The sequence below is a fragment of the Lampetra fluviatilis genome, chromosome 15, assembly GCF_964198595.1.
Source record: "Lampetra fluviatilis chromosome 15, kcLamFluv1.1, whole genome shotgun sequence".
In the NCBI taxonomy this organism is placed as follows: Eukaryota; Metazoa; Chordata; class Hyperoartia; order Petromyzontiformes; family Petromyzontidae; genus Lampetra; species Lampetra fluviatilis.
This window is the reverse complement of record NC_136289.1, coordinates 13,853,636-13,967,381: the sequence shown is the minus strand read 5'-3', so window position 1 is coordinate 13,967,381 and position 113,746 is coordinate 13,853,636. Positions and strand designations below refer to the sequence as shown.

General features: G+C 49.8%; 8 protein-coding genes across 14 annotated transcripts; 4 read left to right on the top strand and 4 right to left on the bottom strand.

Annotated features, from left to right (window-relative positions):
• Positions 1-6,085: 6,085 nt before the first annotated feature.
• On the bottom strand, positions 6,086-38,481 carry TSGA10 (testis specific 10). Of its 2 annotated transcripts, XM_078863330.1 has the most exons (25): positions 36,628-38,481; positions 34,143-34,333; positions 33,359-33,526; positions 31,773-31,914; positions 31,452-31,536; positions 22,704-22,832; positions 21,528-21,743; positions 20,483-20,548; positions 20,168-20,318; positions 19,470-19,702; positions 18,784-18,939; positions 18,113-18,286; positions 17,563-17,640; positions 17,003-17,154; positions 16,470-16,585; positions 15,806-15,960; positions 15,582-15,637; positions 15,083-15,251; positions 14,514-14,624; positions 12,628-12,813; positions 11,492-11,701; positions 10,779-10,981; positions 10,414-10,518; positions 8,736-8,846; positions 6,086-6,869 (listed from the first exon to the last, which is right to left on the bottom strand). In XM_078863330.1, exons 1-25 carry the CDS (start codon positions 36,738-36,740, stop codon positions 6,848-6,850), a joined length of 3,498 nt encoding a protein of 1,165 aa, XP_078719456.1. In that variant the 5' UTR covers positions 36,741-38,481; the 3' UTR covers positions 6,086-6,847. The 2 variants fall into 2 exon arrangements, with proteins under 2 accessions (XP_078719456.1, XP_078719457.1); XM_078863331.1 differs by lacking the exons at positions 31,452-31,536; positions 31,773-31,914; positions 33,359-33,526; positions 34,143-34,333; positions 36,628-38,481 and adding an exon at positions 26,592-26,720.
• Positions 38,482-38,492: 11 nt separating this feature from the next.
• On the top strand, positions 38,493-41,500 carry LIPT1 (lipoyltransferase 1). The gene is made up of 2 exons (XM_078863332.1): positions 38,493-39,045; positions 39,762-41,500. The coding sequence occupies exons 1-2, from the start codon at positions 38,882-38,884 to the stop codon at positions 40,912-40,914; spliced, it is 1,317 nt and encodes a 438-aa protein (XP_078719458.1). The 5' UTR covers positions 38,493-38,881; the 3' UTR covers positions 40,915-41,500.
• Positions 41,466-46,348, bottom strand: MITD1 (microtubule interacting and trafficking domain containing 1). Its single transcript, XM_078863333.1, has 8 exons — positions 46,329-46,348; positions 45,764-46,217; positions 45,070-45,171; positions 44,370-44,506; positions 43,235-43,321; positions 43,003-43,118; positions 42,828-42,888; positions 41,466-41,931 (listed from the first exon to the last, which is right to left on the bottom strand). The coding sequence occupies exons 2-8, from the start codon at positions 45,906-45,908 to the stop codon at positions 41,836-41,838; spliced, it is 744 nt and encodes a 247-aa protein (XP_078719459.1). The 5' UTR covers positions 45,909-46,217; positions 46,329-46,348; the 3' UTR covers positions 41,466-41,835.
• Positions 46,349-46,451: 103 nt separating this feature from the next.
• MRPL30 (mitochondrial ribosomal protein L30) lies at positions 46,452-51,900 on the top strand. 2 transcript variants are annotated; one of them, XM_078863328.1, is made up of 5 exons: positions 46,452-46,663; positions 49,212-49,319; positions 50,304-50,450; positions 50,754-50,824; positions 51,599-51,900. In XM_078863328.1, exons 1-5 carry the CDS (start codon positions 46,598-46,600, stop codon positions 51,762-51,764), a joined length of 558 nt encoding a protein of 185 aa, XP_078719454.1. In that variant the 5' UTR covers positions 46,452-46,597; the 3' UTR covers positions 51,765-51,900. The 2 variants fall into 2 exon arrangements, with proteins under 2 accessions (XP_078719454.1, XP_078719455.1); XM_078863329.1 differs by lacking the exon at positions 49,212-49,319.
• A 78-nt stretch (positions 51,901-51,978) lies between these two features.
• Positions 51,979-58,796, bottom strand: GM2A (ganglioside GM2 activator). Its single transcript, XM_078863327.1, has 4 exons — positions 58,386-58,796; positions 55,183-55,344; positions 54,310-54,492; positions 51,979-53,161 (listed from the first exon to the last, which is right to left on the bottom strand). Exons 1-4 carry the CDS (start codon positions 58,542-58,544, stop codon positions 53,006-53,008), a joined length of 660 nt encoding a protein of 219 aa, XP_078719453.1. The 5' UTR covers positions 58,545-58,796; the 3' UTR covers positions 51,979-53,005.
• Positions 58,797-60,332: 1,536 nt separating this feature from the next.
• KLHL8 (kelch like family member 8) lies at positions 60,333-72,901 on the top strand. 2 transcript variants are annotated; one of them, XM_078863325.1, is made up of 11 exons: positions 60,333-61,622; positions 64,795-65,048; positions 65,420-65,755; positions 66,417-66,635; positions 67,222-67,411; positions 67,957-68,100; positions 68,828-68,939; positions 69,362-69,533; positions 70,047-70,206; positions 70,544-70,745; positions 71,014-72,901. In XM_078863325.1, exons 2-11 carry the CDS (start codon positions 64,839-64,841, stop codon positions 71,135-71,137), a joined length of 1,869 nt encoding a protein of 622 aa, XP_078719451.1. In that variant the 5' UTR covers positions 60,333-61,622; positions 64,795-64,838; the 3' UTR covers positions 71,138-72,901. The 2 variants fall into 2 exon arrangements, with proteins under 2 accessions (XP_078719451.1, XP_078719452.1); XM_078863326.1 differs by lacking the exon at positions 60,333-61,622 and adding an exon at positions 61,647-61,767.
• Positions 72,902-73,952: 1,051 nt separating this feature from the next.
• Positions 73,953-95,072, top strand: EIF5B (eukaryotic translation initiation factor 5B). 2 transcript variants are annotated; one of them, XM_078863324.1, is made up of 24 exons: positions 73,953-74,096; positions 78,068-78,196; positions 78,598-78,685; positions 79,033-79,792; positions 80,200-80,444; positions 80,855-81,005; positions 81,514-81,633; positions 81,778-81,852; positions 82,076-82,162; positions 82,790-83,046; positions 83,191-83,298; positions 83,461-83,571; positions 83,994-84,061; positions 84,524-84,665; positions 85,146-85,277; positions 86,078-86,260; positions 87,370-87,531; positions 88,374-88,505; positions 89,282-89,413; positions 89,828-89,904; positions 90,917-91,081; positions 91,946-92,084; positions 92,198-92,359; positions 92,811-95,072. In XM_078863324.1, the coding sequence occupies exons 1-24, from the start codon at positions 74,062-74,064 to the stop codon at positions 92,916-92,918; spliced, it is 3,768 nt and encodes a 1,255-aa protein (XP_078719450.1). In that variant the 5' UTR covers positions 73,953-74,061; the 3' UTR covers positions 92,919-95,072. The 2 variants fall into 2 exon arrangements, with proteins under 2 accessions (XP_078719450.1, XP_078719449.1); XM_078863323.1 differs by lacking the exon at positions 73,953-74,096 and adding an exon at positions 76,785-76,923.
• An 866-nt stretch (positions 95,073-95,938) lies between these two features.
• On the bottom strand, positions 95,939-113,507 carry REV1 (REV1 DNA directed polymerase). Of its 3 annotated transcripts, none has more exons than XM_078863319.1 (23): positions 113,456-113,507; positions 111,913-112,048; positions 110,522-110,648; positions 109,815-109,986; positions 108,833-109,000; positions 107,890-108,647; positions 107,345-107,428; positions 106,328-106,438; positions 106,084-106,222; positions 105,490-105,618; positions 105,102-105,256; positions 104,772-104,891; positions 104,043-104,263; positions 103,448-103,620; positions 102,831-102,933; positions 102,133-102,301; positions 101,641-101,807; positions 100,815-101,138; positions 100,005-100,125; positions 98,940-99,190; positions 98,303-98,453; positions 97,351-97,459; positions 95,939-96,523 (listed from the first exon to the last, which is right to left on the bottom strand). In XM_078863319.1, the coding sequence occupies exons 2-23, from the start codon at positions 111,973-111,975 to the stop codon at positions 96,415-96,417; spliced, it is 3,924 nt and encodes a 1,307-aa protein (XP_078719445.1). In that variant the 5' UTR covers positions 111,976-112,048; positions 113,456-113,507; the 3' UTR covers positions 95,939-96,414. The 3 variants fall into 3 exon arrangements, with proteins under 3 accessions (XP_078719445.1, XP_078719448.1, XP_078719446.1); XM_078863322.1 differs by having other exon boundaries at positions 98,303-98,450; XM_078863320.1 differs by having other exon boundaries at positions 111,913-112,051; positions 113,456-113,495.
• Positions 113,508-113,746: the final 239 nt, after the last annotated feature.

Sequence of the window (113,746 nt, the reverse complement as noted above, 5' to 3'; positions counted from 1 at the left end):
TTTTGGAGTGTGCGTGTTATACTCGAGGTCGCGTGGATTTGTGTCCGGGTTCTCCGGTTTGTCCCTCGCTTTGACTACATTTGGCTGCTATCAATTTCCGCGTGATAAGGAACTTGGTTGAGATAATTTCGCTTGTGGCGAACTCACGAGCGGCAGCCTGAAAGAGAGGATGCGCCCGAAGGTCACGGGGTCAACCGTGGAGATGGAGGGACGAAATCGGCTCGAGACGATGGATTGTTGTGTCGCAGGACTCCCACGGATGGCTACGACCTTTGGGAGGGCTTCTTCATTCCAGCAGCACCACTGATCGCGCTTGATAATGACGATGACGAATGTTGTCATAATTAATCACGGCTGTTGCAAGCCAGCATTTGTAATGCGCATACAATCGCGTCTGTCATTGCAGGGTGGAATTTCTTCCACCGATTCCGTGCTGGTAAAAAAAAAACATTTCACGCGACGGCTATGCTGAGGCATCCATCCAGCAGTGGATAGAACACGGCCGAAGGTGACGACGACGACGATGACGACGACGGGCAACAAGAGGCACTCTTCGCGAAACCTGCGGTCGACGTTCAATTTCAGTCGAGCAACATGATGCAGAAGAAGAAGGTGGATGGATGGGTCTCACCTAACGTGTCCGTCACACCGCCCACACCCCGCCCCTCCCCCTCCGTGCTCACCCCCCACCCCCTCGCCCGTCATCACGGGCGTCGCGAACTCGTGGCCGTAGTGCAAACAGCGGCCACGGCGTCGCGACACGCAGCAGAGACATCAACGAAAGATGAAGACAAAAAATCCCCCCCCCAAGTGCTGTTAATGAGGACCTATCTATGAGGTGGGGGGGGGTGGGTGGCCTGAATCACACCCAGCCGCCTTTGTCTCCCCATTGTTGAAGTTTACACACCGGACCAGGTGATCATTTAAGGCTGAGTCGACCTAGTGGAGGCACCAGGACCGGTTCAGATATTCGCCGCGGATGTTGGCCGCGAACGGGAGTCGAGCTCGAGTGCGCCGAGTTCGCGGAGTGTCGGCGGTGCGCTAACCGCTGCGCCACCGCTCCCCACAGAGACACCGACACACACACCCATCCGGACACTGTGCAGTGTCAACAGTGACACGGACGCTCGCTCCACAACTCTCCCCTCGCTGACATCAGCGGGGACACCACACGGAGCCGCGTCAAATCCCGCGGCTGGACGAAGGCCTCCACATGCGCGTCTCGCATCGGTAACACCGGTGGCCGTTTGACCATACTTCACCACGCTGGGCTGGTCAATGCCCCTAGGTAAATAATGCTGGTACTGTACACTGATAATGCTGCTGTTGGGTGTTTGTTTTTGACCGCCACGGAATTCAAATTAAACGTGGTTCCAAATGTATCAAATGTCTCTCTGGCGTTACGTCTGGTCCGAACATTAACACGTGGTCTTCAAACGAGTACACATCACCGGCTACCACCCTGGTTCCAACACTAAACCTGGTTCTAAACCTAGCAGGTGTCACTGGCGCTTCTAATCCTCGTTCTAACTTCGAATACGAGAAACTGAAGTATAGTCCCCTTGCCAACCCTCTGTGTAAGTCCATAGGCTCGTTTGACCATACTTCACCTTTGCTGGTCGGTGGGGATTTGGTGAAGGGTGGGGGGGTATGGGAAGGACAGGGCCCCTCCCCTCGGACCATCACTCGCCAGCGGTGTTGACCGGGAATCGAACTCAGACAGCCAAGTTGAGTTCAGAGAGCGCACTGCGCTAACCACTGCACCACAGCTCTTGGCCACAGATCCCTGGTCACTAACCCCCGGTTCTAATTCTAAAACACCGAACCACGATACCACTTGCCCCATACCCAGAGCTCGTCTAACTCCGGCACGAAGCCCGCTCCTGCCACTCACTGTTCCACAGTTGTCTAACGCGGTCCCTGGTACTGCCCCTGAGACCAACACCGGCCCGCTAACGCGTCGTCCTTGTGGCTGATGCATTTTAAATGTGACAGCGAAGACACTCACTCGTCTTACCTCTGCGCATCTTCCTAACGGAGAGACGTCGTGACGCACGGCGGACGCGCGGGCAGCTCACGGGCGCGGACGCATCCCGACTCGAGCTGACGACGGATCCTTGAGAGAACGCCGAGGAGAGAGACTGGATGTTGTGGACTTGTAGCGGAGCAATGAGCTCATCACGGTCTCCGGTATCTCTCTCTGCCTCTCCTCTCCCCCACCTCTCTCTCCTCTGTGCCTCCCCACACGCTCTCCCTCCCCCTCTCCTCGTCACGAGGAGGCGCCCCTCTCTGCTGAGCTCGTTCGGATTGGACGTACGTCTGAGTGAGGCGAGGAGGAGGAGGAGCCGTGCTCGTGTTTCATTATTTACAGCAACGTGTTCCAGTTCAGCTCCGTGCCACGGAGTCATGCACACGCCGATCAATGAGCGGGTCATCATCAAGGTCATGATCATTGTGACCAGCAGCATCATCATCGTTATCATCATCGTCAAAGAAAACAAACACATTAACTGTGGCATTAAAATAAAACATAATATGCGACGTTTCGGGCAATGGCCCTTCTTCGTAGCACATAAAGCACAAGGGATATTACCCAAAACGTAGCCTCTTATATGTTTTCACTAAAGGTCAGTGTTTTTATTGACGAATGTGTTGAGTTTGTTTCGCTATTTGTGCTTTCGCACCACTGCCGACGCAGCAGCAGCAGCACCGCAAAATAATTCGCTGAATCGTCATAATCATGATCGTCTACGTCACTACGTCATCATTCACATCATGATTCACGTGAAGACAAGTGGTCGTCATCTACATGATGATTAAAATCATTGTCCACGTAATCATCACCGTCATTATTCACGGGATCATAAAGCATCATGAAAAAATATTTTAACTGTCATCGTCGTCATCCGCGTGATTATCATTACGTCATCATTCACATCCTCAATCATCATCACGAATCATACTCATCTTCACCATCGAGCGTAATTATTAACATCATTCACATCGTCATCATCATAGCCATCCTCCAACACAGCCTCATCACCAAGCGCCATCAAGGATCATAATCAAAGTCGGTATTGTATATATGTTGAACTTCTTTCGCGCCGTACGTAGCCAACTGTGCCAATCGGGAGGTGCGGGGGGCAGGACAAGAAATGTGTTACCTCGCTCAACAACAAAACATCCATCGTGACCATCAGTGACGATTCTAATTGATATCAGCACGGTGGGACGGGGGCTACATCTGGGGGGTGGACAGCCCCACCCTTTAACCACAACCCCCACCCCCTCCACCCCCTCCGCTCTTCCTGAAACTCGTCACTTTTTCCACTCGCGATTCAGTAACTCCGCCATGGCTCGCTCCTGTGATGGACTCTATTGGACGATTGATCCATATTTGCCGGTGGGTGAATGATTGACTATGACCGCCTGTGCTGCTGCTGCTGCTTCGGGTTATAATTGGATTGGATACTTGCAGCGGAGTACAAGCCACGCGCTCGTCATTGGTGGCATTTGCCAAACATCAAAATGGGGCAGGAGCCTCCTGAGAACGAGCCCTTGGGACTCTGAAGACTTTTCTGCATCGACAGAGGATGTTATTGGAATAGTTACGATATGCACACTCGCCACAATGCACGGTCATTGATGTTTTGAATACATGACACAATTACAGGAGATAATGGAGATTTGAGCATTTCAGTGAACTGAAACTGTCGATCATAAAATATCCGGGTGACGGCGGCTATGCACCTGACAACAGTTACAGTGTAACTAGTGTAGCTAGCCTGGTGGTCACCACCCGGTTAATTACACCAGTCACGGTGTAATTAGTGTAGTAATTAGTGTAGCTAGCCTGGTGGTCACCACCCGGTTAACTACACCAGTCACGGTGTAATTAGTGTAGTAACTAGTGTAGCTAGCCTGGTGGTCACCACCCGGTTAACTACACCAGTCACGGTGTAATTAGTGTAGTAACTAGTGTAGCTAGCCTGGTGGTCACCACCCGGTTAATTACACCAGTCACGGTGTAATTAGTGTAGTAACTAGTGTAGCTAGCCTGGTGGTCACCACCCGGTTAACTACACCAGTCACGGTGTAATTAGTGTAGTAACTAGTGTAGCTAGCCTGGTGGTCACCACCCGGTTAATTACACCAGTCACGGTGTAATTAGTGTAGTAACTAGTGTAGCTAGCCTGGTGGTCACCATCCGGTTAACTACACCAGTCACGGTGTAATTAGTGTAGTAACTAGTGTAGCTAGCCTGGTGGTCACCACCCGGTTAACTACACCAGTCACGGTGTAACTAGTGTAGTAACTAGTGCAGCTAGCTTGGTGGTCACCACCCGGTTAATTACACCAGTCACGGTGTAATTAGTGTAGTAACTAGTGTAGCTAGCTTGGTGGTCACCACCCGGTTAACTACACCAGTCACGGTGTAATTAGTGTAGTAACTAGTGTAGCTAGCCTGGTGGTCACCACCCGGTTAACTACACCAGTCACGGTGTAATTAGTGTAGTAACTAGTGTAGCTAGCCTGGTGGTCACCACCCGGTTAACTACACCAGTCACGGTGTAATTAGTGTAGTAACTAGTGTAGCTAGCCTGGTGGTCACCACCCGGGTTGTTATTCTGTAAAGGGGCATTTACCCCGTGTGTTGGTGTTAATAAATGTGTTGCCTCCAAAGAGTACGTCTACGACTCCGTTGAACTCACTACAATTGTATTGGATAAAGAGGCATTATAACACGTACATAGTCTTCATCCACGCTAGTGAAATATGAATATAGATTAGAAGTTCACTCGTGCCGTAGTTTAGTACCGTATATACTATCATGTTTTTGTACTGTTTGTTGTTGTCACGCCCCTACTGGGCATCTGTGAAAAAGAGCTTCATAGCTCATCGGATTCCTCCACTCCAGTAAAGATATTGTGATTCTGATAAGACTTGACATTTTAGCTCAATGGCCCATTCAGGAAACTAAAATCGACATAGAACAACCATGTCTGCAGGGACTCTCTCCCCCCCTAACTTTTAGATGGGGGAGGGGGCAAGCCAAATGCCACGCCCTCTCATTGACGAGCTATCTGGGTCCCCTGGTCTTCTCTCCACGGCCCCTTGTTGGCTAATTGCCCCCATAACCTCAAAGAACCATTTCCACACGCCTGTCACATAACGGTACTGGCCACAGCCAGACACATGGGCTGTCTGCCCGGGAGGCAATTAAGGCACCGCTCCGTCCATCAGCGGCTCCCATCCTGACCCCCCCCACCCTGTCCTACCATCCACCCTGCCTGTCCCCATCTCTCTACAATGGGAATCGACTGCAGCCAATGTCCCGGCCGCTTCATTTATTCATTTCGCCGGCACGCAAGCGATGACACGACGCGGCCGAGGCGAGCGCCGGTCTCGTCCAGGCCCGCAGGGACGGGCTGCTGCACTTCGCACATCTCCGCCGAATCGGTACAGCCACTCCCGGTCGCTCGTGCAATATCGCGCCCAGGGGGAAGCCAGGGCATAGCGTGATGTAACTTATTACCGATTCACAAAGTACTTAAAAATCCATGGGTGTGGGAGCAAAGCGCGTTGGCAGATGCCCATTCAGCTATGACACAGAAAGGGCAGCAAGCCAAATGCTGTGCCTCTTAATAGCTGCAACTACTCCAGGAGCTGCTGTCAGTTCGCCATCCTTCGTTACCCAAAATGAGCGACAGCAGTTGTTTGTCCCTCCCACCCAACTTTAAATTAATTCCCACATGCCTCCTGTTCGACTCCATGGGATGACTCCAGAGTGCGGTAGCTGTCAACACCATATGTTGGGAAAGCCTTCTATCATTCCTAGACGTCAGCGTAATTGCAGATTATGGGACGTAACCTTCGATTGCGTACGTGAGCGTTAGCGGCTATAACAGTGTGCGCGCTTCGTGGCGAATACGGCAATAATGGCGTGCGCTATGTCGAGAGGCGAAGTGAAACGACTGCGGCTCGTCGGAATGCACGCTCCACGACACGGCAGACCAACGCGATGGTCAAAAGGCAATGTTTTATTTACACCCATATCGACTCATCACGAGCCAGCCACTGGACTGTAACTGGAGGCAGGCTGCCGACGGGTACATCGCTCGCGCGTTCCGACCGCAGAGAGGTGGAAAGTCCTGCCTGCGTCCGGTGGGGACGGCGGTTTCCATCGTGATTTTTTTTTTCCGCCTATCGTGGCGACCCATGACACGTCGAGCCTCCGATCCCCGAGCGGGAGGACGGAACGCGCGATGGTGCCACGCGACGGTGCGATCGCGTCGCGTGGGGCAGGCGCCACCACGAATGACCGCTGTTGCATCCGGACTTGAAGGACTGGTGGCACGGAGACAGTCGCACAGACGCTTGCCACGTGTAATATGCGTAACACGATCCCGCGGGCAAAGTCAGAGGTGCTCGTGAGCCGCGACTCGGTTACTGCACGAGCAGTGAAATTATTGCAAAGAAGAAAAATATATAAAATTTACTTTTGGCAATTGATTATAGCATAACATTTTTATTCACCAATAGAAGATTAATAAAGTACAAAAATAAAGTTAGCCATAACGCACACGTAAAAAAAAACAACGCAAAACACAAATTATGTTTTTAAAATACAATATAGCACCCAATATTTGTTCAAACGTATTCACAAAGAAGCACAACGAAATCGCACAGGTAGGAGGATGCGCTTCACACAGGTTCACACAGCGAGCGGCCCACGATCCCCACAGCTCTCCTGCCGATGTCGGCGACGAAACGCCCGCGGCATTAACCCTCAGGCGGCTGACGTGGGGCGCCGTGGCCACCCGTACCACCCAGCCGCGGGGGTCCTTCAATCTCTGAAGGAGACGCTCCTAAAAGAGAGAATGAGAAAGCGAGAGACACGTAAAAAAAAACGCACAACGGCTAAACAAAACAAGAAAACATCAAAGTGGCTCTCCACTCCGCTCGGACTCGCGTAGTGGGAGGCCTCGCAGGGCGCGACATGGAGCCTTGCCCCGTGTTTATAAAGGAGGCTCTTAGACGCGGGGCTTAGGAATAGAGAGAGCTCCTTGGCAGCTGCAGATATTAAAGAGGTAGCAAAACACCCTTCACAGGCAACGAAAGGGGAATGGCAACAACCGCCGACTGCTCGGTCGAACCGAGAGATTCCGCAGCACCTCTCCCCGGGGAACTCGTGATTGCGTCAGAATTTAGGGTGAACAAATTTCGAACACGTTCTGAAAGAATCGCGAGAAAGTCATAGGACTGTAAAGTACGTGCGGGCTGGAAACGAGGAAGAGTAATAATATTCATAATACGCGCAAAATGTGATGTTCTAGACAACAAGAGGCGTGACTGTATCCATGGGATGGGTCGTCCCATCGTGCCTTGCGCGGTACGGAGCATCACCACGCTGCGTGTGTAACGCACGCAGCCTTGCGTTGGAGCAACTCAAAATACGGGAGGACCGATCTCATGGGCACATAAACCCTGCAGCCACTCGATGATCTGTGTGCACCACAACGACAAGACATGATAGATTATTGAACTGAACCATGCCCTTCACTTGTGGCAATTCACTGCAGAGTGAGGGGGAGAATCGGCACACGCACGCCTGCTAAACGGGAGTCGGCATTCCCAGCACTCAATGGATGACTCCAGAAAGAAAGACATTTAGACAGTGAGCAAATGCCGTAGCATCTCGTTCCAGTGATGCTATTGGAGTAAATGTTGCACAACCGTCCATTCAGATGAATTAAAAGAGGCTTCGTCTGTTTGATTGAACTCAGGACAACCCTCACGAACATTATTAGTTCGCTTGTTTAGCCAGGAAAGCCTCAGTGGGCTCTTTTCAGGAGGGTCTTTGTGGCAGGCGATGATGTTGCTACATGCAATCCCAATTGAGTGAAGCGCAGGTAAATTTCAGCAATGGGATGTTTGGCCAATACCAGTGACGTTGCGTGTTTGTTTTAGCTCGGGGAGAAGACTGGATAACCCAGTGGAAACTTAATAACACCAGGGGGAGAATATACACAATTCACACAGAGAGGCACCCAAGTTGGGAATCGTACCCTGGGGCTCCTTGCTGTGGAGGCACTGTGCCGACCTGCCGTCCAATAGAAAACGTCACTGTTCTCATATCAATCGGTCGGCCAGTGACAGCACTCGACTATTTTTGGTTGTACAGAGTCAAGGGCTCGTTTTGCCAGGAACTCGGGGCATGAGCTACATGTGACCTATGCCCATTGGCCTACATATTTAAAAAACCCATGGCTACAAATGTTCACCTTGGCCATCACAACGAGATCAGCGCCGCCCGGCGGACACAGAGAGGTATTGCTTCGAATGTTCATGGTGACTGGGCAATTGGGAGGGCGAAGCTAAAGAGAAAGTTTCCGATTACTCATCACGACTTCCCACGGGCAATGCGATGCAGCCGTGCAGGCGACCTGCACCCAACGGAACGCATCTTGAACAGTCGCCCCTTTATATTGCAGATGACAGAAGTCAATTCCGCATGATGACGATGTTCGTGACTGGCTGTCGATACTCGACAAGCCATCGTAAGACTCATGATATGCAGTCTTAGTGACGAGCGTAGTATAAAACAAAGTGAAAGTTTTACGTGGACACAACGCAGGGGCCAAAGCTTTCAAAAGAAGGGGGCCGAAAGGGAAGAGCTGGGATCGAGAGGGGGGGGGGGACTAGGTCAGGGTGACTGGGTGGGGGGCACAAACCGTTCAGGGGAGCGTCCGCGCGGGCTGTGCGAGGAGCGGAGAGGAGAGGACGACGATGTGCCCAGCGACGTGGCCAGGCCGTGACGTCGCAACTCCTGCACCGCGCGCTCCCTGGGGTGGGGGGTGGGGGCCGCACAAGTGTGACGTTCAAGTTTAGCGGCGAAACTCTCCTGTGAGTAAGTGTGGCGCGCCCTTCTAATGGTGCGCATCCCGCGTTCACCAATGCCACTCGGCCGGTGATGTTTTACAACGCAGCTGCGCATTACTGAGCCATTGACATTCATCGAAGCCAATGTTTATATTTAAATTTTTCTATAAATTTCAGCCCGATTGTGCTAGCGGTGTCACGTCATGAGAAGTAGAGGCCACACAGATCTCTCGCGCAGCAGTGCAACCCTTCGTGGAACAAAAGCCCACTGAAGCAGACACCACAGAACTATCCTGAGATCCACCCCAGTTACCTCTGATCTACACAATAGGGGGCAGCACGCTCCCACTCACCCTGCCACCAAAAGTGATGTTCGTCACGTGACATTCAAACCCATATTTAAAATGCTTTAATCACTGTATTCACGGTCCATGTTTGTTTAATGGTTACATAGAAGAAGTAGGACTGACTCCTACTCGCTCCTCTCGCTTGGGTGCCCAATTCAGTTAACCTGGCAGAGGATCTAGATAAGGAATGGCTTCTGTTCGCCTTCAAACAATCAAGGCATTTAAGAATAATAGGGTGAAAATAAGTTTAAAAAAACGAGGGTCCTAACCAAGATGAGTGTGTTACCTATCTATGAAAAACATATTTGTAGTGTTCTTACGACACATATCCACGGTAGTTAACACGGATACAAAACACGGATACAAAACACGGACACAAAACACGACGACCCATGTGACCCCATCCATTGTTGGCAGTGCAATAACAAATCTATAATTATTTTGTACAAAGTTTCTTCGCTGCGGAGATGCACGCCGATGTACGGAACAACGTGAACCGCGAAACGTTATTGGCGACATCGGCGCGTAAAACTTTAGATCGGCGTGCGCTCTCAAGGGAGCGACAAAACAACACTGCGCGCGAGCTTCCTTCAATCCGCGTCGCCGCACTGCGGCGTGCCTGGCGGGGTGCTCTGTGTGGTACCGCCGGAGTCACAGGGAGGCAGAACATTTACCGCTCCAAGCGCAGATTTTTCAGAGGCGTGCCTCGCTGCGGTCGCCGCATACAGCCCGGAGCGTCATGTTTTAGGCACCGCAAATCCATGCCACGTAGCGCCCATGTGGATGTCATTTGATAGCTTTAAAAATAATCAAGTCTTCTTCCCAAATATTTATCCTGATTGTGTCATCAGCGTTATGTCACGAGACCGAGAATCTACTTGCATTAGCGCACAGCAGTGTGACCCCCAGTGGTTTGAGAACATCCCATGGAAGGGGATATCACAGACCCGCTTCTGAGATCCCTTCAAGTGACCTGGGATGCAGAGTAAGGGGGCAGCACTTTCCCCCCTGCTCTGCCACCGAGGGTAATGATCGTCGCATGAAATTTCACTACCACGGTGAACCTTGCTGTGCCATGGCATGCTGTTTAGCCCTGCGGTGTCTCATGGTGCGCTGCACAGTGTTCCGCCTATGCCACGACGAGCTGTGCGGTGCTGTGCCGGGCCGTGCGGCACTGACGCACCTCTCAAAGCGCTCGGTGGTGAGCTGGCGCTTAGTGAGCTCCAGCTCAGACTCGAGCTGCGTGGCCTTGCTGCGAAGCTGGACCACCTCTCTCGACTGACTCACCCTGCACACTCAAACACACGGGGTCGGCACAATTATGACGCGGCTTTGCCCCGATGCCGAGAGTAACCGATGCGTGCCTGCGTCGTCCATTTGTGTGCCGCGGTGATTTAGCGAAGAGTTCCTTGCCGCACCGTGCTTTGTTGTGGTGCATTCTGGGGCATCGTGGGGAGTGCTGTGGTGCCGTGACGCTTTGTGGCGTGCCCCGGCGTGCCGTGGGCGTTGCGGCGTGCCAGTGCGCTCGTGACGCCGCTCGCCACTCACGCTTTGCTGTCGGCGAGCGTGAGCCTCTCCCGCAGGAGGCCGATCTCCGACTCGCGCTCCTGGCTAGACAGGTGGCTGTGGAACTCCTTCTCGCGCCCCGAAGCCAGCAGGGCCTCCAGGCTGCGCACGGCCGCCCGCTCGCTGCCCACCTGCTTGCGCGTCATTTCCACCTCCGTGCGGGTGCTCTCCAGCTCCCCGAGAGCCTGCGCCGCGGACCGAACACAGGCAGAGGGCACAGCGTTGGGCAGCGGCGTTTGATTAAATCGGGTTTCGCAAGTGCAATGAGTTAGCCGAGTTGTTGAGCTAAGCCAAGCCACCAGTGACTCGTATGAACTTTTACTTTTAAATTCAGTCGGCAAAATTTCAGCTCCAAGAACTGTCATGCAACTGTTAGGTCATCAGAAGAGATTTCTGAATTAGCTCTGCAATCGCTCTTTCCTTCCACAGACTGCTCTCTAACAAGAGGCGATGTACGACTCTGCGAGCGCTCCGAATTTATTATTCGTCTCGTATAAAACCAGGCCAAAAGATACAATTGAAAGAGGAGGCTACAGAATATGGAATGTAAGCCACATGGCAGCATGGCAAGGAAGCGCAGTGCTCACACCCTCTTGCTCGTGGCCGTACATGTCCACAGCAGCACTGTTCGGATATCTGGCAAAAACGAGGAAGACTTTGCAGACGAGCACTCTCGTCGCCCACCTCCGACTCACTCGTTCGTGATCGACCTTGGTGGCCGTGAGTTGGCGCGACAGCGTCTCCTTGGCCGAGTCGAGCTTCACGCAGAGCTCCCGCACCGAGGCCAGGTCGGCCTGCGCCGCGCCACGCTCCGCCTGCACCTGCCGCAGCTCGGCCTCGCGCCGCGCCAGCGTCTGCTCCAGCGACGAGGCCTGCGTCTCGTACGCCTGCTGCGCCGCCTCGTGCTGAGCGGGGGCAAAGGGAAAAAGGTGGGGGTGGGGGGCGGCACCATAATTATGTCGTGCGATGGATGGCTACGGTTGCCACTTCCAAGGTCCAAAAAACCGGGACGTGTCTTGGGAAGAAGAAGATTTCACAATACCGGTGGAAGAGGGGCAACTACATCTAAATATATTGTCTTGAGTGCTGTGTTAGTACGCAACTGACAAAAGTCAGGTGCTTTAACGTCCCTGGAAGACTTACAGAGGCAGCGACCTCAAAAGGAGAATGATCCGGGGAAAACCAAAACTGGTGGCAACTCTAGCGACCCGCCCTTGGTGCATACAGAACCACGCAGTCTCGCATTAGACGCTGGCAGCCGCAAGGACAAGCAGAGACCAAGGAAGAGTCCCTTTCGGTCATGGCCACCGTCAAGAGTGGGTCATCTGGCCTGCTGAATAATTAGTCAACAAAGATTGTGTTGCAGTACGGATACAACCAAACCACTTTGCAGCAATGCTGATCCAGTACATCGAATTAACGTCCTCACAATTAAAATTCGGTAAAAAAAAATATTCAAACTTAAAAATTACACGCAAAGGTCGCAAAATCGCTACCTATTGTGAAACTACTGCAGACTATACTCATGTGTGAAATAGCGCCATCCTGAGAGCCTGGCGCTCTAAGGTATGGCACGAATACCAAGAGTCCTAATGAGTCGATTTGATGTGAAGACCGGTACCATCGTACCCGGTATGCGAGCGCGCGTGTGCGTGTGGATGACGTGCAGAGCACATGAGTACGTGTGGTCCGCGTGCGTGAGTGTATGTGTGCACGTTTGCATGTGCGTGTGCGTGCAGTGTGCGTGCGGTCCACGTGCGTGCGTGTATGTGTACACGTTTGCATGTGCGTGCAGTGTGCGTGGATCACGTGCGGACCACGCGCCCCCCACCTCCTGTATCTCGCGCTCGAGGCGCTCGACGTGCTCGCGCAGGTGCCGGCGCTCCGTGTCGGTGGAGAGCAGCTCCAGCCGCACGTTGCTCGTCTGCCCCTCCGCCTCCGTGGCCTTCACCTCCCACGTCTCCGCCTGGTTGCTCGCGCGACGGAACTGCTCCAGCAGCTCGCGGTTCTCGTGTTCCTACGGGCGCGGGGCAGGCGAGACGCGATTACTACAACGTCGTCAAGGACCGTCTACCCACTGCTGGATGATGAGATCAGATTCTGTGCAAGGGCGCGATGGATTGTGGCATCGCAGGACTGATGGGAATTTCAAGAGAATGTCGAGGGCTTCATCCAGCAGTGGACGGACAAGACCTAACAACTACAATTCACACAATAAAATAATCGTCACTGCAGGAATCCATACTCTTTAGTTCTTTCGGTAAAGTCATGTAGGTAGAAAAAATAATAGATCACGACGTTTCGATCGCAACACAAGCAATCGTCATCAGGTGAGACAACTACAGCAAGAAAACTGCTGAAGTAGGCCTACTTCAGCAGTTTTCTAGTATAAAATAAATGTAACCACAAAAACAGATAATTATCCACCGTGCAGCGTCAGCCCCTTCACCGGCCCTGTGCCGCCCTGGCGAGCGAAGGAATTCGAAGCGGGCGGTGGAGACGCACGCAATAAGCACGCGCCGCTGCCCGCGCCGCTGCCCGCGACGCTGCCGGTGACGAGGCAAGAGACGTCCGTTCACGTGTCAGCGCGTAACCGCAGAGCCACCTGCCGCCCCGGGGCCTGTAGCGCGACACCTCCCCGTCGCGCGCACGGCGGCAGGCACAGCGCCCGCCACACAGAACGGTGCGAGCGGCACGCCCCCCCCCCGCCCGCCCGAGCGCGCCTTTTGTTCCTCGCGTCTCTGTCGCCTTCTCCTCCCCCTCCTCCTGTCCGTGTCACTTGACTTTTGTTTGACCGTGAATTACGCTCATTTATTCAAACGGGAAAAACTCGTTTTTTTTTCTCTCACCGTCAATAAGTGTGGACAAAGAGAGAGAATATTGGATTATCCTCTGAAGCTTGCCGTGGTCAGATGACATCGTGACGCCGCGATCTCTGAGAATCCAGTCAGCAGTATAAATGGGTACACCGCAGTGAGCTGATCGGCAGGTCACATGTGATGGGGTAAAGTGTGGGTACTCACACCTCTGGCCAGTGGAGAAGAGAAGGTCAACTTCCCTCTCGAGGGGCTGTCACCCTAGTAGAGGCCCTCTCACCAGCAGTGGCGTGAGCAAGAAATTGCAGAGCTGCGCCTTTAATCCATATATAATGCCAGCAGGAGTTTGTATTTACCTCGAGGCTAATGATAATGAACAAGACGGAATTAACAGAGACAAAGTGCCACCGGAGGGACAATGCAAACGAGACGGCGCAAACAAGACAAACGGGAGGCGATGATTGCATCGAATCGTGACCCCAACTTATCGACTTATCAGGGAAGGTGAATATTAGCATCCCCAGTGCTTACGCTCTACAGAAGCACTACAACCGCTTCATTAACTAGCTTCACCGAAGACTGTTGCTAAATGTGGTATTCAAATTAAGAATCCATACACGCACTGACGCACGTGTTCAAGAAGCGATGTTCACGGATTCTTGTCCATTGTATTCAATCGGCTGTGTGGGATCCCTGCAGCCGCTGCAGCTGCTACATCCACCACGAGGTCAAACGACAAAAGTCAATCGATCCTTGAATGGAGATGCGTTCCCGAATTTTGGTAACTCATGGAATCGCGACGGCGGGCGATACGCTTACGTGCTGTTTGCTTGGCACGATGAGGTGCTGCCAACACCAGAAACCTGCGCCCGTCCCGCGTGCCCGACACCGCCACACGTACCTTGCCGGCAAGGAGCGCCTCCACGCGCGCCACCTCCGCCACGTAATCCTGCACCTTGAGCTTGAGCTGCTCGCGCTGCTGCAGCGCGTCCTCCAGCTCGTGGTTCACCGTCTGCCGTGGTCCGGCGCGAGAGGAGGCGAGAGACGGGAGGGGGAGGAACGGAGGACGGAACACAACGCGTTAACAGTAAGCAGTTTTAATTTATTAGCCACTATGTGGGATTATTATTACAATGTACAGTAATTGTCAGAGCTTCTTTCTGCTAGCTAGCGGCACCCTGTTCAGTTTTGGTCATGTGTCTCTCTCTTTGGTTGACCCTACCCATCAGGTTACTGGCAAGGTAACCTGGCTGCGTGGAGGAGGCCCTAGGCCTAGGCCTCCTGGCTGGAGCAGACCGACAGCTGCTGTCAAGAGTTTCTACAAACGAGAAAGGAGTTCGTGGTCAAAATGACCCTCTTTGCATCCTCGACAAATGCTACGACGTGACTTGAATGCAGTACAGCAAAACAAGGCACAGCAATGTAACTGTGCACACACGAGGAGGTGGGGGCGGAGGTGGGGGGCAGCACCTGGTTCTCGCGCGTCATGGTGACCAGGTCATCCTGCAGGCGGTGGTTCTCGCGGACGGCCACCTCGCGGCCGTGCCCCGTTTCGCTGAGCTCGACGCTCACCGAGTCGAGCTGGCGCCGCAGCGACACCACCTCGCGCTCGCGCCCGCCCAGCGAGTCACGAGCGCGGCTGCGGGCAGGATGCACGCGCAGACGCGCGAAGGCGCGGACGCAGAAACATACGCACACACACGCGCGCAAGTGTGAGCAACTCCCCCATGGGACAAATACTATGATGGCATTATATACAATACTCTATAATAACCACAAATAATAACAGAATTTACCCCTATTTGTACAATCCACTGCTGGATGAAGGCCTCTCCACAGAGTGGGAGTTGTTTGACTTCACCACCTCTTGGTCGCCAACTACTTGTTGCGTGTCATTACGTGTTCAGGCACACCAACGAGTGTCCCGGAGTGAGCGCGTTTCATCCACAAGCACGGCACACAGACTCACTCGAGCGTCGACTGCAGCTCGGACGCCGTCACCCGCAGGTCTCCGATGCTCTTATCCTGTCCACACAAACGACGCAAAAAACGTCAACCGCCAGCGCGCCCACTCCCCGACACCGCAAGTCTCCGACGCGCCGCTTGGGCGGCGAGGTACGTACGCACGTTGAACTTCTTTTGCACCGTACGAAGCCAACCGCGCTAATCGGAGGTGCGTTTCCCGGCTCCCACCTTCTGCGCGAGCCTCTCCTCCAGGACGACGATGGCCTCCGTCTTGTCGTCCACGGCCTCTTGGAGGCCGTCCTTCTCGCGGTCCAGATCAGAGACGGCCGCGCGCAGCGACGCCACCTCCTCGCGCAGGTTCGCGTTGTGCCGAGTCAGCTCAGCTGCCGCCCGCGGGCACGACACGCCACCCCGATTAGTCACGTCGCACCAGCACGACGCTCTCCCCCGTCTTCTGATAGCGTCGTCGTCGTCACCAGCTAAGATCAAATCGACTGTGAAATCTACAAATATTTAAGTAATATAAGTTATTTAACAGTTGCTTATTTACGAACAAGTTATTTAGTCAGGAAAGCATTGCTGAGTCTTAAGACCCTGTTACACAATTTTATTTATGAGTTTCTTTTGGCTTAGATCGTGGAGGTATAATGTAATTTTTTACCGATATCCCTCCACCACTCGACAAATGTCTGCACACGTGACTAATCATCTGTACCTCTCAGCTCCAGGTTTCTTATCCCTCTTTTGTTGAACACAAAGCTATATCTCTTTGGCTCGGTGAGCCAAATCTCTCGTCGGGCCACTCTCACAGCTTCCACGGGCCACATCTGGCCCACGGGCCTCCAATTGAGTAACCCCGACATAAACAACGCACAGCGACTTTCTTCGGTACCGATTTTGTCGTCGAGCCTGGCGCCCCGGTCCTGCGTGGACTGCAGCTCGGCGGACTTGGCAACGAGGCGGCGCTGCACCTCCGAGACGGCCTCCTCCGCTTGCTCGTTCAGAAGCCTGCGCCACCGCCACCGCACCGCCAAACGTTAGCGCCCTCTCCCGAGCGTCTCCGAGCGACCGACTCCACGCTCTACCATGACTTCACTACGCGATGTCAGCAGGGCCACCGTCGTCATCATCACCGCCACGCATGATCAATACACCGTTGGATGAGGGCCTCTCCAACGCCGTGCAGGACGTCGGGGTTATTTTACCTTACTTCTCCACGCCGCGCCAATCTGGGCTGATGAAGACCGGAGCATAAACAAAATATTTTGCTCTACTGCTCTCTCCTGCCCACCATAGGGTATCATAAAACACCTAACTTTGCATTGCAGAGAAATGTGGTTCGGTGCAGTGCAGAATAGTGGTCCACTGTAAAGTGCAGTGGTGCGGAGTGCAGCACAGTGCAGTGCTGCCCCACACTCTGCGAACCTCAGGGAGCCGAGCTCGGACTTGTGCCGCGCAAGCTCGTCCTCCCGCTCGGCCAGCCTGCGCGCCTGACCCTTGACCTCCTCCTCCAGCCCGGCCACCGAGTCTTTGAGGGCGGCGCTTCGAGCGCGCAGGTCCGAGCGCTCTCCCTCCAACTGCTCACAGACCCCGGTCGCGCGCGCTGGCAGTGAGCAACTAAACCTGGAATGTTTTTATCACAATTTCCCCTAACTTTATCCCGATTGTGCTGTTCGCGTTGGTGGATCGCATAAACGTTGCAGCTATTCATAAATCTCGCAGAGCAGTGCAACTGACAATGCCAGATAACAGCTCATGGAAGTGGACACTACAGAACTACCTCCTTCTGATATCCCTTCATAGGCCTTCTAGTCCACACAATAGGTTGGGGGGGGCAGCACTTTCAAATGTGAATTAAATGTACAACGCCTGTACAAAATATTTAAACAGACGCTCGACATGACAGTCTCAAGTCGGGTACGGGTGTGACGCAAGCGCTGCCAACTCCGCGTTAACCTTGATGCCAAGCGTCGGGCGACTCTCACCGTAAGAGCGTTCGCCTCCACGTCCTCCAGCCGCTGCTCCAGCCTCGCCCGCTCGCTGATCGCCGTCTCCTGCGCAATCTGCCACGCGCACCGACGATGAGAAAATGCAAAAAATAAATCTGTTTTATCTCAATTGTACTGTCGGCACCACGTAATGAGCTGAAGCCACTTCCGATGTCTCTTCTAGTGACCTCCGTTCCGCACAGCAGGGGGTGAAACTTAAACCCACTTAATTTAAGTGCAGAACTAAATTAAATAAGAACTAATTAGATTTTTGTGTTGCGTGCAGTCATTGGTCAAGAAACCATCCACTCACTACGGCTCTCTGGCCTCTGGACCACCCGGACACCTCATATGTGATTGGGTGCATTATGGGTGATTTGATCAGAGGCAACACCCAAAGATACCCTCGTATGTTTGCTACTTATCAAACATCCTTACAAACAAACGATATCAGCTGTGCGTGCACGTGCTCAGAATGTAAAGCTACAGGAGGGGCAAAGGGGTTGTGGTTTGGTTTTGCCGGGAGGGCCCGGAGTGCTTGCGGCACCTGTAGCCGCTGGCGCAGGCTGTCGCGCTCGGTCGTCATGCGTCTCAGGTCGGCGATGGCGTCGTCCCGCTCGCGCTCCACGCGCCGCAGCACGGCCTGGGCGCCCAGCCCCGCGCGCGCCGACTTGGGGCTCCGCACGGCTTCCCGGCGCAGGCGGGTGAGCTCCTCCTGGGACTGGGGTAATACAAACGCACAAAGGCACACGCGTAAAAACAAAGAACCCCCTGCACCTATTAAGGGAGGTGCGTCATACACACATATACCGTATATACGCATACACACAAAAGACAAAGATCAATCGTATGCAACCATAGAGACTGTGGCAAGTGCTGTTAGCGAGCACCTATTAAGCCCGGTGCATTCCCAGTGCCAAAGTTTATACATTCTACTAGGTACTTGTTGTTTATATCCGAGTCAACCTAGGTGAGGCCTGCTACCAGTTCTGATATTACAATTGGCTGGGAACCGACCTCAGGTCACCAGATTTGTAGAGCAGGGTGCTACATAACCACTACGCCACCGCTCCCCATATGCGTATACACTCACACAACACACGGGCCTATTGACAAGCGCTGGCTGAGCCTTACTGCTCCGGTCCCACCCACTGCCTGTAGGCCCCTAGTGAGGGGACGGGGGGGGCGGGGGGGGGGTGCGGGGGGGTGCCCTCTCACCTGCTGGTAGAGAGAGTTGGTCTTGTCGCGCTCGGCCGTGAGCACCTTCACGTTGCCCTGGATCTCGGCGATGTGGCGCTCGAACTTGTCCAGCATGCCCTGTAGCTCGTCACGCTCCCGCGTCACCTGCACCAGCCTAGACTCGTAGGTGCCGCCCTGCCGGGGCAACACCGCGCGGCGCCGTTCACTCTCACGCGGAACCCGCACTCCGCAGGTGGCTATGGCGCGCGGCCGGTAATCTGGTGCCGCGGATTGGCAGATCGCGTAAATGTTGCTAAACTCCCTGCACGTGGGCGTGGAGGAGGCGCCATTCTCTGGCTTGCCAGGAGGTGGTAAAGCAAGTGTGGACTAATCTCCATCAGTCCCATTCGTATGGGATATAGTTTGGCCCCCTCGCACGTGTGGGTTTTCTCCGGTTACTCTGATTCCCTTCCACAAGTATAAACACTAATTCATTGGCTGAACACATCTTAATACATAGAGGACGGATGAAATCAGCGTGTGCGCAGGAGCTAGATGGATTGTTACACCGCGTGACTGTGATAGATGGCGAGAGCTTGCGGGGTCTTTCATCCAGCAATGGGACGGGGATCAAGGCAGCCGCACGGCAAAGATGACGACAGTAGCCTTAACAACCGATGGCAGCCGCACGGCCCGCAACGCCCGCGTCCCCACCCAGCGCCAACCTTGACGGGGGAGGTGCGGCTCGGGCTGCGGTGGCGCGTGGGGCTGCGCGTGGGGCTCGAGGCGCCGGCCCGCAGCAGCGCCGCCAGGCGGTCCGCCTCGGCGCGGAAGTGGTCCCTCTCCTCCTCGAGCGTGCGCACGAACGAGTCGAGGCGCGACGGCGACACGCGCTCCTTGCCGCAGCCGCCGCCGTTGCGTCGCTTCAGCCGCTCCACCTCCAGCACCAGCTCGCGCTCTGCGCAGGAGCCAGTGCCAAAGGAAAACCACGGCAAAGTGGAAGGGGTGGGGGAGATTAAGTAACAAATGTTAGAATGCCGAGGAAGAGTATCGGTGATTGCTGTTAGCAGTCATGGTGCAAGCTGTTTAAAAGACGTACATTTTTAGAAGGCGTGTGTTTTTAATGCGTCTGTGAAAACATGAATAGATTCTTGCTAGCAACACTTGCAAGGGCGTTGGAAGTGGTCCACGGATTGACTCATTGCAGTAACTACAATTTAGGGTAGTTTTAATTTTGGAAAATATGTCTTATTGTTGCATGGCGGTTCGATTGACAATGGTCCGTGTCTCCATAAAATTCGGGACCCACTGGTCTGGAAGGCTACACGTGGAACCTCCGCCTTTGCATTTGTAGTGTGGAGCAGCAGTCAGGGCCTGTGCAGCGATCCCCGAGGCCTGGTGAGCTCAGAGTGTGGCGACGTGCCAGTGACGGTGAGCTTGTTGAGCCGGTTGCTGAGCCGCTGCTTCTCGTCCTGCGCCGAGTCGAGCAGCTCGGAGAGCCGGCGGCTTTCGGTGGCGCGAGACTCCAGCTCCACGCGCAGCCTCACCACCTCCGCCTCCGCCTCGCCCGACTCCTGGAGCCGCACACGCACGCACGCACACGCGTGTGCACCACGTCCTCAACGTACCGGGCTAATTCAGGGGTGGGGTTCCCCCCGGGAGATCTGTTTCCTTAACAAAACCCCGTTATTTCCATGTCATGCGTATTTGAAACTCGCGTATCTTTTGTTAAGCTTACGGATCTCAGCTTAGCAACTTTATCCTCATATGCTTCAACTTCTCTCTGCAGATGCTTGTTTTCAGACTGCAACGAGAGAGCACGATTCATGTTACAACAAATAAAGCCAACTCGGCGCGTTGAATGTTCGACCGTATTTTGATCTGATGGGGACAATCGCCATTAAAACCCCCAGGGTAACAAGAGTGTTTCAAGTTTAGATTGCTTAACTCGGTGAGAACTCAAGAGTCCAGGATAGTCTTATTTGCAAGAGTGGAATGGGTCACCAAAATTACAAAATTTAAACAAATACCAATCGGAACAAAAACATTATCACGTGAGGAATTGAGAATATTGCAAATATAATTCCCTGCAGCAAACATTTGCGACTGTCAAGATGCTGGAAGGGTTTGCAAGTTTTAGAGATGAAGGCGAGGACATGTTTGCAATCATTGCACCCTGATCTTAGTGGACCGGTAAGTGTAAGAAGACCGACTATAAGATCGAGACTGGGATGTGTTTGCAACGGTTTTATGCTGGGATGGATTTGCAAGTATTCGAGATCAAGGCTGGGTATGTATGAAAACACTCCTCCGCAACCAGAGTGTATTTATAGGCATAAGAGAGTCGGTGCCAGTGTGGGCTTGTGGCTGTGGGTTTATGGCCGTCTAATTGAGGCTGGAGGCAGCATTTGCAAGTTATGGCGCAAGTTGCAAGTTGTGGCGCCGCGGTGGCTAGGAGATGTTAACTCCCTCGCCTGGTATACAGGAGGTCGTGGGTTCAATCCAAACCCTGACGCCTGCTGTATATTTGGAGTTTGCATGTTCTCACTGTGGTCATGTGGATTTTTTCTCCGTGTCCTCCATTTTTTCCCACCGCATTTAGACCCAACGTGCGTTTAGAGTATTTGGCTGCTATAAATGTCCATACAATAAGCCACTTGGTTGAGCTATCATTTGGCCAGGTGGCTTCTGAAAAAGAGCTACATAGCTCGGAAGGCCTTTCCCGGTAAAACAAAATTGTAATTTAGTTGAAGTCGCACGGTGTCGACGGCGCGCGGAGCAACCTTGGCGGTGTCGAGCTCTCGGCGAGCGGAGAGCAGCGTGGAGTCGCGCTCGCGCTCCATCTGCTGCGCGAGCGCGTCGATGTCGGTGAGTTCGCGGCACAGCTCCTCGTTGCGCACGCTCAGCTCCGCCGCCTCGCACTCCTTGCTGTGCTCGCGCTCCGAGAGGCGCGACGTGCGCTCCTGCAGGTCGCAGTTCACCTGCTGAAGGTACTCCACCTGCCACGCGTCCAAAGGGGTCGGCGGACGGGAAAAGAACCGTCCAAGGTATTTGAAAATATATATTTAGTTAATTGTTTTCTTTTTCCCCCCCTCTAATTATAGTCCAACTGCACTAATTGCATCTTGTCATGAGATTAACCAAAAAACGAGGAAGAAAAATCATGTATACGCATGGAATACAGGCGACCCCCGCACCTACGACCTAATTGGTTCATGAACGACGGTCGCAAATCGAATCTTTATTTCCCAATGTTATACATTGGGTTCCGTTCCTGGAAACCCATTTACATACCATAAACATACCAAAATTGACCAGGGAAATAAATGAAAATAACCCTAACAAACATTTATAGTAACTTAACATAACTTTTACAATCATGTAGTAAGTAAAGACAAACACTTACAATCCTTAAGTACTTTTCTCCACATGCATCACATTTCCTCTTCTAAGACGTGGTAAAAGGCGAAAGTTCTTCAAAATTTTATGAAAATATACAAAATAAGTGAAGAGCGTTGAGAACGAGATGCTCTCTGCGCAGTTGCAGACTGTCAGGCGAGACTTCGTGAGTCGTAAGTCGGGGGTCACCTCTATGTAATCTATTCTCAACATGAGTTTGTCCTTGCAATAATTGAATTGGGGTTACCAATGTTAAGTTTCAAAATGCACAACAAGATGATGGCACATGGGCAGGCAGGCAGGCAAGCAAGCAGACATGGCCAGACACACAGACAAGATAAAGCTAATGCATGAATGCTCTCGACTTTAGTTGGAAGGCATTAAAAACGTTAATCTGGCAAACGCTGCACCACCTTGCGCCAGGGAATAGCTCAAGACCAAATGTTTCTTGAAGACGTTGCCCTATGCCTGTGCAGCCTTACTCTGCTACACGTGCAAAGGCTGGGCGAGGGGTGATTGTGGTTGCGGAGGTGGTTGGAGGTCCATCACGACGGGCTCACCTGCAGGTTGAGGTGAGATATGAGTTTCTCGTTGCTGCGGTTCTTGGCTTCGAGGGAGACGACATCGTGCGGAAGCCCCCCGCTGAGCGTGCGTCCCAGACGATCGATCTCGCGGTCTCTATCCTCCATCTCCACGTGTAAACACAGAGAGATTCCACGCTTACATGGTGAATCAGGATAGTATTTAAGTCTGAGTTAAATCTTGACTTAATGCTTTCGTGACCGCAGGAATTCACATTCTTTGGATCTTTCGGTAAAGTCACGTAGATAGGTTCAAGGAAAATAACAAAAAATAACCAAAAACTATTTTCTTTGAACCTATCTACGTGACTTTACCGAAAGACCCAAAGAATAAGTCTGAGTTCATTTAGGGATGGCCCAGATCATGTTCAGACACCCACGTGTCACACAGCGCTTGTGTCTGGGCGAGGTGCCAATTCACGCCAGGTGGAATAGCAAAGGCTCGCCAGCAGGAGATTCACGGGGACAGATCCTAATGTTACGGGTTAACTATTCGGGCGACCTTCAGATATAGCACCCACACTTCCCACTTCCTTGTTGGTCTAGCTGGGAGACACACACAAAGATCGCCCCTATAGCCCCAAGCACTTTGGGTGGGTGTCTTTGTGTGTGTCTCCCATCAGTGGGGTGGGTGGTCAACACCACGCCAGGCCGCCACACTGCACGAGGTACTCAGTTGAGGCCGGGTTGGCCTAGGGGTGGCAAAGTCGGGTCACCGGGTTCGTAGCACAGTGTGCTAACCACTACGCTACCGCTGCCCACAAAGGTCACACACACAAACATATGTACATGCACTAAACACATTAAAATCAACTGTACATGCACCAAGCAATCGCAAGTGCCCACATTGCATGCACATACACAACCATATAAACTTTTTTCTTCCTGATGACGAACGCTTGTGTTGCAATCGAAACGTCGTAGTTTTTTGTTATTTTTTGTTATTTTCTTTGAACCTATCTACGTGACTTTACCGAAAGACCCAAGAAAAAAACTATTTCTGTTGAAAGTGAAATCTGTGCAAATGTTTTCTTAATCATCAGCCATGATAAATCCACTGCTAGATGAATGCCTTCTGAAGTCGTCACCGGCACTCACGGGTAACAATGCACCTAGCACGTGCACACGAGCAAATATCCTCGCTCCATCTCCATGGTCGACGCATCCCTCGGGAGAAAAACATTTTAAAAGAGGCCACCATGTCGACACATGTTGGCTCTTTAGCTCCGTGCCACTGCAAAGTCATGGCCTGGAGGTGGGAGGCACCCGTTTGCAACTTCTTGGGGAGCCCTCTCATCCAGACAAACTCGGCTCTATCTCCGGGGCCATTAAACGCTGAAACGACCTGTCCCATGCCAGCCGTTACCGGCACAAAGCGACGTCTCCACGGAGACCGGCCGGCAATGCCCACAACTCACAGGCCCGGCCCATGTCCCACTTACCGGGAAGGAATTCCTGCAAAATGCAGATGGGCGGAACAGCTCGTGTGAGGATTCTCGGATGGATGCATCTCAGACCGGCACGCAGCATGCACTTGCATACCTTCTTTGAGCCTATGAGCAAGCCACCCGGGAATGTGCCCCACCTCGTCAGCTATCAGAAGCTAAGCAGGCTAAAGCCTGGAGAGTGTGTGGGTGGGTGTCCGCAGCGCATAAAGCCTGCGGAGCTACATTGTCAGCAGACGGTGGTGTTGTACTGTAGTATGCTCCAACGACTATGCTCCCCGTCTTCATCAACCCGCACTGATCGGCGTGGTGAAGTATGGTTAAATACCTCCCCCCACGACCAATACGGCGCAAAGAGCCCCTCGTCCAGCAGCGGACTGACAACAGGGTGGCATCGATGGCATCGCACACATTGTAATCTCACGGCGTGCTGCAGGGTTGTCATGGTAACCTGCGTGCCCTTGCAAATCACGGCCACCGGTTGCAGGGCAATTTGCTTATCTAAATAACATCTTGCTGTTCGCCGAGTCCCACGCGCACGTCATGTCGAAACTTGTCGGGAGAAACTTCTGCACAGAGCCGGATGCTGTGGCCCCAAGCCGTACCCATGGAGACCGGCTTTCCTTGCGCGAAGGCATCTCCATCTGACCGTGAAACGGGCGGCCGGAGCCAAGCACGGCGGTCGCTCCACCTCCTCAAGCTTGCCGAGGGCTCTCCTGGCCAGCGGCACAGCCCACCAGACAAGCCCACACAGTCCCCTAGTCCACGGGAACCACGGCAGGGGCTGACCCACCACCTGTCCTCGTAAAACAAACTTTAGCGGTAGCGTTTTGCCTATAAGCCCAATTTTTTGGTTAAAAAAAGTATTGGTTACGATCAAAGTCGCCGTCGACGCATTATTTAAAAGCATCATGATAATCATCGTTCACATCGTGAAGCATCACCATCGACCTTGCTGAGCGGGAGGTCGCTCATTCTCCCCTGCTGCCCCCCGCTGTCTGGAACTCTCTTCCCACAGTCGTCCACGCTGTCAACTCCCTGCCACTGTTTAAGTTCAGACCCAAGACCTTCTTCTGCTCTGCTGCAATAAACTATCCTGCCTCTCTCTATAAAAACGGCAGTGCTAAATAAGCCCATTCATATCATTAAACATTATCACTTACATCATGAAAAATCATACATATCAACATCATCATCAAACAGCATGTAATTATTCACATTATTAGGCATTCACATTCATATCATTATCATCGCTGAGCATCATTCTGAATGTCATTAAGCATGATCTTTAACATCATAATCATCATTCAGATTCAGCATCCACCTCGTCATTCCAATCATTATCACATATCCTGGGTCGATAAAACAACCACTTTCCGTTAAAGCCTCACTCCGTGGTAGGCGGTGAGTAGTTTACGATAGTCCTTGCTGAACTTTCACCCCACAGGGGTTGAGTAGCCATTCAATTTACAGTCTTTCTCCCATTGTCTATTAGTAAAAAAGATCCCCCAAATAGCCAGCACAGACTGTTGGGGCAGGTGCTGTTAGCGAGCACCTATGAAGGGCAGAACGGCACACAATGGGGTGTGTGGCCAACACCAATCCCGACCGCCTTTTTCTCCCTAGCGGCAGTGTTTACACACCATACCAGGTACTCATTTTAGGCTGAGTCTACCTTGGGGAGGCCCAGAACAGGTTTAGATAATCGTCACTGACGTTGGCCGGAAACAGGAATCGAACTCGGTTCGCCAGGATCGTAGCGCAGCGCGCTAACCGCTGCGCCACCGCTCTCCATAGGGCACCTGCACGGGCAGATATTGTATGCACGCTCCATACACGGAGCTTGACTTCAAACGCCTCTGTCTGAATATATTTTCACACCCGGCACACCACATCTACCATACATACCTCTCGCTATGGTCGCTTGGTCAAGCTAGATGTAACTGAGCAGTTTCCAATCTCAATTGTAAAACGTATAACAATGAATAGTCGTATTCTTGGTTCTTTCGGTAAAGTCACGTAGAAAGGAAACAATAAAATAATAAAAATATTAAACAATAAAATTCTCACGACGTTTGGACTGCAACACAAGCAATCATCATCAGGTGTGAAAAACACCTGATGACTTTACCGAAAGAACCAAGAATATGAATCCCTGCAGTCACGAAAGCTTTAAATAAAAAAAATTAAGTCGGTTATACGAAGACGTTCCATGGCAATACTGAAAAGAAGCTTCCTAGCACGTGGAAGAGCTTCGTCGGACATCAAAGCCGCACGGACCACTCAGTGCAATTTTACAACAAACCATCGAGTGAGTTCCTCCAAGAAGCTCCCAAGCAAGTGGAAGCGAAACGTTGGGCTTCAAATCCTAACGGCGGCACGCGGTGCCCCCCTGCCCCCCACCCCCCGCGCCGTCGGTTACCGGAGGTCGCACCCCGGACGCGCTCCTGTGCCGCCGGGAAGACGACATCGCAGCGCCGGGCTCCTCCTAAAGCACTGCCTTGGGTCGTCTTCTCGATCGCGCCGTGCACACTGCTTCGTCGCTGCTGCTGCTGCTTAGCCGCTGCTGCTGCTGTACGGCAAGAGGCCGAAGCTCGAGACGAGGTGCGGGGGGAGGGGGGTGATGAGCCTCAAGGCGGCGGCGGTGGTGGTGGATCTACGCCGACCGTGATTGAAGCGCGATCTAGCTATGAATGGAGCGGGAGACACGTGTGTGTGAGAGTGTGTGTCTGTGTGTATGTCTATGTGTGTGAGAGTGTGTCTGTGTGTGTGTGAGTGTGTGTGAGTGTGTGTCTGTGTGTGAGAGTGTGTCTGTGTGTGTGAGAGTGTGTCTGTGTGTGTGAGAGTGTGTCTGTGTGAGTGTTTGGTGAGAGTGTGTCTGTCTGTGTCTGTGCGCGTGTCGACGTGAGTGTACCTGCCTGTGCATGTATACGCCTGTGAGCGCGTTCACCGTTGTGCGAGTGCTTCTGTGTACTACTTGTGTGTATGCGTGTGCGTCAGTACTGTACGCACGCTATATGAATGAGTTGCGGGCTGTAAGTGTACTCCTACGCGTGCGGTTTCACCACACCACACCGCTCATCGTGCGCCGCGTTCGCTAACAGCACCAACAGTCGACATAGACTGTAGAGTGCACGGGTGATCTCTGCCTGTCTTTGTCTCCTTTGCTCGTGTACGTAGCAAGTGTGCCTCTGCGTGCGCACGCGAGTAGCAAGTGTGCCACTGCGCGCGCGTCTCTCTCTGTACGAGTGTGTGTGTCTGTTCCTGTACATGCGTGTGAATGCGTGTGCATCCGAGTGAGAGGGATGGATGAAACGATGGAGGAGGGTTGAAGAGGGGGGGGGGGACGCTAGTTGCCCTGAGAGCGGCGTGCTTAGAAACGGCTGTCCCAACACGTGTGCACACGCGCGCGTGGGTTCGTGTGTGTGCCGTTGTTATCAGCGCGTCCGTCAGCCCCAACCGTGCGAGGACGTGTGTGTGTGTCGGGGAGTGCGGTGGGGAGCGGTGGTGTGAGTGGTTAGCGGTGGTGTGAGTTGGGAGCGGTGGTGTGAGTGGTTAGCGGACCCGGCGGGCGAACCCGAGTGAGATTCCCGCTCTCGGCCAACACCAAGTCACGGATTCTCTGAATCTGTGCCGAGCCCTCCCCTAGGTCGAATCAGCCTCAAACGAGGGCCTGGTGCGATGTGTACACATCGGCACCGGGGAGACAAAGGCGGCCGGGCGTGGTGCTGGCCACCCACCTCCTCGTGTGCGTTACAGGTGCTCAGTGTACGCGTGCTGTTTACTTTTCTCGCCTCCGTTGCCCCTGTTGCAACCCTCGCCACGTTTCGCGTGCCCGCCCGCGTACGACTCAACGCTGTTCGCTCACGGTACGCAGTGCCCGAGCTCAAGTACTCGGGCCGGGGTCAGTCAAGGTAGTTGTAGCGGTCTACCGGTCAGCGGCGCTCCCCCACGCCGTGTCCGGCGAGCACGCCACCGGCGGGCGGTTACAAAGTGGACGTTAAAGACCCACGTGGCCGGCCGGTAGGTGGCAGTAACCGCGGTGGACTGACTCTGTACCGAGCCCCTCGGCCTCGCGGTGGAAATTCGACGTTGCTATGGACTTGACGGGTTGGCGAGTTCATCGGCGAGGACAACCGCAGCTGCTGTTGTTTTTGTTTTTTTCCCCGACAAAGTGGTACTCAATTTTAGCGGCCGCTCCCCCCCGTCCGAGTCCGCGCTACGACCACAGTGCCAAGCCACGAGGTTGCAGAATGATATCTACGACGCTGCAACGCATGTGAACGGTGCAGCAAAATAACTGCGCTGTTCCACTCAAATGAGCGTGGACAGCCATCCTCAAGTTACTCGGCAGATCCAGTTTATCACTTGCGAAAGCGATAGTCGATAAAAACCAAGGTTTCTCGTTTTTTGTTTCATATTTGGTGATACTTCGTTGGCAGCTGAATGTGCACTCGTAGATATAACTCTCAAGGGTCCTTGCCTGAAACGTTGACTTTTAAATTACTTTCTCTCTTAAGGCAGTGATAATGACGAATGTTTTGAGGCTTTTTTAAGTCCAAGAACCAGAGCAGATATTGATACCACAGGGGTAGCAAAACTTTAGTCGTACCGATGTATTTGTATGGCCAATTTAGAGTGAATTCTATTATGTGATCACTCCACTAATTTCAAATGGCTTTCAATTAAGTCACTGTTATTGACCACAGAAAAATTGGAACCACTCAAGTTATGCCACCTCTGGTTGCACTGTACCGACAAGTGAAACGTCTGGTCTGGGCTCATGGACGAGATAAAGGCCATTGTTTAAATCACTTCCACCTGCGAGTAATTGAACTTCAATAGCCTCATACAGAGACCCATAGACTCACACAGAGACCTACAGACTCACACAGAGACCTACAGACTCACACAGATACCGACAGCCTCACACAGAGACCCACAGCCTCACACAGAGACCCATAGACTCACACAGAGACCCATAGACTCACACAGAGACCCATAGACTCACACATAGACCCATAGACTCACACAGAGACCCACGGAATCGGAGTGTAGACACAGTGGGGATGTTTCTCTGTTAATGTCCCTAACAGCTGGGACCCCACCACTGTCGCAGTTTGATGCCAAGCCTCGAGATTATTTATGACTTCACTTGCAATTTAATTTTACATCATATATCCTGTTCACATATTAGTTCAAGTCACCCTATATATGTTTAATGTTTCTGTAACTGAATCAGTAACAAAAATATTCACCTAGCCAACTTGCGCTGCAGGCAATTTAATATTGAACATAGATTTAACATAGATTTGTGTTTGCGTCACTGTTGTACTTTATTTTTTATTATTTTCTTTTTTGTCATTTTAGTAACCCACGTAACTCTTGAAAATAAGTCTATACTGGTGTCTTGGTGCTCACCTGGTTAAACAAAATAAACTTAAACTTGTAACATGCACTGTGTGAGTTCAATGAGAAACACATGCATCCCATCTCACACAAGAAAGAATCGTATACTCTGGTGCCTGTTCAGCTCTGACTCAAGACGCAGGAAAGTTCCTGTTACATCATCAATCACAGCGCCACGTTCCGCTGAATATTGTTCTCCTTAGGTTCACACAATCCGGGTGTTGCAATTGTTAGTGCACTCAAAATCACGATCAGAAGGATAAAAATTCAACCTCGTTGAGTTTGACTCAGCCCGTAATTTCTCGTGGATTCATAGAAACAAATACCACTTTGTGGGAAGTTAACAGTGGTTGTCAAACAGATTACTCACTCCATTGGAGGATTGCTATGAACTTGACGACATGAGTTTGATTCCAGGCCACAGCTAACAATGAGTGGTGAGTGGTATCTGAACTGGTCTTTGGCCCCCACCCTTCACCAACTCACGCAGTGAAGTATGGTCAAACAAACCCCATAGACAACTCAGCGCGGGCAGGCCTTCATTCAGCAGTTGACTAACAAAGGCTGGAACTTATCAACATTCTGGGATTTCCACAAATTGCTCAGGGCTACAAGATTCATGTATCCCATGATAATTTGAAATAGTATCCAGTCATTTTTGAGGTCCATGCAGGTTTTACATTATGAACAACACTGCCCACAACGTTTATCAGAGTGTTCAGGTTGCATAGCAGACCGCTTTGAGGGTCTAGGAAACGCCCCACGCAACCAGGGGATATAATTAGCCATCATCGTTAATCCGCCCCAGACGTCACGCGTGCGTCCGAGGTCAGGCCCTACGCTGCCCGATGAAGGCAATCGCTTGGAACCACTCATCCCAAATGCTGACAGCACACCCCATTAACCACGAGCACATGCGAGATAATTGCTCACCGAGTCTCATCGGAAAGCAAAGCGGCGCGGACCACTGCGGTTGCAAATAAATGATGCCCAGGGGCAACGTTTCAGCTGGGCTTGTCTGGGTCAGCAACCTGGAAATATTTCTGCACCTGGCACACCACATCCAGTATACCTCTAGTGATGGCTGTGGCTACTAGTCATGTGCCATCTACTCCAGTAAAGTAATGAGCAGGATGTTTTTCAGTAAGGAATTAAAGCCCTCACTTCACCTGCTTGTCTGTCTCTCTGTATAAATGAAAGCATTAGAATGCAGGCATAAAATAATTGCTTCTATTAAAACCCGTGAACAAACTCGTAGAAATGAATGCGTGACGATGCATTGCTCTGAAAAAAGTGGTACAGCTCGTGATGGTCAGCTCACACTACCGCATGTTGACAATACCATAAACAGCAATGTGGATTATGGGCCAAATTTTCACAATGACACAATGACTAAAACACATTAATTCACATTGAGCTGCAGTTTGTTTCATTCCACAAATGATGCACGACATCTCATGCTATCTCATGCATCTTTTGTTGCTCCTATTTGCAACACATTTGCACATTACCAAGCCATGTTGAACACCCACGCACAACCTACGTTTATTTTCACTCTGCTGCAGACTACGTTAAACAACGCAACATGGTCAACAAAATTTCTTTAAAAACCTTTATCGCTATGAAACTACACTGTTTAACGTCAGCGTTTAGTGAATTTCTCCATTGTTTATGATAGGGTCGTTGGTGAAATTCTGCCAAACATGTGCCAACCTGTGAATGTGACTTTATGTGTTTCTGGAACTAACAAGCACTTGTCCTTAGGGTCGTGCAAGGCTAGAATGGGGGTGAATAGCTGTGCAAAGGACGTAAGCAACATCGTTAATCGACATGTGGTTCAAGCTGGCTGCTGCTCTGGGCACGTGCCACTCACCTGCTTCCTGAGGGTTTTCACTCCCAGCTCGGACCTCTCCAACTCATCCTTGAGCCTCTGCACCTCCCGCTCTTGTTCCTCCAACCTACAGAACGATGCGCACCAGGTCAGACACTTTGCCGGTGTCCAGGCAGGGGTTAAGAAACGTATTATATTCTAGATTTGAAGTATTATACTTGCCGCGGTGGGGGATCAGACCGGCGACCTCTCGATTGCAAGTCCAGCGTGCTAACTGCGTCACCATGGCACCACACCCCTGCACTGAATCGAGGTTAATATCTCCCTTCGCTGGCCCGGCCACTTCGAACCTGCCACACTCACCTTGTGCTGGTGAGCTTCACAATGTCGACCACGTAGGGGTCGTGTGGCTGGGCTACGGGTGGAGCCGACAGGCCCGAGGGAGGCACCATCTCGTCAATCTGCATGCGCTGCCGGTGGAACGGGATGCTGCGCTGCTTTCCGCCTACGGGGACATGAACGACCGTCGAGTTGGGACTGCTGGGACTAAAACAACATGTGCACCTATTGTTTTCTTTTAGCCCCGCCCACCCCCCCAACACGTTCCATTCATTGGCTACCACATTCAGATACGCCCCTCCCCCCTCCTTAACTTGAATTTAAGCGCTTGTCTCTTGGAATTTTGCCTCACTTGATACAGTAAATTTAGCTGTGACAGTCCCACCTGATGACGGAGACTTGTGTTGCCTCCAAAACGTCGTGATTTATAATTTTATTTCTATAATTTTTATTTTATTATTATTTATTTTTACCTACGTGACTTTACCGAAAAAACCTAAAAGGACTGCTGCCCTGAGGTCTGACGTGAATCACTGGGTCAGCATCGTTCTGAACCCCACTGCAGTCATTGTGCTAGAAGACTTTGCATTAAGTTGTCTGCATCACTTGTGGATGAATATCGAGATTTCCCGTTTAACTTTAGAAATGTAAAAAATAAAATTGTGCTATATTAATAAGGAACTTTCATTTGCTTTAATAAATTATTTTTGTGGTTCATATATTTTGCTGTCCAGGCATTGTGCGCTGTCACCTTGAGGGTTACTTTTCAAATGAATCCGTTTTCATCCGTCATCATTACGGAGTGCCTTCCCGTCATATATTCCTATCGTTAACCTTTTCCATGATCTTAAAAAATATATTTTCTCTTCTTAAAGATTATCAAACCACATTCTTCCTGGTCTTTCACATGATATTTTATCATTAATTCTGCCTTAAATAATAATTCTGCGCTCCAAAAGACTTGTCAGTTACAATCATGATAGCCTTATTCAATGACTTGAGTAACATATCAAGAAACCTTAACTAGTTAAAACCACGGCTTAATTTCATCCAGACCTGTCTAGGTCATTTAGCCAGAAATTATTTGCGAACACGGCACACCACATCCATTAAATGTCTCACTTTGGGTGTTATCTACATGCCCAGGTGTCTAAATTGTGCGATTAATGCCGAGTCGTTGCAATCTTCTTGATTTAGTCCTTACTCTGCAGTCCTGTCTCTATGCCTAGTCCAGTCTAGCAGTCCTCGTTAAAATGTAACCTTGACTGAAAAGTAATTGACAATGTGTGGATTACAGAAGTCCGTGCTGCATAGTAGGTGGGCTTTGACAGGACTCTTCAGGCGAAGGGATGACAGCCCGTCAGCAAGAACAATCACTGGAGTGGAAACCAAAGGAGGGAACGCACTCAAGAGAACGTCCATCACGGGGATAGAGACATGAGATTGACTCATGCGCCGATACTGGGTGGACTTCTGCATCTCGGGACCAAGCGGGATGACAGTGACTTGGGAAGGATGTCATCCAGCAATGGATTGAAGATGATCATGTGCTGCACCTCCGATTGGAACGGTTGGCGATGTACGGTGCGAAAGAAGTCCAACAGACATACCGGGAGTCTGCACAACAGCCTGCATGTTCTTCTCTTGCAGCGTGGCGATGCGGTCAGACTTGGCCCTGCCCTCCTTCTCGAGTGAGCGCACCTTGTGGACGTACTGATTGTTCAGGAACTTCAGGTCAGCGTTCTCGTGCTCCAGCCGTCGAATTGTCCCTTTAAGATCTGGCACACAAGACGGACGCGAAACACACACAATTTCATACAGAGGCATGAAATATCGTTGTGATATGTGAACCAGGCATGGTGGTGCACACCTGTGAGCCAGCACATTGGAAGCAAGGGATGGTGGATCACACTCATTTAAGGCAAAATGTGATGTATGTGATGATGCCATGCATGATAATCCATAAAAAGCAAAAGATGTGGATTTGGTACATTTTCAATTGTGAAAGCTTAATTAAAGTTTATTTGTACAAGGTAAAACAAACTTACGTTATTATTTTATTACCGGATATTGCCTGTGCTAGCTTATAATCCATGTAATGATGATATCACCTCGCATAATTGTCGACTGAACGTTAGTCGTGGGCCACGACTGGCCCGTAGGCTGTATGAAATGAAGTAATGGATCGTATCGGGCCTGTGTATCTATGTAGAACTTCTTTCGCACAGTACGTAATCAACCAAGCTAATCCGAGTTGTGGGGGAAGGACAATAAACTAAATATAGAAAGCACTTTTTAAGAAATTCGTTTTTAATCCGTGGATTCATAGGTAGGTTATACCCCAATGCCGGAGTAACAGAGGGAGGCGCACGGACGGTGCGTAGGTGCGCTCACCCTTGCCGATGCGCTCGCACTCTTCGCGTGCCCGGATCAGCTCCATGTGCAGCGCGTTGTTGTCGCGCACGAGGCGAGCGTTCTCGCCGCGGTACGGCTCCACGAGCGTGTCCACGTTCCGCGCCTCCTTCTCCGTCTTGCCGGCCGCCAGCTGGGCATTGCGCAGGCTTTCGGTGGTGTGCACCAGATCACTGCGGCGTTCACGTGCCAATGAGTTTCATATAAAATGATCACTTGAGAGATTGGCGGTGGTGATTGCTTGGGGAGGCCTTCATCCATGGCTCATGATGGTATTCACTTAGGTTATGTTAGGATGGTAGGCATTCATCGATCCACTGCTGGATGAAGGCCTCTCCACTCATTGGTCATGGGAGTTGTTTGACCATACATCACCATGTGAATCAGTGTGAGTTGGTAAGAGGGATGGCGGCGGGTGCAGAACGAGTTCAAAAATCACCCACCACTGATGTTAGCAGTCGTCGATAATCACTTTAACTACCACGGGAATGCCTGTCACAGTGGATCTTCACAACTATAAAAAATGAGGCCTTCATTTTGGAGGTAGCTTTTGCAAACACTCTTCCCCCCCTCGCCACCCCACCCATGCAAAAACGTTAAGTAATTGAAATAACAGCTGCTTTTAACCAGGTGTGCACACCTCACCTCGACCTTGGGACAGACTATTTACTGAAGTAGCCACAATGAATGGTGTGTACCTATGTTTACTGCAGTAGCCACAATGAATGGTGTGTACCTATGTTTACTGCAGTAGCCACAATGTTTACCTATGCAGCGTCCATGCAGTTAACAAAGGAAAGAAAAACCCCCACATTGGAAAGCATCACAATTAAATTCTCATTAGTTCAGTCACGATGTGGTAACACCGATCACAGGGACATTTCTCTGCCGACCTACACAATTAACTAATCATGTGCTGCCGTGTTTTTGTGCTGAATGGATCTTGCGATGTTGGTGGATGGCTCTTGCCGATAAGATGTTGCAATCTAGCAGCATTTACTTAGGAAGCCTAACTCCTGCTGATGAAAGTCGAAACTGGTCAAGAGTTTTTCTGCTTTCACTAATTCTGCTGTAGAACATTGTTCCATGAAGCCTCACTCGACATATGGACTAAATGCTATGTAATTTGCATCTTATATAAATACAATAAGACTTATACACTTTAATTATATACAAGACTATATCAGGAGAGCTGTACTGCCATCTCCTGACCAACTCGTAGCAACACTTAACACTGACCACTGCTGCCCACCAACATCTGCCAAGCCCTAGTCTGATAACGAATTCAAGTACTAAACGGAATCAACCCTGCCTAGCTTTAGAGATATGATGACATGGGGAATATTATTCAGACCGAACTGGTTGTACCCAGCTCGTTTGCAGGGTTCTCAGATTACTGAAATGTGATGCACTACCTGTCCAACACTTCAAAGGCGTGCAGTGTTTAAATCGAGGCGTTGTTGGCTTTGTTGAGAGTAGGCAGATTAAGTGGATGACAAAACGTGAATTAGTACGTTCATTGTGCAGCCACCTGTGGGGGGAGATGATGCTTATACACCGAGAGCAAGGCTTGTCGAGTGTTCCAATGCAGCTGGCGTGGTTTATATTTAATGTGCGTGGGTCATCTACGTTGTCGCAGGACGCGCATTCATATTAACACGCAGTCTGTTGTGTGACTTGCAAAGAGGCACGCCTGCCATCCAACGCTGTGGATTCAAGGGTTGGCAGATCACGCAAGAGATGTTCGCTCTACCCACGAGGTGGCCAGGAGTGAGTACACAGCAAGTAGGTTCGTGAACCCGTCTATTCGAATCTTGTGGAACGCCATGCAGTGGCAGGAACCGTACTCGAGTACAAGTAAAACATTCTAAAGGACCAAACATCGCCACTGTAGGCCCCTCCTGAAAGGCGGTCCTGAGACTCCGCGCGTCTCAAATGAATGAACCAAGGCCGTAATTTTAATATATATTATGGGGGGGGGGACACATCCCCCCCCCAATATTCAAATATGCTCAAAATGTCCCCCCCAATATATTACTATAAAAAGGTAAAAAAATGAAAAAACAGAGCAATATAATACAATATACACTATTAGACATTATTGTAAAAAATAAATAAAAAGTCCATCCCATGTGTTAGTGAATTTTTTTTATATTTTAGGCAGGAAATTAGTTTCCAAATTTAGATTTTTTTCTGGGGGGGGGGACCCCCAGACCCCCTGGAAGATTTGGTTCCCCCCCAATGTTGACTCCATGGCTACGGCCTTGAAATGAACAGACGAACGGATGAAGACACAGACATGGGTACGGGGTACAGGCTGAAGACACAGACATGGGTACGGGGACATGGGTACGGGGACATGGGTACGGGGACATGGGTACGGGGACATGGGTACGGGGACATGGGTACGGGGACATGGGTACGGGGACATGGGTACGGGGACATGGGGAGAAGTCTCGGCTCTTACCCGAACAGCTTCTCCACGAGCGGCAGCGTCTCCACGCCCAGGGGCTGCCTGTAGCCCAGCTGGTCCAGCCGCTTGCGCAGGCTCACGAACCTGCGCTCGCCAGCCGAGCCCATCGCTCATCGGGGCTTCGAGCCGGCGGGTCAGCGGTGAACGAATCAATGAATGAATTGAACAATGAATGAAATAAACACAGTAATCCTGGGCCCGCGCCTTGGCTGGCAGTCGTAATCACGTCGGTGTGGGAGTTGAACCGGTTAAGAGGCGGCGGATGTCCGGCCCCGCTGCTTCCCCCTGGCTGGGGTCCCCGGGGAAAGGGGTCCTTGCAAGAGGGGTCCGAGGTCCCTGGAAGCAGCGTCGGTTGAGTCTGGAAATCGTAAAGTGTCAAGATGCTGGCGGCTCTTGTTCGGTCGCGATCTGGCTCCCTGGTTCCTGGTCTCGCTCCCTGGTTCCTGGTCTCGCTCCCTGGTTCCTGGTCTCGCTCCCAGTCGACGTCCCGAGTCCTCTGACCCCTGCTCCAGGTCACGACCCGGCCTGGATTCCGACTCTTTGTCCCTCAGCCCGAGTCTCGCTGCGGGGTCCTGGTCCTGATTCCCTGGCCCGGGTCTCACTCTGACGCTGGGTTCCACGGTCTGGCGGGCCTCGCGTTCTCTCGTCTCTCGACTCCCTCGTTCCGTTTGAGACCCGGTGCTGGTTCCTTTTGTTCCTTGAGTCCCCGATGTCCCGGTGCCTCGTTCCGGTCTAAGCCCTGGGTCCTAGCCCCAGGTCCCGGTCTAAGCCGTGGGTCCTGTCTCTCCCCAGGTCCCGGTCTAAGCCGTGGGTCCTGTCTCTCCCCAGGTCCCGGTCTAAGCCCTGGTCCACGTCTTTCCCCAGGTCCCGGTCTAAGCCGTGGGTCCTGTCTCTCCCCAGGTCCCTGTCTGTCCCCAGTCCCGGTCTAATCCCTGGGTTCCGTCTCTCCCCAGGTGCCTGTCTAAGCCCTGGTCCACGTCTGTCCCGAGGTACCTGTCTAAGCCGTGGGTCCTGTCTCTACCCAGGTCCCTGTCTCTCCCCAGGTCCCTGTCTCTACCCAGGTCTCCGTCTCTCCCCAGGTCTCCGTCTCTCCCGAGGTCCCGGTCTAAGCCGTGGGTCCTGTCTCTCCGCAGGTCCCTGTCTCTCCCCAGGTCCCTGTCTGTCCCCAGGTCCCTGTCTGTCCCCAGTCCCGGTCTAATCCCTGGGTTCCGTCTCTCCCCAGGTGCCTGTCTAAGCCCTGGTCCACGTCTGTCCCGAGGTACCTGTCTAAGCCGTGGGTCCTGTCTCTCCCCAGGTCCCTGTCTCTCCCCAGGCCCCTGTCTCTCCTCAGGTCCCTGTCTCTCCCCAGGTCCCTGTCTCTCCCCAGGTCCCTGTCTCTCCCCAGGTCCCTGTCTCTCCCCAGGTCCCTGTCTCTCCCCAGGTCCCTGTCTCTCCCCAGGTCTCCGTCTCTCCCCAGGTCCCGGTCTAAGCCGTGGGTCCTGTCTCTCCGCAGGTCCCTGTCTCTCCCGAGGTCCCTGTCTCTACCCAGGTCCCTGTCTCACCCCAGGTCCCCGTCTGTCCCGAGGTCTCTGTGGGGATCTCCGCTTGGCGCCGTTCCGTTTGAATCTGCCGCCGCCGCCCGCGCCGCGTCCCAACCACTCTCGCCGCCGCGGCGGAGATTTAATTTCCTTTTACGTTTTAAACAAACGCAACAAAAACCGCATCATTAAGATCAGCACGCGTTAACGCTCACAATAAATTGATTTAAAAAATAGTTTTAATTTAAAATCAAAATAAAAAACCCGATGACGCCACCCGCATCCACCGCCCCCCGCCTGCTTCGCGTTGCCGAATCGCCCCGCCCCTCGAACTCTGACCCCGCGTGACGTCACGGGGCGGGGGGCTGAGGCGGTCCCCCTTCCCCGGTGTGGTCAGCTGCCGCCCGGCACTCACCCCTCTGCTCACCCCACTACTCACCCCACTGCTCACCCTTCCGCTCACCCCACTGCTCACCCTTCCGCTCACCCCACTACTCACCCCGCTGCTCACCCCGGCACTCACCTCGCTGCTCACCCTTCCGCTCACCCCACTACTCACATCGCTGCTCACCCCACTACTCACCCCACTACTCACCCCGGTACTCATCCCGCTGCTCACCCCGCTGCTCACCCCTCTGCTCACCCTTCCGCTCACCCCACTACTCACCCCTCTGCTCACCCCGCTGCTCACCCCGGTCCTCACCCCACTGCTCACCCCGGTCCTCACCCCGATGCTGGCGTCGCTGGCCGCGTGTGGCCGGGGTGTCTCGCGCTCCCGCGGGCTGCCGCTGCTGCTGCGCTCACGCGTGTCCCTCTCGGACTGTTCGGGCCTTGCGACGGAGACGCGGGGAGTGCGCGCCTCCACGGATGGGACCCCGAGTGCCGACGCGTCCAGGTACGGGCCACTGGAGGCACCCCCCGGGCGCCTCCAGACGCGGGACCCTGAAACCCGCGTGAATTCGGGGCCATGGCTCTCCATCCCCCTGCATTCAGGGTCGGGTCCCGTGACCTCTGACCTCTGCCCGGCCACCGTGACCTCTGCCCGGCCATCGTGACCTCTGCCCGCCCACGTGACCTCTGCCCGGCCACCGCTACAAGTCGATGGGCAAGTCACTTGTAGTGGGTTGAAAACTTCTGACGGGTTTGGAAGAGGAAGCCAAATGCCCGCCAGAGCTCCCTCTCAGAGAGGCCCTTCTACCAGCAGTGGCGTGAACACGAAATTGCAGAGTTTTACATTTTGGTTTTTTCGGTAAAGTCACGGTTGCTTTCACTACGTTGTCCCCACCTGAAGAAGGATTGTGTTGCGCCCAAAACGTCGTGATTTAATTGAGTTTTCATTTATTTTATTTTTTACCGACGTGACTTTACCGGAAAAACCAATGAGTATGAATCCTTGCAGTCACGAAAGCTTCAAATCTAGAAGGAAGCTTTACATTTTGTTTGTGACCTCTGTGCCCGCAGAGCCCCCAGTATTGAGACAGCCATGCCTCCTGAGCTGAGACTCCGAGTCTCTACTCTACCACAGCCGTGCACTCGAACCCCTGTGCCTCCAGACCCATGCACTGTCACCCATGTCTCCATGATCTTGACCTCTGCTCCTGACTTCCCCAGGGCTGGCTACTGTGACACCCACGCCTCCAGAGGAGGGAGTCCGAAGTCTCCTGCGTCTAAGGCGGGGACCCCGGCCCCTCGCTCCTCCAGCGCGGAGTCGCTGCTCGGGGCCCCGGGCAGCTTCACCATCCTGCGCTCGACATCTGCCGACGTCTTCACCAACCTGGCCCTGGAGGACTGGCTCTACGAGCACGGCGGCTTCGGGGCGGGCGGCGGTGCACTGCTAGTGTGGTGGAACGAGCGCGCCGTGGTGCTGGGCCGCCACCAGAACCCGTGGCGGGAGAGCGACGTGCCGTGGCTGCGGCAGCGGGGAATCGCTGTGGCGCGTCGGCGGAGCGGCGGCGGCACAGTCTACCACGACCTTGGCAACGTGAACTTCTCCTTCTTCAGCTCGAGGGCCGGCTACGACCGCAAGCGCAACCTCGGCCTCATCACGGACGCCGTGGCCACGCTGCGGCCGCGCCTCGACGTGCGCGCTACGGAGCGCTTCGACTTGGTGATGGAGGCCAACTTGAAGGTGTCGGGCACGGCGGCCAAGCTGGGCCGCGACACGGCCTACCACCACTGCACGCTGCTCGTGGAGGCCGATCGGGCGCTCATGTCGCGCGCCCTGCGCAGCGGCCACGCCGCGGGGCTGCGCACCAACGCCACTCCCAGCGTGCCGGCGCCCGTGGCCAATCTGCGGGAGCGTGACCGGACCCTAACCTGTAACCTCCTGGCCGGCGCGGTGGCAGCGCAGTTTGCGAGGTCGCACGGCCGCCCGGGCCGCGGGCAGGCCACCACTGTGGACCCAACAGATGTCGAGGCCTACCCAGGAATCGAACGCATGCGAGAGGAGCTCAGCAGCTGGGAGTGGGTGTACGGACGCACACCACCCTTCAGTTACGAGCACAGCTTCCCCTCTGACCCCTGCGGAGGCGGTCAGCACGGGGAGTTCACAGTTAGGGTGGAGGTGAAGAATGGGCGCATCGAGCGATGCGAGGTGAAGGTGCCAGACCCGTGGCTACCAATGGACGTGACCTCCACGCTGGCCCAGGTGCTGGTGGGCACGCGATTCTGGCCCGAAGATGTGGAACTGGCACTTCGGGAGGTGCGGGCCCAGGGTCAAGGCCCGTGGGGACGGATCTGCGACTGCATCATGTCCATAGTTTGATGCTCATGCCATGTACATGAATACATGAACTGCAGCCTCATTGTCAGTGCACTGCTGGTTGAGAGCCGGCACATGCCACGCACTGCTTTACTCTGCCCACAACCTAGCCCAAGTCTCAAACACCTGCTGTGGGTGGTGATCGCTACAGGCTTAACGCTGCTTTAGCTGTCCAAGGTTTCGTGAGATCAGGCAAGAGGGTGGTTACATCGTTTTACATTGCAATCCGAAAGAGCTCGAATTTTGTATATTTACACCTTGGCTCCGTGTCCTGGGGCTGACAGTTTAATGAGTCTCGCTCTTGGGATGTCGTGGTGTAAAAACCATGCCTAATGATACGTCATGCCAATATCATGAGTGTTACTGTGGTGTTCTTGAAGGTCCCTTTAAAAGTATTATTTTGCTCAATCATGAACCTTCACTTTCATGTCATGCAGCTTGGAGCACCCGAGCTGTGTGTTCACAAGGGATGTTTGATTTTTTTTTAGCCGTGTCCTCATACAAGTTATCTTCAGTTTTTGCAAATTTTTGTTAATGACTGCATCAATATGATGTTGAGGATAAGGAACTGACGGGGCAGTGTTATAATCTTTATTTTAATATTAACATTTGTAATGCGCCTTAAAATCTCCCATGAAACCCAGAAAAGAAATTGGAAAAATATAAATTAAAACTTTCTATTGCCATATTATAAAAATACCAAGCTTATAAAATATTACTGTACATGGTATACACATAACAGGCGTATTTAACAAAACATGTTGCACAATGTCATCAGCCACTGTAAATCCTCGTCACACTCAAGCGTGTCTCCTTGTGCAATCTCGGCGTATGTTCCGCCTTTTTGAACAGTTTTGAATGCTTCTGTACACCGTATTTGTTTTCATTAAGACATTGTCTTCGTGAGAACTTGGATGCGTGGTCTCAGCCCTCCTTGGTGTGCTTCCTGTGAAAGATGTCCACCGTGGTCTCGTGGCAAGGCCGCAAGTCGTAGTCTCCGTAGCCGATGCTGAAACGGCCCTAGAAGCAACCACAAGTGCAGGCATCAGAAACTGCACCTTCAAGTCTGGGGAGGGTAGAGTTACTCTACTTGACTGCACAACACAATACAATACAATTGATCAGATCATTCTGACTTCCTGGATTTTTATTATCACTTCCTAGATCTTGTCCTGATGGTATTCAACATAGGTTTAAACGAAATATGGATTGCAATTGCTCAATTTGGTGGTAAGAAATATTTACTCGACTTACCCGTGAGCTGAAACGATAATAATTGGCTTGTTAAACACGTATACAGGTGTCAATTTATTTTTGGCTTTGTCAGGTGGTGGACAGTCTTCACAACACACATTTGGTCAGATCATTACATGGCTTAACACAAAAATATCAATACAATTTCATTCGGAGTTGGCTTTAAAAAATTCTGCTTGATAACATTTCGTCCGGAAAGGCAATAGGCTGATAGACTATAACATATTTTGTATGTTGAGACAAAGTTCTGCCGATACGGCATATTAATTTACCCATAATCCTCCATAGGAGCAAATGAGTTTGAATACAATTTTGATTTACGTAGCATTTAAATGCGACCACATCTTCAGATGCTGTACTAAAACCAGCCATATTTATTTTGTTTAATTTCAATTCATCTGGGTGCAGATAGGGCTTTAGTTCTTACTGAATATGTTGAATTGCTGGTAGACTGGAGTAGCCACGGGATTAGTAGCCACAGCCACAGAGATAGGTATACTGGCTGTGGCGGTGCAGGGTGTGGAAATATTCCCCAGGTCACTGATGTGGACAAACCTGGCTTAAATTAAGCCCTGGATGTAGATGCTAAAATCCTTAATTGAAAGAGCACGTGACTGACAAGAATGAAAAGAAACGACACAGAAAATAAACACGAAACTTACCGCGGGCTTCTTAAAATAATCCAGACCTCGTCCAATCTTGATTATCCATCCATTATTAAACCTGAATGACAAGTGGTAATTTCAATGAGCACATCGAGTGACAATGTCATCAAGCGACATTCACGGATATATAATTAATAGGCTACTTGTGTAGCTGCACTGAAGCATGGAAAACCTGATTTCCCGGTCGTGCAGCGTGTCTGAGTAGGAGATGTTGAGTGCGATGTCGTGGCCTTGAAGACTTTGCCTCAGTTCCACGAGTGCACCCTCCTGGAGTTCATTGCTCCTGGTCTGAGTGTGTTTTGATTGAAGGTATAACATGAAAATAACTAGTTTTAATGACAAGACAAAACAATTACAATTCAACAACACCCGGCTATAAAGTAGTGAGTTAATGGGTGAGTCACCTCGTCTTGTGAAGTAAGGAGGTTGACCTTTTTCACTTTACACGGTCCTTGGATCAGCATCTCGCAAAACCGGAGGAGGTTGTAAAGCTGCAAATGAAACCACAACCATCTTCACTCATCACAATCTCAATGGATCGCTTATTTCTCAAATTACTTTTTTTTTTATTTCACTCTTGTTACAAAGCGTCTTGAGATTGTTTCAATTTTTTTTTACATCTCAACACGAATTCCATGAATAAGCCAAAATCATGTTTTGGCTAGGGAAACTCTTGTGACAAGAAATCAGGAAGACAGCAAATAAGGTACATAAGCAATTTGAAAAATAGGATGCAACAGGGAGTATCTCATGCCAACTTCTTGAGAAAATATTAAAGGACAGAGCTGAACAAGGACAGCGATCAATGCCGATGTCTTTTAGAAAGGACATGAGATGGACAGAGAAAGTTACCTTCAAAACTAGATACCCCAATCTTGATTTGAAGCTTTGGTGACTGCAGCAATCCAGATAATTCTTTCTCACCTGATGATGGACCCTTGTGTTGCGACCAAAACATCGTGCCTGATTTTGTGAAATGTTGCTTATGCCTGCCTGTTTGAGGGAATAATTGTATTCAGATTTGCTGTGTCATCAGCTTGTAAGCAGGACTTAGCCAAGGACTGTTTATTTAATTACCTGATTTATCCCATGATTTCCCATGTCCGTAAAGAAAGAAGAGAACTCCTTATTGTATATAACTCGAAATAATCATGAGCATCATTGTGCAAAAATATAAATTACAAAATAGATCCCCAGATAACATGTCTAGTTCATGTCTCCACATAAAACATTCTTAAACAACCCAGACTGCACGGCCTTCTGGGAGTGCATAATTGATTTTAGACAAGCAAGCTTTGGACTGGTTTCGACACAATGTCTCAGCAGAGGTAGGCTTACTTGCATCAATGATGGTGAACTGCCAGATGGTACAGGCAAGGACCATCTCTTAACGATATTGTATGAGTTGCTGTCAATTGTGACTCCTAAAGTTGGTGAGCTGCTGCCCTAACCGTGCTGCCACACACACGGCTACACGGCGGATCAAAATACCATGCTGTCTCGGTCACACACTCAACCAAGGTGTGTGACGTGTCAGACCTGATGGATGTGACGGATGTAAGGATCCTCCACCCACACCTCGCTCACAGTCTCGTCCAGGTACGGTCCAAACAGCTTCACGTAGCTGAATCCCAAAGCGTTATCAGCGATTCGCAACTGCTCGTGATACTTGCCACCTTGCAAGTGCGCACACACGAGATGCACATCGGATAAAGGGGGTTTTCACAGGCATTGAGTTTTAACCATGCTGGCGAAACGCGTGCGAGCTTAATTATGAGCTGCTCCTCACTTGTGAGTGACTCAGTCTCGCACGCGACCGCAAACAAGTAAAACAATTACTGTACTTTAAGAAGCAATCAAAATAGACGGGGCACACTACATCTCCACCCACATTCTAAGTAGGTAAATGATAAATACATATTGTAGCCTATTTACCAGAGGTGTGGACTCGAGTCATGTGACTTGGACTCGAGTCAGACTCGAGTCATGAATTTGATGACTTGCGACTCGACTTGGACTTGCATAACAATGACTTTGTCCCACCTCTGCTATTTACACATGTTTTGTATTATCTATGTTTTATTTTATCGAGGCCATTCTGCCCCCCGTCCCGAATTCCACCAGATAATGAAGAGTTGATTATCCTGAAAATGTTTACTAACTCCCTTTTGTGCCATACTCTTACGGCAAGGCTACATTCTCACGTGCAGATAAAGAATTCAGGCCTCCTACTACCCACTTTCTTTCTGGATGTTCACTTGCTGCTTGATTTTCTCAGCCCTCTCCATGTAGACTTCGATCTTCTGGCGATAGTGGCTCTTCTTTGCATCTTCCTTTATGGCTGTACAAAAACAATACAGCACGTTTAGTTATTTACAAGGTAATATTGCGTAAAAGCTTTGATTATATTACAACACAGCCATACGGCTGTGTTGTAATATTGTTGTGTTGTAATATTGTAATCCAGAATATCTGGAGAGACTAAGACCTCAAAGTTGGTAGCCAGTCGTTGCATAGATGTAATACAATTACTTTCTTTTTCTTCCGCCGATTCAATTAGGATCCTGCACGGTATCCATGCCCCCCGCTCGTGCAAGGTTCTAGGGAGGCCACCCAGCACAGCTACTGTTCCACAGTGCGCCTGCGAACCCTGACGTGTGCACACCTTTGGAGAGAGGCGACGTTTCGGGCAATAGCCCTTCTTCATAGCATGCGCAATTACATATTTTTTTCCTTTTAATGCCACAGTGTTATTGACGAGTGTGTTGGAGTGTTTTTGTTAACACCACTGCCAACGCAGCAGCATCATCACCAAATAATCTGCGCACAGAACAACGTTCGCGATGGCAGCTGATATACGTGACTCCACGGCTCGGCGTGCCGCGGTGGGGGGGTGGGGGGGGATCAGTGGTGGTGCCGTCTGTGCCCCGTACCCTTGAGGATGTCGATGAGCAGCTGGATGCCCTCCTGGTAGCACACGAGCGCCTCGGGCAGGCGGGACTCGCGGTCCAGGTCCACGGCGCGACTCAGCACCGACACGGCCGCCGCCTCCATCCCGGCCAGACGGAGGTCGGCCATGCTGGCTCCCTGTGCTATGTGACCGGTCTCCCTGCGCACGCAGAATACCCCCCCCCTGCACCGTCTCACCCGCCTCCCCCTCACCTCAACTCACCCTCCGCCTCGTCTCACAGTCCCTCCTCACACGACTTTCTTCTCTCACTTCTCTCCCGCCTCCTCTTCACCCTCGTCACCTGTTCCCTCCTAACCTTGATTCCCTTCTCACCAAACTCCCTCCTCGCCCAAGACCCTCTGCTCCATGAAGCTCAGACACTCGCATCCTCACCTGACACCATCTCTTCATGCACCTCAGACCATCTCCTCACTCACCTCACCCCCTCTCCTCTCACCACCCACCTCCACTCACCTCAACCCCCCTCACCACCCACCTCACCTCTCCACCCCCTCACCACCCACCTCACCTCACCTCTCTGCACTCACCTCACCTCTCTGCACTCACCTCCACCCCTCTCCTCCTCCTCTCCTGCCACTGTGAACCCGCGAGTCTCAGCGCCGCTTCCGCGTTCCTCCTCGTCACGTGCTCCCCCCCCCCCCCACGTGACTTCCGGTAACCAAGATGGCGGCGCCCGTGTTGTGGTCACGTTGCGTCCTTTAGAGGGTGGCTAAAAAGCAAACTCGTAAACAAATCTCAAGCGATTAAAGAGTAAACAACTTAACAAGGTAAAGCAGGCGAGGCGACCGCACGCACCATGATCGGCGCGTGCGTCAGGACGCAATGGGCGACCGTTCAGCACAGTTTAGCGGCGACTGCGACGGTGAGTGTCTACCCCTGTCACCGGGCCGCGTGTCGGTGGAGGGAGTTGTTACGGAGTCCGCATGCCCAGCCACTGCATGCCGAAACAGCTTTTGTTCGGCCGGATCGAGGGGGCTGCACGGGCTAGAGAAGAGATGGAGTGATGTGGTACAGGAGGACGTGGAGCTGAGTGGACTTGACGATGACGTACCAGCGGTGTCAAGATCAGTCTCTGTGGAGGAGGCTCGTGAAGGACTCTGCTACTGGGCAGTTGGAGGCAGTCGCCCTCCAGCAACAACGGAGGGCGGAGGAGCGACGCTCACAATGAGCGGAGCGCCGGGTGGCTAAAGCACAGCAAGTTGGCACAGTAGGGGGCACAGGTGGTGCATCAGCCAGTCATCTCGGTCATCTCGGTCATCTCAGTCGACCCGTGGCACCTGGGTCTGCCCCGTGACCTGCCAGCGGGCTTTCGATATTTCACGTGGCCTCAAGGTGCACATGGCCTGGCACAAGCGTCGTGGTGACGTCACCGCCACTTAGTGGCGAATGGCGGTTGTTGTTACGTCTTGCGCAGCGCTTTTGTCAATCCACTGCTGAGTGAGGGCGTCCCCCACTCCGCGTTGCTCGTGGGCGTTGTTTTGCGCATACTTCACCATGCTGGTCAGTGTTAGTGAACGGGCGGCTTCCCTGGCTAGTTCAGATGGTCGCTGTAAAAAAAAAAGTTGGAGACTCGACGATTTGCTGTAACAGTACGGTGACTGTCTTCACCTGGCGAGCCAGGGTGATGGCACATCGATGCCCAACGGAAGAGAGTTTCCAAAGATTTACGTTATCCACCAAGTATCGTCTCCACACTGCTGGATTACAGGCGTACGCCACCACCACATTAAATCAATGCCGTGTTGCAGGCAAATAACCTCTCTTAAAGATATGGGTTATCGCCGGATCCAGAATTGTAAAATAAATTATCTGCATAGGTTGACCAGAGACTGTAGCAGTACATTATACGAGCAGGGTACAGTACTGCACTATGAGAATGTCCATAGATCATGAATTGAAGGGACTTTATATCACAAGTATGTCAGGGTTCGTATTGGGGAATGCGGTGGCAGGGTGCTTCGCTTGAGGTCGGAAGGTCGACAATTCAAATAGCCCGGTCGATGTCACCTTTCCGTTCAACCAGGGGTCGACAACCTGCGACCCTGGCACCGCATGCGGCTCTTGAAGGACTGTTTTCGTGACGTTAATTCAGCTCCATCTCGTATTCACCACGTGCAATGCGGCTCTTGTTGTTATTTTGATTGCCAACCCCCTGCGTTAAACGACCAGCACTATTAGATTACAACAGTGGGCATACTCTTCGGTTCATCAGGTGAGACAATTACAGTAATTGTCTCACCTGATGACGATCGCTTGTGTTGCGATCGAAACGTCGTGATCTATTATTTTCTACCTACGTGACTTTACCAAAAGAACCAAAGAGTATGGATCCCTGCAGTCACGAAAGCTTCAAATCAAGATTACAACAGTGGTGGTCTATGAATGTTATTGGCTCATGCCATGGTAACGTGGCATTTACAGCACCAGCACGGGGTCGTCAATGGAGAAGAGCATCACTCTACAAATAATCGGGCCCGGAGACACTGATCTAAATTACCTTTTTATATCAGGATTGAAATGCATGGTTTTATTTCAGGACCCGTATTTGCACCAACGCTACTGAGCGAGTCCGTAGAGGTTTAGGTTTTAAATTAACTCATGGGACTGCCAGCAGTGACCGTCTAGTTTAAGAGGTCATCGCTGCCAATGCCACAGATTCCACATTGGTTGAAAAGTGTATACATTTCTCCGTCAGCCCCGAGTCCCATCTGGTATTAGATCTGACCCCTAGGTGGCACTGCAATGCCTGTCTTGGTAGCTTGTACGAGCGACGCGCAATTCCATAATTTCTACCAGTAATTGTGAATGTGGACTGTACTGTGAAAGTACGTACTAACTAGAGGACTTTCCATCCTATAGACCAGGGGTGGGGAACGTTCGACCCGCGGGCCGTGTAAGGCCCGCAAAATCATTTGGTCTGGCCCTGCCAAAGCAACTGCAGACGGGACTCGAAATTCAATAAATCTAGGAGCAAACCTGGAAAAGCAGTTGCGAGTCAAAACATCATCAATATCAGCTAACACCACACGCCTCACCAAAGAGAAGCAGTTCCAGCCATCACATTAGTGGGGAGTTAATTCAATGTTTGACCCAATATAACAGGCAAAATTTTAAGTTGATGATTTTGTATGGCCCGCGAATTATGTTATAAATATCCAAATGGCCTTTGTAGAAAAAAGTTTCCCCACCCCTGCTATAGACGAAGTAAATGTTCTCATTATCGTCACTCACTTCCACGTGAGCCCCTGCCCTCCCACATTTGCCACACTCACAGCTGGTTGCTCACCAGACTCACCATTTGTGACATTTGGGAGAAAAAAAATATTCTGAAAGTTATATTGACAGACAGAAAACTGAACTTGCATTGTTGTATCAAAGCACTTCATTGACGTGGTAATTTTGCTTGGCAGATGACACAGAAAATGCTTTTGGGTCGAAACTGGGCACTCTGCCAGTTTGCGAGGACCAGCATTGTGGCGATTTACAAAAAGAATGCTCAGGAAGGCTCCAAAAGGAAGGTAATGGTGCATTTTTTTCGTTTCAGATTCAGTGATCCACTTACTGGTATTTTTATTTTAACTGCTGTTTTGCAAAACCAGGAAGGGCCACAACATTGAGTATGTGCCCGAGTTTATTTTGTGTGAACTTTACGGGTTGTGCTGCATCATCTTGTAATATATTATTCACTTGAAAGTGGAGCACGAAATCACGTACATTACCCATACCATTGCTACAAATACCACGTCAAAAGATGATCACAGTGTTGGCACCACACTTGAACAGTTTCCCCTCCCTCTTCCAGACACCTGGGCTCCAAGGTCCGCTCTTGAAGTATCTCACCGTCTGGCTTGTGGTCTAAGCTTGGTTGGCAATCGCTGGGTGCCATGTCAATGGCGGTCTCAATAAATTGCCCGTCTCCATTTTGAACTGCCCCACTCACAAGTTACTTTTCCTGATAAGATCTACAACACTGTCGCTTTCTATTCTCAACGTTTAATTGTGTAACCTTGCCTGCCAAGATATTCCAAACATCCTCAACATGAACGTGTATTAATTCGCCAGAAGCTATTCGTTTCTTTCTTCGGTTCCATCTTTGTTCCATACAGTGATATACATTGCTCCAGCCTCAGACCCATTTTAACAATGTTTACCTCTCAGTTATTTTAAAGTGGGTTATGGAGGCACTAGTTGATGGCATTCCTTTGAGAATTAAAAAAAATAGTTTTAACTGTTACATAGAAAACATGTCTGTAGCACGACACATGGGACAGTATAGCATCCCCGGTTTGGGTAAGAGACCCCTTCTAGGAATCTTAGGAGCTCTTTGATGTCTACAGGCTGTTCTGTAACAAGGTGATGCACCATTCAGCAATTGTTCAGAATCGACATTGCCTTCTCTGACATGACACTGATAACAATAGTAAAATAAAACTGCGAAATACTAAATGTAACCCCCAAACAACTCTGGACTTCATTTCTCACGATGTGCTGGGGGTGAGCAGAGCAAGGAAGAATATGCTAAGGAGCATAACATCTACGGAGGAGACCCCGAGCAGCCACACAAGCTGCACATCGTGAGACGCATCCGCAGCATTTACCGCCGGCCCTACTGGGAGAAATTGGCCATCAAGAACCTGGGCCTGACCAAGGTATTGAGAGTTGGTCTGCCGGGAATGGTGTCATGATTGTTTAGCAGTTGAAAGCCATTTAAAACTGTTTTTGCACACCATTTTGTCTCAATGTTATAATGTACGATTGTTGGCTTGAACATGCTCAGAAGCAAAAAATATGAAATTGTAACATCTGGTATTTTGTTACTCGTAAGATATGCCTTTTAAAAAGTTGAATGTTGCCGAGGAAGACGTGCAGACATAGCATTCCTGTTTTTGCTTTGTAACAAACTGCTATGTTTACAACAACCTTGAGAATACTGTTTTTCCATTTTTATGCAGCGGGACCTTGTGATACACAAGAACATAGAATCTGTTAATGCTCAACTTACTATGGTCAAGCATCTCATAAAGTAAGTTTTATTAGGAGCACGTTTATTACATGTTGCCTTTTGCAAATGACTGACGGTTTGTGCTAATTTTGGATTTATTTTCTAAGGTTTAAAGCATGTGTGCATGAGCTGTCAGTCCATCACGGGTGGGAGGGAGGGCACTACAACTCTTGTAAAGATTTTCCAATGTGCACCAAACTGAAGCCTATAGTTTTGCAATTACGGACTTGGTCTTCATCCACGTGGGCAACGTTTGGGAAACTATTGCCTGTATTCTTCACCAGCAATGGTCGCAGCAACGTTTCGACATTGTTCTTTAATTCTAATTGAAGCACCAAGTGGGAACTGGGACTCCCACACGTCTTCATTTTAAAAATATGTACACCATAAGTCCCTGTACAAGGGGATCTGGGCACGAGTGTGGTGTGATGAAGTGAGATGGTGTGGATAGTTGTGATGGACAACTATGGGTCAGAGCCATTTCAGACAGATTAATTTAGTCTGTGGAATCATCACTGCACAGCAAAAACACCGTCATTCCATTCCCCTGCAATGTTGACAGTCAACGATGGTGAATGTGTCGCTGATGGCAGTTTCCAGAAACAATTGCCGTTTACAGTGCTCCAGTGGATCCATTGAACACCTGACAAATTGATTAGACGGTTACCACATTGGAGACAAACCAGTGCAAACATGAATATTTGTTTGGCAAAGGATTTATGCGATTTTTGCCAACTTGTTTTCCATGGTACATTTTACTCTCGTGACAATGTGGCTTATTCACCCCTCCTGCAGGGTCCAGCCACTGAAATTGCCACAAGGACTGCCCACAGAAGAGGAATTTGCCCACTCTTACATCAACTCCAAAGGGGAACTGATCATACAAAAGAGGCTCTCCCCAGTGGAACAAAAACAGATTGAAGCAAAGTCTGACAGTTGCACAATCAATACAAATGTATAGAACTGGTGAGGGTCTTTATTAGACATCCATCAGCCTGTGTGTGCTTTTGTTTACCTTCATTAGTAAACTATCATTTGTTTGTGATGCAATCCTGTTATTTAAAATAAAGGATGCAGCGTTGTACGTCTGTACATGAGGAATTTGTTCATCATTTACGTGAAGCGCAGTTCTTTATGTAGTTTTTATTGATATTAAATATAACAATGCATCAGTATATAGTGATTGGGTTTATTCCATTTGTGTTGTCATCACAATCAAGCAAACATACCGTTACACTGCCAGTGCATGAAATGTTACTTAAAATGTTTTAAAAACTCACATTTAACCACGAGTAGATCATGCCTAGCATGCAGACATTGAATACTGGAATATTGCCAATACAATACAGCATATTCTGAAGATTTCGGAAAGAACTGCAAAGTCATGGCTGTTAATAAGTTCTGTGAAAAATCTTAAGGTAGCTTTTGTTAAAACAAGTAGATTCAAGCTGGTAACTAAAGCCAATGATGAATTCCCCACTCCCAACTGGACCAATGCACCAAACGTCAGCATGACTGCAAGTTTGCAAATAAAAGCATCGCTGCCCTCTTTAGGCTATCCTCACGAGCCCGTTCTCTCATCATTGCCACGGTCTCCATTGTACCCCATATCTTCAGAAACCTGTATTGGACCCTTTTCAAGAAACACGTGTGCACACTTCAGACATTCATTGCGTCATTACTAATAAGTTAAGACAACTATGCAATGAAACGTTCTGCAATAAGACTTTTTTTTGGGCTACATCTCGTAAATATGAATGTCGTTAAACCCGTAACCAGCCGGCAGCCAATTAGTAAAGTTTGTCATGTAAACAGAACATGGCATTTCCTTATTCGTTCAGCACACTGGTGTGTTGGGGAGTAAACCCGAAAAACATTTACTCAGGATCACCTTTGGAAGCCCACAGTATAACAAGGCTTCCTGGATGCAATAATTTGACTGCTATTTAAAATTCAAATGGAACAATATCGCATACTAATGCAACTTATACCGCTAAAGTGACTACCTTGAGGTTAAAATATGAAATATTAGGCAAACTTAGAATCAATGTTTGCATACAGTGAGCGTTTTGATAAAGCACACTAAGAAATGCGGTTTGCACCAATCACAAGTAGAAATCCAAATCTGCATATTACCTGTACATTAGAACGGAAAATCACGCCGGCGAGCAGACCTCCGCACGGCAGAAAAGCAAAAACGGCTCACTCGGCATGGAGCGAGAGCGACAGCTTCAAACACGCCACCTCTTTCCCGCCCATGGACAGCGTCACCTTGCTGCGGTAATTTCCGTTGGTGAGCCAAGACGGAAGCTCCACGTACGGAATGGTGAAATCGGACTCTGGGAAGTTGTACTTTCCCTGCAAAAACAAAAGAAATTACAATTTATACAATCATTCGACAGTTCATGCCTTTTCCTATATTATAATGAAACTCGGCATTGTTGATCTACCAGCATTTCCCAAGCAGGGTTGTGCCTGTATAGTGTTTGATTGGGCCAGCACTGCATTAGATGTGTTACAGGCTGCGGCAGCAGGGTTACATGGTGGGGGAGCAGAGGGCAGCGCAGAAAAATGCGTTGTACTATACTGTTATGCTCCCACACGGTCACCAAACCGCCCAGCGAGGTGAAATGTGGATAAATAACGATAACCCCCTCCCCAAAGTGTGGGGAAGCCGTCATCCAAAAGCAGATTTATAAAAGGTTGTACACTTATATTTGCTCAAATTTGAGAAAATGTTTACCACTACATATAAATTCTGAATTTGGCTTAGAATTGATATATCCCAGTCCGATGTGTACTAAAACAGGGGGCCAGACGAAATTACTTTCCCCAAACCACTCAAGTTCAGAGTGGCTTGGGAGGAAGGAAAGTACACTTGGCAACTGCATGACTCTCTGCAAGGCGTGGGGGGCCGTAGTTCCCACCACACCACACGTGGTAGCTAATTTCACACTTCCCCACACTACCACATTGTCTTCTTTGTTATATATAAAACCATGCTGGAACAAAATTCAAGTGGCTATAAATTGACACAAGCCACTTTGTTGAGCTATCATTTGTGGCCGGGTCACTTCTGAAAATAGCTAAATAGTTAGTAATTACGCTGTTTACCAATACTCACAGTATATGTATTGTATTTTGAGTCCACACTGTCGCAGGCTTGGCTAACCATGGGTGCTGGACAATAAATAGCTCAATGAGGCTTTAAAGTTCTTCACCTACCAGTAACCCCTCTCGTCCATCTGCCTACAAGAAAAAAACGTAACAATTTAATAGTAGTGCCAGCCAAGGGAAGGAATGGGCCCGAGGACATCCACTGCAGAGATTAAGCGATGCAATCAGCTTGTGCAAAAGGTGGATTTGTAGCATTGCAAGACCGTGAAAGAAGGCAACGGACTTGGGGGGGGGGGGGTGGGCGGGAAGGCCTTCATTCAGTACTGTATTGATCATAGTTGACGAATTGCCAGTAGGCCATCCGTTGCTGCAAATGTGATGTTTCCAACCTTCTTAAAGGGGCAATTGCAGGGCAGGCCATAGCTGAACAGGGGCTCTGGACAGTCCTGTCCAGGTGGCGTGAGCTGGTTCAGCAGCTGACACACGTCCTTGTACACGCAGCTCCCGATCTGATCCAGGCACGGCACCTCGATCCACAGCCCTGCCAGCTCCTTATCCAGCGTCACATTGGCCTTCACGGTGCACACATTTTGCACGAAACAGGAAACACATTTTTCACGATCGTAACACTTCCCTCAAGCCATAAACAGTTTTAGTGTAATGTGACATGCACATTTTTTTTCGTAACAAAAGTGCGGTTTTCCAGGTTGTGTTCAGTGGAGCATTTTCTCTCTCAAGCCTTCATTATCAACTGTTGAATTCAAATCCTGCGCATGCCCACAACAGTGTGTACATCAAGTTGAGAATAAATGCTCACAGCACAACCCAAAAACAGCACTTGGAAGTACAATACAACATAGATATGTATATATACATCACCTAAGAAGTACTGCATCTCCAAATTATGAAAAAAAAATATTGTAAACATTTAAGTCGCGATTGGAATTGGGCTTCTTGTACAATGTACGGTGGCAGTTGCAAAGGGTTTTCAATACTCGCGAATGTAACACATAAACAAGCGAGGTTCCGATGCATTCTGCGCTATTTACATTATCAGACAGAGCGCTCTCGTTTTCTCCACTGGAAACTATTTTGTGGTCACATGGACATCTTGGGTTACCATGACAATTGGAAACAGGCCATTTAATAACCCTGGAGGAAGACTATTTTGGCTCACCACTCAAAAATAACTGAGACTCTTGAACCAAAACAAAGTTGATCATCTGCGCAGGAACACGTGGTACACACGCCGAGCTCCTCACCTCAATGGGGCCGGCGAGGGTGACCGTGGTGACGCCGTTGAGGGCGACCGTCAGATCTCCTGGGATGATGACAGGGTCAGGAGAAATCTGCAGGCTCTTGAGGATGGCCACGTCGCTCTCCGGTCCACAGTTGTTCCAGGCGAAACTCTTCACCTTCAAGTGCTGCAAAAAAGGTCGCTCGCAATTGTGGTTCAACTACGCAACATTAGCCCGCCCCGGTGGTCCACGCGAGCGCTGGAGAATGTCGTTTCCCCATTTTAAAGTTCTGGGAAAAACGTGTGCCGATACCTCGATCGCCATCAATGGGGTAAACAATCGCCAAGGATGAGCGTTTTAACTATTTCAACAACGTCAATCCAGCCCTCGTCATTTTTATTTTATACTGTACAAATGCTCAGCCCTCACAAGAGCCGAGTTTATTGTCAACACGTGATGATGCTGTGTTCATGGCGCAGTTTCCTAAACGCCGACACGCCACCCACACGTGTAGAGTTAATATCTTGAAAACATTCCCAGGGACAGGGTAGGCAGTGGTGTCAATGCACAAGTTGTTGTTTTCGTCTTTACTGGAAGACAGCACATGTGGCATAATACAAGGTTTTAACCACTCTTTACGAGTTTTACTGGCGTCGCTGCATTTAAAACGGTCCACTCGGTACCCGTAAAAAGGAAGTTTCCCATGCATAAACAAATATCGCAGCAACGTGAGCAGGACAGCCTTTTGGCAATCCACTGCTGGATGGCAGGCAGCGTAGATAGACAAGTACAGCACAGCAATGGAATTTGCTCCACTGGCCACCACACACAAGCACACGTGGTTGTTTGTGCAATGGTGGTCACCCCGTCAAAGTAATATCGAGGCGACCCCCGCCAATTCGTAGAACGAGAAGCGTCGCATTCCGAGGCGAAACAACAAGCCATGGTGTCGTGAACGGACCCAGTGGTAGTAGTCAATGTGAAACACGCCACACGAGTCAAACTGGGGGAACTTTACGTTTATACCTTACAGCTTGTTAAAAAAAAACACATTTAAGCATAGCAACATGGCATTTTTGAAAGCAAAGAACGGTTTAAATACAGTAGCCCAAGTATTTGGAAAGGCCCTCCTCATTCAGCAGCGGTTTCACAAAAGGGCCTTACATACTCAGCCCACACACTGTTTGGGACACGTGCTGTTCCGCGAGCACATATGTAGGCCGGCACGGTGGGTAGTGTGTGTCCAGCACCACGCCCGTCCGCCTTTGTCTCCCCGGTGGTGATGTTCACACACCCACCACACCAGGTACTAATTTAAGGCCGAGTCGACCTAACGGAGGCCCATGACCGGTTCATATATTCGTCAATGATGTTGACCGTGAGCAGGAATCGAACTGGGGGGGGGTCGCTGGGATTGTAGCGCAGTACGCTAACCACTACACTGTCGCCGTCACGGTGCTTGTGCCAGGCTAGGTGCACTTTTAGATCACGTGGTTGTATATACACGTGCATGCACATTGAGAAAGGCACAATAAACTTGTTTATTTCGAGCATGAATCAACAAACTTGAATACTTGGTTTCTAGTTTGTTGTTGTTGGGTGTGGTGCGTGTTGTTGGTGCTTTATATTACTCTAGCAAGATGTCAAACTCGCACATTGAGATTTAATCAGGAGCGCCCTTTGCCAATGAGAGGGCGTTCCATGCTGCCCTAAAATGCGGTTGTCCCGCCTTCTGATGGTGACATAAGTTCATTACTCGACGAGTGCCAGAGAAAGGAGCATATCCAGCATGATTCAACGTGTCACAACAAACCCAGCGATGCCGGTTTACTCGGTTTAGATTCAGAGCAGTCGCAACACGCAACACCCCCGCCCCCAGTCAAACCCCACTTTTCTACAGGGTAAACACCACACGCACACATCCCACTGCAGTAGCACGGCGGGTGATGTTAGCGAGTGCCTATTAAGTGAAGCCAGCGCAGTGTAGCAGTGCAGCTCTACATACGAGCAGCTGCTGGTGTCAGAACTATGCCACCGATTTCTGGCCTGCGTCTCGTTATCGATCGTTGAAAAGAAAACACTCGGGGTGCTGCGTTTTTAGTCGGAGTTATCAATTGGCAGTGTGACGACGGGTCCCCATGGACTTTAACTCCAGAGACACACACACAGACATCGGTTTAACCTTCGGGTTTAGCGCCAGTCAGCTGACTACGAACCCACCCGTTTTTCTGCGCTCCTTCAACGGAGGAGGAACAGCAAAACGACACCAACTCATGAAGCACTCTCGTCGTGGCTAGCAGACATCGACACATTGGAATGCAGCCCCTGAATATAATGCTGCCATACGCAAGAATAGAAGAATAGTTTAACAATAAAAAAAACGAGTGGACAGTTGCAATCTACGTAAACACACCTTAGTTTCCGGGTTCAATGCTGCACGGGGAATTCAACGTTGTTTGAGCAACAGACCCACCCGGCCATCTGCTGCAGATCTCCACCCCAGACCATATGACCTGGTAAGTAATCATCCCCTATCCAAGTAGGTAGCTACTACATCCCTTCCCTCGGCTCTCTGTGCTCACCAATTCCAGGCAGGTATAGAGCCAATGGTCTAGAGGCCTTCATCTCCCCCCGCCCTTCACCCGTCCAGCCAGGCAGACCCAGTCCATCCACAACGCAGGGTTTTTTGGGGGGAGATCGCGTAAATATGTGTCGTTAAACCCGCCACCACCCGACACAGCCAATAAGTAGGGGTTGTCACGTGAACAGCACACCGGTGACAACACTTACTAATTGGCCGTGTCGGGTGGTGGCGGGTTTAACGACACAGTTAAATATTCACGCGATCCAACCCAAACAAACCCTGCATTGTGGATATTGGTCGACGAATGTCCACCAAGTTCAGCCGACAGCCCACGAGACCTTGCGTACACGCGGAATTAAACCTTTCCCATGGAATTAAACCTTCACCGCCGAATTAAACCTTTCCCATGGAATTCCGAGGCCAACAATTTCGCCCGGGAGGTTGCGGTCCTGAACCGTCCAGCCACGGCCGACTTGGGGGGGGGGGGGGGGAGTGTGTGGGGGGCCCGTGTCATCCGAAGGTCCTCCTCGCCTTACCGCCCCATCCAGGTCGAACCAACCCCCTCCCCCGCCGATTGGCGCGGTCGGCTACGTGCGGTGCGAAAGAAGTTCTACGTCCGAGAAGCCCCGAGAGGCCTCCTCACCTGGCGCGTGGGATGCACCCAGGCGCTGAAGACGCGGTAGGGGCTGGGGGGCATCCAGTGGGGCCGCCTGGGCCACACGGCGGCGCGGGCCGTCTGGGCGCAGAGCGCCACCACCGCCACCGCCACCACCACCACAAGCGCCGCTCCACAGCCACGCATCGTCGTCGCTTGTTGTTGATCGCTCGTGCGCGAGACTTGAAATAAAAAATAAATGAAGCGCTTGATTGGGTGGGAGGGGCTAACGGGGATTAAACGCAATATAGGGTGATTGGATGCGAGGGGGGGTAACAGGAATTAAATACAATTTCGGGTCGAATGAATACGAGAATGAACACCGACTGCACTAACACGCACCGCGACTCTGAACCGTGCGCTCGAGCGCTCTCCGCTTTATATAGCGCGTGGTCACGTGATCCATCATGGGCTCGGGGGCGGGGCTTGCCTTGTGCATGATGACGTCATGCACAATCGGACTGCGGCACGAGGAATCCGATGAGCTGCAAAGCTCTTTACTTACATATGTCCAGTCGGGGCAGAACGTTACAACAAAACCAACGATGCAAGCAACACGACAGGAGTGCAAAGTGTAGCAAACGTAAACGAATCACTTAAAATATATACAAATAAAACTACATTCTTTAAAATGTCTTTAAATAAAGACTCAACACGTGAGTCAGTCACACTGTGTGTGGCCTTCAAATAAAACATTTAATAAGCGACGTTTCGGAAAACGATCCTTCTTCAAAGGGGCCGTCCATAAATGACGTCACGTTATTTGGGACGATTTTTGACCCCCCCCACCCTCGTAACACGGCGTCACAAAAAGTCAGACCCCCCTCAAATATGACGTCACAAAGCTCTGCCACCCCCCCCCCCCCACAAATAAAACATGCTTCAAATCGCTTTAAACTATTGTCATTGTAGTGCGTATTTAATGTGGTGCTGCACTCTGATGTTGCAGGAGAAAACATTTATCAAAAAGTCTATTTTTATTTAAAGTTGCGCATTTTGATGTGACATCACATTTCTCACCCCCCCCCCTCGTCACACATCGTCACAAATGTCTGACCCCCCTCCCCCCCCCTAGGTGCGTGACGTCATTTATGGACGGCCCCATAGCACACATATAGTAGGCGACGCTTCGGGCGCTGGCCCTTCATAGCCCATGACGCGCACATTTAGAGTGAGCTATTGTTTTGTTCAGGCCACGGTGTTAGTGGAGGGCGTGTTGAGGAGTCTGTGCTGTGTTCGTTATGCGCCACTGACACAGCAAGTAGCAGCATCGACAATCGCTTTCTTCTTGCTAATCGCAACTCCGATTAGCCCGGTTGGTTACGTACGGTGCAGCGAAATAAGTTCAACTTACTGGACATCTGGGGGGGGTGGGGGGAGCTTTATGGCTCATCGGATTCCAGTGGTACGATGTGGGCGGGGCTCGCCTCGTTAACTCCCGCAGTGACGTCATTACGATGTAGGCGAGGCTCGCCTGTTTAACTCGCGCAATGACGTCATGATGTGGGCGGTGCCCATCTCATTGTTTAACTCGCGCAATGACGTCATCCGGATGGGCGGCTCCCGGTTCCCGGGCTCCAGAGGATCCGGTTCCAAGCTGGAGTGGAGTTCGGTGCCAGCTCAGAGGGCTTTGTGCGCCTCTGCGTTAGAAGCTTCATCGGGCATAGAAGTGCAGTACAACACTCGATTTGTTTTGCTTGCGCTGCCCAAGCGCCGCCCACGATGTAGCGCCGTGGCAGGCCACAAGAGCCGTGGTTGTGCATGGTGGTCGCCCATTCAATCGCTATCCAGGCTGCTTGGCTTGCTCGAAGTGACACATTCTTGCCGATTGTAGCCATAAGCAATCATAACAAGAGTTGATCAGCAGAGGAGGAAAGCGTCAAGTTGCCAGCAACAAACAGCACGATTACAAACGTCAGGATTCTTGAATTGAGCGACGTTATAGGGGCTTGATGAGATGATGGGAAAAGATAAGGGCCATGGCCCGAAACGTCGCCTGTGCCAGTCCAGTATATATTAAAACAATCTTTTCGCGCAACAATTTAGGTTCAAAATGAAGGCAATGCAATTCCTGATTGGGTCTTAACTTTGGAGCTTTCGTGACTGCAGGAATTATTCTTTGGTTATTTCGGTAAAGTCACGTATAAAGAAAAAATAATAAATTAAATAATAGCATCCTGATTGGGGTTGACTCAACTCATTACCCCTTTAGGGATCAATACACCAGGTAAGGCCCACTGATCGAACCTCTTTTCAGCAGCGACCTGCCCACAAGTGAAAGCTCAACGAATAGGAAATGTATAGCAGCCAAATACTCTACACGCGTGTTGATTCTAAATGTGGACGGAGGAACCACACGACCACGGAGAGAGAGAGACGCAAACGCCAAATAAACAACAGCAGCAGGGAGTTACCATCTCACCACGGCACCACGATCCACGTTGTGGGGATAGGGGATAAGTGGATAGAAGCACGCATCCCCGTCATGGTAATGTGGAATTTCCACCACTGCCTGTGCAGGAGGACTGTAAACGGGCGAAGATCATCGCTGTCTGAGTTGTTTGGTTGAGCGAGGAAGACTTTCGTTGTTGTAACTTCCTTACCCCGTGTCCCGACTGGACGTCTGACAAGAAAACTTCGTGGATCATCGGATTCCCTCCGCCAGTATAGATAACAATTATAATTATTAACACATTCAGATTCAGAATTGAAATACAAACATCCCTCCGCCCTGGACTGGACGGGGCCGCCACTGGGGCTGCCTCTTCATCACCACCATCAACATCAATCAACATCATCATCATCACCACCATTAACATCAACCACCATCGTCATCAACCAAAATCAACCACCATCAACATCAACCATCATCATAACCACCATCATCAAAATCAACCACCATCAATATCAACCACCATCAACATCATCACCACCATCATCATCAACCACCACCGCCGCCACTGCCGTGGGGCAGCGCTCGTCCCCTGCTGGACCCGGTTCCGGGCTCGAGACCGCGGCTCGCCCGCTCCGATGAACGTGGCCGCTCCGCTCCGCCGCCGCCTTCAACTCCGCGACTTAAACGCGACATCGGACGCCGTCGGCTCGGTCCGTCGGTCGTGCGCCTCTCGTCGCTTCCAGCGGCTGCCGGGTCGGTCGTCGTTCCCCGCCTTTCGAGCACGCGGTGGAGGTGAAAGGGCCGAACCCATGCGCCGATCCCAGTGAAAGGTACGAGAGCGATCCCGTTATGTAATCGATGATGATGATGGATCGAACCGGACTCGTTAATCACACCACCCAGCAACGTGCGTGTGCTGAGAGGCCAAGTGGTGCATCTTGCAATTCGACAATTCTCGGACAAAGCAACTGAATGGTAAACTCACTAACATCTGAATATCTTTAATAGTTGCTGTTCATTGGCCATGGGAAATAAAAATAACAGCAAGTCGTGGGGTGGGTAATGACTGGTCACGGAGCCATTGTTTAAAGGGCTCCGCGTCTACTCTCATGGTTATGTTGAGTTGTTGTTCAAAGGGATTACGGTGATTTGTCATCTCCAACTTGTTTGTAAAGTTGTTAAATTGACCGAGTCTTAAACCAGGAGACGGTGTTTGATAGAGAACAATAGTTAATTAAAAGTTATTTAAACGTCGTGTTTGTGGAATTTGGATGCTTGCTTGTTTGGGAGAGAACAATGGGGTGAATGTTTAATAATTAAGCCAAAATCAGAGCAGTGGGCAGGTAACCGCCGAGAGCCTGGGATAATGGGATAAAACTTAGGAGCAGCCCGTGATAAAATTGGCTTCTCAAGTGTAGATGGTCTCCTCAACCTCGGTCACAGTGTTGTTTTTCACTTTAATTTGCCAAATTCCATCTCTGACGAAACGACTTGATGTGATGGACACGATGTTACCACTGTTACATTGCTTTTATGGCTTTGTTTTGGTGATTTCGAAAAGTTTTTTGGTTTGGCCATGTTTGTTTATTGTAGTACGGAGTTAGACTGATGGCTTTAATCTAAGTTGTCTTGTGGTTGTTGTTGTTTGACTTGCATCCCACTGGGATTTTTGCACACAGCGTTGGTGTACGGTACTTTTTTCTGGAATTTTTGCTCTTTTTTTTTCCTGGATTTTCAGTTTGCACATCGTCACATAGTCACTTTAAGATGTTTTTTCGCTCATGTTTTAGTTTTTGGTTTGTTGCGGTTGCACCCGATTCCAGAGCCGAATGGCTCACAGGGCTATACCTAATAAATAAACTTGAAACTTGAAAAGCTTCGTGTAGGCAGAGGCCTATTGAAGTGACCTCAGAAGTAGTTCTGCATTGTCATCTTTTGGTGGCTGTTCTCTTACACAGGTTAATCCACTGTTGTCTGCAATGCCGAATGGAAATGTTTTCATCACATGATAATATGATGTCTGTAGCGCTGTTGGGATTTCAGTGAGGGGGGGAAAGGCAAATCAAATTGTGCAAAATTGCATCGGTGCCTGGATGTATGTCAGTGTTAGCGCTTTAACTGAAGGTGGATCAGTTCGTCTTGTTTGTGGAATGGAATTGTTGATAGGCAAATGATTGACAAGACGGGTGTAGGTGGATTTTGAGCATAAAAAGTTGTGTTTGTGTATTTAGAAAGAGAGTGACATTGATATATCCTAATGGAGTCTATTTGGAGCTCTGAAAGCTCCGTGCCAAGCAAAGAAATGTAGATATTGCATCCGAGCGCTGTAGTAACAAGAGCTGAACCCAATTGGGAAGTGGCTGTGATTAAAGTCTTAGCGAGAGCTTAACGTTACAAAAGTTGGATAAAGTAGCGAGTGTTAATCACGCAAAGTTAAAGCGAACTGTTAAACACATCCCCGTGTCTGTGCTACTCATAACTTAATTATCCATGACCTCGACGATGAAGCCACGCCACGATGTTGTGCTTTGCTCTAACAGTGGTGTCAGAGCATGGATAAAATTATAGTACTCTTTGTCCTTATTCTATGGTTCTTTCGGTAAAGTCCCGTAGATAGAAAAAACATAATAACAATAAAATAATAAAAATAAGGTGAATAAAAATAATACAAATATCACGACGTTTCGATTGCAACACAAGCGGTCGCCATCCTATTATTATAGTTTTTCTGTCTACGTAACTTTACCGAAAGAACGATAGATTATGAATTCCTGCAGTCTAGAAAGTTTTAAGTTACTATTTGGCCTTGTCTCTGTCTACCTCTTTTCCTCTTTCCTTCCCTTTAAAAAAAACATCAACAGTTTCTCTGTTGGGATTGTTTGGGAAAGACATTTAAGCCTAACCCTGCCTCCTTCTTTACCAACCCGACCATTCCTGGGACATCCGGTCCCAGCCACTGTAACTTTGCAACTGCGGCGATGTCGAGGATGATTCTGCTGCGCAAATGCTCACTGGCTTCTCATTTGCTGCTGGACTCGCCAGAGCTCTTACGAAGCGAAACACTGCTCCATCCACTGCTCCATCCACTGCTGGATGAGGTCTTCTCAAACTGAGCATTGCTGAAACAGAGGCCAACCGAATAGCTGAAGACAGTTTTGCGGTATTTTATTATTTTGGACCTCATCTTGTTTGTGCCGACAGTAACAATATCGTGCCAGTAGAAATATCTCCGTGGAATTTCTATTTAAAGCTTTCGTGACTGCAGGGGTTAATATTCTTGGTTCTTTCGGTAAAGTCACGTAGAAGGGAAATAATAAAATAATAAAAATGAAACAATTAAATTCTCACGACGCTGTGGTTTTCACACCTGATGATGATTGCTTGTGTTGGAATCGAAACGTCGTGAGAATTTAATGGTTTTATTTTTTATTATTTTATTATTTCCCTTCTACGTGACTTTAGCGAAATAACCAAGAATATATCTCCGTGGAAGTCGAGAGCTGCCCCACCTGCCTTATAACGTGTTAGTCCCCCTGAATCAGGGATATCGCAAACCAGCAAAGCTGGGTACTCTCAGCGTTTGTTAAAGTGAACCGTCAGCTGATCTAGCCCAGAGTGAACAATGTGAGCAGGGGCCCATGCTTCCCAATCCCCCATTGTTCCCTGTTGACATTGGATTGTAATCCCCGCTGCCAATTCACCACCACCCTGCCTATTTATCTGAGGACTATTTCAGTTCATATCAAGCGCCACAAAACATGTATGTATGCAGAAGCAGAACACATGTTAGCAGGAGAGTTGTGTATAACTCTGCAGTTTAGCCAGTTACCCAGCTAGTTTTGTCGACAACGGACCCACAGCCACTAACAATAGAGCCATTGGGGTGCAGAGGAGACCAGCCAGCAGCCAGCCAGGAAACTCGAGGCCTATATTATTCTTAATAATAGTATGATAACGGCCCTGGAAAGATGATTGTGGCTAACGTAGCCTCGTTGTGTCCAGGAGAGAAGACTGAGAAGAACCACTGGTACATTGGGAGGAGCAGAATGAAGGGCTCCGTACAGAATGCCATGGCTAAGGCAGTGCCGCAGGCCTCGGAGGCCGCACCCGACGCTGTGTCAGTGGGACCAGGACACCTGGAGGCCACCAAGGACGGGGGCTGCGAGTTCATGGTGCCTGAGTCGTGGAGGCACTCGGTCAGCCAGGCCTTGCTGGCGCTGTTTGAGAAGGAGCAGCTGTGCGACGTCACAATCAAGGTGAGATGCCTACAAAGGTTCGACTGGGTCACTCCTGGGTAACTTTGTGTTCATCCGGTGAGCCGGGCCTTGAGTTAGGCCTCCTGTTCATATTGTAGGTCAGTCAGCTATTACGGTGGGCTATGTACGGTGTGAAAGAAGCTCAACGTACATACATAATGCGGATACCATTGTGACTGTTAATGAAAGTAAATTGGCTTGGGCAGGACAAGTCGCTCGAAGGGATGACAGTGGGTTGTCATGACTGACGATGGAGTTGCAGCCAGGGCAGTTCACGCGCCCAAAGGGGATCAGCTAAGTGTGTCAGGCTTGTGTGTGTCTTGTTGTCAGAGGCGAATGCATAACGGGGTTGTTCGTGCTCTCGGCATCAGGTGGGCGCTAAGCGGATCCCGTGCCACCGTGTGGTGCTGGCGTCAGCGGTGCCCTACTTCCGCGATATGTTCCTGTCGGACATGCTGGAGACGCGGCAAGGGGAGGTGTCACTCCAGGACCAGCAGCTGGAGGAGGGTGCCGTGGAGGCGATAGTGCGCTTCGCGTACGAGGGCCGTGCCCGGCTGGCGCCCGACGGCGTGCAGGCGCTGCTGTACGCTGCGTGCATCCTGCAGGTGGAGGTGTTGGTGGGCGCCTGCTCCACCTACATGCAGAGGAACCTGGATGCGTCCAACTGCCTCGGCGTGCGCGCATTCGCGGAGATGCACAATCTGAAGGTTTGGATGGGCCTCTTCCCAATAGCCTTGCTCTATGAGAATGGCGCAAATTCCAAATGTACGAAATAGTTATTAGGGTGCCTGGGAAATTTTATAGGATCATTGAGATGCATTTTTGTTTAAACTGATTGGTTTTGGTTTATGGCTTTTTTGAGACACGAAAAATATTGAGAAGTAGTTGGAAGCCCATTGAGATTAATTGGCTTCCCCCTGCACCCACATAAACACTCCTTCCCAGTGGCATGTGATTATCTGTTCTATGATTTATCAACAGGGCTTACATCACATGCTGTTGTTAATGGTGTAGCGGATAAGCAGTGGTGTGACCGATAAGCCAGATTACCAAAATCATCCATTGATCAAATAGTCTTTGAAGAATTCTCAAAAGACATCATGCTGAATGAACGGTATTTGAACAGCTATGTACTACTCATGAAATAAGTATATTCATGTCATATTTAAGCTGTCACTTTTGCTTCAGAAGTATTATATTAGCAAGCATTTTAATGTTCATTTTATTTTTTATTTGAAACTGCAGTGTAAGTTTATTGTTTATTTTCTGCATGTTCTTGCCATGTTGTTAAAAATGTATTGTGTTATATTAATTTTCACACACAGCTTGGGATCTTTTTTGATTTTACGTTTCGTACTCCGCCCACAGAAGTTGATGTCGGCGGCGGATGACTTTACGCGGGAGAACTTTGGCGCAGTGGCGGTGGCGGAGGAGTTCTTGGACGTCTCTCCGTCCCACCTGGTGGCCCTGCTCTCGTCCTGCGACCTGAGCGTGGTCGGCGAGGTGCAGGTGTACGAGGCCACCATGCGTTGGCTCCGCAGAAACTCGCAGCACCACGAGCGATGGCTTCCCACCATTGCCGAGCAGGTGACCCAACCACTGTCGCTGCTTCACTGCAGCCTGTAGGCCGCTCCATCTTTCTCCCATGGCAAGAACAACTATATTGTAGGTGACATTTCGTGTGATGACCCTTCTTCATACCATGTAAAAAATAAGGGCCACAGCCTGAAATGTCATATATTATATATTCTTGGTTTAAGGCAGTGATATTTACAAACACTTAGTTGTCCTTTTCCAATGCTGCCAATGCATCATCGCCAAATATTTAGTAAAAAGATGAGGTTGTTGGAACACCGTGTTAGCAGTTCTGGTCATGTTCTCCCTCCACCTTGCCCGGTCCTCAGCTTCATGGACCAGCCAATTGTGGTTTTAAGCACATCCAGTCTGAGCATGTTCAGAATACATGTTTTTCTTGGGGGCCTATGTTCCCTACCTTCAACGTCCACTGACTAACGTGGTGAAGTTTGTATATATAATTCTCACGACCCGTACGGAGTGGACGGGCCCTCGTTCAGCAGCGTCTTGACCAAAGGGCTGTATATGTATGTGTCTTCGTGGATTAGCATAGTCTTGGTGAGGTGGGTCTCATGTTTGAACGATTTCCACTTTGGAGGTCCGCTTCCCGCTGCTGCCGCTGGACTTTCTGATGCGCACGGCATTCCGCGAGGAGCTCCTCAAGCGCAACATCCGGTGCCGGGATCTTTTGGACGAAGCAAAGAACTTCCACCTCCACATGCAGCACCAGGACGAGCTGACCGAATTCGAGTTCTCTGTGCGCACCACACCGCGAAAGAGTGCCGCCGGTACCAGCATCTTCAACTTAAGATTTAAAAAATTTAAATAAATTCCCCAAAGTTTGTCCTGATTCTGCAATAAGCATGATGTCTTCAGCTGAACTCTTGCAGAGCAGTGTAACCCTTTTTGTTAGCCCTGCTTGATAGGATCTTAGAGCTACCTCTGAGATATATTCAAGTGACTTCACAAAGTAGGGACAACAATTTGCTACACTCCCTGGCACACAGTAATGTTCATTGCACGACAGTCAAACTGATATTTGTTTTACTTACAGCTGGAATTAAATTGAGTGTGATGGTCTTTATGAACGTACTCATTGGTGACCATGCTAAGATCATTCATCCCAGGATCTCCCCAGAGCCATCTCCATGCATTGACCCGTGAGCCTCCGATAAACAGTGGTTATTATAATAATAACACATGCTCACTACCATCAAGGACCACACAAGTTGTAACATGTTTGTATTAAGGATGTGAAGATATGAAAGTGTCAGCTGGAACTTAACTGCGGACGTGCCTAATAATATCTGTCCTGTGCTGTTGACACGGGAAGGAGTGCTCTTCTGCGTGGGTGGCCGGGGAAGCATGGGAGACCCTTTCCGGAGCATCGAATGCTATGACCTGCAGACTGGAAGCTGGTTCCTCGCTGCCGAGATGAACAGTCGCAGGCGACACGTGGGCGTCATCTCTGTGGGAGGTGAGTTGAGCCCCTAGGAAGCCTGACTCTGCTGATGAGACCCAGAAGATCTAAACGGGTCCAGATTTTCCTTGCTTTAAACAAATGTTGCTGGATAATATCGGCTTGGAAATCCAGTAGACTGAAATCTATTGTTATTCATTTGTTGAGATATAGAACGGAGCTCTACTAATTTATGCGTTTACCTTAGGAATACAACTTTCTTAGCTGGTGTTATCGCAGGAGAAGGATGGCCTGGGTTTTGCGTAGAATGGGGGATGAATATGTACAATGTGTCATCTATTTGTATTGTTTCTCAAGCAATCAGTCACCGAGTCACGAGTGAGAGCAGCCCATAATAGAATAAGTGCATTCGTAAAAATGGCACGAATTAGCATGGCGTAAGATATTTTCCCCTTTATAGCAAGCACACTTAACCCATGAGGTGGTATCACAATGGCTCGACGTGGATATGTTTTGTATGTTACGCCAGGAGTAACAATACGATATGTAAATTGCTGAGATCATGTTTGAACAATTTGGATAGTTATTTTAGCGCATGTGTACTTGGCCGAGCCAGGCCACAGTGTCATGGTCTGCTGTCAGTCCTCCATACAGTGTGCCCAGAAGACAATTCTCAACAATATGCATCATAATGTGGACGTGTCCACATTTACAGGGCTATCCCAGATGCCCAACTGGCCTTGTTTGCTGTGCACTGAACAAAGGGATGTTGTAATTTCTGCAGGGAAAGTATATGCGGTGGGTGGACACGATGGCAATGAGCACCTGACAAGCATGGAGATGTTTGATCCTCTCACCAACAAGTGGATCCCCAGGGCCTCGATGAACACCAAAAGGTACGGGGATGCAGATATATGATGGTGATAATATCTTTTGCCTGTGGTCAGGTTGCCCGGAAAGTGGCCAATCTTATGAGATGATCAGGATTGAGTCTGGATAGTCCTTACATGGGCGACCACCATGCATCAAACAGATGCTGGAGGCTGCTGCGGGGCTTTGTTTTCAACAGAAGGCAGTGCAGCAAATACTCTGTTGCGTTGTCCTGTTCTCCAACGTTTATGCTGCCGATCTTCACCAATCTGTACTGACCAGCTTGGTGAAGTATGGTCAAATAGCCCCCACAACTTTTGCAAGGCTTAGGGTGGGGGGGGGACCTCTTACCTAGCAAGATACATCTACAATATAGGTGAAATGTGCTACATTTACATGCCGAACCTACGCCATTGTCAGGTCATTGTCACCGTCGGTGTCACCGTAGACGAGGAATAGCTCTGGCGGCACTGGCATCGGGCCCCATCTACGCCATTGGGGGGCTGGACGACTCGGCCTGCTTCCAGACGGTGGAGCGATACGACGTGGCGGCCGACTCCTGGAGCACCGTGCACTGCATGAACCTGCCGCGTGGGGGCGTGGGCGCCGTCGCTCTTGGGGTTCGTGTCCCGTTGCCTCTGAGCACAGCCTGGATTGCAATTCTTGGGGGGAATTGGCCTGCACCTCAGTGCGCTCGCTGCAGACCGGCGGTTACTGTGCACTTAAGCATAAGAGTTTGAAATTAAGGTTTGAGAATTAGAATTAAGATGAGTACAACAGGATAGGTTTACGACGTTAAAAACTGAAATGGACAGGACATGGAGCCAGGATATCAGGTGACAGAAAGATAAACTTAGCAATGGAATGGAGGCTGATCGGAGAAAGGAGGATGAGAGGTAGACAGACACTGAGATGCTGAGATGAGATAACAAGATCTGGAGGACCACATTAGATGGAGGTGGTTTGAGGTTATGAAGAGTCTTTGGTGGAGTACTTTGCCCAGCAATAGGATGGTAATGGCTGAGATTTGAAGCCAAGATATCACAGGTTCTGGCTTGATATTCTGGCACAAGTGGTCGTGCGTGGTGGTCAACCTGAGCCACACAGTCATCTCACTTTGCTTTTATTTTCAGCGCTACATCTACGCGGTGGGTGGGAACAACGGGCAAACATCTCTTGCGACCGTGGAACGATACGACCCTCCGCTGGACAAGTGGGAGGAAGTGAAGGGAATGAAGCAGCGTCGGGCTGGTGCAGGTGTGACTGTGCTCAACCGCTGCCTCTACGTTGTGGGTGAGAGGGAGCACCAACATTTGAACCCAGGCATCCTTGTGTAATAAAATAATTGGTACATTTGATATTCGCACCATTCTTAAAGCACAAGGCTATCAAAAAGGTGCTATGTTTCACACATTAATACTACGTGGTAGGAGGGGGCGATATTGCTATTTGTTTTTTGCAGTGAAGTAATTTATAAATAACTCTTCCCGATGCGAGAAATTTCAGTTGTGTTATTCCAAACTGAAACGTACAATTTTACATGGATCAGTCATTGTGGTTGAGTTGTACGAAGAGTATTCTTATGGGACAATGGTCAATTTGTATTACGTGAATTGTATTATCTTGGCAGGTGGCTTTGATGACAATGCACCCTTAAACTCGGTGGAAAAGTACGACCCCCAGAAGGACCGGTGGGAGGAGGTGGCAGATCTCACAACGCCACGTGGAGGCGTAGGGGTGGCCACACTCATCGGAAAGATTTTTGCAGTAGGAGGCCACAATGGCAGCACCTACCTCAACACGGTGGAAGCCTACGACCCTCTCACTAACAAGTAAGCACACCCCCATTCGTGCAAAGTGGCTTATTAATTCAGACGAAGTAATCTGATCATATTTTGTGGTCTTATCATTGCTCAGCGGGGCTGTAAGTGATTTCAGATTTTCACTCAGGGTACAGGTACAGTGGCATATTATCGAGTCTTACTGAACTTCAGAAATAAATTTATTTCCGTATTCTAGAAACAGTTTGTGGCGGCATGCATGAAATCCGTTGTACAATTCTGTTTTTTTTTTACGTGTAACACGTGGTGGGTTTTGCAGGTGGGAAGCAGTGGGCTCTATCTCGCAGTGCCGGGCGGGAGCTGGAGTGGCCATCTGTGCCTGCTCCATCAAGCAAATCCGAGAAGTCGCACAAGGCACAGGGGGAGTTGCCGACTGCATGTGACCAAAGTGTGCACACGTGGGTCTCTGGAGCACAGCCACAGTTACAGTGGCATTCTCTTGTTATTTTCGTGGTATTTTCCCAGTTTTTGTTTCAATTGTGCTGTTACAGTAATTTTCACAAGGTGACATATAACACTTGGAACTCTTGCAGAGCAGTACATACTCTGTAAGTGAATGGCCAGCAGAAGGAGATGTCATGGAACTGCTTCTGAAGTCCCTGAATGTTACCCCAGATGCAGTGTATAAACGAAATGTTACGCGATGGGTTTATTTGTGTAGTCATTGCTGATTGGATTAAAGCTTCAGCTCACTACTGCTCTTAGTGTTTAACCTCACAGTAGCTTTTGTAAGATGGTCAAGTTGTAAAAGCTGTGATATTAATGATTGATTTCCAATGTGTTACAAGTATTCTTCAATCAATATATGCTCCATTATTGTATGTAGTGTTTTAGCTAGTACAACTGCATGTTTTTTTATTTGTTGCCACTTTAAAATGGAAATCTCATTGTAAACATGAAACAAGAAAACTTTTCGCAACGAGACTTCAGAAACTGTAATGTTTCGTTTGAAATTAAATTCTATTAATCTATCTTTGCTAATAATTCAATTATATTTCCATTATTTACATTAATATGAAATGTTTACTATTGTATCATATGATCTCTTGGCGCAGCTCGAGAGCTGCATGTTGCTAAAGAAGGTTATGAAAAGGAACACATGTTCACTGAATTGTGTGCACTTTGGTGATGAGTTGCACTTGGCTTTAAAAAGTTACATGTTACATACATGGTGTTGTGCCTAACACTATTTAAATACGAGTCGTATTTGACATTTCACGTTTTGTAAGCTCATGCTGTCAATTTGTTATTGACCTGTATAAGCCATATGATGTTTGTGTTGGCATACTTTTCATATACATATACATAAACAGTACAGCCCTTTTGTCGCTATACTGCTGGATGAGGGCTTTCCCGGGCCTTGTGGGTCGTGGGGATTATTTGACCATACTTCACGATGATCATTGGTCGTTCGTGAAGTCAGGGAGCATACAAATGTGGTAGCATAGAAGAACAATACAATACATTTTTCCTGAACTGCCCTCTCTGCTGTCCGGAATGTATACGTTCCTTTATATGCCTGTAATTGAATGTCAATGCTTTACATGTATCAGTGTGATGCTGTATTAAGAGATTGCACATTTCAGGGTTTCATGTCTGCTGCCATAAGAAGATGTTGGAGACAATCCTCTTAAATGAGCCACATGCCATATACATCACATGGAAGTTATAAGAAGCCATCGTGTTCTATGTAAACGCTACTGAAAGTAATTTTAGTTTCGTTGTTGCAAGTAAAAAACAACAATTGCTAGAAACTGTAGTTTAACACATTCATGTGCACCATTTGTTAACAAATGCTTCTTTGAATGTTGCTTACAGAAGCTGCTGGATGTATTCCTGTGAAGGGCCAATGATTTAAACCTCTTTACGAAAAATATATTTTGTAAGCATATTCATGCGCACCACTGGAATTGAGCATATAGGTTAAAATGTCGTCTTACGAGTATGGATTTAACAAGGCTGAATTACTGAATATTTTCCGGGTCGCTGGTAGACTGGTGTAAGCTAGTGGCCACAGCCACAGAGAGGGGCGTGCTGGATGTGTTGTCAAGTCTCGTCATATTTTCCGGTTAACTGCACCAGACAGACCCGGCTAAACGTAAGCTCTGGATGTAAAATAATAAGAAATAAACTATTTAACAATTGAATGGTTGTGTGGCATTTGCTTGTGGTCCTGATAAATAATTGTGGGTTTTTTTCTTTCAATTATGGGGTTATGTGTATAAAAGTGGGACTAAACGACACACGGCAAGACATTTCCTGTAAGCAGTGCACATGAATGTAGGTGCTAAATTGGCCAGTTTAGAACTGATAACCACGTGCTATTGAAAGGTTATGTTAATGCGAGTACTGGACTGTGGAAAGTGATGCGCTCACATCAAGTCATGTCACGCCAGAAATTTGAAAAATTTTAAAATTTCAAAAATTTCTTGCTGTGGATTTCACACCTGATGATGATTGCTTGTGTTGCAGTCGAAACGTGATAATTTTATTTTATATTTATGTTATTTTATTTCATTATTTCCCTTCTACGTGACTTTACCGAAAGAACCAAGAATATAAAGTGAACTTTATACGCTAAATATAATAACCAGAGGCGGTAGCCTTTTTTTCAAAGGCACCTGGCTCATCACGAGTCAATGGTTTTCACTTCATTGATGTAAACAAAAACACCTGGCAGGTTTTAGGGGCCGTCCATAAATGACGCCACGCGATTTTGGACGATTTTTGACCCCCCCCCCCCGTCGTCACAAAGTCAGACCCCCCTCAAATATGACGTCACAAAGCTCTGCCCCCCTCCCCCCAAAAAACATGCTTCAAATCGCATTAAAACACATTTCAAAATTTCAAAATTTTCTTGCTGTGGATTTCACATCTGATGATGATTGCTTGTGTTGCAGTCGAAACGTCGTGAGAATTTTTATAGTTTGATATTTATTTTATTTTATTATTTCCCTTCTACGTGACTTTACCGAAAGAACCAAGAATATGAATCCCTGCAGTCACGAAAGCTTGAAATCAAAAATTCACTTTGTTAATTACAATAATTTCACAATTAGCTTGGCGCGTTGCTCGTCGGGCTGTTATTGAAGTGCGAACAACGGGGGCAAGTTGTCCCGCGACAATGTCTGACTTTAGAATGTCTACACAGCGACATCTATCGACTCGGAGGCGTTAACATTCGTGCTGATGGGTACGCACACGTGGCCACCACCAGTCCGCAGAGGTTCTTCATGTTGCAGGCAGACACGTGTTCGCTCTCCCGACGTCCCTTTCGCCTTCATCACTACGCGTTTGGCTCAGAGGCATGGGCAAGAAGCAGAAGGGCAAGCAGAACGAGGCGTAAGTAACGAGAGGCGTGAGGGAGGTCGAGTGTTGGGGGGGGAGCTGCTGCTGCTGGTACGAGATGGACACGCCGCTCGGATAGTCGCTCCGCCGGGCAGGGTGGCCCGAGGCCGGCGGCGTGAGGTCGAGCGAGGGTGGTGAGGCTGCGAGGGATGGTGTAGGCCCCTTGTACAAGCAATGTTTACGATGTTTCTTGTGTATCCTACGCACCCATTGTCTCTTATGTTCTCACGTAATGTTATGCGTGCCGTGTGTACCCCATTGTGTAACCTCTGAGTGTGTCGCATGTGCCACGTATGTAACACAAAGGGGGTATTTGTCCCCTGTGCTCTTAACGCGTCCTATGTGCTCTGTGGGATAGTGTGTTGTTCGTGTGCCCACAATGTCATACAATGCAAAAAATACACACATTTAAATTTGAGCCAAGCATCGTGATTGAGGGGTGTTATTATGCCGTAATAGCTACGATTTGGTATGTAGAATGTTGATTCATTAAATGCTGTACTTTACCCAATTTCGAGTTGCTTGTGGTTGCGTGTGTCATTGCCATAATGTTTTATGGTTTTTAGAAGGCAAGCAGGATTTGCGTTTCTCAAATTAAGATAAATACATCTGATTGTATTATTTGGGTCTTGCGGTAAAGTCACGGAGATAGAAAAATTCCCGCAGTCACGAAAGCTTGAAGTCAACATCTGAATGTGCCAAAGGAACTGATGGCCTTAATCTAAGTTGTCTTGTGGTTGTTGTTGTTGTTTGACTTGCATCCCACTGGGATTTTTGCACACAGTGTTGGTGTACGGTGATTTTTCTGCAATATTTTGCCGTCTTTTCTTGGATTTTCTGTTTGCACATAGTCACATTCACTTTAAGATGTTTTCTTGTTCATGTTTTTGTTTGTTGCGGTTGCACCCGATTCAAGAGCCGAATGGCTCACAGGGCTACACCTAATAAATTAACTTTAAATTAACTTGAAACTTCATTGAAACCAAGTCTGGCTGTGACCACACACCGAGTTGACTTGCTCGTGGGTTTATTTTCATTGCGGTGTCCTCCCCAGTGAGCCCACGAGCGGTGGTGGTGTCTTGGCAGGTTTTCTAAGCCACCATGTGAGGTGGTAAACTAACTACGACTGTATGAATTTGTGTTTTTTTAAATCTTTTATATTAAGTTCGCTTGCTTGCTTGCGTGCTTGCTTGCGCGCTTACGACTGTGCAAATCTTTCAGTCGTTTTTTAACACACTTCCCGTGATCCAATCGAGCTGACATTTTCCACACAGACTCGTTGTGCGTGACAATTAATTTTCGTGAAAAATGTTTTCCAAAATTTTACACTGTTTAGGGAAAAAAAAAATCAATATTTAATTACCAATTGCTTAATGCTGGCAGACAATCATCTGACCCATAGGTGGCAGCCATCTCAAGCCAGAGGACGAGAGGACTCTAGCCGCCACGCATATAAAGGATTTATAGTGAAAAACTTTGTTTTTACGGGTTAATTTTTTACGCATTTGAAGTTGGGTCCCATGCGCGTTTCCTACCTGGCCTCTAGGTTATTTTTTGGCTGGTCAGCATTCCGTTTACCGTAACACTGTACTGATATGTGCGTTACTTACCTGGGACAATTTGTTGTATAACGATCACCTGATTTTAGTGCGTTTTTGCATGCAGTGCTTCATTTAGAGAGCTTTTTATTTTTCACCTACGTGACTTTACCGAAAGAACCAAAGAGTATGGATTCTTGCAGTCACGAAAACTTCAAATCTAGAATAGAGAGCAGTGGCTCACCCACTGAGCTCTGAGCCGAGTTAAATTCCCGACCCATGGGCAATCATCAGTGGCGGATGATTTATGACCTGCCCAGCCCCCACATGTTTCACCAACCCGCACTCTGACCAGGGTGGTGAAGTATGGTCAAACAACCTGGTTAACTGTTTGAAGGTTGTACGCAGTAGTTATAAGTGTGATGTATGGTCAAACAAGGCCCATGACCGACCTTCTGTGAGGAGGCCTTCATCCAGCAGTGGCTTGGCAGAGGGCTTTAAATTACTCTATTTTTGTTTTCATATTCAAACGAGTCTGTGGGCTTCCCACCCATGCGAATGGCAGGGCTTGACTCGACTGAGTGAACTTACCCATTGACACCATGTGCATGTCAATCAAATTCTGGATGAGGCTCCCCCAATGTCTCTGCAGGTCATGGGAGTTGTTTGACCATACTTCACCGTGCTGGTCATGGGAGTTGTTTGACCATACTTCACCTTGCTGGTCATGGGAGTTGTTTGACCATACTTCACCGTGCTGGTCAGTGCAGGTTGGTGAAGGCGGTGTCGTGTGGTCGTTGGTTGGGGAGGGTGTGGGAGGGCATAGTAGTGCAGTACAATAATGGCATTTGCTGCAGTGCTCTCTGCAGCCCACCACACAGCCCCGCAGCAGCCTATAACACCTTTGAAGCATGGTGATCACTCCAATCACTGTCCAGCCTCCAGCCTGATTGGCATTCGAGATCTGTTGCATTCCGGGCGATTCCATCACAGGCGATCCTATACCAACGCCACCGTTAACTTACTCGCAGTACCCGTGAACCAGTGATTGCTTTGAGATAACCAACCGTCCGATAATTATCGATAGAGTATCGGCGATCGATCACACACACCACCACCACCATCAACCACTAGGCGCGAATGACGCAAGGGCTGGGGGGGGGGAGGCAATCGTCGAGTTTACGAACCCCACTCCGACCGTGATCGCGCCATTCCGACATTCGTGTTAAACTCCCGGGGCTCTCCGACATGGGCAAGAAGCTGAAAGGGAAGCAGAACGACGAGTGAGTGTACCCACGACGGGCACGGCTCGCCCTGTTGGTTGTCCGCAACACCCCGGGGTGGCCGCGAGCCCGAAGACGAAGGACGCGGGGGACCGGTCTCGACTAGCGGGGATGCCGTAAAAGGTGGAGGGCGGCCGGCCATACTCTAGGCTCTGCGACGATATAGGCCGCGGTGCGACGTGTGGCGTTATTAAAGGAGACGGTGTTTTATATTGTTAAGCTAGTGGGTGATTTAATTGAGCTTAATTGGTCACAAAATTAAAGGTGTTAGTGATTTGGGTACAGTGAGAGGTGTTTTTGTGTTGTTTGTACAGCATAATGGGCGTGCTCATGTAATGTGCAATGCGTGGGCTTTTAAGCCATATGGGTCTAAGGGCATTGTAGATGCTTCTCTTTGGTACGTGAACTATGGATTTAGTTACAGACTGGAGAATATGCTAATATTGGGAGGTTTTTTTTGCTTGTGGCCGTTTGCGTCACATGTTTTATGTTATCTTTGTCATGTAAACCAATGTCAGCTGTGCTTTAAGGTGTTTTATTTCAGCAGGTTAAGGAAGTGTTTAAATGTAAAGTAAAAATGAATTACGCCAGTCCATTTCATTGTGTATACATAGACAAATAAGTGTTTATTTGAGTAAAAAGGGGTTGGATAACAGATTTAGACAATAAACGAAGATCTTTTTTTATTAAAATGAGGACATGCAGTATACTGTAAATGTTTCGCCTCTCCAATAAATGCGTTTGGGATGGAGTGAATGGGAACGGGGCTATATTTGTGGAAATGTGGAAATAGGGAGTACATTCCCTTGATTCCAATGATAAACCAAGTGAAAGTAAATGCATATTTTGCTAAGACATGCAGAATCGAAGCCTTGTCTTTGACGATTTTTAAATATCAAACGGGTCAAGAGAGATGTAAACATATCATCACTCAGATATGTAAATTGTAATAATTGTCCGGGCACATACATTATTGTAAATTAGCAGAGTGACAAAATTGTTAGAATGTCTGAGCTTTTGACCACTTTCTAAACCATCACAGTGACACAAGGGCAGTGTTTGCACATTTTCTTGAAACGCCTACACGAATAGTTGTACAACTCACGTGTGTCCCTGTACCCCATGTTTAACCCCTTGTGTTCAGCGGTGGCAATGCCGACGACGTGGACATTGATGCGCTGGCGGAGGAGATTGAAGCGGCTGGCTCAGCTCCGGCTGCCAAGGGAGGTGGCGAGAAGAAGGGCAAGCGGAAGAAACAAAAAAATGAATTCTGGTGCCAAGTCCATTGCCACTCACCTGTACCCCAAACCCACGGGCCACTTGCCTGTACAAAACACATAGGCTGTACAGTGTAAAACTACCCTTTCTGCATTGCAATCATAGTGCCAATCAGCTGATTCCATTGATCGCTAAACTTATTTCTTAAGCCATGCTGTAACAATTGTTTTACTGGCCTGGCTGTTTGAGTAAACCCAACGTGAGCCATATGTATCAGTAACATCAGTGGTCTCTGTTCATTATTTATGTATTAGCTTTGGAACTTTTTTGTACCACTCTCATATTTGAATGTGGAGCATACTTTTTTCCCATTGTCCGCAATGAAAGGCTTAGCTCAATCATAGTGTATAGTTACATGTCACACATGGTTGACTAGGGTGTGTGTGTGTTTTACAGTGAGGATGACATCTTGAAAGAGCTGGAGGAGTTGTCTCTGGATAGTGAAGCTGTAAAGAAGGAGGTGGCCAAGCCTGTTGCAACAAGGGTATGAGAACTTGTTTTTTTAGTATAATATTTTAGCCTTAAATATATTGCGTTGCCAGGTGGTACAGAGTGTGATTGCTGTTTTAAAGCAGTGAAATTGTAATGCTGTCAATCCTGGGTTCAAATCCAGTGATTTGATGGTTGCTGATGTTGTAATTGGAACATTTTGTCTTGGAAAAACTAATTCTCATTATAAATATGACATGTTCTCACATTGTATCTATTTTTGCTCATTTGTGTCATCGTAAAATATTGTCTTTATTAATTATCAATTAATCTGTAACTGGAAGTTACATTGCATTGGCCTACATGTAATGCTGCCAATGAATGTGCTCCTAATGGTTTTAGGAGAGCGATGATGAGAGCCAAGGTGCTTCCAAGCAGGAAAAGGGAGCCAAAGGCAAGCAGCAGAAAGCAGGGAAAAAACCTGAGGAAGAAGTGATCACTCCGGAGGATGATGCAACGACGGCTGGGAAGAAGGGAAAGAAAAAGGGAAAACAAAAGCAGGAAGTGAATGAGGAGTCTGAAGAGGAACTGCTGCCTGCTGTTGGCAAGAAGAAAGGAAAGAAGGGGAAACAGCAACAACGAAAAGGCAGCGATGAATCTGATGAGGAGCAGGATCAAATAAATAAGCCTAGTGCCGATTCTGTGAAAGATGTGGATTCGGACCAAGAGGAACATGCAGCGGGTAAGAAGAAAAAAGGTGCGATTAAACCTACTGCGAGCAAGGAGGAACCTGGAGGAAAAGAGCCCATTCAGCCCCAAAAGGACATGGTGGAGCTGAGTGAAGGGGACTCAGAAGAGGAAGATGAAGGAATATCAAAGAAGGGGAAAAAGAAAAAGCCAAAGGAGGTGAAGGCTGAGAGTGATGATGAAGTTGTAGAGGAGGGAGAGAGGACTGTCAAGACCGCTGCCCAAAAACGAGCAGAGAAAAAGGAGCGTGAACGAAAAAAACGTGAAGAGGAGAAACTGAAGATTAAGCTCAAGAAAGATCAGGCCAAACCGAATGAGGGGGGGGAGAAGGTGGAGGACCAGGCCACCGCAGCACCTGCCAAAGCGCCAGAGAGCAAGGAGCCGAAAGCAGCAGCTGAAACTGCTGATGCTGAAGGTTTGTTATTTGAATTACTTTGTTATTGTTGTGCCATGTTTCTTTAATCGAGCTAAATATATAATAATGCAAGTTGAAGTTATAGTATTTATGAATTATCACATTTGTGTGATAATTGCAGTTTATCAAATAAAGCCTCGCTGTCAATAATCGTTTTCAGTAGTCTTGCGATATTGGCCAGTTACGTTGTAAAGAATGTCTAGATTTACGTGATTCAATAACCCTTGCAGAGCGTTGGGTTACAGGGTGCGGCACCATGCCTGGTTCAGCTTCGTTTACCATGACAAATTAACTCGTATCTAGTTTATGGGTGCTTCAAAAGCAAAGGAAGCCGTTTATACATTTTCATCTTATGTTAAATGTGTCCTTGCTCAATGCCCCTTCCATCACCTTTTGCTCTCCTTCAGTGGCAGCCGAGGAGGAGGAGGATGATGGTGCTGGGAAAAAGAAGAAAAAGGACAAGAAAAAGAAGACGGGTGAGAAGGGCGCCGGCGAGGAGAAGCCGGAGAAGAAAAAGGGAATCAGCAAGGCGACGGTGAAGGCCATGCAGGAGGTGCTGCAGCAGCGCCGCGAAGAGCAGGAGCGGGCCCAGCGCGAGGAGGAGGAGCGCATTCGACGCCTGGAAGAGGCGGAGGCGCTATGCCTGGAGCAGGTGGGCTTCCACGTCTCTCATGGGGCACAGTAGACCACAGTGGATGTTTCCCCGAGTTTACCTTTGATGAGCAGTGGGAGATATCTTTTGGAAACCTCTGTTCCATGCAAGCAATTGATATACCGGTAACTGAATTGATTACTGTTCCTGTTGCATTTTATTTTCTGAATTTGTTGACTAAATTAGCTGATTGAGGTAGCTGTTAATGTTTATAGCAAGCTTGACACCTCCCCCCCCTTCTCCCTCCACCCTTGCTCAGCACTTGGCATGTTGACACTAAACATCCAGCGAGGACAAGCAAATCCGGTCGTTGTGGATGCACGCTTGTGCCTGGCTAACATGGCGACCGTGGTGGTGGTTGCTCGTGTGCCCCGTTCGTTGGCGTCTGGGTCATTGCACCCTGGATGTAGGAACGGCTGGAGGCAGAGAAAAAAGAAAGGAAAAAACAGAAGGAGAAGGAGCGGAAGGAGCGTCTGAAGCAGGAGGGGAAGCTCATGTCCAACAAGCAGAAGCAGGACAAGGCACGTGCTGAGGCCATGCTGAAGGCCATCCAGGAGCAAGGTACCCGCAGCTGTCGTGTGAAAGAGGAATGGAGGAAATGTGGGAAATATTTATTTGGTGGCTGGATACAAATTTAATGTTGCATCGATTCATCAGCTAAAATGGATTCGTACATTCATAATAATAGTACACTTAAGAACTGATACATTTGATATGTTTTGCTGTATGTAATTGGTTCACCTGTACCCTGCAACCGCCAGAATAACTGAATTCACAAGATTAATGAAGTAATCGATTATTTAATTGACTTCTGACTCCCACTTAATTACATGCCCACTGCTAATCCGATTTGCTTAAAATTGATGATTATATTCTTGCCTCCTGGTAACTTCTTCAGGGAATTTGCCACAACACGGTGTTGGCTGTAAAAGTGGGTATTGAAGAGAACCTACAATGTAATTCGTAAAAGATTGCCATTGTGTGCATGTGTTTGGATGAAATGGAGCGTACTGACCTAGAGTGCCGGTGATGATTAATATTTCTGGCCCCGTGGATTCGCCTGTGTCAGGATTTGAGATTCCGTCGAAGGAAGCTGGGCTGAAGAAGCGGCCGGTGTATGATGACCGGCGCAAGAAGCAGAAGCAGCTGGCGCAGGACAGCAAGGCAGCCGATGGCACGGCAGTAACAGGTGCCAACTGAGCCCCAAGCACTCTCATCGACGCTCATCACTGTTTCTTACACTGCTTTTTAATTTGCTGGTGGTGGGGAAATACATTTTTGAATGTCGTCAGTTGTGATTCCACCCATTGACGTTTTCGATTTTGGATTGCAGAAGTGATGGAAGTTGATGAAGCTTCGACTCCCGTTGAAGAAGCACCTGTGGAGTCGCCTGTAGAAGAACCAACAGGTGCGGATCATACAATGGACAAAGCTGGGGAACTCAGTCTCACAAGCAAACCTTGCCTTCACATCGTTAATTACCTAAATCTACAGTTCTCTTTCTGTCCACCTCAAAAATGAAAAGCTGCGAGAAGCCATTCTCCCCCAAGACCAAATCTTTGGATCTGTTTTATTGAAGTTGCTGGTTACGTACGTAAAATAATGGGCGGTGGATGACCCCTTGTTCACAGCAACGGAAGAGGTCGTACCGGAAGAGCAGGACGATGAGCTTGATGACTGGGAGATGATGGCGAACGATACGAAAGACGAACCTGAAGGTAAGTGCAGTCAGTGTCCGCGACTCCGAAATAATTTGGTGTGATGGTTGGCTCTCAGTTCCTTGTGTTTGTGCTGCAAACCAACGTGCTATGATGAGTCGTCCCTTGAAAAAGAGCTGTATAGATCAACGGACTTTGCTCGGGTTATAAACATCTGACTTGTGACTACCCAGATGGACAAAGAGCTCAAAAATAAATAAAAATACAAATCGTGAATAAAAGTAGGTTGTAATATTTAAATAGTGTAATATGTTGCTGTTTGTGTCTATGACCAAATTGCCTAAAATGTCCCCAATCTTGTGAGATCTTGGAAGCTTAAGGTTGAGCCTGGATAGTGCTGGTGATGACTTTGCATCGCAGATGTTATAGGCTGCTGTGTTGTGGGCAGCAGATGGCTATACGACCAACATATATTGTTCCTATGTCTTTGCTTCCCACCTTCATAAAACTGCCCCGATCAGCGTGGTTCAAGCGTGGTGCAAATAAACACGATCAGCCGCACAGCATGGGGAGGCCCTCATCCAGCCTTTGATTAAAAAATGTCTGTACGTGTACACATCTTTTAATCGTAAAGGAAGCTGTCTGTACCAGGAATCCATGTGACGTGCATCATGTCGCCTTGTCCAGACGGCCCACGACCACCGGAGAAGGTGCACATCGAGGTGAAAGGCGGCGAATCGGCGGTGGACGGGCATCCCGAGGAGGCAGCAGAGAGGGAGACGGAGAGCGGCAGCGAAGTAGACAGCGCCGACGACAGCAAGGACGACGACGACGACGATGAAGATGATGACGACGAGAGCGAGTCCGAGTCGGAGTCCGAGTCGGACACCGACGACAGGACGAAGGAGCAAAAGATTTACGACAACGCGAAGAAGAGGATAGAGGTCGGTGCTGTGCGACCACAGCGCATGCTTCTATACGACTTTTTTTACGTGCATGAATGATGCGTGTGGCACGTGGATTGGCATGAATAGATGTCTCCGTTTTTGCTAATGTTCACCAAATGCATTTACGATGTTCTTTTTTAGAAACGTCGAGCAGACAACTTGACCCAAGTGACATTGGATAGGCTGCGAGCACCGGTGATTTGCGTGCTGGGTCACGTAGACACGGGCAAAACCAAAATCCTCGACAAGGTACCAACCGCAGAGCTGTGCTTTGCCGACAACTGACTGTGGTTGCCGGATATATCTGAGATTTCTTCTGCTGAGTTGTAAGAGTGTAGGGATTGACACGTTCTAGGTGGTGGAGGTGCGCTCATGTATTTGTGTTGTCTTGTCACGCCTGTCGGAGCTCAGCTACGGCACACGCACGTGCAGGATGGGGAGGCGGGTGGCATCACGCAGCAGATCGGAGCTACCAACGTGCCGCTCGATGCCATCAAGGAGCAGACCAAGATGATCAAAGAAGTGAGGGCTCTGTTGCATGTTTTAAGGCCATGCTGCAAGATTACCTATGCCATAATTGTGGATGCTGTAACTAAGCTTTGTTATGTCCATACATCTGTGGTAGGAATTTGTGAAACTTTTTAATTTGTTTTTAAGCACTGTATTGGTTTGGCTTGTTTCATGCAAATAATGTTTGTTTTTGCTCCATAGGAGTTTGCACACTTCCAACTTGCAATGTCCTGTAACTGTCGTCCCTGCCGATTGTTTTGGCTGGTCGTCCTTGTCAAGCAGCTGTTTAGTTCAGTTTGGCCCTCCTGCCACCTGAAATAAAGTTAGATTCTGCATCTAGCACCTTAAACGGTGGACAACTGTGAATTGGTTAACTGATGAGATTTTCGTATTTGTGTGTTGGCCATCTCTCTCCCTTTCTCTCGCTGTCTCAGTTTGACCGGGATGCCATCAAGCTGCCTGGCATGCTCATCATCGACACACCTGGTCACGAGTCATTCAGGTAACTTCTTGTGCTCAACATGGTGCTGACCAGCTACAGCATTTATCATGAAAACTTTGTGGTGGACATTTTTGCACATAATCTTTGTGGCTTTCCGAATTTTTTTCCTCGCATGTCATTCAACATTGATAAAACCTGATGTAAATATATTGATAGATCATAACTGATGGTGCTAAGAGTAAAAGACGTATTGTGCTCACATTTTCCCCTATATCACGCATTGTGCTATCTGTGCTGTGTTGCAAATTGCATTGTGTGTGCAGTGGCTATGGAGTGGTTGCTACGCGCTGTTCTGCTGCGCACTGCGCTGTGAAACCCACCAACCTGAGTTGTATTCCAAGGCCAAGGCTAACATCGCCAACCTAGCTGAATCAAGTATTATTAAACAACCACTCATCCAGCAGTGGAATGACATTGGTCTGCACTGTACCGTGTGTTGTGGTGGCGCCCGTGACAATTCAGCAACCTGCGCAACCGTGGGAGCTCTCTGTGCGACATCGCCATCCTCGTGGTGGACGTCATGCACGGCCTGGAGCCACAGACCATCGAGTCCATCAACCTACTCAAGACCAAGAAGTGTCCGTTCATTGTGGCCCTCAACAAGGTGCATTGGGGTGTGGGACATTTAGCTGTTGGGCTCGCTCAGCAGGGCCGGAGATAGGCATAAATGCTGGTAGAAGAAATAAACAATAGATTTAACTTGTTATTTACTTTTTTATTCTTGTCTATCTTATATATGATTTTGTGTTTCAGTAGGTCCTTGCCTGTCAATTAGAAATTGATGCGTAACCTTAAATGCTGTACTGTTGATTGACGAGTATTTGTTCGCGTTTTAGGGCCTCTGTTTCGCTTGTGCTGTAAAACTGCTGATGTAAAGATTATTATTCATATTTTTTCATGTAATTAACTTCTCAATGCAGGGCAGTGTTGTCTCAGTTGTTACACTACTACACTGAATCCTGTGGGTTGACAAAGGCAGAAAAAATAATTATTATACTTGTTAATATCCAAAGTCTTGGTTTCGTGGCTTCACGTGTGTGGTTTGTTTTTGTGTTGCTGTTGCCACTGCTGTGTGTGTGTGCAGATCGACCGGCTGTACGACTGGAAACGTGGGCCAGACTCCGACGTTGTCTTCACCATCAAGAAGCAGAAGAAGAACACTAAAGATGAATTTGATGTGCGCGTCAAGTCCATCATCGCGCAGTTTGCCGAGCAGGTGAGCAGCGGCCGGATAGTTCGCGACGCGCGAGGCCGCACGTTGAGACGCTCTGTTCACTTGATGTTTCTAGATTTGAAGCTTTCGTGACTGCAAGGATTCATATTCTTAGGTTTTTTCGATAAAGTCACGTAGGTAAAACATTTTAAAAAAAAACATTAAAAAAACATGAAAAAAAAAGTTTTCAAATCTTTGTTGCGGGAGGATAGCACACACTAGCATTTGAATTTATATGTTTATTTGTTGTGGTTATCACATTGGCTGAATGTTTTCTTCTTACCATCACTTTGGAGGAAATGATATGTGAATGGATTTTTTTTATTAACGCCCTCCCTCACATGGCTGTGAAATGGCTCAGGGAGCTGGCAGTGCAGAAAGTGGATTGCGAGCCCTTCTCATCGGTGTAGTTTTATTTGTTATCCACTGGAATGTGTGTGGCCTTGCTGTGATTAATAAGTTTCCTCCCAAATGCAAAACACTTGAAAATAAAAATTGGCCAAATGCAACCTTCCTGAAAATGAGTATAGCGACTCATTGATGCTTTATGGATAAATAACATAATTCACATGTCTACTCGTGTTGTATTCCTGCATGTAGCACATGGAGAACCACTGTGAGCTACGAAAATTAATTGGAGCATTCCACCACACATCAACTGAAGCCACTTGCATTGACTTATCCATCCCAATCCATCCGGCCGTACGTGGGAAATCTCACCCGTGCAAAGTCACCCAGTCAGCGACGCGTGTTTAGCGACTCGCGGTTCGTTTCCCCTTGCGTCCGCGTTGTCCTGCGGGCAGGGCCTGAATGCGGCGCTGTTCTACGAGAACAAGGACACGCGCACGTACCTGTCGATGGTGCCCACGTCGGCCCACACGGGCGACGGCATGGGCAACCTCATCGCCCTCGTCGTGGAGCTCACGCAGACGCTGCTCGCCAAGCGGGTGGCCTACTCGCCTGAGCTCTCGGCACAAGTCATGGAGGTGAGCCCCCCCCCTCCCCTTCCTTCCCCCAGTGCTGAACTTGATGCTCAGGGCACCTCCCTTTCCCACCCATTGGTGGGCTAGCATCCTCAAGCAGCTCGTGAGAAACCATATGTATACGCCTCTGACTTTGTAACGTTCTGGAATTCATGTGTTCCTCTTTTTACCAATGTGCCTGAATAAAAAAAAAATGTATTCATGCGTGTTACCTGTAATGGCATATGGATCAGAAAATTGGACATTGACAAAGAAAATGGAACACACAAGCTCTGAGAGATGCATGTTTGGAATTGCATTAAGAAACTACACGTGTATTGTTCACTGTCTATTCTGGTGTCGCTCATTTCAGTGAGATGGGACCCAAACAAATCTATTGTAAATACCGTACGTGTAGCTTGGCTGTCAGAAATAAGTTTGCAGTTTAATTTCGAAGAGATAGTTTTTGAAGTTGCAGGAGTGCCTCAGTTGATGTTATTTCTAGTGTCACTTCTGTACTTTGGTCTCTTACTCACAAATACATTCTAGCTAAGAGGCAGGTGAGCTTGCCTGGTTATAAATACAGTTTATAGTGTTGATGGTGATGTTAAAATTATACATTTATTGTATGTAAACAAATGACAATAGATAAGGCCTGAGATGTATTGAATAGCTTCACACAAGAATGCTGTCTGTAGGCCTCTCCACACAAACACAGCTGGATTTAAACACAGAACTGTCATTAATTGACCATGGTGGCTTTTATGTTTTATTTTATGCATTAAAATATAACACGTGGAAAAATCCCTTGAGATGGAATGTCTCATTTGCAAGCGTGTCAATTGACACATGCATAGTAAACCCGGAATGACACGTATACACACACACATTTAAAATGTGACTTATAGAATAAATCTCACACTCGGTCAACCACATAAATAATTACATAAACTATTTTATGGTGTGCACACTTTTCATATTGAATGTACTGTAGCTATCACAGTTACACATTTTGTACAATTGTGTTTTAATTAAAGATTATAAATTAGTTGACTGGTGCATACATTGGCGTGTCTGGGAGATCATTCCATGTGACTTATAGTCCCTTTGCCCTCCCCCCTCTCGCTGTGCAGGTGAAGTCTCTCCCTGGGTTGGGCACGACCATTGATGTGGTGCTCACCAATGGAATACTTCGCGAGGGAGAGACCATTGTGCTGGCAGGGGTGGAAGGCCCCATCGTGACGCAGATCCGGGGTTTGCTCATGCCGCAGCCACTCAAGGAACTCCGCGTAAAAGTGAGCGCCGCATGTCATTCGACCGATCTGATGTTGCACTCATCCTGGACAGCAGGGGGACAGCAGTGTGGTGACACTTGTGCCTCGCAGCAGGAAGTTGATCACAATAATCTCTTCATAAAGCGCCTTTTCATATTTAAGTATCCCAAAGCACTATACATAGAAATACAATTACACTCACAAGAATAGATACAATATAAGCAAAGTAGAAATATGATAATAACAATGTCAATCACTACTCTTGAACTTACAATAAAATGAAGAACTATGATAAAAGTGAAAAATAATTGCAGAGTAATCCAATGGGACAACAAAATTGTTTTTTTTTATTTTAGTGACGAGGAAGGCCTGTACGAATAGGTGAGTTTTAAGGTCCTGGGTTCGATTCCTGCCTTGGGTGCCTTTGTGTAGAGTTTGTATGTTCTCCCCCTTTTTTACAGAGGTTTCTTTATTTTGACATGCATGGATTCCTTACCAATTGCTAACATGCATTTTATCTCCGGAAATATTTAACTGACAGGACAGTAGCTGTTGGGACAAAACGTGTTTTATATATATTTGCAAAATAGTTTTTTTTTGCGCTGGTTTGTGTTGCTAATTTTAGGCAACCCTTTGATTAATTTGGCTGGTTTTCAGTCGGGCAAGTCAATTAGCAACATAACTTGATATTACAGCTTTGTTTATATTGGATCACCTTTGAGAGTTATCTGACCTCCCTACATATAGGCAGACGGGCAGATAATGCATCAACGGTTTCAGCCTTAACTGTAAAGCGTTAATAACAGTCACATGTTATACCCATCAAGGCTATATCAATACACGCTGTGCAATCGTCTATGCAGAATCAATACGAGAAGTTCAAGGAGGTGGTGGCGGCGCAGGGTGTGAAGATCATCGCCAAGGACCTGGAGAAGGCGCTCGCTGGGCTGCCGCTGCTGGTGGCATGTCACGACGACGAGGTCCCCGTGCTCCGGGTGCGTGTCTTCTTTGTTTGAGGCCGTGTGTGTGTGTGTCTTTGTGTCTTTGTGTTAGCACAGTAGGGTGCACAGCTGGTGCATCCGCCAGTCATCTCAGTCAGTCAACCACTTGGGTCTGTCCCGTGACCTTGTCAGCGATCCTTCGACACTTCACATGGCCTCAAAGTGCACCTGGCCTGGCACAGGCATTGTGGTGACGTCACCGCCACTCAGTGGTGAATGGCGTGTGTTGTGTTGTTGTTGTGTCTTTGTGTGTGGAGCGGTAGCGTAGTGGTGAGCGTACTGCTGCACTACGAACCCAGCGACTCAAACTCGATTCCCGCTCATGGCCAATAATAGCAGTGGCAAATATTTGAACCGGTCCTCGGCCGCTCCTAGGTAGACTCAGGCTTAAATGAGTACTGGGTGCGAAGTGTTAAATAGCAGCACTGGGGAGACAAAGGCGGTTCGATATGGTGTTCACCCACGTCCCCGTGATCTGTGCCAGCCTTCGTAGTTGCTTCCTATAGCAGCACATGCCCCAATGGGTTGTTATAAGAGCTTGGTAAAAGAAACGAGATGGCAGGGAATTCAAAAGCCTGCAGTGAGGTGAGTGGGTGTGGTGAGTGGGTGAGTTTGTGTTGTAGCGACCTGCAGTGTAACAGTTCAACCCAGGGTGGGTGAGATGAAACAGCCTGGCAGACCGAGTCTTCGCCATGAGTGGAGTGAATTTGATGGGAACACGGTAAACTGTAACAGCTGTGCGTGATGCCTCTGTCCCCTCTGCACCGTAGGACGAGATGGAGAATGAGCTGAAGCAGACGCTGAGCGCCATCAAGCTGGAGGAGCGCGGCGTTTACGTGCAGGCGTCCACGCTGGGCTCGCTGGAGGCGCTGCTGGAGTTTCTGCGCACGTCCATCATCCCCGTGAGTCCCGCACGATTTCTACCACTCGGCACGCTGCAGAAAAATATGAAACTAAAGCTGTGCCGTTGTGAGCCTGTCAACCCGGGGCCTTGATATGTTCAGAGCGAGAGTGGATAGTTCTTTTATTTAAAAAAATATATACATTTGTTGTTATTGCTATATTGGGATATATTAGTTAATTTCACGGGAAGTTTTATCGCAAGTGTTTTACAGTTAATAAAAAGTACAAGAAATATAAAACTACAACTGGAAAGAAAGTGTAAAAGCCTTACCACCACATGCATATGGAATACCCATTGCTGATGTGTGATAGCGATGTTTAGCACATTCTCACAATAAACTCTAAATTGTGGTGTTTCGATTTTTTGTGTACTTAAATGTTTATTTTTACAAATATCTTCTCTTTTTTGACAGTACTCCGGAATTAACATTGGCCCGGTTCATAAGCGAGACATCATGAAAGCATCCATCATGCTGGAACATGACAGCCAGTAAGTGCGGCGACTCCTGACGCGCTTGCCTGCCGTGACCACCTGAATGTGATATTGTGGTTGTTGTTCTGCATCTACATCAGCCGTACGAAAGAAGAACAAGAAGTGTGGCTCGATCCTGCAGTTCTGTGCAACTGGTATCAACTGACATCATTGGTGATAGTTTCTGCTATAAAGTTCGAGCAGTCAACGCAACTTTGGCCAGGATTACTTAAGGGAAATATGCAACCCAAAAATAATTGGATTTTATTTCGTAGTTTGGTTGTGAAACCCTGGCTATCTCACATGGGCTTGCAACTTTCTTCATAAGACAAGAGAGATTAAAAGTTATGGCGAGGCACAGAGTTTGATTATAGCTGCATTGGCTGAATAAAATATATTGGATTGTCACAGAGATGTTGCTGGGGTTCTATAATGGCCAACATCATCATAATTCAAAGTTGTGTTTGGACAGTCCAGAAATCTGCCCAATTATCAAGCTACAAGATAAGAGCTCTTTGTTTTTTGGGTGTACCTTTCTAAGGTTATTTTAGCTTCGTGTTTATGATTTGTTATTGACCCAGCCTTCCAGTAACGTTCACAGAAGTCTCAAATAACTTTTCGATATCAATCAAAAAAGTTACTCTTTGCATGCACAAATGGTTAAGGGTGCAGCAGTCGGCATACTGCACTCTGAACATGTCACCTGAGTTTGATTCCCAGCCATCGCTAACATCAGTGGTGACATACCTAATCTGGTCCTCGGCTGTCCGCACCCTTCACCAACCCACACAGATTTGTGTGATCCTCTTTCGTATGGTGTGATTAAATATGCTCAACCCACATGATTGACATAGCATCACAATGCTTTTATCCACTAAAATGGATTCACAAAGCTGAATAAAATGACAAAGTACTGCAGCTCCCCCATAGGGTTGATGGTGACATTGCTGCAACGTCGATTGCTCTTGCTGCGACATGCGTTGCCGTTCCGGTTGTCATTGCCATCGTGGCTGCTGTCGGCGTGGTGCAGGTATGCCGTCATCCTGGCGTTCGACGTGAAGGTGGAACGCGAGGCCCAGGACATGGCCGAAAGCCTGGGAGTGAAGATCTTCAGCGCCGACATCATCTACCACCTCTTCGACGCTTTCACCAAGTACCGAGCCGACCTCAAGCGGCGCAAGCAGGAAGAGTTCAGGTACGGCCGAGCCCTCGGCTCATTCAGAATCTGAATGTTTATTTACACTGGAGGAATCCGATGAGCTATAAAGCTCTTTATCACAGACTTACAGTCGGGGCACGGGGTGAGAACGTTTCAACAACAAACAGAACAAAAACACGATGAGGAGTGCAAAGTACAGGAAAGGGAAACAAATCACCCAAAAGCATGCAAATACAACTCAACCATCCCCATCCTACCAGGCAAAGCCCACTGGAATGTTTAACAAATATTTGGTTGTTTTAGGTCCTGGGGGCAATTTGTTGTTATTGGTGAATTGCTCTTGGCTAATGCAAAGCAAAGCAGTTGAAGTTGTGTGTGTGTTTTTTATGACCATTTCACAGGGGTGTAATGATTGTTACGATTCAGGCACACCTGAAGTCAATTACACTTGCAATTGTGTAATTAGTAAAGCATTACAATCGCAAACGCAATTGTAGTTTCAGCTTACAGTGCTAATGAAATTGTAATTATAATTGACTCCTAGTCTCGATTCAGTTTTCATTTAATTAGGTGCAGCCCTGTGAACCATGCGGCTCTTGACTCTGGTGCAACCGCAACAAACAAAAACATGAACAAAGAACATCTTAAAGTGACGACGCGCAACAGAAAAATATTAATATAATTGATTGTTGGTATACGCACGCACACACGATGCTATGCGTGAATTGTCAGTTTCAGAATTTGTATTTAATGAATCGTTACAGTGCCCTAATTTACTGTCGTCCAGTCCTGGCTGCGGTGTCTGTTAAACTAAGAACTGCATGTCATTCATTGTCCTTGTTGAAGCGAGAGTGACTCGTCTAATAACGCCGTCTGTCTGTTCGTGTGGGGCTGCCGCAGGCACATAGCGGTGTTCCCGTGCAAGCTGCGCATCCTGCCGCAGTTCATCTTCAACAGCCGCGACCCCATCGTGTGCGGAGTCAATATAGAGGCCGGCATTCTCAAGAACGGCACCCCCATATGCGTCCCCTCCAAGGGGGTGAGTACGGCCGCTATACAGACACAAAGCAGGAGAGTAGGACCGCGTGAAATCGCTTGCTGCTTACACAGATCCCTCTTAACGGCGCGTGTGTGTGTGCTCATGCATCGCAGTTTGTGGATGTGGGAGTGGTGACGAGCCTGGAAATCAACCACAAGGCAGTTGATGTGGCTCGCAAGGGCCAAGAGGTGTGCATCAAGATTGAGCCCGTGCCAGGGGAGGCCCCCAAGATGTTCGGTCGCCACTTTGAGGCCTCGGACTTCCTCGTGAGCAAGGTGAACGGCGCACGGACGGCAGACGGTTTATTCTCAGTGCGGCACGTGTCCTTGCAATAAAAGCATGGATAGAATCTCAGGAGGCGGGGAACAGTGGCGCAGTGATTAGCGCACCATGCTATAACCCGAGCAATCCAAATTGGATTCCCAGCCACAGCTGTTATCAGTGGCGAATGATATCTAAACCGGTCCTGCCTCTCCCCCCCCATGCTTCACCAATCCACACTAACCAGCATGTTGAGGAATGGTAACAAAAATCCCCGTGAATTACACAGCATGCAGACCTCCTTCAGCTAGGAGTGGTCAAAGGGCTGTAAGTAATTGGATCATTGAAATGCCAAATAGTGCGATTATTTTTAAGCATCGGTGAGTGTATTGTGCAATGCTTAACAAATATTTGGTTGATGTACAGTACCCTGATCGATGGCCTCTTTTCTCTTCCGCGTTGCAGATCAGCCGAGCATCCATCGACGCGCTCAAAGATTGGTTCCGGGATGAGATGTCCAAGACAGACTGGCAGCTCATTGTGGAACTCAAAAAGACCTTCGAGATCTTATGAGGACACCCGTAAGATCGAGGTGGCGTCAGCACGACACGTCAAAGAAAATCCACCCGGAAACTTTGTCCGTGTTCGTCGTCGTTCGAAGGACACGGAGCGCCGCACCCTCCCTCCCCCGGCCACGGAGATGAAGGGTGTGCGACTTGTGAGAGCTTTTGCGCAAGGTTGCTTTGGTGATGCCCGAAGGATTCGATAAAAATTGATCACATGTAGGTAGGTATTGGATTTTTAGGGCAGATTGGTTGTCTCTCCAAGGTTGCCCCTCCAAGGTTGCCCCCACAGTAGTTTGCTGCATTTGTTTGCAACGTCAATCTGTTTATTTAATTTCAAAAGAATAAAAAGCAAAAGATACAAAAATTGTGCGAAAGCATTTTGGCTTGCTTTGTAACTGGGCACACCGTTGAAAAAAGGGTAATTTGCATTTTTCTAAATTTCGATTTTGCTGCCGATTTTATAATGAAATCCAACATTTCTCAAACTTTGTATACAAAGTTGATGTGCGCAGCTGCTTGCGTACACGGTTAAGGGGCGTGTTAGACGCTAACATGTCTGGTTTAACATCGTCGCCATAGTCTCCGTCATCCGGTGGCAACTGCCGCCAGCGCGAGCGCCCTGTCGCGTCCGCAATACAGCGGCGAGCCTGCGAGATAGAATTTTTCCTTCTGAACAGGCGATTCCATCAAGCGATTGCATGTGTGCGGGCATGTCCCCTCTGCTCCAGTGTTCCCTGCCGTGCACTGTGGGGAAAAAGGAATTCTGATGCTGTGGTGCACTTTGCCTTGATCCTTCACGGGAGATTTCCGAAAGACGCTGCTGTCTGCCCTGCTGTAAAGTAAAACGCGTTGGCGGTGTCCCTGAGGCACCACCGCCGCCTGTTGTTATTCCCTGGTAAGACAGCGCCATCGTCCTGCCTGGAGCAGTCACCGCCAGCAGAAGCCCATGCACATTCTACCACGAAGATGAGCTTCAGCGACAATGCACCTTGGAACTATGCATTACGCTGCAGTTTCCAAAACACCGCTGCATTTGGCCCGCGATGTCTACATTTCCACATTTATCGATCTTCTCCATTGAAATGCAAAGTCGGCGCATGCGCTACGATTGGCAAACGCATCCCACGCGATGTAGAGGAGTAACGGGTTCAAATTAAAATAATTCTTTTCAGCCACACTCTTAATTCACTACTCGATTTATAAAGCCTTCACATGCCATATCGATCATCGGAGGGGGGTGGGGGGTGATGGTAAGGGAGGTGGCAGGACCCGTTCGGATATCGCTTGCTACTTATCTTAGAAATGGCAGGGAATCGAATTTGTGATCGGGTTCGTAGTGTAATGCACTAAATAGATTAATGCAAACGCCTCCGCCCACCCCCAATCTGACTTGAAAACTGCCCCCCTCTAAATCTAAACACAAGATCACGCCTGCATAAATGATATCCAGTTGGCGCTCACTTTCATCACGTGAGACACGTTTACAAAATCATCGGACACGTTGCAGTATCTGAGGAGTTTTGTATTTGAATGGAGAAAATTGGTATCAGGTGGAGAGACTGATTGGTGGGTCACGAAGATCGGAACACCGTGTATAATGCCATTGTCAGGTGGCATTCTTCTTAACCTTTGGGCTTGAAAGTAACATATCTGGGTTCTGCTCAGTCCCTGGATTACCATTCCTTTTTGCCAAAAGAGAATACATTCTTAAATAAAAGATCGTGCTTATGTATTTGCCATCTTGGTAACTTTCTGCTTTTTAAGGAAGTGGGTCAGTCTTGTACAGATGTAAGCAAGTGGAAGTCACAAGAACGGCATGTCAACCGCCACTGCTGAAAATTACACCAGAATCCCACACGAAGCTCAGTGACCAATCGAAAAATACCCACCCATCGCTCGCCCGAACAATGCATCTTGCAGCAGACGGCTGTCAACTGGTGTCGGGAGATGATAGCTCATTTCCAACGGCTGAATTGCACGTTGTGAAATCACGAGTGTTAATAAAGGGGAGTACAAACTGAATTATAGATACTGGGAGAGGATGGCTTTTGGCAGGGAGCCTGAAACAGAACCGAGGACGTGTTTTACTGCTGACCATAAACGCGTGTGCAACACAATCGCTCACCATTTGCCTGGTGAGGTCAAAAAACATTAAAGAGGTATTCTGCTTAAATATGCTTGGGACACTGATTATCTCCTCTTCAGGGTTCTCAACCATCCTTGGAAATTCTGCATTCCCCCGGTGGGGGCGACTTTATTGGTAGGACAACCACTGGATAACGTGGGTTGCTTCGTGCAAGTGAAAAACACGGATCTTCAAAACGGTGGAGTAAGTTTCTGCTGTGTACAAGAATGAACCAGCAGGCTTACAAGGTTCAGTACAAAAATATTTTATTTCTATGGCAGTGCAAAAAAAACAACACTGAGATGTCGCAAACAATGAAAGTGCTGAATGTCCGTTTGTGGTGGTAATACTGTGGAAAATACACCGTTGCAGGCACTTTAATTATTCAGCAACATAGCACACCGATAATCTCATTCATTTATAGATAGTGTGTGTACTTGTAAACCTGCAGAGAGCTCTGTCCACTTTTTATTGGCTTTAACGTGACACTCCAGACAAGAGCTGAAAAAACTGTTCCATCAGTGAAAAAGGTTAAAGTGCTTAATACTGGGATTCCATTGAAAACCTTTAATTCGACCCTGGTTTTTAATAAAAAAAATTCTAGTTTGAAATGAAGCGCTTAGTCTTGATTACATTTGTACCAAATGTTAGCCTTTCGGCCCTTCTAGAACATAATTAGAATTTATATTAGCAATTACCATCAACTAAATGTATTGGATAATGTGTCTATACATCACTCTTGCAACAAGCGGCTTGTGTCATAAAGGAGTGGATCAATAATGAGTTGTACATTTAATGCGTACTCTCTAAACAAAGCCAAAGTGAATATTCTTAGGTTTTTTCGGTAAAGTCACGTAGGTAAAACATTAATTTTAAACATTAATTTTAATTTTTTACCTATGTGACTTTACCGAAAAAACCTAAGAATATGAATCCTTGCAGTCACGAAAGCTTCAAATCTAGAACCAAAGTGAATACCATCGTTAGCCATGGTCTATCCACGGTTGGATGAAGGCCTTCACAAGCCACCGCCTCTCGATGCGAACCTAACAAGTTCTCGTCGCTCAAAGTCATTACAGCACCGCAGTGACCTCGTGCACACCACCAAGAGCCTGCGCAATGCTCCGTTGGCAGCCAGATACATTTAAAATATTAACAGAGGGCTTCAAATTGTTATTTATTTACTTGCTATACTGCAAACATGGTTAAGATTCTTGGTGAGCCATTGTTAGCCGTGTCGTGCGTAATGTGTTGAGCTTAGAAATGAGTCGGTGTTGAGTGGTGTTTTGCGTTGTAGTGGCCACGTGTTGTGTTTATTTGGAGGTAGCTCACGTTACCCAGTGTCGCTTGACGCACACGGCCGGCAAAGTGTCGTGCGTCACAGCTTGAGAGTGCTGCCATACGTGCGCTTCAGCAAGGCCTGGACGCTGTCGAGGATGAACTCGAACGTGGTGTGCCACGCGGCATCGCGGGCACCTTCCGTGAGCCTAATGGGAGAGCGGGGACCACGGTGGGATGAGAATAAACATGGGAATGGGGTTGAGTCGAGTAGGACCACAGAGGAAAACACAGGGCAATGTTGTTGCAGAGGAAATATCAACAAAGTCACAGCTCCATTTATAAACATGGACTTTTTTTACTGTAAACTATCAAGTCTTCACATTGGCCACATCATTGCATAGAACTGCCAGTGGTCGTTGTACAAAACGCACAGCATTTTGGGAAGACCTAGGGCAGTGGCAGAGCAGTCGAGCTTGCCCAACAGTGAACGAGTCTTCCTGCGTGTCCTCACCGTGACCGAGTGTCCCACCGTGCCCCCACATGCCCCACCGCGCCCCCACATGCCCCACCGCGCCCTCACATGCCCCACCGCGCCCTCACATGCCCCACCGCGCCCCCACATGCCCCACCGCGCCCCCACATGCCCCACCGCGCCCCCACATGCCCCACCGCGCCCCCACATGCCCCACCGCGCCCCCACATGCCCCACCGTGCCCCCACATGCCCCACCGCGCCCCCACATGCCCCACCGTGCCCCCACATGCCCCACCATGCCTCACCGTGCCCCCACATGCCCCACCGTGCCCCCACATGCCCCACCACGCCCCCACATGCCCCACCGTGCCCCCACATGCCCCACCGTGCCCCCACATGCCCCCACATGCCCCACCGTGCCCCCACATGCCCCACCGTGCCCCCACATGCCCCACCGTGCCCCCACATGCCCCACATGCCCCACCATGCCCCACCGCGCCCCAACATGCCCCACCGCGCCCCCACGTTCCACCGTGTCCCTCCCGAACTTGCCCCCCACCGTTTGATGTAGCGGACGACGAGGTAGAGCGACTCCAGGTCGCGCTGGTGCAGCAGCAGCTGCTGGAGGTAGTTGGTAACCTGCACAGCGTCTTCCTGCTCCGGCGGGGCTGGGGGGGGGGGCCGTGATGACGCACGGGGATGGGGGGGGGGGTCACACCACAGGTCACGATTCACAGTTCCAGGTTCGCACCAAGTCCAGGCCAGGGAAGAGTTGGGCTGCACTTTTTTGTACAATATTGGATTTGGAGCATGGTTTTGTTAAATGTAAAGTGGAAATATGAAATCCTTAATCTGATTGCCACGTGTCCTGGTTTTCCCCGGATGTCTTCTTTTTGAGGTAGATTTCCTGGTAAGTTTTCCCCCATGACATTAAAACTCGTGGATTTGTCAGTCGTGTAAATGCTTGAGCAATACATCCACGTGCAGTTCTCCCCTCTTCCGATATTGTGAGATCTTCCCGTGATATGTCCGGATTTTTTTTAAACTGAGGCGGCTAACCGTTCGTATTGGCTGTCACTATTGATTCCTGCCCCACAATGACCATTCTTGGCAAGGAACATACTGCATGGACTTCCAAACTTAAGAGCGTGGGTTTCCAGGAGCTCAAATCTCACTTGAGATCTGTTGTTGCAGAGTAATCTCACAACATCCAAATCGGCGAGACGTTTCGCTGGAGATTACATCCAGCATCATCAGGTTGTTAACAGGAGCTTAGATCTCGAGTGAGAGAGAGATCTGAACTGATGATCGAGATATTGTGAGATTACTCTCCAACAAAAACACACCAGTGGTGCTGCCGAAGCAGTTATACATTTGGTACGTTTGATTTACGTGACGCTTTTATAAATTGGCTTTCGGCTGGAGGGTTTAAAACTTAAGATTTTAACGAAGCCTAAGTAAAAAAAAAAACTTAGCAGTTTCCAAACATTTAAAACTTTTGATGCGCTCACCTTCAGAGCTATGCACCCAATCCCTGAGCAAGGCCTTGACTTCGTGCAGCTCTGTGGAGCCGGCCAGGCTGGCTCGCGGGGGTCCCACAAGGGGCCCTGCGAGGGACGCATCTCCCCGTGGCTCCACGTGATCGCCCTGGGCTCCAGGCTGCTGCACACACAACAGCAACAATACTCATCACAACGTTAGCTTGTATAGCACGTTTCACAACATGCTAAAGTAATGTACACTAAAAGATTACTCACCTCGAAGACTACAATGTTAATATTGTTGGAAGTTTTTTAAGAGGGGGAAATATGCATTTAACAGGGTTAAATATCAATAAGCATAAGAACATGTGAGATTGGTGATGCTGCACATTGAAAGCACAGAAAGAATGATTCCCTGCTTAGATTGAGAAGTGAGTTCCATAGTTGACGGTCCGTAAAAAGAGCGCTCTACATCCCCAACATTTTACTTTCAACTCTTGACGGACGTTCAGCAGAGTCCAGCGTCCACGGAGGGCGCCGCCTTCAACAGGGACCGGCACTCGAGAGATTGTGAATGAAAATACGAACGGTGCATTATTTAGACTGGAGGAATCCGATGAGCTGCATAGCTCTTGGGATAGCGTAGCGACGGCAGTGGCGCCCGTACCTCGCCGGTTACTTCGAGCGCTTTCTCTTCCGCGGTTCTGGCCGCCGCTTCAGGCTCCAGAGAGCCGGTCTTCAAACCAGTATCCAGGTGGGCAGATACCGGCCACTTTCCCGGGCTGCCTCGGCCTCTCTTGCCCGGGCTGCCTCGGCCTCCTCTCCTCGCCACGCTGCCATCCGGCTGCTTGCCGGGTCGTCCTCGGCGACCTCTGCCTCCTCCCCTGCCGCGCCTCGGCTGCACGGCTCTCTTTTCGCCTGGTGGAGGTCAACGCACAAGGGAGTGTGCGCGTTCGTTGCTTGCAGGAAACGTCAAACGCTTTCCAACGTTTACGTTCGATCCGGGCCATTAATCATATTCGATTAATACAATTGCATCGTGGGTGATTCCTGCAGGAATCGCGATTCTTCTGTGGGTGATTTACCATGCTGAAATATTGGGCGAGTTTTAATGTGATCCTAACAGATGTAAAGAAGCTCCTTGGAGACATCCATTTTTGTGGAAGTAGACCTTTATTTCTGACTTAACCTATTTACAGTTCCGAGTGTAACAAGCGCCATGCTCATGATAACTACGGCTGTCTTCAGCCCCGATGGTTTCCACCAAGTTAGTTCTCGAACAGTCGGCCCCCGATGTCGTCCACATCTGGTCATCAATTAGTCCCTGAACAGGTTCTCTGACCGTCGTTGACGCTCCCTGTTTATATCTCTCTCCCCGCCCTTAATGAGCTACCACTTGCCATCAGTCCCTTCCTCTCCAGATGTTAGACATCCGGCCACCTGTGTTTAAAACGTGTATTTTATTAAATCCCTGTGTAGTTCCCTACACAGGGATTCTGAGATGGACAATGCGTGCACTAGAATGTGTGGCGAGGTGTGTGTGTGTGGCACATGTGCGGTGCGCTACGTGGTGTGACGCAACACGGCATGGCGTGGTATGCCTTGGCTAAGTGGTGTTGCATAACCATGGCGTTGCGGGGCATTGCGGTGCACGCCCTGTCGTATGGCGAGCTCCGTCTCGTGGCGAGCTGCGCGGCGTGCCATGGGAGATAGGGCCCCCTGCTGTACGTACTGGGGCCTGCGGTGGCACCAGGGCCTGAGTTTCCTGCTGTGTGCCGGCCCTGTTGGGCAAAGGCGTCTCTCAGCTCCTGCTGCAGCTCCTCGGGCAAGGCTGCAAACACTGTTGGGTCGACCTGTTGGACGCAGCAAGCATCATGATTCAAGCAAACTCGTGGGAAGTCCATTCAAGCACAACGGCTCCACCCACACACTCATCCACAATGATAAGCCTATCCATTGTATGATTTTGACAGGAGATCATGCCACATGCTTGGGTTATTGTAAAAAGTAGAGTGGATAAAAAGCACCATGGCCAATAAGGCGAATTTGATAAATTATTTGGTCAAACTTCAGATATATTGATACAAATGATCGATCACATAGACTACAAATGTCTCCACATTGAAATTGGTATCATGGTCTAGGAAATATCTGGAAATAACTTGTGGAGATTAGAATAGCACGTGCATAGTAACAGCTGGAGTGTTTATGGGAAGTGATGCAGTCAAATTCGTGCTAAATCTGTTGCATCAGACACCTTCAGATTTTATTGCAATGATGTGTGGAGCTTTGTGCGTTATCCCATCGTGAGTGTGGTGGTGTTTTGGTGGCCAAACCTCCCATCGGAAAACACTTGAGTAAGCCTTTCCTCGATAAATACATTAAACCTTACTTTACTTTAAACATAAACAATTTGTGAGCACAGAAATGATGAAACAAAACCTTGACTGCAAACACCTAATTGAGCACGACAATCGAGCCTCGGGTCCATGCTTTAACTCTGCAGCTGATCTTAAAAGCAGTGAGAGAGGCCGCTTCTCACTTGCGAGAAGGCCGGCAGAGCCGTGATGTTGGCGCTGTCCGTGTGTCCTCGACCCCTCCGGCTCTGCTCACTCGTCCCCGCAGCGCCACCTGAACTCCGCTCCGGGAGAGCTTCCGTCGCGCTCTCTCGGGAAGAGCAGCTCGCCGCCGTGGCCTTCTCCGCGACGGTGGCTCGCGGCCCCGACGCCGACGTGGAGGCCCGCGGCGGCTGCTCGCCGCCCGCCTCCCGTGGGCCCTCCTGCCGCTGCCGCCCCTTGACCTCGACGCCCCTCTCGATCTGGGCCCGCAGCTCGCGAGGGAGCTCCGCCAGGACGCTGGGGTCGATCTGAGCGGTGCGCGACCCGGTGGAGTCCGCGGTCAGACCGAGGCTCGTCACGAGACGAAGAGTCCAGAACTCGAGCAGAGAAAAACTTCCCTTCGCATTACATACAACTAGAACACTCACCAGGTGAGGCCCATGGGAGAGGGTACCACAGAGCTACTTCCGAGATCCTTTCAAGCGACCTCTGGTGCATATACTGTTGGAGCAGCACTTTCGTACTCACCCTGCCATGAGCAGTAATGGTCATCACATAGCAGTTGAATCCATTTCTGTTTAACCCTCAAGAGCTGGAGTTTTGCTAAATTAAGTCCAGAACTCAATTTTATATGATCACTTCGGGACCATCAACTAACTACGCTTGAGAAACCGGTTTAAGCAGAGGCAGCCACTTGGATTCGAACCCAGGATCTCAGCGGTGCAGACTCAGTGGTCTGACCCCCGATCCACCCAGCCACTCCTCTGTCCATTGATTTTTCACAGTGGCCGGCGGCGTCCTTCCTCGTACCTGTGACGGGGACGGGATTTCGATGCTGATGTCGAGCAGCACGGACCGTGGCGGCGTCTGCGAGGCGCCTGCCGGCCGTGAGCCACAAGGGCCCGGCGCGTCCCGTCCTGCCGCCGGCGTGGAGCTCACCGCCCCGGGCGACACGGCGTCCCTCGCGTCCCTCGTTTCTAAATGTGACCACAATGTAGTCAAGGTCGAGAGGTCGCAGCCCACGCCACAAATGCCATCACACCTCGCCATTGCTTTCTTCCGCTAGATCCTTCAGTTGTTGGGAAATTGACGACCGGCCTTATAATGATTTCTCCGATCTTAAAAGTGTCTGAAATGTACTTACGGAATCGTAGAACTTCCCAATAGCAAAACGCATGCTGAATGCAGCTTAAGGTACTCCGGCTTTAGGTTTTCCCCTTGGCATGGGACAGGATACACTCAACACGTGCCAAACCCGGAATGACTGAGGCCTGCGCATCGGCGCCGTGTCGGTGCTCTCACCGTCATCGCGTTTAGCGACCCGCGCGTGCAGAAGCTCGAGGACCGAGCGACCCGGCCGTCCGTCCGCCGCCCCTCCGACAGAACGGCCACCGCCCAGGGCGCCCCCGGACTCGCGACCGCCGCCGCCGCTGCCACCGGTCGGCACCAGGTTGTGCATCTGCAGCCCCACCTGAGCCGCGCCGAACGACAGGGGGTGACGTACGCGGAGGGTGGTGGGGGCGGGGCAGCAGAAGCCATTTTGTTACAGGAAGACGCAAAACTAAAATCAAATGCGGCTCTCATTTCACAGATACGTAAGCAAGCGGCCCTGCAACAACATTTTCTTCCCGGCGATTTGATGAAGTGTCGCAATTCTATTCAAGGAGCAATTAGTAACGCTTTCCTCAAAGTGAGGTTGATGGCATTTATGCTTTAGCACTGTCCATTAGTCTGTCCGTAATGGGGGCACAATAACTCTCGGAAGGATGATCCAATATGACCGAACCTTGATTATAAAGTTGTTTTGCTTGTAGCGACTTACCCCATTGAAAACAGGACAAACTGGTCTAACGGTTGCCCAATAACATGAATTGCAAATCACAGCAAATAGGACAAAGGTTGCCAAGCAAGGCTCCACACAGCACCATGGCGGCCTTCATAGGTGCTCGCCAACGGCATGTGTCGGCTAGACGGGGGCGGGGTCGCTCCTTTTGCCTCACCCCTCTCATGTCGGCCGCGTTGACTCTCAGCTGCCTGTACAGTGAGATCGCCTCCCTCGCCACGACCGCGGCGCTGTCCGTCGCTTGCTCCAGCGCGATGCTCCTGCCGACAAAATCGGGACGCGTGACCGGAAACGAGCCACGGCATGAATGGCCGTGCCGCCGCACTGAACTTCATTATAACCATCCTCGTTTGTGTGTCAGTGTCTGACGGTCACAGCTCTTACTCGAGCAGTTTTCGTTCCACACAGTCGAGAAAGGGCTCATTCTGATCAGAAAGAATCAGAGACTAATTGTCTTGAAGATGAGCTATGTATGGCCTATGATCTTTAGCCTATGCCAATTTACGGCCGATGACTAAAGCACCCAGAATGCACCCAATTTCATCAGATCTCAGAGGTGAAGCAAGCTTAAGCCTGAATAGTGCTTGGATGGGAAAACCGACCGTGCATGTTGTGTTGTTATAGGCTGCAGATTGCGGCGCTTGACAAAATGTCTTTTGATGTACGATCTCATGGGGCGGGACAAATATCCGAACTCTCAGGGAGAAGCACATCGAGGCTTCAGGTCGCCACGCCAACCACCGGAGGTCGCGCCGCCGCGCCGCCACCGATCACCTGGACGCGTTGTCGCAGACGCCGTGCCCGCCGAACTTGGCGGTCTCCACGGGCGCGCCGGCCTTGCGCACCATCACCTTGAGCGTGAGCCTCCTCCCCCGCACCGCCGCAGCGCGCAGCCGGCGCTGCAGCTCCTCCGAGAGCTGCTGCAGGAACGCCTCCGCATCCTCCGGCTACGGCACGACGGGGACACAGGCCGGGTGTCAGGAACCGGCGCCCGTGCCAGCTTCGGTACTCTGTTTCGGAGTGATGTAACGACTTGGCACGCGATGATTTATGACCCTCCGAAATTAAAACTCGGAGCGAGAGGCTTAAAGGTCACATGATCGTACTGGTACTGCTGTTTGACTGACGCAACTCTGCATTGACTTGCTGGCGTTGCAGTGAGAAGCACTGCCGCTGCCAATCACAATATTTTTATTGTGACCCACGGGGACGGCCATGGGTGAGTTAACGGGCGTGGCATGGCTAAGTCGTGCCCATTAACAAGGACGGGTAACGCTGGAATGACGGATCGGGGCAGCGCTAACGATCGGCTCCTGAACAATGTTTCCGAGTGGCGCCACTTGGCACCGTGGCGCTCCGCTCGGCGCACCTGCTGGAATCGGATGCCGTAGTTGATCTCGGCGGAGACGGACTTCCTCTCGCGCTGCGGCTGCAGGACGCGGCCATCCTGCCCGCGACAGGCGCGGTGCAGCGAGAGGCCGGTGCGGGGGCCCAGCTCCCGCTGCAGGGCGGAGAGGGGCAGCGCCTGCAGCTCCCCGCACGTCCTCGCGCCCAGCGACGCCAGCCGCTGCTCCAGCGAACGCCCCACGCCTTCACGGGGGTGGAGGGGTTAGGGATGAAGGGTGACTGGTGGGGAGATGGACAGCATCGAACGCCAGGGGGTGCTGCTGGCAATCGGTAGTCCCGACACGATCACAAACTCCGACTCTATCCCCAATTCCAACCCGATTCATCACCCCACTCTACCCCAATCTCTGACCATTACCTAACCCTAACCTAATCACTAACCTCCAAGGCCCTAATCCTATCTCTGGTACTTCTTATTCACTCGACCACTGTCAGTATCTCTGCAAGTGACGTGGTCATATTTAAAGACCATACAACGGATAATCGTGTGCCGTTGAGGAGATGTGCATGTACAAACAGGTGAGTGGTGAGTGTCCGTAGAGTGGTGGTGAATGTTTAACAGTGAGGCAATTCTGCTAACTCGTGAATCAGGCCCCTTGAGTGTTCACCACATTGAGTGCCAAACGCTCGGCAATGCTTGCTCCGATCCCCGGGTACCTCCGCCCGTCAGGCTCCACACGCAAGCACGCACCTGGCAGGCAGCTCACGGGCTGGGACCTCATGAACTCCTCCACGACCTCCAGCCGAAGGTGAAACTGCCCGTCAGGCTTGGCCTTGCGCGTGGCCAGCCGAGCCAGCAGCATGTTGGACCCTTGGCGGCATCGAGACAAAGATACAAGTCAACACCAATATAGATCAAAGTATATGGCACCCGGAGTGCCCCCCGATATCGTAAGATCTCGGAAGATAAGCCACAGCCGTGTGCGCACAGGGGGCATGTGCACACGTGTGTCTGTGTGTGCGCATTCAGGTGCACGCGCAACGCAGGCGTGCACGCTCGCGAAGGCGTGCACGCTCTCACCCATGCCCACGGAGGCGCAACAGCGCGTGCGGGCGAACACCTCGGCGCGGATGGCGCTCGCCAGCTCCTCGGGGCCGGCGCCAGTGTCGGCCAGCACGGCCGTGACGTCCAGCATGGCCTCGTCGCAGCTCAGCGCCTCCACCTCGTTCGTGAAGCTGCAGGGAGACGGGCGAGCGGAAGTACGTGGAGACAGGGGGAGACGCGTGGAGACAGGGGGGAGACACAAGGAGAGAGGGAGAGATAGGTTGTGACAGGTGGAGACGCGTACGTGTCATTAACGCGTGCGTTTCCGGCTGGCTCGCCGGACCGTTTGGGCACGAGCCATTTTCCCGACGGTGCGGGCGTGACCGGGTGGCGCAGCGGGGCTGGACGAGGTGTGGGCACTCACCTGGCGAGGGTCTCGTACAGCGCCTGTGCCACCTCGCGGTAGCCGTCAAAGTCGTAGGGAACCGTCTGCAGGTCGGGGCACAGCAGCTTGGCTCGGCCAAAAAACATGCCGTTCTTCACGCCGGCGCGCCTGGACAGAAGGAAAGTGAAGGTGGGGCCGCGTCCACATTAAACCGTTTTATGATAATTTATTGCGCTGTCATCCATACAGCCGGGGTGGCTTGAGGTGCACAGTCCTACAATTGCATTTGTGAATTCAAATCCAATTCATGTTCGTAATTAAAAGCAGTGGGTCTGCGGTTATCGTACCTCCGATTAGCACAGTTGGCTACGTACGGTGCGAAAGAAGTTCAACATACATACACGGCGACATGCATTCCATTCCCGGCCACTGCCAACAATGGTGGCAAGTGATATCTGAACCGGCTCTGAGCCCTTTCCAGCCCCAAGTGATCAATCCGCAATGGCCAGCATTTTGAAATATTAGCAGCCAACCCTCACGACCGAGGGAGTCCTGCAAACACGTTAGCATGTTCCACGCAATACCATTTGTGTCCGTATGGCGACTGCATCTGTGGGCGTGCGGCTCTGGTACCGGGCCTCGTAGCTGCAGGATGCGATCTCCGCCATGGACATGGCGGCCGTGTCGGACGCCACTCGGCTCCCACCTCCCCCTCCTCCTTCTCCTCTGCCGTCAGTCTTCCCCCTATCCTCACCGCCAGCCTTCGCTCCACCTGTAACGCACAGCAAGAAGTCCGACGGTCACCGGCGGTCACCGCCCGGTCACTCGCTCACTCGCCGTGTGCAATGTGCGGTGAAGGTGGGGGCGGCTGCGGTACCGGCTGCGCGGAGCTTGCGTTCGTAGTACTGCATTTCGTAGTGCGGGTCGGCGCCCGGGCGAGGCCGCTGGGGTCCCCTGCCCTGCGTGTGCGTCACCGCCACGGGTTTCCCTGCAGCGTGGACGGAGGATGCACACACACGCATGCGCACACACATGCGCACGTCACAGGGAGTTCACACGAGATGAACAGATAAGCCCCAATTTGCACAGTACACTCAGGCCCATGTGGTGGAGTGTGGCGGTATTACTATTAAGAGATGATAATCTGCACCTATGCTGCAGGTCATGGGCTGCCCGACATGGCTTCAAAGCTTTGTTAACGCGACGACAGCCGTTTGATTTGTGGTCAAGCAATTGTCTAGAGCACTCGAACACGAGAGCGAAAAGAGTTTTTAAAAGGATTTTTTACATGATCATTGCTTCAAACTCATCTTGCACAGCCTAGAACTCACCGCTCAGGTATATGTAGAGATATATCTACAAGAGATAATAAACAAAGTTTTTATGTATGTGTCTTGTTTTAATATTTGATCCTTATGGCGGTACCGCGGGGTATCAAATAATACAAACTGGCCGAGGCAATTAAATATTTTATTTCTGGGACACTATTTTTTCCAGGGGTGTACTTAATTCCGCGACTGGGGTACCAATCAATCCGAAATCAGTGCTACTCCACGATGTCGAAATGCAGCGAGGGCGATTGCGTGAAACCCTGAACGCTCGCGGTATGCACCGTAGCGGTGCATCGTGTACAGCTCGTGGAGATGAGTCGATTGCCGCGTTGCCGACCATCAACAGACTAAAAATTACTGCATCACGGACATTATGCGAGAGCCGTGGTACTATGGTACCCCGGGGTACCGCCATGAAGTTAATTTGTCCATTTCATTAAATGTAAGATTAAGAGAACTCTTGGGGTGCCCTCTGTACAATCTCTGTCATTTCTGCTGAATACGAACAAACGGGTTCCCCCCAGAATGTCATCGGGGGGCCGAAGACGTCACGAGACACCGACCTTTGAGGTCCGGGCGGTCACGGATTCCCACGGACACGAAAAAGCAGTCCATGTCCACGTGCATGATCACGGGTGAGCTTCCACCTGCGGCAGAGTTCCAAAAAACGAATGTGTTGAGTTTTTGTTGGTATTCTTCAATATACGATGTCTCTATTTTGTATCTGTTCGCTGTTCCATGTGTTTCTTTTTCTGTCTCATGGTGCAATTCCGAGCATGCATATCACTGCGATTCTCTGCGCACCTTCTAGCTTCATAATTTATTAATGTATCCAGCAACGCCATGCTGAGCCTCCACTGTTTTACAGGAGGGTCCTGCATTTGGATGTTTGGCCGCCCCAATGAATGATACACTTGGATTGCAAGTGCCCGTGAACACCTCCGTGCAAAATAATTCGAAACAGATTGATAAATCATCATTGCAATGTGACACAATGCGACACCCCTAGACCCCTAGACGGCAAGTCCACACGCTCCCTCAACGGTAACCCCGCCTCTGCTCTGCCCGACGCTCAACCCAAGCTGACGCGCGATGACGATCCTCGCACCTGGCGCTGCGGTGGCCGCAGCCCGCGTCGCTCCCTTCTCCGTCGTCTGTGCCCGCAGGCGCTCCCTGCCGGGGAAGGACGACCCGTCGCTCGTGCGGTGCATCTCGGCCACCATGGCTGCCAGCTCCGACCTCCACGTGGCGATGTGGTGCAGCCGCGAGTGCGAGTAGTACTCGGCGATGAAGCCCGAGTCGTTGGTCGCGCGCATCGACCGCAGCGACGACGGCGCCTTGGCGACACCGCCGCTGGCGTCGCCGCCGGATGTGGACGGCGCCGGCGAGTCGGAAGTTTCCGCTAGGCCGCCCCGCTCGCCGGTACCCACGCCGGCGCTCGCGTCCGGTGAACGGACTCTCCTGGGCGCTCGTTCGGCGCTGGTACTCGCACTGCTGGTAACGGCGGAGGTGGACGGCCTCGGGCGGTAGGAGGGGTCCGTCACGTCGTCCCACGCGCCGGGGCCTACACTGGCGCTGCTGTCACCGCTGCCCATCTCGTTTGTGCCGTCGTCATCGTCGGTCCACAGCGCCGTCGCGAACTCCGCGAGCGATGTTTCGGCGAGGTCGCCCGGTCCCTCCGTGTCCCCCGTGCCGGGCTCTCTCTCAGCGGCGCCGGTCTCCTCCCGCTGAGCTGATGAACCCTCGTGGCGACGCTGGACTTGGTTGGTGCCGCAGGGCTGGGAGCCGGTCTCCGGGTCTGGGCACGGCTCCTCCAGCTCTGGTGATGGGACTCTCCTGGGGATGTCGTCAGTGCTGGTGCTCGCGCTGCAGCCGAACAGACGAAGCAACAACAACAACAAAACCACAAACTCCAACAAAACATTTTCACTCAAGCATCAACAAGGGACTTTTCATTACTACTTAGGATTCATTGTTGTACTGTACCTTTTACGGTTCCCTGCCTTCACCAACCCATGCTGGACACAACCGCCATCGTCACCATGCCTCACCTGTTGTCGCGAGGGTGAACTCCGCCGCCGCTGTCGCCGCTGTCGCCGCCGTCATGGTGGCCAGACTCGGCCGGCCTGATGGCCGTGAAGTTGAGGCAGCGCTGGAACCGCGAGCGGCCCGAGTGGAGCAGGTACGGCACGTGCGGCAGGAGCCTCCCCGCGGCGATGCTGAGCGGGAGGTGGCAGTGCGGACCTTAGCGTATTATCCCCTCGAAAACGGGGAGTACTCAGATCCCTAGGAGTGTATTGATGCATCTATGCCATTATTATCAATTCTGTTCACCTGTGTAGTGAGTTACTCGGAGACACTAAGAGTTGGAGGCACTCGATTAATTACAGCCTTCACAGGTACAGGGAGTAACTCCACGATGGTCAGGACAGCCAACAGGCTGCCTGACCAACAACGCTGAGGAGGTGAAGACGGTGACGAAGACTCCTCGGCCACGCCCCCCTTCATGAACCTTCTAGAAGGTTACCGGGCTTTACATCACCTTCCCCCCTCCGTCACCTGTGCCCCACATCCCTTTCTCCGGCCTATCCCCTTCTCTACGCGCCATAGTGACCCATTCCATGTTACTACACATGTACTGAATCGTGTGCCTAAGAATCTATGTTTTTCGAACACTGTACGTTGTAAGTGAACCTTCATCGTGGCCACAATCAAATCTTGAATCGAATCGCGATCCTGAATCATGCCAATACATGAATCATAACTCCCATGCAGGTTTAACTGCCAGAAGAGAAACACTCGTAGCTGCAGGCCAACAGTGGCCGATGGTCTGATCCCTGCCATAGCAATTTCAACGAGGCAACTCCAGTAGCCATCTCGGGCCACACTAAACCCACCGGCCATCAGTTGAGGCCACAATGCTGTGGGGGATGCAGTTGGTGGTGGAGAATAGGGGAGGGGGAGGCAGGTCAAGGTGGGGGGGGGTGCAGGCAGCAGCTGGGGGCCTCGAGCCGCCGGGCGGGAGGTGCTCACCTGTCGGTGATCCACTGGGGCTGCACCACCTTCTGGTCGGGTTGCAGGCCGCGCACCTTGTTGTCGGGGAGGTTGGTGGCGATGATGTGCGTGGTGCTCCAGCGCGAGTAGTACGTGTGGAAGTGCCCGCCGCGCTGCAGCACCAGCCGCCGCAGCTCGATCGCCGGCGGGTCTGTGGGTGCGGTGCAACCGTTCCTCGTGCTGTACTCCTACGCTCCCACGTCTATTCTATCGATCGCCGCCTTCGCCAAGACGCGCCAACGGGCGTGGTGAATTACAATCATGTGCCACGCGGGTGGGTATGGGTGCGTGTGTGTACGGTTAGCACGCTGCGCTATAAACCCAGCTGCTCGAGTTCGATTCCCGCTCACGGTCGACACCCAGTGAAGATTAATTATCTGAACCGGTCATGGGCCTCCCTTAGGTCGACTCAGCCAGATATGATTACCTGGTGTGATGCGTAAATATCGCCACTAGGGAGAGAAAGGCGGCCGGGCGTGGTGTTGGCCACCCACGCCCTCGTGTGCCGTGCAGGCCTTCATAGGTGCTCGCTAACAGCACTTGCCCCAACAGTCTGTTAAGGCTATACGGGGGATCTTTGTGTCTTTTTGTGTGTGTGTGCTGTGTAAATGCCCGATGGGCGTGTGCGTAAATGAACGGACGCGAGCCGTCTACGCGGACGCGTGTGGCGGATGTGTGGCAGGTACCGGTGAAGCCGTTGACGTGGATGGCGATCCCCTGGAAGATCGCCGGCTGATCGTCTGCTCCCGCAGCTGCATTGTCCGAGTTCAACTGCTTCTCCAGTTTCTGCACCTTGGATGCCATGTAGCCCCCCTGCGCAACCACGGCACAGCCAGCGCTCGTGTCAGGAGCGCTGCAGCAATGCTCGAGTGTTCAGGCAGTTGTCATATCATTGTCGTCATCGTGTGTTATCAGAATATTTATTTACTAGCCTTTTGCCCGTCTAAGGAACGGGTGTATTGCAGTAAATCTGAAACTTGCAAGCGAAAAGCAGATCGCGACGTGATATTCATTGCATCAATGCGTGTGCAATTTGTAAGGCCGTGGTGACACAGACCTATTTCATTTAAAGTTTATAATCCCTTGTTCATCACGACGTCCTTTTTACTTCTATGTGTCAACAGCGTGACGGAGATCGCGTGACGTGAGGGTTCTGCCTTCGTAGTGCGGGTTGTAAGTTGACGCTGAGGAGGGGGGAGGAGGCGCCCCCCCCCTACCCCCATGTCGAGTGCCGTCACCAGCTCAAGATTATTAATGTGGGGGGGGGGTGCTCCATACGGAGTGACGTCACCCAACATGATGGGGGGGGGTCCATGTGGAGGACCCCACCTGTTCATGATTATTAATGAGGGGGGCTGGTCGACGTGGAGTGACGTCACGCGCGTTACACACTGACATTCTTGGGTAAATTTAGTCAATACTGGAATAATCCGATGAGCTATGAAGCTCTTTTTAACAGATGTCCAGTAGGGGCGGATGAAGGTCTCAACCCTCACCGTTTCTCATGGTACTGTGATACCACGATCCATCACCTGTCGTGAGTGGATTGCATCGCTCCATCTCTGCAGTATTCGTTCTCTCGGCTGTCTTTCTGTTACCAGTCTCACCCATCAGCCAATTTCCCTTTAAGCCACCGAGTCTTGCTCGAGCCCACTTACTATCCTTAACAGTCAGTGACGACATCTGTAGTTTCTATTTTTGTGTCTCTCAATGTAAATCTGAGCACGTCTGTCCATGCTTCGTCGCTCAATTTTCAGACTTCTGTTCCATTTTCTTTATCAGTGTCAACGTCCCCGATCCACTTATTCGAGACGTACGACGCGCCGGGTGAGACGCACCGGATGAAGATCTCCCCAAGCCGTCGCTATCTCCCGAGCTCTCGCAACGCATAAAAAATCCTTCTAGCTCCTGCGCCCGAGCCAATTTCATCGCTCCATCTCCGCGATGGACGGTCTTTTCTCTCTCCGCGCAGCTTGTTCCGCGAGTAGTTCCGTCTCTTCGGCCTCTCCGTCACCGTGAACGACGGAGAAAGCGATCTCGGGTTGACCTCGGCTCAACGCACAGGCACACGGCTCACCCATTCCTCGAACCCGTTGTCCTGACCCCTCCAGCCACGCCTCGCCCTGCCGCGCCGACTCATCTTCCGCCGCGGCTCCAGTGTCACCAGCAGCTACAGCAGAACGGCGTCTCGCATCGCCAGTCTGCGCCGAGCACTGCTAACGAGAGACACGAAGAGTGGCGCCCACACACCGAGGAGGTGATGGGTCACGATCGGGGAGGAGGGGGGGGCGAGCAGTGAGCGAGCAGAGCAGCACGAGCCAATTTTCTTTCGTACGGATTAATAACAGCAGATTAAAGATGCCATTTTAGATGTTGATATCCACTCAATTTTCTTGGTTCTTTCGGTAAAGTCACGTAGAAGGGAAATAATAAAATAATAAAAATAAAACATAATAACATAATTCTCACGACGTTTCGGCCACAACGCAAGCAGCCGTCCTCGGCGTTGTGGCCGAAACGTCGTGAGAATTATTTTATTATGTTTTATTTTTATTATTTTATTATTTCCCTTCTACGTAACTTTACCGAAAGAACCAAGAAGATGAATCCCTGCAGTCACGAAAGCTTTAAATCGAAATCCACTCAATTGTTTGTTTAGAAGCAGAGCGGATCTCGTCCCTTCCTCCTCTAAAGGGAGCGGAGGAGGCAGCAGCCGCGGCAGAAATTCGTGGCCCCACGAATCCCCGATGCGCCAATTGATGCTTGCGGCGGTACCCCAGGGTGCCAAATAATACAGACTGGCAGAGGCAATTCAATATTTAATTTCTGCGTTGACAGCGGTGGACGTGAATGCATGTTGTGTCAGTCCGGGCGAACACGGTGAACAATTACACCAGCAAATAGCTCTCGTAGCAGCAGCAGCAGAAGCAGCAGCAGCAACAACAGTAGCAGTAACAGCAACAACAACAGTAGCAGCAGCAACAACAGTAGCAACAGTAGCAGCAACAACAGTAGCAGCAGCAACAACAACAACAGTAGCAGCAACAACAGTAGCAGCAGCAACAACAGTAGCAGCAGCAACAACAGCAACAACAGTAGCAGCAACAACAGCAACAACAGTAGCAGCAGCAACAACAGTAGCAGCAGCAACAACAGCAACAACAACAACAACAGTAGCAGGAGTAGCAGCAGCAACAACAGCAGCAGTAGCAATAACAACAGTAGCAGCAGCAACAACAGTAGCAGCAGCAACAGTAGCAGAAGCAACAATAACAGCAACAACAGCAGCAACAGTAGCAGCAACAACAACAGTAACAGCAACAACAGCAGCAACAACAACAGCAGCAATAGCAGCAACAACAGCAGCAACAGCAGCAATAGCAGCAACAACAGCAGCAACAGCAGCAATAGCAGCAACAACAGCAACAACAGCAGCAACAGCAGCAGCAACAACAGCAGCAACAGCAGCAACAGCAGCAGCAACAACAGCAGCAATAGCAGCAACAACAGCAGCAACAGCAGCAATAGCAACAACAACAGCAGCAACAGTAACAACAGCAGCAGCAACAACAGCAGCAACAACAACAGCAGCAACAACAACAGCAGTTGACCGCACTCACAACCACGGAGCGTCGCCCGCCACCACCTCCCAGCTCACGCCACTTCCGCACGTGTCACAGTGACGTCACGGTCGCCCTCCGCGAGCTGACGTCACGGGGTTGCGCATCGTAACCTGTGACGCGCGCATCCGCGCGGCATCGAGGACATGACGTCACGCGGAAGCTGCGCCCACGTGGGTGGACTGCGCGCGCGTTGCACGTGGCCGGCAGATTGACCTGGCCCACGTGGTTGGTGGCTGGAGGCCTCCGCCGTCTCTCGCGAGGGCCCCTGGGACGCGTCGCGGTCCCGAG

Bases quoted from the DNA above. Each gene is read 5' to 3' on its own strand.
- GM2A (XM_078863327.1), bottom strand. From the start codon at position 58,544: ATGCGTGGCTGTGGAGCGGCGCTTGTGGTGGTGGTGGCGGTGGCGGTG. The intron at 55,345-58,385 runs GTGAGGAGGCCT...CCTTTTTTGCAG, and splicing joins GGGTGCATCCCACGCGCCAG to CACTTGAAGGTGAAGAGTTT. The intron at 54,493-55,182 runs GTGAGGAGCTCG...TGCACCGTGAAG, and splicing joins CCCTCGCCGGCCCCATTGAG to GCCAATGTGACGCTGGATAA.
- MITD1 (XM_078863333.1), bottom strand. From the start codon at position 45,908: ATGGCCGACCTCCGTCTGGCCGGGATGGAGGCGGCGGCCGTGTCGGTG. The intron at 44,507-45,069 runs GTGGGTAGTAGG...CGCACTTGCAAG, and splicing joins AGTGAACATCCAGAAAGAAA to GTGGCAAGTATCACGAGCAG. The intron at 43,119-43,234 runs GTGACTCACCCA...AAACACACTCAG, and splicing joins TCCTTACTTCACAAGACGAG to ACCAGGAGCAATGAACTCCA.
- EIF5B (XM_078863324.1), top strand. From the start codon at position 74,062: ATGGGCAAGAAGCAGAAGGGCAAGCAGAACGAGGC. The intron at 74,097-78,067 runs GTAAGTAACGAG...CCTTGTGTTCAG, and splicing joins AAGGGCAAGCAGAACGAGGC to CGGTGGCAATGCCGACGACG. The intron at 81,006-81,513 runs GTACCCGCAGCT...CGCCTGTGTCAG, and splicing joins GAAGGCCATCCAGGAGCAAG to GATTTGAGATTCCGTCGAAG.
- KLHL8 (XM_078863325.1), top strand. From the start codon at position 64,839: ATGAAGGGCTCCGTACAGAATGCCATGGCTAAGGCAGTGCCGCAGGCC. The intron at 65,049-65,419 runs GTGAGATGCCTA...TCTCGGCATCAG, and splicing joins TGTGCGACGTCACAATCAAG to GTGGGCGCTAAGCGGATCCC. The intron at 68,101-68,827 runs GTGAGTTGAGCC...TAATTTCTGCAG, and splicing joins GGGCGTCATCTCTGTGGGAG to GGAAAGTATATGCGGTGGGT.
- TSGA10 (XM_078863330.1), bottom strand. From the start codon at position 36,740: ATGGGCTCGGCTGGCGAGCGCAGGTTCGTGAGCCTGCGCAAGCGGCTG. The intron at 31,537-31,772 runs GTGAGTGTGGCA...ATCGTTCTGTAG, and splicing joins GTGAAGCTCACCAGCACAAG to GTTGGAGGAACAAGAGCGGG. The intron at 10,519-10,778 runs GTGAGTGGCGAG...TTGAGTGTGCAG, and splicing joins ACGCTCGCCGACAGCAAAGC to GGTGAGTCAGTCGAGAGAGG.
- LIPT1 (XM_078863332.1), top strand. From the start codon at position 38,882: ATGCTGGCGTCGCTGGCCGCGTGTGGCCGGGGTGTCTCGCGCTCCCGC. The intron at 39,046-39,761 runs GTACGGGCCACT...TGACTTCCCCAG, and splicing joins CCGAGTGCCGACGCGTCCAG to GGCTGGCTACTGTGACACCC.
- REV1 (XM_078863319.1), bottom strand. From the start codon at position 111,975: ATGAGTCGGCGCGGCAGGGCGAGGCGTGGCTGGAGGGGTCAGGACAAC. The intron at 109,001-109,814 runs GTGAGCACCTCC...CCTCCCGCTCAG, and splicing joins CCCCAGTGGATCACCGACAG to CATCGCCGCGGGGAGGCTCC. The intron at 101,139-101,640 runs GTACGAGGAAGG...CGCACCGCTCAG, and splicing joins AAATCCCGTCCCCGTCACAG to ATCGACCCCAGCGTCCTGGC.
- MRPL30 (XM_078863328.1), top strand. From the start codon at position 46,598: ATGATCGGCGCGTGCGTCAGGACGCAATGGGCGACCGTTCAGCACAGT. The intron at 49,320-50,303 runs GTAATGGTGCAT...GGGGGTGAGCAG, and splicing joins AGGAAGGCTCCAAAAGGAAG to AGCAAGGAAGAATATGCTAA. The intron at 50,825-51,598 runs GTAAGTTTTATT...CCCCTCCTGCAG, and splicing joins ATGGTCAAGCATCTCATAAA to GGTCCAGCCACTGAAATTGC.